Below are 144,179 nucleotides of genomic sequence, written 5' to 3'. Positions count from 1 at the left end.
ACCCATAGGCCAATCACGTATTTTCGTAAAGGAAGTTATATCGGAACACAGCCACTTCCATGCATTCACACACTGTCTATCGCTGCCTTGGTGTTACAAACAACAGTAATTACACCAGAATTGAGTAGTTACAAAAACATTTACTATCTGGCACTTTACAAATAAATTTTGTTGACCCCTGTTTTTGATGATTAAGCTGCAGGAATACAAGATTAGTGATGTTGTTTGGTAAATGAAATAAATAAATAAGTAAAGTGGAGTATAAGAACTGAAGAGTAGTGAACATTTTATCTTTCTGGATTATGCAAAAATAATTTTTAAAATTGTGTCTTACATGTAAAAGGTGAGTGCAAATAATGCCTCAAGTGCATATTATATTTGAAACATATTAAAGTCAGAATCTACTATAACAAAACTCTTTATATCAATAATCCAAATACATAAAGGATCAAGGCATCTGGTAGCCTGATTCAATTTTTCACTTTAATCATGGTAGACATGGCACTGTACAAGGAATGGACACCTGGGTTTCAGTGTAGTCTGTGCTGTTAACGTACTGCATGGCCTCGGGCAAGTCACTATCTGTATAGATTTAAGGTTTCTTGTCCATAAGGTCGGGCAAGTAAATTGCATGATCTTGCATTAACTGTGATTCCATAATGTCTTGAAAACAGTGCAGTTAACAGCTTCGTCCCCTGCACGTGATGTTATTAGGCTGTTTTACTGGTTTTGATATTTTAAAGAAAAGTATCAAACACTAAAATGAGGAACAGTGAAGCTGTGGCTGTATTGATTCCTATGCTCCTATACTTTATTTGGATTGCCTTAGAAAAATCATTTATGCAATTCCATGCTCCAGTTTTCTTTTTACTAAAACAGCAATAACAGTGTTTGTATCTTTAGTGTATCAAGATATACTATTCTTTTTGGCAAAGCTATTTGAAAAAACTTGGAAGAAAAGAGGTACATAAATATTAAATTCTTGTTTTTAAATTAATTTTAGGTTATGATAATATTTCAAAAAATACTTAACCTTGCCCTTTAAAATATTGCATATAGAATGCAAATTAAATGCAAAATTTTACATAGTCCTTACTCATGTGTGAAAAAATTAGATATTCTGCATCGTAGACAACTCTTCTGAAATAATGTCACCATGTAATATCACTGTTAGCTTTCCCAGCTGAGAAATGCTGTTTTCATGAATAGTGATAAGAAAGGAATTTGAATGGAATTTTACATTCTCATGCCTTGTTACATAAAATTGTCACCCAGGACTATAAATTTTATCCCTTTTACACTGAATATAAACTATCAATTTCCCATGTACAGCATAGATTTTGATGCATTTCTTTCTATTTAATTTTCAAATGTTAAGTAAACAATGTTGGGTAAAGAGGACTCAGAATATGATTAGCAAGTAGTAGATACATTTAATCAAAACTATGGCCCCTTCCTGTTAATATATAATATTTAAAACCTTCCTCTTTGTGCACTATATAGAAATTGGGAAGTTTGCTTTACTAATCTAACTTACTGTAAAATTTTTCCAGAACAAAAAATTTTTTAAGTTCTAGGCTTTTAAAAAACATACTGAAATTATTTTTTTAAAATATTCTTTCTTAGCATTTGATACTTTCACTAGCAATTATAATATTCAAAGTTTATGTTGATATTTAAGTAGAAAACATGATTTCATAATAAATGAGCTATGACTGTTTTATAGGAGATAGCAAATTAATGAAGAAGAAATATTTTAAATAAATGTCCTATTCAATCTTTTAAAAAAATCAATTTATTTGTATATAACATAATGAACAGGAAAATGTAGTGCTGCTGTTGAAGTTCTTGTCATTGCTTGCTGAATTGAAATTGATTGTTTAATATTTATGAAGCATCTATAAAGTTCATTGGAAACCTACAAAGCCTGATCCTTCTCTGAGGGAGTGTGTAGTAACATAACCAACCTTTGTAAGGAAAGATCTAGTAGAACAAAGACAAACATTTAACCAAAATGACATTCTAATAATATTTTTACTTTTTAGACTTGCTTACTTCCTATCACTGTTCTATCAAAACAGATTATTAATGTACATTGTTTTTATAGTTACAATTCAGGGCCATATCTCTGGTTTTGTTTCCATAATAATGGCTTATTTTACCCATATCTTTTCAGACTAAGTTTTGCACTTCATTTATGCGGACTTTTTGGGTTGTCTGTAGACTCTGTTTCAAGTTCTTGTGAAGCTCAATCTGTTTAACTTGTATAGTAATTGTTTTGTTTTCCTCTTCTTTTTTGATGAATAGCTATATAGTATGTTGTTTCTTTGCTTTCCATCTGATTTTTGTACTTTGATGTTTTACACAGCATTTCTCCTCTGATCATTCTGGGCATTGCAGACATCACGGAATTCTTGTCTTAACGAATAAACAAGCTCTGGGATAATAGAGATTCACTTCCTCCTTGTTAATAGAATTGTAACTGGTCAAGAGAATCCTGTAATTGACAAATCCAGCTCCATATGACTCCTGAGATAATTTTCATCATGCATGATGCTATAAATTCATGGTAATATGTTACAGAGCCCACTCTAAGCAACAAGACTCTAAACATGCTACTGACTTCAAGACAACAATGGAATCCTATGATGTTGATATGAGATCACCACCATCCTCATTGCGTCAGATAACTTCTTAGAACTTCGATGTAACTTTTAAAAATCAAACATCTCTTCACATGTCTAGCCCAAATGGCATGAAAGGGTATGACTCACACATGGAATAACAAAGGAGCCAGTGTAATTGAAACAGAGTGATCAAGCAGAAAGTCGGAAGACATAAAGTCAGGTATATAATGGGAGGGGTGCAGTTTATTTCTGGTAGGCAGCTTTTAAGTTGACTCTAATGTATCCCACCTCCTGGTATTCATGTTTTTGTTTAACATTCACACTTTGAGTGTGGGCTGCACCTAGTGACTTGCTTCTAATGAAGAAAGTACAGCAAAAATCATGAGATATCCCTTCCAAGATTAGGTTACAAAAAGCCTCTAGTTTTGCTCATGTTCTCTTACTTCCTTGCTCACCCTCTGATGGAAGCCAGCTGCCGTGTTGTGGGCTGACCCAAGGATGAAGAGAGGCCCCCATCCAACAGAAATGAAACCTGCCAACATCCTCATCAGCAATACTGGAAAAGGATCTTCCACAAGTGGATTCTTCACAGGACACAACAGCGTCAACGGACACCTTGTGAGAGACCCTGAGTCAGAAAAACCAGCTAAGTTGCACCCAAATTCTTGACTCACAGGAACTGTGATATATAAATGTTTGTTGTCTTAAGCTGTGACATTTTTGGGCAAGTTGTTATGCAGTCATAGACGACTAATATATGCTACTGAAGATCTTATCGGTCACTTTGATAACTTTTCATCTCTCTGAATGCGACGGAAAACCACTGGAAGATTTTGGGAAGAGGAGTGATGACTTAGGTTTTAAAAGGATGACTGTTGCTGTTGCGTCAAGGATGATTTTTGGGGAATAAAGGCAGAAGCATGAAGAAGAGTTTAGAGGTTATTTTCCTAGTTCAAGTGAATATCATGAAAACCTGAACTCCAGTGGAAGCAGGGGAAGTGATGAGAAGTAGTCAGAGTCTGACACATTTGTAGAAAGAGTCAAAAGGGTTTGTTGATGGGATAGAGGTAAGCTGTAAGAAAGAAGGGAAAAGTCAAGAAGGTCTCCAAAGTATCTGACAAGGTTAATATTTTATATACAGAGCTGGGGAAAGTTATAAGAGAAGCACATTTAAAGATGAAGGATATGAGAGCTCAGTTTGAGGTCTGCCCCATTAAAAAAAAACCTGTTAGACATGCAAATGAAGCTCCAAGTGATCAACTAGATGCGTGAATCAAATGATCAGGGGAGAGGTCCAAATTGCAAATATAAACTTAGGAATATGCAAAATACAGGCGTCATTTAAAGCTTTGAATCTGGATAAGACCTTCTAGAGCTACACATCAATAGAAAGGGAAGTAATTTAAGTACCAAACTGAAAATCATCTCAAAATTTAGAGGTCAGGGAGCTGCAGAAAATTGATAACTACGATTCTGAGAGAGAGCAGATTATCAGGAAATAAGACCAGGGAAGTGCAGTGTCCTAGAAGTCAAGATAAAAAACTGCTTAGGTAAGTTGTGTTTAAACACATCTGTTTTGTCAAATGCTGCTGACAGGTCCTGTACAATAAAAACTGAGAATGGACCATAGGTTTTAGCAACGTGGAAGTCATTGGTGGCCTTGATAGCAGAATTCTGGTGGAGACATGAGGAGAACTGAAAAAAGCATAGGTAAAGTAGGTAACGGGAATTTTTTTTTTTTTTTTTTTTTTTTTTTTTTAGATGGAGTCTCACTGTCTCCCAGGCAGAAATGCAGTGGCACAATCTCGGCTCACTGCAAGCTCCGCCTCCTGGGTTCACGCCATTCTCCTGCCTCAGCCGCCACAGTAGCTGGGACTACAGGCGCCCGCCACCACGCCTGGATAATTTTTTGTATTTTTAGTAGAGACGGGGTTTCACCGTGTTAGCCAGGATGGTTTCCATCTCGTGACCTCGTGATCCACCCGCCTCAGCCTCCCAAAGTGTTGGGATTACAGGCGTGAGCCTCCACGCCCGGCAGGTAAAGGGAAATTTTTAAATGTAAGTACAGACAAATCTTTGATGGAGTATTGCTGTAAAGAGAGGAGAAGAAACAAGTGGTAGTTTGAGGAGTTAGTGAGGTCGAGAGAGACTTTTTTAAACTAGGAAAAGTAACAGGAGGTTTGCATGCTGATAATTCATTTAAAGAATATAAATAGTTGCCAGAAGATGAAGTAAAAGTTGGAAGTAGGAAGTCATTTCATGAAAAAAAAAAAAAAAAAAAAAAGCACTAATTTCAAGGAAGAAACTAGTCTGTCATAATTATTTTTTAAGCTAAAAGAACAGATTTTTTGAATTCTACCCTAAGTGTTGAGTGGGAAAAAATGCAAACGGGAGCACAATCTGATGAGAAAGCAATAAATATCTTTATTACAAGGGTTTTTTTTTTCCCCTCTCTGTGTGTGTGTATGTGTGTGTGTGCACATATGTATGTGTATATATATGTACTTGTATTCTAATATGTTAATAAAATATTTGTGCTTTTTATTGTTGACAAACAAGTAAAATTATGATTCATGATTCAGGGTTTGTGTAACTGATATTATTTTTCATTTTGTATAATTCTTCCACAATTATGCAGCACCACATAGCATTTTTTCCCCATCTGTAGCAGTGGTTCTCAGATTGTAGTGTGAGTAATCACCACCTGGAGAACTGGTGAAAAAGTGAAGATTTTCTGCTGATAATATTCAGAAAATGATTTAGTAGGTTTGGAATAGTGCCAAGGAATTTGCATTTTTAATAAACATGTCCAGATGATTCTGATGATATAGTCCTGAATGAATGTGATGAGAAACTCGAATAGAGTTAGACCTACATAGGTCTTCGAGATTTTGATGAGATGTTGGGCAGGCATGCTATAATACTGGGGACTAGACAGGGAAGTGGACTATATGAAATTGAAGAAGTCTCCCAGGTTCTACGGGTTCAGGTTTAATCTTTCTGGATTAAAATATAGGCATATTTTATGTTTTAGTTATTTGTCCCTTTGATTTATTTTCTGTCTCCTATGAATACCAAGAAAAGGAATAATAGTTTAATCCTAACTGAGATTACAGAATTGTTTATTGGTCTTCATTTTGGAGTTTATACTTAAATGGGTAAAGTCTTTACTAGTAGGAGTTTAAAGCAGTTTATTACACTCTAGCTATTTGCTCTTAAGAAGAGGAGTTGTGGTAGTGTTAAGCCATCAATTCTCAACTATTCAAACCAACTTTTATCCAATTTATAAATTGCTCATATTCTTTATAAGTGGTTTTTCTTCTATCCTTTTCACTTTAGATACTCTCCATTTTAACAGTCACCTACCAGAGAGCAAACGGAGGAAGAAGGCAAACATGAAAACAGAATACCCATGATTAAACATTCAGAATCCTTCATGTTTTATGTGTCTTCTGCACAGCATCATAAGTACAGCAGCAAATAGCAGGCCTTGAAGAAATAAAGTAATAAAGTGGTAAGTGTTTGGTCATTAGTGTTATTATATTAGGGGGACCTACAATTACTATAAAGATCAGAAAATGAGCCATACTCAAGGATTGTGAGAAATAAACAAGTGTGAATTTGTTCATCTTTGCCAGGTGCAAAGGGACAGAAACACAAGGAATTTGTTAACATCTATTTGGGGCAAGGAACTGCGCAAGAATCTTAGAATAATAGATGCAGTGCTTGTCTTCAAAGAATTTGTAGTTTAGTCTAGAGAAGTGTATATGTATATATATAATTTAGTATAGAGAGGTATATACATCTATATATAGATAACTATAATTTAGTGTAGAGAGTTTGCAGTTTAGAGAGTTTGTAGTTTAGTATAGAGATTTTGTAGTTTAGTGTAGAGAGGTAAATATATAATTTGCTCCATGCAAATACATATGAGGGTCTGTGAAAATCTAAGAAAGGAATACAGCTTAAACTAAAGGTGAAAGTTAGAAATGCTTCCTGGGGAACGTGGTGCCTGAGTTCTACATGAGAAGAGCTTTTCAGAAAATAAACATGTCAGAATAGAATTCAGACAGAAAGATATGACATGTAAAAGCATTGAGTTGAGTGCTGTGCATAAAGGATTGAAAGCAGCCTAGAAAGTTTGAAGAAATAGATGAGGAAAGACAGGATCAGATCAAAGATGGGTCTTTCATGCCAACCCATGTAGTTTAACGTTTATCCTGAAAGCCTCAAAAGGTCAATCAAGTTGACAACTTTAGACCAGACTTAGTTGCCTGTGTATGTACTTGGTTAAAACAGTGTCGTGTTTACAGAGGAAACTTCAGTTGACATTTAAAAATCAGAAAAATTCATACAAAATCCAGTTCTCCAGACTGAAAGTGAGAAAACTGATGTACAAAGTACTCAGAATTTCACAACTGGCTGAGAGGCAAAGTTAGAATTTCAATCCAGACATACTGGCTGTGGGGTTCTTGTACATGATCATCACCTCATGATCAAGATAATCTAAGATTTAAAATGCCTGGCATGGAATGTCCAAGTGACTGCCCATGCCATATCAAAGAGAAGTTAATGCCTGTGACATGACAAACAGCAGAAACATTTCTACTTACCCTTTTGTTCTGTGGTCTATGACTAAAGAAAGTTACATTTGGAAGAGACTGGAGAGGATATGGTATACTGAAGTTTTTCAAAACATTCCCTCTCTTCTCCCTGTACAAAGGTGTTGCCTAACTTTCACGGCAAAATAGATGTTATATAGTTAGTCGAATCTCCTAAGATCCTCCAAGCCAAATGACCCCACTTGTTCTGTGTTCTCCTGAGATACAAAATGGTCTTTATAACTCAGTGAATGAGTCCTGGTACCAATAACTTGGGAATTTACTCTCACAAGACTGTTGTGGGTAGAAAACTCATCAGAATGGCAATGTAAATTTATATTGCATTGAAAGATATTTATTTTCCTAATTTTTCATCTGTTCCATTTTACAGGTGGAGGAAAAAATGAATATTTTTGTTCCCTTTTAATATTAAAAGCAGAGCATATTTACATTTGAAAATAAGAAAATTCATATATAAGCAGAATAAAAAAAAGGAAAGTGTTCTCAAAAACAAGTGTTCACACAATCAAGAGATAACTAGTATTAAAATTTCTATGTATTTCCTTCAAGGTGTGTGTCTTTGTAAACATTTTAAAATTATATTACATGCACAAGAAAATTTTGGTACATTGAATAAACAGGATTGAATAAACATTCCAGTCCTCATACTAAATGGTTACGTAATATTTCATTGCATAATATTTACCATAATTTATCAAAAAAATTCTCAACTATTAGCCATTTAGTCAGTTCTAATTTTCCCTATTAAAAATATGCTAAATTTTTATACATGAATATTTTCACATTTGTTCAATGTTTTTCTTACTATAGATGCTTAGGAATTAAATTATTAGTTTCTCATCTGTGTTTTAAAATTTTTATTACACTTTGCCAAATTCTTGTTCAAATTTTTCAACCAACAAAATTAGCTATTATTATCTTTAATCCTTTTCAAATAGAATGGCAATAAAGTAGCATGAGATTAGGAACTCTTAATACATGGTTCCTAAATGATTTGCCAATTATCCCAACACCAAATATTTAATTATATTATCTATTAGTCAAGAGCTACCTTATTATATTTTGAGTTATTACATATGTTAGATTTCATTTCTAGATTTTCTCTTTCGTGCCAATTATCTGCTTGTTAAAACTTGTGCCTATACTACATTGCATTCACTAATAATGATAAAAAGTACACTTTAAATTGTACCTCAAATACTCATCTTAAGACAAAATTTGAGGACTCTTTAGAATTTGTTCATTTTTATAAGAAAAATCTAATTGGGATATTGAGTGAAATTATACTAAATTTATAGTACACTTTGAAAAAATCAACATATTTGCAATTGAGTATTTTCATGTTATGTCTCATTTATGCAATAAAAAAGATACTAATAGTCTGTTGTTTTTCCATATAAGTTCTGTCCATTTTTATACTGGATATGTTGTTATTAAGAATAGAATATTTTTATTTTCTAGCTATTTTTGGCTATTTGTAAGGATGTTATTGACATAAATATATTCATTTTTATTCACTTTTTATATTTATACATTAGTTTTATGCTGTTTCAGTTGATTTTCTTTGGTTTCCCAACAAATAATTTTATTTTAAGTATATAATAACATTGCAATTCTGTTCTCAGTCTTCCATGTCTATAAAAAGCTGCCAGGCTCTCTACACATTATCAGGCAATCAAAAAGTATGTTTCCAAGTGTAAATCAGAGGACGTATGTGGAATGGGACTTGAAGGGTTATCCAGCACACCTTCTGTCCAGCACCTGTGATGCGTGATTCATTAAAAGCAATTTTTAAAAATCTGCAACTTCTGCATATGGTATTTTTTTCAATTTAATTTAATTTTTAAATTAAATTGTTTTTTAATCTAGTTTTTTATATTTTTTTATAATATACTAAACTTTCTGTCTCTGGTATCGAGTAGGCTTTTTATTTTCCTATCTTTTTGGGGTGGTTAATAAGTTCCTTAAAGACATAAGAAGATACCCAGCAACTGGATACAAATGGAAAGTAAAGCAGAGAAATCAGTGTCCACTGGTGTCCTGCACATAGTTTAGCACAGTGTCTGGTAAACAGCTGATTCTGAATAAATTTTCAACAAAAGTGATTTCCAAAAGGCCTAGACAAATAATAAAATCTTGATACATTGACTTTTATTACTAAGTTTGAAATTAAAAGGAGATTTTTTCTAACACTATCATCTTCACTTCTGGGGACGAAGGCAAAATATCACCACATGAAAAAACACCATTGATAAAAAAGCACATTTAAACGCTGTATCAATTCAAATGGACACATACTACCACCACCACCTTTTCCTCAGTCACTATCTTCAAGAGCAAATAAAATCAAAATGAAGAGCTGTTGGGTTTTAAACTGGAAAATTACAGTTGATGACAAATATTAATTGCTACTCCAACTCATGGAAAATTTTTTTTGTATTTTTTTCTTCTTAAGTTTTAGGAGGAAAATTTATATTAATGATTTCTTTTTTAAGCCTGTTTCTCAAAGTGGAGAGGATTAACATCTGTGGTGGGTTGATTGGACTTTGAATATGACTCATAACATATTTTACCTCATTTTTTTCTCTTGAAGAAACATAAGCTACTATGTTTCCATTACCGTAGGAAATGTAGATAAATGAGTGGCCTTTCAGTCTAAAAAGACACAGTAGTTTGGGCCAAGAGATAGTTAAGAAGAATAAAATTAAATCTGACTTTTATCGTGTTTTATTGTGGGCCATTCCTTTAGACAATTAATTCTTAGGCTTCAAGACCATGAATTTATTTTGAGATGTCAGTTTTAAGACAGGGAGGAAAAAAAATGTTCAAGGCAATGATAATGTCCCACTTTAAAGTTCTTGTGTTTTTGCTTAAATGGTTATAATAACACATGCTGTAGAAATTTTCTATATTTATTTTGGAATTACTGCTATGTGCATATGTATTATTCTTGGTAGGATGGGCATCTTCATATCTAGGGCATCCCACTATGATGACTGATTATGTTCCAGCTGGTCTTTCTCTACTTAGGAATGAAATTTTTTACTGGAGTAAATTTAATCAGGCAATCTTGTTAAATGTGGCACTGGTCCCAATCAGTTGAAACTTTTGGAAAAAAAAGAATGTACAAGAGAAAAGACAAAAGCTGCACTCTTTAATATCATGAACTTCTCCATTGTGAGTTCTGAGGCTGGACAGTCTTTGGTTCATATCCTGAATTCATCACTTAACAGCTCTGTGACTTGCAAAGTGCTGTTGAACCCCTCCTAGTTTTGATTTTCAGTAAGTTGGAAAATAATATTAATAGTCACTTCTTAGGCTTACTATGGAGGGTGAAATGTGGTAATGTATATATGCACTTAGCCAAGTGTTGGGTACACAGGAAGTGGGTGATAAACGTTTCCTTTTATCATTAATATTATATTCTCCAACCAGCATCAAAGAGTGATTTGCAGACCACCTGCTTCCTTATAACTTGAGGTACTTATTAAAATACAGATTCATGGGTCTGTCACAACACGTACTATTTCAAGAATTCTAGAGTTGAAGTCCAGAAATCTGCATTTTTCATAAGAATCCGGGTAATTCTTATGCATATTAAAATTTCAAGATAATTACCAAAATAATTTCATTTTTAAATACTGTTTTCTTATAATCTAGCAGCACTATAAAGCCTCTTTTAATAACTGCATCATGTTATCTTATCAGCAGGCTTTCTTCTTCCTGGAAGAAAATAAATGCACATTGCTGGGTTTTCTGTTTGAAATGCCCAACCCCACTGCCATCTGAGCTCAGGCCCATGTAAAACTGCTTCCATTCTGAGGCCATCTTCTCTGGAGTCTTACTCATCTCTTTTTTCCCTGCACATTACGAGTTGGATTTTTCTAAAGCACTCATTAGACACTTTTAGTAATCATTCTCTACGTGATAAATTCTGAGCTCCTGAACATAGAAATCAAAATCCTCAAAGCATAGAGCCCTGGCCTCTCTGTTCAGCCATATTTCCATCCTGTCCATGACATAGTGTACTCCACTGAAACAAACAAAAAAATTATCATTTTGAATAACGTCTTCTGTCCTGCTTGCAAGCCTTTCCTTCTATCAGCAAATGACATTAAATGTCTTCCTGTTGAAATCATATCCACCAAGATCCAGCTCAAATACCATCTCCTCCCAAGAGCTTTTTCTAATCTCTCCAGATGGAGAGTACCCTCTTAAAACCCTTAGTTTGGAGTGCTTTTACAACCCTAAGATTTTTCTTTGTATTACTATACCCCCATTCGGTTTTTAATTTCATACAGGTGAAGAAGACATTGCCTTTTCATCCTATGATCGCTCATAGTGCTTGACATAATTCTGAACTCGATAGTTGTTCTAAAGTAACCACTGAATGAATAAATGATAGTAACATGTAACTTGCAATAATGATTCTCTAGAGATACTCGACTTATGAAATATTTATCTTTGGGTACTTTTAATTATTTTTGGAATGAAAAGACATTCTTACTTTATTGGAAGTGTATGGACCTTAGAATTCACCCCATCTAAACATTCTCACTATAGTTAATAAATCTGAGAACCACAATGTCTTGCTTAAATCATACTGGTAAGAATGACACTGGGACCGGAAGTACTTTGAACTAATGATTTATATATTTATATTACCCAAATTATTTATATATTTATTTCATCATGAATTGGCATTTTTTTTTTATTTTTGTAGAAGCTTATTCTATTGCTACAACAACACTGTATAATTAAAAATCACAAAGATCCAGTAGCAAATAGAAGCATGTATCCTCATACTTAGGAGACTGTGGTTGATTGTGGTTCAGCTGAACTACACTGTATTCTGCTTCAGGTTGCAGTTCAGTGGGCTTAGCTACAGACGGATAATGGGCTTAATGTTTTATTCCTGTGTGTGCTTTCTGAGGGGCCAAGTTAAAGAGGCAGCAACTACCTGGGGTTTACCTTTTTTCTTGGCATGTCACTAGACACCATCATTTATGCCCACGTTCCATTGGCCAAAAGAAGTATTTGGTCAAGCCCAACACCACCACTTCTAGTGGAGAAAACTCCAAAGCCACATAGCAAAGTGCATGGAGGCATGGGAAAGATGTGATGAGCACAGTGACCAACCTACCACCTGTCTCTATAATTACTTTTTATTATGCATACATTTATATTTAATATCTAAAAAATGGATTGCATGTATTTCTAAAGATAAAATTTCTAAAGATAAAATTGTAAAGATTTCTAAAGATAAAATTGCAGTTACTCTTCGTAACATTTTGCAACTTGTAGGAAATTAAGTGAAAATTAGCCATATAGAAATATATTTTCTATGTAACCATTATGAAACTGAAAAATATATAGTTCATTTTGACTTTGAACTTGACAAAATGTTCATATGTATGGCTATCCTATTTATTATTCATAGTTCTGTTACTGTGAAAGATTACAGTGACTCTATTCAGGCTAGCAATTTAAATGAGTAAAATTCTAAAAATATTGAGAGGCCGAGGTGGGCGGTTCACGAGGTCAGGAGATCGAGATCATCCTGGCTAACACAGTGAAAGCCTGTCTCAACTAAAAACACAAAAAAATTAGCCAGGTGTGGTGGCACATGCCTGTAGTCCCAGCTACTCAGGAGGCTGAGGCAGGAGAATTGCTTGAACCAGGGAGGTAGAGGCTGGAGTGAGCCAAGATCATGCCACTGCATTTCAGCCTGGCGACGGAGCAAAACTCCGTCTCAAAACAAAACAAAAACAAACAAAAAAAGAAACAAAAAACATATATATGTATATATATATATGTTTATGGGCATTTATATATATATATATATGGATTTGGTTTCTAATTCCTGTTTGCCCAAACAGAAGTATGAAAAGATATAATTTTTAGTCTCCATTGATAAAATTTGTGAGAAAATTCCTTAAGATCTGAATTTTTAGCAATTACCTTGGTTGACTCTGACACATGTTGCTCAATATCAGTTTCAGTAAACCGTTCTTTAAAGAAAACTTCATGGATAATGCACATAAATAAATACACTGCAGAATATTTTACACGTGTATATTGACTTTCTGGTTGGTCTGATGATTACGGATTATCAGAACTTATCAACATTAGTGTCACTAAAGTTGGTATACAACCCCCACAGATAGATTTTACTGACTTAAAAATAAAATAAAATAAAAATTATTTGACTTTCCATGTGAAAATGACACCACTTTACAAACTAATCAACATTTAATAATTTTACCAAATCTTTGACTCCCTGCATAATTGCCTACAATCTAAGCAACATGTTATATATAAATATTTTGCTAGGCCATCTTATTTATATATAATTTTATTTCAAAAAGTTTACTACTTTGCCATGAAACTTAATAAAATCCATAACTGCATATTTGGCTATATTTTTGTTAATAATGCGATGATGGTCAAACCCTGAATTTCCTCTCAAGCCTCTTTTATATAGGATAGGACAGTATTAGAAAGTGCTAAGTGATTTGAGAATTTAGAGCTTAATAACTATTTTTTTTTAATTAACATGCAACTAGTAACTGCTGTATAATGGTCATACCTAAAACCTAGAAGCTGAAAATGAAAGTAAAATAACAGTTTAAGTCAGGCATTGCGACTCAGCCTATAATCCTAGCACTTTAGGAGGCTAAGGTGGGTAGATCACTTAAGGTCAGGAGTTTAAGAACAGCCTGACCAACATGGTGAAACCCCGTCTCTACTGAAAAAAACAAAAATTAGCTGGACCTTGTGGTGCACACCTGTAATCCCAGCTACTTAGGAGGCTAAGGCATGAGAATCACTTGAAACTAGGAGGCAGAGGTTGCAGTAAGCTGAGATCACACCACTACACTCCAGCCTGGGCGAGAGAGTGAGACTCTGTCTAAAATAAATAAATAAATAAATAAATAAATAAATAAATAATTTTTTGCCATATTATTATGGCAAAATTTAAAAATTAAATACTGAATCCTCTGTGTTATTTTAAATCCCTTGAGATTGGCTATCAAAAATCCTTAGGTGACTTTTATAATAAATGCTATAGTTTGGATATGGTTGGTTTGTCCTCATCAAATCTCATGTTGAAATTTGATTCCCAAAGTTGGAGATGGGGCCTAATGGGAGGTGTTTAGGCCACGAGGGTGGATCCCTAATGAATAAGTTAATATCCTGAGGGGCTGGAGGGAGGAGTGAATGAGTTCTCACTGTTCTAGGTTGTTAACAAAAAAAGCCTAGCATCTTCCTCTCCTTTCCCTTGCTTTCTCTCTCCCCATGTACTCTCTGCACACAGCTCCCTTTTGCTTTCCATTGTGAATGAAAGCAGCTGAGGCCCTCTCCAGATGCAGGCATCCAATCTTGAATTTTCTGACCCTCAGAACTGTGAGTCAAATAAACCTTTTTTCTTTATAAGTTATTCAGCCTCAGGATTCTTTTAGAGCAACACAAGATGCCTACAACAATAAATTTCATGTCCAAGTGAACAATTCTGACTTTGTTTTTCTTTAGCCACATACACTTTGATAACAGCAGGTTCTCTCTCTTTCCAAGAATTCTGAAGAAGGTGACACATTGAGTGTGTTATTCATCCCAAGTCACCATAGGTAAGAATGGGTAAAGGAAGTCCCATAGGAAAATGGACCCCCATTCTCAAACTTTCATCATCAAAGAAAATATACCTAAAATTATTTATTATTATCTAAACATTTCAATTATTTTGCAGTGTCTATAAGGTGGGGTGGAGAGGCAAGAGGAGAATTCCAATTTGAAACAATTTGCGATGAAAATAAGTTGTTTATTTTTATATGATTACCCAATGTTTTATTAATTGATTTAACTAGGGTTCAGGTCAAGGCAAGAGCTATGTGCAAATTACTCTGAAACTATTGCTAACTTTGGCAGAGTTGGTGCTTTAAAAAATTATTCAGCTTTCATTAGGATCATTTATTCCTATTCACAAGAAAAAGCCTTTGAATTTTTCTAATACAAAAAATGCTGTGCTGGTAATTAATACTAACTTCACCAGGCGACAAAGTATTTAATGGTAAGAGGTCCCACTCTGGTCCTTAATTTTATTTCCTGTAAAATAAAGAATTAGTGCAACATCATCTCCAGTGCTTCCTCTAATCTTAAGATATTGCAGTAATAGAGACTTCTGTTTAGTTATTTTTTAATATAAATCCATAATTCTAGGCTGTCCCAGGTGTCAAGCATGTGACAGGATAGTTTGTTGAGATACTATTTTGTGTTTTGTTTTCACTGTTACATGAGGATTAGAAAAAATCAGATCTATTTGTATTTTTATGTCGTATTCCCCTCCTTCCTCATTCCAAAAAGTAGGCAGAATTTGTGTTCCTTTTGTTACCCGAAGGTAAACTCTTTTTCCAGCTTTTGTTTTCAAAAGGCTTAGCTTATTGAGGGGTGATGCTGGAGGTTGGAGAGGGAAGCAAAGAATCGGGGGAAGGTGCAGGGTACCACAGACATCAAAGAAGAGAAAGAACGTTGTCTTGACTAGGAAAGGGATGGAGACCTGCTGGGCCCATGATTAACAGGGATCCATGCCCCGGTGCCTGCTGAAGCCCCTCGGGTATGGAAGAACTGGGGAAGGTTGGCTGAGGCATGAGATGTCCAGGGACGTTCCTGAAGGACTTAGCAAAGTTCTCTATGGCTGTCATTATCTACCTTCAAGAAGTGGGTTTGGCATAAAGTAAAATGAAATCAGGTCCTTTGCAGCAACATGGATGCATCTGGAGGCCATTATCCTAAGTGAACTAACTCAAAAGCAGAAAATGAAATATTTCATATTCTCACTTGTAAACAGGAGTTAAACAATGGATATATATATGGGCATAAAGAAGAAGATAATAGACCCTGGGGACTCCAAAAGGTGAGAGGATGGGAGGAGGGTGAAGGTTGAAACATAACCTATTGGGTACAATGTTCAATACTTGGGTGACAGGTATACTAGAATCCCAACCCCCACCATTATGCAATACACCTGTGTAACAAACAAATACATGTCCTTCCTGAATCAAAACTAAATTTTTTTAAAAAAAGAAGTGGGTTTGGATAATGAGCATGTCATCATAGTCATGCTTGACTGAGCCACTGAGATCTTCCCTCATTTTTCAGTCATCCAGCAAAATCCTAAATTCCCCAGTGGCTCTAGAGAGGTGGAAGGATGTTGCTAGAATAACTAAGGTTGGCTCCCTTAACAGCAAAAAAAGATAAGCTTTGGAATCAGATTCGATTTGATTTAATGACATAAAGATAATATGACATTTCTTGCTTGTGAGTTTAGGAACTAAAAATTATAATGACTGTAAGTATTGAGCAATAAAAATGTCCTTAGCAAATGAATTATAAACATAAGTCTGAATAATGAGATTAAAATTATTTTCCTCTGCTGTACACATCAAAAAGCAAAGTTCAAACCATATATATTGAATAAACATATATGTTACAATATAATGAAAATACTGTTATAGTTTGCTAGGATAGATTATTGTAGGTAAAGATCCTCTAGGATTTTTCAGTGCATAGAAAAATTTAAAGCTCTTGAATTTATTTTTATAAACCCAAGTGATGAAACCTAAAATTAAAAAAATGCAGCATTCTTTAGCACTTATCTGTATATATCACCAAATATTTAGGAGGTTTGACTCTGTAAAGCTTAGTTATTTTAAAAGAGAACCCAGTGAACTTGTCACCATTCACGTACTGTCAAGTATACTGACTCTCGTCCCAATTCTGATCTTAACACGGTGGATTTGGTTAAATCAGTTAACTCTTCTGATTCTCAGTGGTATCATCTGTAAATTAAAAAGATTGTAATAGGCGATTCTACAGCTTCAACCAAATTCAAATTTATTTTATAATCGTAATTCTTCCAAACATTTTATTTTCCTGATCTTTTTTTTTTTTTTTTTTTTTTTGAGACGGAATCTCGCTCTGTCGCCCAGGCTGGAGTGCAGTGGCGCGATCTCGGCTCACTGCAAGCTCCGCCTCCCGGCTTCACGCCATTCTCCTGCCTCAGCCTCTCGAGTAGCTGGGACTACAGGTGCCCGCCACCACGCCTGGCTAGTTTTTTGTATTTTTTAATAAAGAAGGGGTTTCACCGTGTTAGCCAGGATGATCTCGATCTCCTGACCTCGTGATCTGCCCGTCTCGGCCTCCCAAAGTGCTGGGATTACAGGCTTGAGCCGCCGCGCCCAGCCTATTTTCCTGATCTTTAGTCAAATATTCCAAACCTTGCCATCTTCAGTATCATTTATCTAAAAGAAATACTGCCAGTTAAAGTAGTCACTAACATGATTCTGTCATCAACTATCATTTTCAGAATTCCCTTTTCTTATTGTCTTAAGAGTCCATTTGAGTAACACATCAAAGTCTCAATGCTACTAGTTAAACTCACATCATTGTTGAATGAAGGCAGCATTACCCACCTTGTTTTGTTCACAAGAAGCCCTCCAAATAGTTTAAGTTGTTTCAGTGAAAACCCACACTCAAAGACTCTCTTATATTAAAATTATTTACCAAGAGTATGTTGCCAGACTTGACACCAGCTACAAAGGATGAGATCTGAAAATGTTTTAGGCAATAGCAGCATCTTCGAAATCAGCATCATCCTTTAGTGTATATATTGTATTCAATTCACTAAAAACAAGTAATGTGCATTAGTCTCATTTATGATTTTCTTTAAAAAATGCCTTTTTCTAGACACATCTATTAGGCAAGTGCCAACTGTGGAGCAAAGATCCAGAATCTCATAGAACCAGCATTCTTTTAAATCTAAAGTTGTTAAATATTTGCTGGAAATCGGTCTAATCGCTGTAAAAATCACAATTTGTATACATATTTTTGAACGTTAGCTCTTATCAATGAGAATTATTTGTAATACTTTATTGAGACTAAAATGAAGGCATTCATTTGAACTCCAAATATTTGGATCTGCCCACATGCTTTTAGGACTGGAAAGCAGAAAAAAGTAGTAATTCAGTTTTATAGTTCAGAAAACTACAGCATGGACATCACTGATTTCTGAAAAATTATGGAGTAGGCACTATCAAGTCTAGAATACAAATAATCTTATGCTATTTGTCTTTCATTTTGATAATAATAGATATTACAATTAACATCAGATAGATTCATTCTCTCGGTAAACCTTTCTGGTTATACTTTGTACTTACTGAAGTGCAAGAATATTTAGTCAATAAAGTAAGTTTTCTCACATTCTCTAAAGAAACTATAACAGAAACAACTAATACAAAATAGAAAATACTGTAGGGACAGAAAAGTGTAATACTTCTCCTCACCCATCGTAAGTGTCAATGGCCAACACTCCAATAACAAAAGACAGGTTAACAAGAGAAAAACATAATAAATGTGTTTAAATTACATGGGAAACCTCAGAAATGAAGACCCGAAGATTGGGGAAAACTGTCTTTCGATGCTTAGATTTGATGAAGAATGGACAGTCAGGTAGAAATGTGATTGGACAAAACAGTATGCTCTTATGATAACAGACTGAGGGGGAAACCCAACAAAAGCCTGTCTGTTCATATTCTTCTTGGTGCTTCAGTGTAGCATTTCTCCTTCCCAGATATGGGGCAGGACCCCTCTGGAGTAGAGATCATCAGGGAGAAGGGAGAGGGAAGAGAGTGACCTTTCCAGGTTTTATGGCTTACTTTGGAGAAGAAGGGTTCTAGTTCTTTGACCTGCCTTGGGGAAGTTGATCTGCTTTCAATAACTTGCTTCAGTAGAGAAAGTGGGGTGGGAGACAGGAGGATTGGAGAAGGTCAGACAGATCTTGCTTCTGAGGCTTTTTCAATGTCCTTCAGTTCAAAGTACTTATCACCCCAAGCCACCACACTTTGGGGTATTGTGTTCTGAACCCCAATAATACCATGGGTGATGCAGCCTGTCTTATTGAAATGTCTGTGAAAGTTTTTTTTGTTTTTGTTTTTGTTTGTTTGTTTCTTTGTTTTTGAGACAGAGTCTCACTCTGTCGCCAGGCTGCAGTCCAGTGGCATGACCTCAGGTCACTGAAACCTCCGCCTCCCTGGTTCAAACGACTGCAACCTCTGCCTCCCAGGTTCAAGCGATCCTCCTGCCTCAGCCTCCCGAGTAGCTGGGACTACAGGAGTGCACCAGCATGCCCAGCTAATTTTTTTGTATTTTTAGTAGAGATGGGGTTTCACCATGTTGGCCAGGATGGTCTCGATCTCTTGACCTCATGATCTGCCTGCCTCAGCCTCCCAAGGTACTGGGATTACAGGTGTGAGCCACTGTGCCCAGCCAGTTTTACATCTAAACAACAAAGAAGTCATATAGTTGCTTTCCTTGACCTACAGAAAATAAGCTAAGCAGTCAAACTGCAGAAAGTTTTTATAAATAGACAAATATGTAAAAATATGTTTATTCTCCCCTCCCCGTGTTATTTTTGAAACATGTATTTACCTTTATAGGTTTATATATATATACACAAAGATTTACCCTAAAGTACCTATGTTTTTAATTCTTGGTTTAAAATTCTCAACTCTTTCTTTTATAGACACAAAAATTAAGCCTATATATATGACTTCAGTCAGGAAGTAAATCTTTTGGAATAATATATAAACCTCCGCCTGACAATATTAGCAGCCACTTCTTAAATTCTATGTATTGTATTGATTTTACTAAACAGAAAATACAAATTTCCCTTCTTTGTAATTCTTCCATCAAAGATATACCACTTCATTGAATTAGAGACTTTTGTTGAACACAAACCAGCCATTAGGATGAGATAATGAGTACCAAATATATGTATATATCCCACTCTTTTTTATTCTTAAAAGTGTGAGAGAAGAGACTGGGAGAGACTGATGCCTCTAAGCAGTTTTGTCTTTAGATTCAGCCAAGAAAAATTCATTGCTTTATAAAAACAAAAACAGTGTTTTTTTGTTTTTTTGTTTGTGTGTGTGTGTGTGTTTTCTGTCATATAAAAAAGTTTTCTTGAGAGTTTGGTACCCTGTTAAGTAAATGGGAATTACAAAAAACAGAAATGTAGAAGAGGATGTCCTCAGGCCAGAAGACCAGGGTAGAGAGCCCAGGAGTCCATGTTGGAGAGGACACGATTGAAATCACAGGTGGAGTGGGGAGTTTGCTTAAACTGGCAACACCCAATCACCCCAGGAGAGGTATCTATACAGACTTGGTTGCTCAGATAACCATTTCCTTCTCTCTTCTTGGTTGGTCTAGTTTTGATAGATGCTTAGAACTGCCCAAAACTCTTGAGAAGCAGAAGTAAGATACAGGAGATGGAAACCTGCCTGCCTGGCTTCTTGAAGTGCTGGAATGGGACAGTCCCCATCCTAGGCTGAGGCAGATTCAATCCCCACCTGGAACCAACTTCCATCCTGCTCTGCCCAGCCATAGCACAGACTCACAGACAACAGTGCTCAGGTCCTCTGGCCTCTAGCAAATGGTTTGTCTTGGGATGAAGGCTGTTGCTGGGATGTGAGCTTAGTTTAATTCATATTTTTTAATGAAATATGATCTGTGGCCTTTGACTTGTACTTTTGTCCCAGGTCCCAAAAATATTTAGGATTGGCCTGCATTAAATGTTATCGCAATCATTCTTGGTTATAGTTATTTATCTAAGATTCTTCTTTAGAACCAATGATATATATGGTCAATGTAATTGGAAGCAGTGCAGGCATGAGCCACCGCGCCCAGCCTTTTCTTTTTTTTTTTTTTTTTTAACACTAATTGGATCTAGGGAAAAAACAGGAGAACACTGCAGCCTCCTCAATTATGGAAAAAAATACCCAGGGCCCATGAAAACCAATATGCAGCCATTTTCTTAATCTTTGTGCCATGTGCCTCTCATCAATAAATAATGTTCACAGTCAAACATTCTTAAATGTAGCTGTGAAAATAATTTTTCCCAATAAGTTACCTATTATTTACGATCCTCCTTTTCTTGCAAATATCATTCATTATTGCTAAATCTCATACTCAGAATCATAAGGGAAAGTGCTTGTAGACTCAATAACACATAGGTGAGGTGAATTTCACAAATTCTGAGACTGAAATTTTTTTTTTTTTACTAGGCCAGATTAATGGAAAGCCAGATGTATTGGGGTGCAGGGGGTAGTTGGGGACAGGGTAGCGAGCATAGGTCCAAAAATGCTCTGAAAACCAAAAGGTAGTTTTTTTGGGTTTTGTTTTTTGTTTTGAGACAGAGTCTCACTTTGTCGCCAGGCTGGATGTGGTGGTGCTCTCTTGGCTCACTGCAACCTCTGACTCCCAGGTTCAAGTGATTCTCCTGCCTCAGCCTCCCAAGTAGCTGGGATTATAGGTGCACAACACCACGCCCAGCTAATTTTTGTATTTTTAGTAGAGACAGGATTTCACCATGTTGGCCAGGCTGGTCTTGAACTCTTGACCTCAGGTGATCCTCCTGCCTCGGCCTCCCAAAGTGCTGGGATTACAGGCATGAGCCACTGCACCCAGCCACCAAAAGGTAGTTTTGATCCTGCATCTTTATGTAAACTGACATTAGGCCTTCTTATAGTCTATATTTATTCAATTTTTAATATATATACATATATTTTCCTACAGAAGTATTACTGTATTATATTCCAGAGAGTTTTCCCATACTCTAAGAATTACACAATGTATAGTATATTGAGATATAGATTTCCTTTCCATATGTGAAAAATAACAAAAGTTTCAAATAAGAGATTGTGGGTTGGTACTTTGCTTTAGAGATTCAAGTTAGAAACGTAGTTTTCCAGTTGTGGTCCACAGTCAAGTGCTTTTACAGAAAAAAGTGTTTTCACAAGTATGAGGCAAAGTGAAATACATACATACACACAACACACATGCAGGTTTTAGGAGGTTATACAATTTAACATATAGAACTTATTCTAAGTGCATGTTCTTTGTACCGTTTTATTTTTTGTTAAAATGCATCAAAGGACAAAATTTAAACAAATTTAGTATAAAGATCATAATTGGCTTTTATTTACTGTTCTAGAATCCTGCAACACCTCATTCCATAAAATAGAGTGTGAGTTCTGATGAGCCCAGCAGAGAAACTTGGTTTTATTCGTGCAGACAGAAAAGAGCTGAGGAAAACAGAATCAAAAAACAAAAGCAGACTGGTATTTTCTAAGGATGTTTTTGTTTGTTTGTTTGTTTGTTTGTTTGTTTGTAAAGGTCTAAGCAGAGGGGACTTCCTTATCATACCGGCTAAAACTAGCTTGTGGGGAATTGGCTATTATCTCTCTTTCATGATTTCACCGAGGATCAGATAAATGCTTAACTTCTACTTGGTGGTTTGAAATGTCAGTGTGGGCCGGGCGCGGTGGCTCAAGCCTGTAATCCCAGCACTTTGGGAGGCCGAGGCGGGTGGATCATGAGGTCAGGAGATCGAGACCATCCTGGCTAACATGGTGAAACCCCGCCTCTCCGCCAGGGGGACACAGCGCGAGACTCCCTCTCAAAAAAAAAAAAAAAAAAAAAAAAAAAAAGAAATGTCAGTGTGAATAACTCCATTTTGTTTTGGTCTGTTGAGTGTAGTACAGGAATTCATTCCAAACCACTGGCTTCCTAGAAACTTAATTGAACAAATGTATTATTTTCATAAAATAATTTGATAGTCAAAAGTAGGTTATTCCCCGCCCCCGCCTTTTTTGTTGTTGTTGCTTTTAATTGACAAATAAAATTGTATATATTTACCATATACGACATGATGTTTGAAATATATATACATTGTGGCATGGCTAAATGGAGTTAATTAACATATTCGCTACCTCACATAGTTATCATTTTTGTCGTGAGAATACTTAAAATCTACTCTTAGCATTTTTCAGTTTTTCAATATAATACATTCTTGAAAAATGTAAGAGTATGATAAATCTGTATTCACTGTGTTTACAATAGTTGTGTTCTTATCTGACAAAATAAAATATTGTTAGCCTAATGTTGACCTTTCAATACCTTTTTAAAAAATTTTATCAACCTAAAATTTGAGCAAACTGATGAGCTATTCAGAAACCATCAAGTCTCTACAAAAAACTGTTCCTGGTATTCTAAATGTGAAACAATTGCTCCATTTTCCTAGGTGACTAAGCAGTACTTGATGAACTGACAGACTTAGGGCACCATAGAAAAAAAATAAAAATAGAGATGGGAAAAAATGCAAAGAAAAAGAAATGTGCCTCGAACAATCATTTCGGATAATATTAATTGACACCAACTTACACTATTCTTCTTATAACCTTTTCTTAGAAAACAGCATCTTCATGTCTACATGGTCATATGGAATCAATGTATTTAGCAGTCCTCGTGGTAAATTCCCTGAACATTATTTGATTGTTTTTACTCTCACAATTTAGACACATATTTCACAAACTGTAATCCATAGAGCATCAGTCTTAGAAGATGTTTTGCCAAGGGAATAAAATAATCAAACATATCAGGAAAGTTTAGCATAGTCTGTCTTTACCTCATCCTGGCTCCCCATCCCCATCTCTTGAAGGCACCCTCCCCACCAAAACACTAACCCTGAGATTTACTCACAGGAAACATTTGCTTGTTAAAGGTTTTGAAAAGGCCGGGCGCGGTGGCTCAAGCCTGTAATCCTAGCACTTTGGTAGGCTGAGGCGGGTGGATCATGAGGTCAGGAGATGGAGACCATCCTGGCTAACGCGGTGAAACCCCGTCTCCACCAGGCGTCATGGCGGGCGCCTGTGGTCCCAGCTACTCGGGAGGCTGAGGCAGGAGAATGGCGGGAATCCGGGAGGCGGAGCTTGCAGTGAGCGGAGATCCCGCCGCTGCACTCCAGCCTGAGTGACAGAGCGAAATTCTGTCCCAGAAAAAAGGAAAAAAAAAAGGCTTTGAAAAGTGCCAGAGGGTTTTTTGTTTCATGTTTTTAAAATCAATTTCATTGCGTCCAACTCAACATTTCTCAAACTTTCAAACTTACCCTGGCAACTTTTTGTTTTTCATTTCCTGAAAACTTCCATTATCATTCCAACATAATGTTCTTTCCTCAGGATATACTTTGGGAAACTGTGTCCTGTTTATTGTGTAACCACAGGTGTTTAGACTGCACATTAGAAAGGGCTTGCAATGAGACCCGAACAATTAACCAGCAACCAGTTATTCATAGTCTGAGGGGCTCTGTTCGTTCATTTGCTGGCTCTATGACTTTGGGTGAATCCTTTCACTTTCTTGAGCATCTGGTTCCTTCGCTGTAAAATGACACACTAGTCTGCCGAAGCAGGGTTGTTCTAAACATCCAGTGAAATAATTCATGCAGTAAATGAAGTGTCCAGTTCATAGCCTAGCACCAAGCAGAACTGCATTAAATGTCTATTCTCAGCCCTCCACCACCCAACATTTAAAAAATGAACAGGTAAAAATTAAATAATAAAAAAAAAAATGCTTAGCATAGTCAAATTTTATAAATTTCAAGGAAATGGTCTACTCTACTAGTCTTGGGTTAGTGGGCTACCTGTTATTTCCATGACTACTGAAAAATAATTTTACATATGGATAATTGCAAAGCGGATCAATTTTCAGAACAAATGTCCTTGAAAATGTCTCTTTAATTTCCATTTAATTTGAAGAGATTCATTTGCAGCCCTTATTCATGCAAAACTCCCATTGACATCACTTAGTTCTTAACTAAATTAGGTAATGTAAATTATAAAAGCAAAATCATTGAATAGACACAAGAATCTCGTGCTTATGTTGTGGCTCCACAACTTAAATTTAAAAACTAGGGAGAGTATGAGGACTCAGAGTAAAAACGAAACAGTGATTAAAATGTTGAGAAGTAAGACTTTAAGTGAAAGCATAAATGAAACAAAGCAGAATTTTCCACCTCGTCACGGAAAATCTGAAACAGGATTTATAGGAAAGAGTAATAGATTCCATCTTGCCTCAAACAGGCCAAATCCTATGATGAAAATAAAACAGATTAATATGTTACGGACGGAGTTAAAGGTGTCAAAGATCAAAGTTTCAACAAATTGAGTTTCAGAGACATAATTAGCTTTTTATTAGTGATTCATGAATCAGACAGCTTTCAATCTGTAAATTAGAAGGCAGCTCTGATGAACTAAACTGAGTGAGTGAGTTTAACAGGCAGAAAAAAGGGAAAGAAAGCAGCAAAAAGGGACAAATAGTGGATTGGCCATTTTAAGGTTACTTTCCTGGTAGGGACATAAACAAAAACATGTTGGTTTAATGAGATTTGGCTATTATTCCTCTTGATTTCTTGGAAGATCAGATCTTACAGGTAATCAACTTAGGTTTCAGTTTGGTGGTGTGGAGCCTTAGCATGAGTAACTCCATTTTAAACTTGCTATCTTTTTTGTAACAGAGGAAACATGAGGGAGATTACAGAAGACCCCCTGAAGAGGTGTTTCGTGGTTATTATGTCTCTACTTTTAGTTTACGCTCTTGATTTGGTGGGGGGATGCTACATTATCTGTGCGTTCCTAATATAATACAGTGTTTGCACACTGTAGATGATGAATGTGAATAGAGATTTTAATATGAAGAAATAAGTTTAAACTTCAGTAAAACAGATTTCGTTTAGGTATAATTAACATAACCTAACCCCAAGATGTTAATTCCCTAAATAAAATTCTTACTTGAAGCTATGGATTTGCTTTGTTTTAGCTGTTTTAAAAATAGTGTGTATATTTATTAATTCCATCAACAAATAGTCATTGAATATCTACAATGTGGCAAACATTCTGCTAGATGATGAGAATAGAATCATGAATAAGATAAAATGCCTGTCCTCCTGGAAGTCATAAGTCTAACTGTGGAAGCAATATTGCATAGACAAGGACAGCAAATAAATTTATTCAATCTGTGATAGGTTGAACATCCTAAAAAGAAAAAAGATCTTTAGCCAGCTTCTAAGATGACCATTAATGATCCCAGCATCCTGGTATTCACAACCTTATGAATTCATACCCCACCTTACATTGTAAGAAGATTGACCTGTGTGATCAATAACATATGGTAGAAGTGATGGTTAAGTCACTTCCAAGATAAGATTGCAAAAGACCATGGACTCCATCTTGGGCTCTCTTGGCTTATTCACACAAGGAAAGTCATGTTGTCAGCAGCCTTATGAAGAAACTCACAGGGTAAAAAGTGAAAGTATATGGCCAAAAGTCAACAAGGAACTAAGACCTGCCAACTGCCATTAGTGAGCTTAGAAGCAGATTTCCTAGCCACAGATGGCTGTGCCCTACTAAACAGCTTGACTACTACCTCAAGAGAAACTGTGACGCGGAATCTACCAGCTATTTGCCCCTAGATTCTTGAGTCATAGAAACTGTAAGATTATAAATGTGTAATAACTTAAGCTCCTAAATTTTGGGATAGTTTGTAACTCAGTGATTGATAACTAATACAGATCCTTCACTGCAGATAGTTTGGGAAGCAATAATTTAGAGTGTTCTTGGCCAATAAAAAGATTTTCAGGGCTTAAATATGAATTGACAAATTCCTATTAAGCATGGCTCTGTGTTGGAAAATAAGAAGAGTAGTTATGCCATTGATAACAAAATAGATGATCTACTGATGCCTCTTCCTGTTCTAAGATTGAAGTATCCAGAATCCAAGCACTGATATCCCCCATTACGTCAGAAATGAGTTAAGTAGCAAGAGCTATTTATAATAAATGTCATGGCCTTTTCCTGTATTTTAACTGATAACACATTATTTTAAGAATTCTCGGTAGATTTTAGTAGGAGTGGGTGTGACAATGTGCATATGTATAGAAAAGAATATTTTTGTTTTAACTCTAAATGCAAAGATTATTTTTAGGTCCCATCCATACACGCACCTGAAGTAATGGTGTTCTGCTTCCTGAATGCCTTTCTGAAAATGCTGCCTGCCTTTATTGACTCAAATGTTGTCAAGTGTGTTACACACAAATTTTTCCTAACCAAGGTAAGACTCTTGTTCCTAAATAACTTATTTTTTGGGTGGATCACTTGCTTCCAAATATATTTGATAAACCAGTGAGCATTGATGGGATATGACACAATAGAAATGAGTAATTTTAACTTACAGTGTAAAAGTGAATCAAGAACAAAAATCTGAGTTTTATTTAGAGTGTGTCATAAGATACAAAGAAGATTTGTAGCTTTCTTTGATGTGCTCACATGAAATGCCTGTAGTCAAACGGCTATTTTTAAACTTGAGAAGAAATTCAGGACAAAAGGAACATTTTAAATATAAAAGGGAATTCAGGGAGATCACAAAGAAGTGAAATCACTATTACAAAAGTTCAAAGACACATTGTTCTTCAAATATCAAGAAGCTGACTTAAATACCAATTCTGACCCTTCTTCAGGGGATACTTTCTAAGGTTTAAGGAAGTGACAGACATGAGGCCATTCTTTTGCCCCCTTTTCAGAAACTCTTGGTTTTGGATCACTATTATGTTTAGCTTCCTTAAGACTAATTCTCCTGTTGTGCTAGACATTTTGAACTCAGCGAGATCTCAACTGCAATGTAATTGGTATGCTGTGTCAGGCATCAGGTCAGCTGACCACCAGAGACCAGGAAGAGGACTCCGATGTGGCAATCTCCTGTCTGGGCAAAGTGAGTATTGCATATCAGGAATTTGCTCCCACATGGATGGGAAGCTAGAAAATTTTTTTAAACATAGGTAGGATGTCAGGCTATTGCCAGATGTAAAGGACAGTCCTAAAAGCCATCCAGAAGGTCTTATGGATAGATCTCAACGGGAACAGGCCATGGAGGCTGAACTAGAGAGGAGAAGTCTATTGTCAAATGTTAGAGAAAAAGCTCTAATAAGCAAGAATGGCAACTTTTACAGAGTACCAGCTCTGCAAGGCGGTTTCAATATGTTAGCATATTTCCTTCTCATGGCAATTTTGGAATATGGGTTTTATATCCATTATCCACATGTGGAAACAGACTCAGAGAGATGAAGTAGTTAGACCTGTGATGGAGTCAGCATTCAAATCCATGACTGTCTCGTGTCAAATCTTCTTTCCACTACATTGGTTGTTTTTTGTTTTTTGTTTTTTTCCTTAGTGAGCTCAACATAACCACTGATTAAAAATAAAAAAAAAAAAATCAGGAATTTCTTTTATAATGGATCTTAAGGGAACCCAGTACAAATCCTTTATTTAATAAGTTAAAAAAAGAGAAAGAGAAAGAAAGTTCACATTAGTACAAGCTATGATTCTGAATTATAAACTTCAGATACTCTGTGTTGGTCACATAAATATCGCATCTTCAGAAATCACAAAGAATCTGTTTCTGTGCCAAAGGAAAAAAAAAAAGGAAAGAAACCTGCGCATTAGAGAAATGTATTTATTTCAGTACAGCTTTTAATTTTCTTTTGATAATGATTTTAAGAAAAAACTCATTTCTTTTTATTTTTCAGTTTTATTGAGGTATAATTGACAAATAAAAATTGTATATATTTAAGGTATATAACGTGATGTTTTAATATACATTCATGCACTGCAGAACAATCTTTTAGTCAACAACAGACTGCATATTCAATGGTGGGCTCATAAGATTACAATGAAGCTGAAAATTTCCTATTGTCTAGTGGGCATGGCATCATAGTGCAATGTGATACTCACCTGTTTGTGTTGATGCTGATATAAACAAACTTGAGGCATTGCCAGTCATGTAAAAGTATATCACACACAATAACATACAGTATATTATAATAATAAATGACTATTATTGGTTTATGTATTTGCTGCAGGGGCGGGGTCCTCAGGGAGAACCCCTGCTAGGGCAATGCAGAAGGGAAATGTGGGGTCAGAGCCCCCACACAAAGTTCCTACTAGGCCACTGCCTAGTGGAGCCATGAGAAAAGGACCACAGTCCTCCAGACCTCAAAATGTTAGATCCACCGCCAGCTTGGATTGTGTGCCTGGAAAAGCTCCAGACACTCAATGCCAGCCCATGAAAGCAGCTGAAATGGGCGCTGTACCCTGCAAAACCACAGGGATGGAGCTGTCCAATACCGTGGAAACCCACCTCTTGCATCAGCGTGACCTGGATGTGACACATGGAGTCAAAGGAGATCACTTTAGAACTTTAAAGTTTAATGACTGGTCTATTGGATTTTGGAATTGTGTGGGGCCTGTAACCCCTTTGTTTTGGCCAATTTCTCCCATTTGGAAATGGTGTATTTACTCAATGCTTGTACCCCCGTTGTATCTAGGAAGTAACTAAATTGCTTTTGCTTTTACGGGCTCATAGGCAAAAGGGACTTGCCTTGTCTCAGATGAGACTTGGGACTTGGACTTGAGTTAAAGCTAAAATGAGTTAAGACTTTAGGGGACTGTTGGGAGGGAAGGCATGATTGGTTTTGAAATATGAGGACATGAGATTTGGGAAGGCCAGGGACAGAATGATATGTTTTGGCTGTATCTCTACCCAAATCTCATCTTGAACTGTAGTTCCCATAATCCCCATGTGTCATGGGAGGGGACCTTCTGATAAGTAATTGAATCATGAGGGGCGGGCTTCTCCTGTACTGTTCTCATGATAGTGAATCAGTCTCACGAGATCTGATGGTTTTATAAAGGGAAGTTCCCCTGCACACGCTGTGTTTTCTGCCACCATGTAAGACGTGTCTTTACTCCTCCTTCACCTTCTGCCATGATTGTGAGGCCTCCCCAGCTATGGGGACCTGTGAGTCCATTAAACCTCTTTTGCCTTATAAATTACCCAGTCTCAGGCACTTCTCCATAGCAGTATGAAAATGAAAATGGACTAATACTCTAACCAAACATTTTTTTCAGAATATATCCCCATCATTAAGCTATTTATGATTGTATATAAGTTGTGAAGTGATTCGTACAATCAAGTTAATTAGCATATTCATCACCGCACATAGTTACTTTTTTGGGAGGAGAGTATGGTAAGAGATCTACCTTCAAAAATAAGAAAAATCTGTTAACTAAAACTTATTTGTACTCACATATTCAGGCTGTTTTAATTATCCAATAATTTTCTGTTTGTTTTCAGAAAAGTCATTTCCCAAAACATTGCTTAGGTTAATATTGAAAATTAGTTTAAATTTGTAGAGAAAGGCAGTTCAAAAGTATGCTATCCTTCCATTAATTCATTCGTCCAAAAACATGCATTAAATACATTCTATGTGCCAGTGAATAGGAGCTCAAGGTCCTATAAAGTTTATCAAATGAAAAAACAGTAACAAATATTTATACAGAATATAATGCTATAGAGAAATGCCAGCTTTGAAAGTTCACAAGATGAGGTTCCCTAAGACTAATTTGAAGTTCAGAACTGGGGAAAACCAACTTATTCTGGAAAGATCTTACAGAGGAGGTACTTCAGGCAACCAGGCTGGAAATATTATTCCTCCTAATGGCTAACACATATAAAACACTAACTTTACTGTTGTGCTTTAAATCATTCCAAATCAAGTTGTAACTCAGGAGAATAAAATTATCTTTCAAAACAAACTTTTGTGATGCTTTTTTGTCTTTGTTACTACTCTGTCTTTTACATTTAAAGAAACCATAGCAACCACACCTGCATCTCTCACTGTTGTCCATGAAGTGGAGATTAGTGAAGTCTGGTGATGTTTTACTGTTTACTTTAAAGTCACCAACATAATCATACTTTTCATTCTAAAAGAAATGCAAATGATCTTTTTTTTTTTTTTTCCTCTCACCAGGCTGGAGTGCAGTGGCACGATCTTGGCTCACTGCAACCTCCGCCTCCCGGGTTCAAGCGATTCTCCTGCCTCAGCCTCCCAAGTAGCTGGGACTACAGGTGCACACCACCACGCCCAGCTAATTTTGCATTTTTAATAGAGACAGGGTTTCACCATGTTGGCCAGGGTGGTCTTGATCTCTTGACCTTGTGATCCATCCACCTCAACTTCCCAAAGTGCTGGAATTACAGACGTGAGCCACCATGCCTGACCAAACGATCATATTTTTAAAGGCAGGTAGAGATTCGTGTTTTGTTTTTTGCTTATCAGTTACCAAACTTTATGTATCATTCAAAAATTAAGATCTATAACCACCTAGATATATTGCTGTTCTATAAATAAAAATTTCTGCTGTCCTTGCAAACTTTAATTTGAACTCTAATAATTTATCTCAAATTAGTTAACTCTAATAAACTACTAATTTCTTCCTTCATATAGTGGATTAAGGAAAAATAAGTCTATGAAACATGCATGTTGTAACAAACCATTTCAAGTATTAGAAAAAATATTATCTTTTGATTCCCACTTGCAATCCAACCTATTAGAAAAATGTAACAGTGTAAAAGATAAGTGTGCATCCTTCCCTGCCATTCATTTGATTATAAAAATTTTAGTATTTATAGGTAATATAGTATCTTAAAAAATAAGATACTATAGATATATACCATACATTCTTAGTGGGGGTGATATTGCCCCCAAGTGTTGAAAACTGGTTCTTGGAGGGATGTATCTTAGGTATTATAATGGTTTGTGACACTCTAAAGGACTATAGGACACAAACAGACACACAGTAAAACTGTGGTATTAAAATATAATAAGAAGGAGGTGATAAGGAATAAAAATGTCTAAAAAAGCTCCTTGGGGGCAATAACAAAAAAAAAAGATTGTGAATACACATATATGTGTAAGTGTATATACACATACCTTTATGTACACTATTTTTTCTTTTTAACAAAAACAGAATATATGATACAGTATATTCTGTCTCTTGCTTTTATTATTATTCAACGTGCTATGTCACATGTAAATCATAGTTGCATGCAAATCATTTCAGAGGTAAGGTAGGTAACATCAACAAGACAAACAGCGTTTGGGGAAGAGTGTGGACCGTGGCAAAAATGTGAGCCCATGCTTCTTTATAAGGAACATCAACTCCTGTACATCAGCTCCAGCTGATGGTTGCTATGTGGGAATTTAGGCCCACTGTTACCTTATTCTCTAATTTTTCAAGCAATGGAAGTCTAAATTTTTATGTATAATCTGAATTTTGAATGTTGACAATAATTTTCCCATGAGGGTCAACATTATGTGGGTGAAGCAAAACAGGTCTGGACTAGCACACAATGCTGGCTTCCCTTTGGACTTGTTAGGTAGAAGTTCAACTCAGGGTTTTTCAATGAAATGTTGACAGACTAACTGCAACACAACTTATGTGATTTGCTCAAGCCTACGGAATCAGAAACACTGTGAATCTCACCCAGGGATGTCACTTTGTAATAAGGAGTGTCTTACATAATCTCAAATTTGAGAACCAACTATATAGCATACTTTTCAACAGGTATATAACGATAATTGAATTCCGAAGTATAGGAGTATCATACTTTGTCAAATCAATTTCCTTGTAAGTGGATATTGAAGTTGCTGCCAGATTTTTTCCTTGGTACCTAATATTGCAATAAATGTCTTTATGCACCATTGTTTTTATTTTTGTAGGATAAATTTCCCAAACGAGGATTATTGCATATAATGTTAGGGTCTAATAGATGTTCATTTTAGAGTATAGTAGACATTGTAAACTTACTTTAAAAAGGTTTCAAAAAGTCACATTCCAATCAGCAATATACATGAGTGCCCTTATCCTAGGATCCAACTCTAAGTATAATAGAAACTTCCTTCCAACTTGATGAGTTAAAAACATTCTTTAAGTCCAGGCATGGTGGCTCACGCCTGTAATCCCAGCGCTTTGGGAGGCTGAGGTGGGTGGATCACAAGGTCAGTAGTTCAAGACCAGCCTGGCCAATATGGTGAAACTCCATCTCTAGTAAAAATACAAAAATTAGCTGGGCATGGTGCCAGGCACCTGTAGTCCCAGCTACTAGGGAGGCTAAGGCAGGAGAATCGCTTGAACCCAGGAGGTAGAGGTTGCAGTGAGCCGAGACTGTGCCACTGCACTTCAGCCTGGGCGACAGAGCGAGATTCTGTCTCTAAATAAATAAATAAATAAATAATAAAAATAAAAACATTTTTTAAGTGTACAGTATAATGTACTGATTTGGGGGGCAGTTAAAAGTTTTTTTTTTTTTTTTTTTCACATTTATAAGTTGTTTGCAATTCCTCTTCTTGAGGGAGTTTACAGACACTCACCAGCTGAAAATGGCAGTTTTGAAGTATTGAGAGTGAGAGAGGGTACATCTACATAGTATCAGTTTCCTTGATACCCTTACCTTCTTCCTAGGCTCCACCCTCCTCCCAAATTTCTGTTACTCCTCCCATACAGTGTTCATAAAGCCACTGATTATCTTTCACCCTCCTGTGAGGACTCCATGTTTTCCTTTGGAATTATTTTCACTTGTTCATTTTCTTGGCCAATTTTGCTGTTTAATTTTATATCTTTTTCTTATCTATTTTATATAACTCTGTGCAAACTAGATCTCTAACAATTTGCCTTACATACTGTTTTAATAAAACAAATTTTAAAAGTTACCGTTTTACTTAATACTCTACTCAATTTTGAGCAAACTTCATTTGATTTTAATCATAGCAACCATTTAAAAAAAGCAGCGCCATTTTAGCTTGTTTCCTTTCTGTAACTGCTTTTAGAAATTCACTTTCTTTAACAACATGCATTTTCAGCATAATGCCATAGTAAGTTAACTGTAGAGAAGTCACTAATGAATATTATTATACTTTATTAAATAACAGCAAGGGAACTATAAACATGTAAATCATTTTACATGCAACCTAAAAACTTTCCAAACTCAAAAATGGACTTTTTTTGGAGGGAGGTAGCTTTCTCTCAAGAACTCTTATTTCAAAATCCAAATGGGATTTCAAAATACAAGTAAATAAATGTCAAAGCCTCTTGGCCTCTGCTCTGCCATTCTATGCCTGAAATCCTGCCAAAATGAAATTTTCCATTCAAAAGGACTGGCATTTACTAAACTGATTTTTTAAAGACATTCTCAAAAAGTAGTGGAAACTTTGTCCAGCTTTTTATGTTCCTGTCTTGTAGACGGAACAGCTGCCTCTGCAGATATTTTCCAAGATCTTACATTTTCTGAAAAACATATTCTCAGCGCTTCCACTGTCTTCAGCAACTGGGTCTATTGGTTTTTCCCAGTGCCAAGCATAGAAGATAAACAACTGCCAAACTAGAAGCTAGTGTCTCACTGAGTATCAAGGCACAGAAAGGACAGAAGAGATAGTGTTTCATTAAGTATCAATGCAGAGAAAGGACAGAAGAGAAAGTGGGAGAAAGAAAAGAGCGTGGTTCAATCGTTCACAGGCAAGAGGGACACATTTATCTCAAAATTTTAGGCTGTTTCAACAAAACCGAGCTGTAGTAAGACTAGCTGCTTATTCACATGAGAACATCATTTTTAGTTACTATGAAGATCAGAGTTAAAAGATATGAGTTCGTTTAAAGAACTCAAAAGGGAAAATATGAAGCCACCGCAATAGTAAAATCTGAGGCTTACAGCGCAGCGCCTGAGAGTGCCAGTCCACTAAAGGGAGGGAGAAGGGGCACAGAGTTTATGGGGGCCTGGGAAGGAGTGAGAAGACTTTGGAAATGGAAACTAAAACTATCCGCCAGCGAAAATCATCAATATTCCTAAAAATATATAGTAGTAATAATAATAAATAAAAGCTTTAATAAACTAACAAGACACTGTGGGATAAAAAAAAAAAAGGTAGAAATGAAAATTACAGAATGTTAAGTGAAAAAACTGAAATCCATCTACAGTCGAACAGTTTGCACTTTTAAAAGCAAGGACTTGAAGCAGCAAGCAAAAGTTCCCAGTCCTTAAGACTTTCTCCCCACTCTCAATTCTTTCTTTCCTCTAGTGCAAAAGCTGCCTTAAGCAGTGCACGCCGGAATGATCCCCACGTGAGCCTTTCTTTAATTTCGGTCTTAATTTTTTTCTCTCTTGTTATTACTCCCAGACCCCAACCTCCTTTTCCTCATCTAGTATCTGTTTCGGGGACGGGACAAAGAGAAGTCAGCGAGCTGAAAAAAGTTTTGTGATTTGGGCGACTTGGGCCTTTGTTGTGTCGTTTCCCCCTACCCCTCCACGCCCCCAACCACGTGACCAAGAAGGGCCGGAATTTTGTGAATGGAGACGAAAGGTGGCTGTTGGGGTGGGCGGGACTCCGCCCCCTTCCCTAAAGCGGCCAATCTCCTAGCGGAGCGCTGAGGGGTCAGCAATAAACAACAATGGGCTGGGGATTTACGGCTCGTTATTGGCTGCAGGAAGAACCTCGCAGGGACCTAACCCGAAGCCCCGCCCCCTCGCGGTTACCCTGGATACCCGTCAGGCTCCGGCTGCAGAGAAGGTCTTTGGAAACTGTTGCTCAGATTACAGGCGCTGGGTTTTTCCTGGAGTGAAGGGTGGTGGAGCACCCTTGTTATTGACCTCCTGCTTGGTTGCACCCTCAGCTAATACCCATGAGCTTCACTGTTCCAGCCTCCCGGCCCAGGATCTTCCTGGAATCTCTCCTTGGCCGGGGTTAAAATGCAGTTCCCGCTCAAAATGCTTATAGGTGCGCGCGTTGTGAACTCTGATTTAGTAGTTTCAGGGAATGTGCGGGGTCTGTCTTTGCTGTCCATAGTTATTGGTTGTTTTCCCAGTAACAAGTGTTGATTTTGTTTGTTTGTTTGCTTGTTTTTTAAATAGGTATTTCTCCTGCATAGGTCCGGGGTTGAGTGCTGTGCACTCTTACACTCCATTTTAATGTGTCTCCATAACGTTCCGTTTAAGGAAGGAAACTTTCAAATAGAAATTGAGAACTGCAGCACGTTTCCTAATGGGCGGAACAGCTGCCGGAAACGTCTTCTGGTCACTAGTTCTGGTCACAAATCAATTTCAACAGCATTGAGTCCCTGGTCCTATCACCGCGGCCTCCCGTCCCCTGTTGGGCACTGGCTCCTTAAAGTGACGCTTTACTGTTCTGAGTCCCATACGAGGGGCAGGGCAAGTGGCTTCAGAGATGCAGCCCTCAATTCTTAACGTCCTAGTTATTGTCCTTGAAACCCGAGTCGTCTCACCGCTCGCCCCCAACCCTGGGCTCTGGCTGTTTAAGAGCTGTAGAGGAAGTGAAAGCGTCAAGTACAATAAGTGACACCCTCCGCCTCCGTGTATACATAACAAAAGCTCAGGAAACGTGCGGGTTCTAGGATAAACGAGCCACCCCAAGCCCTCCCTCCTACTCCCCACAGCCACAGTGAACTGGAAGTACCTTTTCCCGGTGTACACGTAGGGACAATTTTGACTTACACTTTTTCACCTAGCTTGCTCTGTTGTCCTCCCATCACAACCTCTGCTAATCAGCAGTTCTGCATCTCCTAGGTGTCTTCCTTATAGATTCTTTAGTTTCTGTCCCACGAACGATAGGATCTAATTTTAGTTGAGGATGAGTGTTAAAAAAAAAAAATGTTTTGATAAATCATAATGGTGATGGTGGGTTTTGAAAAACAGGAAAGTAAATTGGTCCAAAAGCTTAGTGGGAATGAGGATCTAAAGAGCGAGGTGGGCTCCTAGTCCGGGCAAGAGTAGAGGGGTTGGAGATCCTGTGGGCAGGGCGGCTGAATAAGGAGGTACGGGCTTTGTGGATCGCGCCTCTAAGTGTATAACAGAACCGCACAACAGTGCTTTAAGGGAACCAGCCCAATAGTGGACCTAACACCCCAATAATGGGAACTGGCGACTCGAAACACACGGTTTCAGTATCCCTAGGCGCTTTAACAATAAGCAGCGGGTTACAGAGGAAGTCGAGTCTCTCCGTGGTGCTTCCAGGCTGAGGACTCAGCGCCTGCCGGCCGAGCACCCCCTAGGGCAGAGGGGCGAGGGAGACCCGCGGGAAGGGGCAGCAAGCCGCCTGATTGACAGCCCGAAATCTGATCTTGTGAAAGAGACGCGGAGCCAATGGGAGGCAGCGATCCATCAGTTTGGATTGGAGGCCCCTGGAGGAGAAGTAGAGGAAAAACCACCGAATTGAGCTCTGTCAGAGGCGCTTTCGGCTTCCAAGGGGGAAGTGCTGGGCAATAATTAATGTTTTTATTAAATTTGGAGGGAAGTTTTTGCAGCCTTTCGCCTAGCGTGGCCTTCAGGTGGGTCTTTCCAACAACTTTTTATGTCTCTCCAGATAATTGCATGGTTGTGGGTCGCAAAAACTATCCTGATGAAAGAGGTGTCTCCGTCTCTTTAGTCCCGTTAGGTGCAAAGCAAGTCTCGTTGATCGCCATTGCTAGTTTTGCACACGTTTGCGAATCAGAGCTGCCCGGGGTACACCGACCGCGCAGGGAAACATCGAGAGTGTAAATAAATACATCGCCTCTTGTTCGGATTTTTGCTACTACCGAAAATATGTAAATTGTGAACTCTCTTGGCTCTCTTTGGATCCAGGTGAAGGAGGCGGTGTAGGGAGGGTTATTTTTGTGAATGGGACTGTCTGAGGGTAATTAGCTATGCAAATTCAAGAGCTTCATTCATGATTTTTTTTTAAAGCCTAAAAGCCATCTTGTTCCCCTCTAGGTTGATAGAAGTCCAGATCCCGAGGAAATCTCCAGCTAAATGCTCAAAATATAAAATACTGAGCTGAGATTTGCGAAGAGCAGCAGCATGGATGGATTTTATGACCAGCAAGTGCCTTACATGGTCACCAATGTGAGTGATCAGTTTGAAAGTTGCTGTTTATAAACTTGACTCCGACGGGGGTGGGGAGAGGGAGAAAATGAGAAGGGAGGGGGCACGGGGTTGGGATTGCAGATACTTATCTGCTTTGTTGCCACTGTAGGGCGACTCTGCTTCTAGAAGCCCAGTCTTCAAAATGAGCTTACCTTTCAGTGATTTGGATAAGGCATAGTTTTGTTTTTAAGACCCCTTTTTCTGATTAAAGCTCCCAAGATGAGTGGAAGAGGAGATGGAGGGCAGCAGCAGCTGCTGCACTCAAAGTTTTTGGCTGGGTTTGTCTGCCACATTGAAAAGAATGAAGTTGAGACAAATGCTGACACTTTTTGTTTATATGGGGTGTTTTTCTTTCTTTCTCTTTTTTTTTTCTCATTTTCTCTCTCTCTCTCTTTTTCATTTCTCTACCCTTTTTGCTTTTTTTGTTGGGGGGGGGGGCGTTGGGAGAAGGGGCTGTCCAAAAGAGAATAAAATCCACTGTTTTAATCTAGCATTGAATCAGCCTAAAAACAACTTTAAGTGTAAATGCTTAAGGTTGTTTTGATGCTGAGATACCATGAATATATGACTGATAAATAGTAATGTGCTAGGATCGGCACTGGGAAGCAACTCTCCCTGACTGCTTAACATAAGCTTTCACTGTCAAATAAGTGAGAAAATGAATATTAGAATTGATACTATGGACTTTTATTTTTCTATTCAGAGACAAGATCCATTAGACTTATGTATGCATGTCTCTGTGTGTGTGTGTGTGCGCGCGCGCGTGTGTGTGTGATCTGAGGTTTACATTCTTTTAAAGGATTTTATCTTTCCCTTTGTAGAGTCAGCGTGGGAGAAATTGTAACGAGAAACCAACAAATGTCAGGAAAAGAAAATTCATTAACAGAGATCTGGCTCATGATTCAGAAGGTGAGGTTTGATTTTGGGCTGAATCCCCATTTTTTTACCTACACTCTCCACCCTGCTAAAAGAAAAGGAGCACTTCAGTCTTATCTTAAAAATAATAAACTTTGAAATTACTGAATTTAACTGAGACTTCAACTTGGAACAATTTATATAATGTGGCAGTTTGCATGGGAGACTATTTTATGATCCTATCACAAACTAATGAAAGAAGGAAATAAAATCTTAACATTGACAACCTTCTTTTAATCATTGTTTTGTGTTTAAATACTTTTGTCCAAATGGCATATAACTCACCCCATTCACTAAGATAACAGTTTAAAAATATCCAATACAGTGGGACAAATTCAGCAGCTATGTACACTGCTTACTTTTTTCTTTCTCCTTTATTACAAGTTAAACAATATTAGTGATTGTTTGGTTTCCCACCCCCTTTACACTAAAACCATCTACTGTTAACAGAATTTTCAAGGGTGATTTTGATGACTAAATTGTGAGGTCATAATACCTTGTTTATTGACCATAAAGTGTTCACTGAATCATACTTAAGGCCTACTTAATAATTATTATACTATTTGGGAAATTAGTTTGCAGATTCTTTTGATGAACTGCTGGTAGGAAGTCAATATATTACAAATTATTTTAGCTATATGAGGACATTCATAATAAACTTAATATACTTAGATTTAATTATTGAAGTTTAGTTGGCAATTTTAATTAGATATACTGGATTCTGAAACTTCCTCAAATCTTCATACTATTTCAATACCTCCCTCATTCCCTAACATGACCATATAGTTTGAACTTGATGATAACGTGGTGCCAAAGAATTGTCTTTCTGACTTTTACAAACCTATTAATGTAGACATTTTCCTCCAAAAACTTGTATTTGAAGTGGTTTCTTTTAGTTTTGAGGTATTAAAGTTGAAAACATAGTACTTTGACAGTTGTACCATGTGCCGTTATATTTTTTATGTAAGATTTAGAAGATATGAATAAAATGCTTTTCATTCTTTCTAATCTTCCCCCTACTACTATTTTAGCAAGAGTTAAATATATTTAAGAAATATTTCAGTGAATAGACACACATTCACCTCAGTCTTTTCGTGAATTCTGGTATCCCTGAGCTTATTAAGCTGTTTGTTAAAAAGGAAAAAGAAAAGATGATTGACTTTATTCTTTAGTTGACTAAAATAATTTCTTAAAGAGTTGCTTAATAGGCATGAAAAGTAGGCAGTATTATTGAGATATTTAAGTTATGTCTCCTTTTTTATTTTTATGTTGACTGCATCTCTTGAAATTAAATTTTTAATACCAATTTCATGACAAACATTTCCATTTAATGAAGACTAAAGATTTGCAAATCTTATGTTTATGTCTTTGACTTGTTTTTTAGAACTCTTTCAAGATCTAAGTCAATTACAGGAAACATGGCTTGCAGAAGGTAAGGCAAAAATTGCTTTAAAAGGGGGGAAAAGCAACTCTAGAAGAAGAAAAAAAAGAAGTCCTGAACTTGCTGTCTTAATATTCAGCCCAATTAATTGAGCTCTAAAAGAGCCACCTCATGTGTCATGCATACATTAGAGCCTCTGATGAGTTTGTCTTTGGGGACTCTGGGGCTGTACTACCCAGTGTCATCACAAATTACCAGGAGAAATTGCTTCCAGCTCACAATCACATCTGCTTTTGGCAAGAACTAATGCACCAAGACTTCAAGTTCTAAGCCTCTGTTCAGATTTTAATTGCAATTGATCAGGTTTATATTATTGTACCTCCAGAGACCTCCTAGAGCCAGAACCCGGCTGGCTTGCTGTTTCCTTTAGAGCAGCGCATATCATTATTTGGTGTTCTGGTGGAGGACTTTTCTGATGGCAGAAATTAGTTTCTCTGGGTTCATCAGGACGGGATGCTTCAAGATTTAAGTGCAAGTGTCTTCTTTCCACCTTGTTCACAACACAGAACATTAGGTGTGTATCTAATACTTAGGAAATCTATGGGTTTAAAATAAATGGGAGATAATGAGGATTTTTAAACTGTTTTCCATGTGTTACTATTCATGTGATGTTTGTTAAAATTGACCTTTGCTATTTTGTCAGTTTTATTAGGATTTATTTAATAGAGCAAGGGTACATTTAAAGGCATTACTTTTATTTTGGATTATTTTATGATAAAATTTTGTGGTTCTATCTGTTATATATTTTATTGTATGCAACTTTATAGGAAAATGAGATATTGCTTCATAAAGCTTTATACAACTTCGAAAATGCCTAATATTGAGGGACTTTTGTTGGCATTCATAATTTGAAATTTTTCTTTGGGATTTGGCATAAAAATGTGAAATGTTAATTTTATGATGTGTTTTGTGGGAAATACAAAGAGAAAAATTATAGATATGTAAGCATTGAGTATATAGCAGTGTTATTTGTGTGTTCACATTATATGGGAAACATGCAAGTTTTGGAACAGATTTTAAGATGGTTAAAAAGGAGAGAGTGGGTCTCTTTAAATGGAACCCAGGTGTTGCTGTAGCTACTTTGAGGCAGACTGATGTGTTTTATCGGTGGTCTTGAATGCAGTTGATCAAGTTGCTGTTAGCATGTAAAATAAGTTTCTTTGTTTTGCTGATAGTCTAGTTCTCCAAAGAGCTTTTTCAATCTTTATCAGTCTTTAAAGTTAAATTGCTTTCCTAATAGTCCTTTGAAAGGATGATTGTATTTACATGTTAATGAAGGTAAGACTTACTGAAAGTTTTGGCTATATTTAAGGATCATTTTGCTAGTTTCTGTAAATGAAACTTACTGCAATAGATTACTTTTTATTGCAACATAAGTCATATTCAGATATAACTTTTTCATGGAAAATCTGCATGGAGATTCTTGTATTAACTTATGCCTATTAGTTTTGCAAAGTCAAAGGTTGTGAGAACATTACCTTTATGAGAGAATTTATTTGCTTCTCCAGAATAACTTAAAATATCTATTTTAATTGTTCTGGAAGGTTTGTTGGTTCTTAGATGTTTAAATCTCATTGATTCCAAGTCAGTGCACTAGCTGGCAGATTTTGAATGTGCATAGCAACTCTGTTCCTGGAATTTTAAAATGTGGAATCTGTGACAGACTCTTACCATTTTATAATCAGTTTCAGTACGTTTCTTTTTTTTAACTTTTGACTTGTTTTGTGTCTTGTAGCTCAGATAAGTGATTTGAATAATTTATCCAAATTTATCTTTTAAAACTCTGCAGGGAATAGTCTTTCTCCGGGATTATTAACATACCTGTAAATCAAACCTGAAGACTTAGCATTACAAAAAATAAACCTAGAAAATGATCAATGTATTTGGAAGAACATGGACCTTTACTTAGAAAAGAATTGTTATTTCAATTAAGTTCAGGAATTAATCATGAGTGTTTTATATGAATTCCCAGGAGGACTACTATTTACAAACTATGGATAACATTTCATTTTAGAATAATTTAAACATTTTCAAAATAGTTTACATTAATTTATCTAATCATGCTGTAAGCAAAAAGTTGTTAATGTGGTGTTTAAAATCTAATAGTGAGAAAAGAGATCTTTTTAACTTCTTGTTTCTAGACTCCACTTTTTTTTTGTTTTGAGAAATTAAATATATTATTTTACACTGATATTTTAACTTGACTTATCCCACGTCTTGAACAGTATTTAGCTAAGAAGAGATCCTCAAATTATCCTAGTTATTTGTAGTGAGATGTGCCCATTTATGTCTTTCTGGACATCTAGAAATTAAAACATTGCCAAATTGGCAGACTATGAACCGTTTACATATTTCTTTTCATTATGTTCCATAGCCAAGAAAGTGACCATGGAATTTTAAGACATCTTGACCCCTTTAAAAAAGATCATTGGCAATTTATCAAGTTTCTCCCATGAGTTAGAATTCCACTGGGAAGTTAAACAGGTCTAAAAACCTTATTAGACATGAGAGTCAAGTTAGTTGTCATATGTCGTATGATAATTGTGTTTTTGAAAAATTATAAAAGTCCTCAAATATTTGTTAAATGATATCTTAGCATGTTTAGTTTGTTTTTTCTGTAAGACTGTTCATAAATTTTACCCCAAATGCAACATATGGATTAGTCATGGGTAAATTATTATGGATTATAATTTTTTTTTTTATTTGTAAGGGGAAATTGGAATAGATAAGGCAGGACTGTTTAAGGGTGGGGATGGAACCAGTATTTTCAATTCAGTAAAGTCCTCTGTAAAAATATACTTGCATTCTACTAGGAAAGTTAATTCCCATACAGAGATTTAAATATGTTGGTGGAGAATACAACTTTACATTAATATCATTTCCCAAGAACTAACACTGCAATTTAGAGATTTTTTAACATCTAAACACAGTTTAAAATAATTATCTTATTCTGAAGAAAATTGAAAAGTTAATATTTTCAGTGACCACAGTAGTTAAAAAAAAAAAAAAAAAAAAGTCAGGGACTATGCCAATTTTAAAATGTTGCCATAGTCATTTTATGTTATAATTTCACTATGTGCAATTCTTTATTGATTCTTTGTCTTCTGAATTAGGCTGCTACTGACAGAAAGGCAGTTGCAATTATTTGATCCCATGAAATAATGAGTTTAAATATCAATCCTATCAACATCATGGTGATGTCTTATTCATAACAGCCTGAAAGTCATAGTTAAAATGGAATCTCTTGTGTATCCAGAACAAAAATAGAAAGATGTAAAAAATTAAGAAAGGATTGCATTCTTACAAACTTGCTTCTTAAAGCTCACCTACTAACACAACTTAAAGGGAAATAATAATTTTCAGTATATATCTGATGTAAATGTATAGCTGCTCTCTTGACTGTTATTTTGTTTCCAGTCTAGATGTTCTTTCAGGTTCACGTTCATCAACAGTATTCTCTGCCTTCAGGGTAAAATGTTTTTCAGTGGTTTTGTATTGAGTCAAGTTTAGTGCTGCCGCCAACTCTGAGTAGGAGTTTTATCTCCAAGAACAACCTTTCTACAGCAAAGGTTATTACATCATACAAAGAAGGGTTTTTTTCTTTTGGTTTTATGTGACCTTCAAAGAACAGTCATGTTGACTTAAAAGCAGAGATGTCATTATTTCCCCTCAATTCGCTTTAATGGCTGATGCTAAATTTATATTCAAAATCATTATGTGATGTTTCTTAAGTAATATGTGCTATTGTTACTCACTATATGTAATGTCATCCACAATATACAGCAGTCATAATACACTCATTTTTATTTTTCAAAAATCCTACTTTTTTTTAATGGAACATAAAATTGGTTATGTTCTCATGAATTATTTTGCCCCACTTGGTGCAATAAGGATTAAAGGCTTTAAAAACTACATTATTTCACGTGGTTTACATAAAACATGACTTTAGAATTAAGCATTGAATTAGAGAAGTCCATATAGTTTCTTATAATTGAACAACAATCATTTCATGTGTGTGTGGGCAGGGAGAGGATGGACTATCACCCTTCTCTTTGTTATACCAGAAAATAATCTAAAATGTGAGAGAAAAACTTCTCATTTGAGTTTGACTTAGATAGCAAATAGAATAAGTATATTTTATTTCTAAACATTCATTGGAATTGCATAAATGTTTTTTCATACATGTTTTATTTACAAAATAGAAATTTTTTTTTTTAATAGAAAAATAGGATTTGGTATAGTATAGTGTAGTTTTTCCAGAGGATCCTAATAAATAAAATATGACTAAGCTTTTCTATTTCAGTTATAGGAAATCTGCAGTTTGTTACATTTTGTAGTATAACTTTATTCCCTTTGACTTGTGTATAATGTTATAATAAAAAAAATAATAATAGAGTCAGACCTCTGTAGCATTAGAGAAAATATTTGGCTAGAAACAACAGCTAGTTGGCTCTGAGCTTCCCTTAAGTTTTCAAGTTACTACAGGTCAGGTTTAGTTAGGAATTTAAGCTGATTTGACACTCACCACAACTAAAACTTTACTGTTACAGTAAGAATATAGAAATATGAAAATAATGCCTTAATCAAGTAGTAAAGGTGTTTTTGTCATTGGAAAGTTGCCTCCTTTTTTTGTATGTTTAAATATGTTTATATTTCTGCATAATTAATGTTTTTACATTTGTACAATCATTTTATTGTTAAAAGTGGATGTGGTATAAAACCAAACTTAGTGGACTCATGATTATTTTGTTCCATGGCCTGTAGCTTCACTTTAGGATTAAACAGAATACCACTGTAGGAAGGTGGATTTTTCTTGTTTTACTTCTGATTTGAAATAAAATTTAAATTTATCACAAGAAATTTGTTTCTAACTCTTTAATTCAAAGAGAAACACTACAAAGTTCAGCAAACAATTTACAGTATTCTTATGATAAAAATACTTGGATAATAGGCAAGAAAAATAAGGCATTTCTGTAATGGTTTTTCTTTTCCCTTTCTTGAAACCTTCTTTGCATTTCCGTCTTTTCCTTTTTTCTTCCTTAGTTTTATACATGCAAGTTTCTGTAACAAGTTACTCTGTAAAGCAGGATGGGACATGTGTATGTATGTATTTGTGTGTATATATATGTATGTATGTATGTAACTTTGTAAACTTGTCATTTATTTAAATGTGTTCCTTTAATAGATCTGTGCTCTGAGACAGAGCAATAAAATTGGTGTGTTTATATTGCAAGTCCAAGTTTACTTGCTTTAGCTCCCTGGATGGGTGTGACATGAAAAGATTGTGGTTGGACCACATGGCTCATATGCTGGACTGTGTTTTTGTGAATGGAGGCAGAACTCCAGTTCTGCCTGCTTGTCTTGAGGAATTGCTGAGGAGATCAGCTGTCTCATTCACGGGCAGAAAGAATGACTCATACATCTTCCGCCTTGTTTGGCTCCAGGTCATTGTTACAGTGGATAGAACTGGTTTTAATTAAATATTAACCCCTTTTATACTTGATGTTTGTTTTATTTGTAATTCTTCCACTTTTTCCTTAGCTTTAAAAGAAAACCCAACAGGCACATAGTTTGTAAGAATAGGAGGGTTTTCGCTTTCCTGCAGCCAACCTTGGAAAATTTTTCATTGCTTACTTTTTCTTAAGTAATGATTATTATTTCATTTGCAAGTTAAAAAGAAGTATAACATAAAGGCAAGCTATATTTAAAATTACCCATCCCCAAGGCAATATTAGTTAAGAAAGGATATTAAAATTAAAAAGGAGAATTGGTGAGTTTGTGACATATAGGTCATGATTAATATTTTGATGAGTTTCTTTCTGATAATATGTATTGATATGTAGCAAAAACAGAGAAAACAGTAAAACAACTTTGGATAATAATCTAGGTGAAGCAAATAGCTGAGAGTGCAGATACTACCCTTTTAAAGCCGAGATCCTGAGACTTGATGGCAACTTGTCTATTAATGTGCAATGAACTGATAGAGCCGCTCCAGCTATTACCAATAAAATCCACATGCTTAATCTCCTTGAAAGCATTTTATTGGTCTTTTGGTATATACTTTCTCCCCTTCTCCTTTCCTCCTCTTCCCCTTCGTCTTTAATTACATAGTGTGGGGAAACATTTTAATTCCCCAAAGGTGATTATATCAAGCACAGTTTATAATAGATAGTAGTGGAAAAAATATTGCTTTTTTAGGTTGACCTCTATTGTTAATTTTCAACTTTGGTGTTGGTATGGCTTGCTGCAAATTTTCAGGCAGCTGTAGTTTGCTCCTTCACAGTATTCCCCTGAATTGAAGAAAAAAGGAAATGTATGATACAAGTGTGGCAATACTTTGTCATATTTTCCTTGCCTAGATCCAACTTGTGTTTTTAGTTAACTGCTTTCCGTTTACTCTAACTTGAAATTAGAGGTATACTTAAGCCTTTGTCTATTTAAGTAGCATGCTGCTTCATTTGGTCTATTCAGTTTCTTAAGATTAGCTTCTGTGAAAATGTGAGTCATATGTTTTTTGTTAAAATTCTGTAATATGTTCAGGAATAAGTGTGAAGTATTTATTCAGTATGTTAAGGAGTTAGAACAGAAATAGGAATTCTTATTCTTACTCTTTACAGATTGTTGGTGTGCGGCTATTTTCTGTATATTTGCGAGGTATAACTTCTAGATTATTCTACTCCTAAAATTTGGCCCTTTTTTCCTCACACATATTCCAGCACACATCACACTCCCATCAATGACTCTGTGCTACTCTTGCAGTGACATATATTACGAAGTTGCAAATTTGCTTACCATACTAGAAAAAAACGAACAAAAGACCTTTAGGGCATTCATATCATTATATTCAGTTACAAATATACTTTTGTTACTCACCAGCTATTTTTAACTTTTCCTGTAAAGGGATATTATATTTTTATCAGATTCTTGTAAATGTTGGCTTTTTAAAAGCCCAGTAATTGTTGTGGTTGATAAATTTGCATCTCAATAGTTATATCTGTTTAGCTGTTAATTCTGATTGAGAACCAAAACAAGGATATAATGGGAAAAATGTGCAGGATTTGATTCTGTGTACTTGCTGTTATTTATTAAATATATATTTAAAACGCTTGTAATTTTTTTGGTATGAAGACTTACTTGAAAGCGCACCCTTCGACTTGTAATTTATGAATCTTTTAGAACATTTTTTTCTGCAATGTCAAAAAAAATATGTTGTGTTAATAGCGGAGAGAATGCTAATGTACAGATTTTAGCTGTTTCTTTGCCTCTCCAGTAGACTTCGTTAGAAGTAAAGATATTAAACCGAGCAATCTAATGACAAGTACTTTTTTTGTGGATGACTTGAAAGACAAGGGTAGGTGGGTAGAGGACTGGAAAGAAGAAAATAAGGAACATTTCTTGAGTAGCTGGCATTGTGTTTAGACTGTTTCATTTAATCCTTGCCAAAAAACCTGTATTTGGTCACTATTAAACTGATGAGTAAAATTCAATTTGACGAGGTTCAGTAACTTAACCAAAGTTGCACAGCTAGCATGTCATAGAATTAAGATTTGCAGTTCACTCACTTTAAAGTTGTTACCCACATTATCAGATATTAGAGCAATATGAAGAGAAAAACATTCTCCTTGCAATATAGGCTGATCAAATAGGCATCAGTTAAAACTTGAAAAAGTTCTTAATTTGTTTGATTTTGTTTGGTAGTGGGGATAGAGTGCATTCGTAATAAAGTTAATTATTGGTATAGAGAAGAGAGTTGTTAGAAAACAGCTGAATGTCAAACTGCATACATTTTTATAATAGGCACAATTACCAGATTGTTATGCTCTTCATAATAGAACATAAATTTTATTCAGCCAAATGTCTGTTTTTAAAGAATAATATTAAACTAATAAAAAGAACTTTAATTCTGTATACCGTATTCTTTTTTATATAAATTTTTTTTAAAATATAGAATTCCTTTTTATGTAGATTTTTTTCTTAAGCCATTCAATTATCAACCTAAAGCATTTTCAAAAGAGACTGTTTATTTTAATAAGCATTCCTCATACAGAATAGGCTCATTTTGAAAAGTTAATTAACATCTATTTAAATATGACTTGGCTGGATAAAAAAGTTTCAGTATTACGTAACACTAATAAAGTAATACTAGCTAATCAAATCGCAGCTAAAGTTAATTAGGATGATAATTCATTATATTTTTATCAAATTAAAAGTAACCTAACTTCTATTTTTTGGGTGTGTGTGTGTATTTATGTGTGTTTGTGAAAGCTTATTATTAATATTCAGTTTGGAATAGGTTACTTCGATGTCTAAATTAACTGTGATGAAAACATTTTTGAAGTGAAAAATGCACTTGTGTTTTGATTGCTGCCAAATGTATGAAGTCCTTGCTATTCAGTATTTTTCCTTTACTAAAAATAGGAAAGTCTTTTGACATTAGGACTGACGAAATAGTGATATTCTTTTTGCTAATGCCTAGTAGTTGCCAGGAAAATATTTTGAATGAAAAGATGACATTTGTGTTATTGTTTATTATTTTATTAATATGAATATAGTCTTTGAAATATAATACTTTATTATATATGAACCAAATCAAGGACTATTCTTCCCTTTAAAAATCTTTGTAGCATACTCTGGCAAAATTCAGGGCAAGCATTTTAAAATATGGTGTATTTTGCAGGACAGAGAACATACCAGCAGACGTTTCTAAAAAAGCAGAGGGATGTGTGTGATAACTGCACATCACTTAAAATAATTGTGTGGTTAATTTAAATGGGCTGCTTACACACTGGCAGTGTGAAATAGCTTTTGCTCCATTCTTGGAAAAAAAAAAAGAAACTGTAGGAAATGGAAATTCTGTAGCTTTCTTTATTTTGCATCTCTTTTATTTCCATCTGGCAGGTGAAATTCAGAGGGAATACACCTGCTATAGTCCTATTTCTGACATATATATGGTTCCTAGTTGACATCAATGATCCCCTTCCATTTCCCCTCCTAAGTAGTGTTGTCAATACCATTTTAAATAGGAGCTCATTGGCAAATAATCATAGGTTTGATCTCAGCCTAAGAAGATCTTACTTGACAGATTTTACTTGACATTCCTTATGCTTTTGGCAGTTTTTCTCTTAATTTTTTTTTTTTTTAATTTTCTTTTTCTTCTTCAGCTCAGGTACCTGACAATGATGAGCAGTTTGTACCAGACTATCAGGCTGAAAGTTGTAAGTATAGTATGACTCATCTCTTGTATTTTTCTGTCTTTCTGGTTTCCTTCTTTCCTTCTTTCTCTTTGGTTGGTTTTCACGTCCAGTGTCTTGTCTTACATTGTACAAACGCCTTTTTAACTTACAGCCATCAGATGATTTGATTTGTCAGGTTGTGACATCAGCAGAAACTCTATTTTGAGCAGAATCCCTGAATTCTGTATATTGGAAGATAACTCCAAATAGTAGGCAAGGAAAACTGAGTTGATTGAAAGATGATCTTGTTCTTCGTATCGGTAAATATCTTTGGGAGGAAATAGGGTGTGATCCATGAACATGCACATGTTTACTTCCAGTTTGCCAATATGCTTATAGAGAAATGCCTGGATGTTGATGGGAGATAGAGTTAAAAACTACTTGAGATTAGTTATTGTATAATTTATAAAAGATTCTGGAGCAAACATTCATTGGCTTATTGTAGTATTTTAAATTCATGAATTGTCATCTGCTTTTATTTAATTTTTAACCTGAAATTTTCTGCTTCCTGGTTGCAGTAGCACAAATGGAAACAGCCATTGGCTTCTCTCAGGGTTCCTCCTTCCACGCTCCTTTCCCTGAGCCTTGCTCCCAGGTCTGTCAGAGAATGCATGAGGAGTTATTCATGGAATACTCACTGTCCCTTAATTGCAGAGTGAGCATTTTGCCTGTACAAACGTGGTTGCCTCAGGGTTTACTGCTGATGTTTATAATTTGCCATTCTACCAGCTAACTGCCGCTACTGACCAAAGGAGCAAATAGTAAGGAAAAGGGTATAAATGCCATCTTATTTATGAAACTGGCCTAATGCATTTTCATTCTGTTGGTGACATCTAAATTTGTTTTATTTTTTCAGATCATTGATAGTATGAGAGGAGGCAATATCGGTAGTAACAAGAGATGCTTGATGTCTTACAGCTTATGAAACCCATATGTTCACACCTTTATATCATAAATCTAATACAAATACCTGCATTACTTCAAGTAACAGATGTTTGTGGGCAATATTTTCAGCATTTATGTTTGGTATATTAAATTTCTCAGGCGTAGAGGGTTGTGCAAGGTTTTGTCCAGATTCTTTAACATGTTACATGTTTTAGCTCAGCTTGGTTATAAAGAAATCACTGTGGTAAAATATACGTACAATAAAATTTACCATTTTAACTATTTTTAAGTTTGTAGTTCAGTGGCATTAAGTACATTCACATTGTTGTACAACCTTCACCACTATTCAACTTCAGAACTTTTTTATATCCCAAGCTGAAGTTCCGTACCTGTAAAACAATAACTCCCATTTCTCTGCCCTCAGTCCCTGATAACCGCTGTTCTATTAGCTTTATTTTTGATCCAAGAAGAAGACTGTATAATGCTATTTGATGTCTAAATGCAGGTATTTGATATAGGCTTTCAAGAAACTTACTCAGCAAATATATAGAACTTAATTAGACACCCTTAGAAACACTCCCAGCAGAGGATGGCTCACACAAGTCCTCCCCTTCTTGATTAAAGTCTGGGAAGAGAATGGTCATATTCCAACATTTCCCTGCCTGTGAGCAGTTGAATTCTTCTTTCTAAAAGCTAACCACGTTGTCTTAGTAAGAGAATTAAACTTGTTGATATTTTACATCTAAAGTAATTGGTAACAATTCCATTACTATAGCAATTGTCAGGGTAAAATGAACCACCTAGAGGTAATTTTTTACTACTTTTCTTATTTGACCTCTTTTCAGCTTTTCTTATTGTTGAATATTTAATCTCTTTGAACTCTTCTTAAGGTCACACGGGCATGATTTTCTTCCTTTTTTTTTTTTTTTTTTTTAACTCCCTTGACCACTCCTTCTCTCTCAACTCATTTTCCTTCCCTCCTCTTTGTGGACCTCTTCTTTCCCTAAGGTTCTGTCCCCAAACCTTCCTTTTTTTTTTCCTTTCTTTTCTTTTCTTTTTTTTTTTTTTTTTTTTTGAGACAGAGTCTCGCTTTACTGCCCAGACTGGAGTGCAGTGGTGCGATCTCGGCTCGCTGCAAGCTCCACCTCCCAGGTTCACGCCATTCTCCTGCCTCAGCCTCCGGAGTAGCTGGGACTACAGGTACCCACCACCACGCCCAGCTAATTTTTTGTATTTTTAGTAGAGACGGGCTTTCACCATGTTGGCCAGGATGGTCTGAATCTCCTGACCTCGTAATCCACCTGCCTTGGCCTCCCAAAGTTTTGGTATCTCAGGCGTGAGCCCCTTTCCTCTTATTTTACATGCACCATGCCATCACTGTCCCATAGAACTTTCTGTGATGGACATGACTACACCTGTGCCACCTGATACAGTGTCCACTAACCACATTGGCCGTTGAGCACACAAAATGTGGTTAGTGGGACTGAGGAAATGAATTTTTAACTTTATTTAATTTCGATTATTTAAATTTAGACATGTCTGGCTACTGGCTACTATATTGGGCTGCACAGCTTTGAACAACAATGTCTTCCACATTGTTGTCTCCAGCCTGGCTCTTCCCTCTGAAGCTGTCTATTGGACATCCTCACCTGGTCCCCCGCTAGTGTCCCTGTGCAGATGAGAAAAAGGCAACACCTCTGGACTCACTCCCTCAGCCCTCGGCTGTGCATTGCACAAAACACCATTTACACGCCAACTCCAATCTTTAACGCAATGCTCCACAGACAGTTTACACTCGGCAAGTCCAACAGTGAAATCACGATTTTTCCTGACCAACGTTGCTCTGTTACTTCTGTTGCCTTTCTAAGTTAGTGGCATCACCAACCAAACTGAAATCCTGATATTTATCCTCAGAGAACTCGGTTCTTTACCATGAACCTCAAATTGCTAACCAAGTTGTTGATCCTAGCTTTCAAAAATATCTTACTTTCATGGCCTCTCCTTCATCCCTATTTCATTGCTTTAGTTCACACACCTACATTCTGCCTTCACTGAACTTCTGAGTCAGCCTTTTGGTTGGTTTTCTTGCCTTTTGATTTTCCCTCTTTGCAAGCCGCCCTGTGCAGTAGCATTAACACATAGCTATTTGGCCTTGTTAGTTTTCTTCTTAAACTGTCTGCAGGACAAAGTCCTATTTCTTTAGCTGTACAGAAAATTGTTCTATAACCCAGGCCTTGACTATCCTTTTGGTTTAAACTCTTGCTACTCCAGTACCGTGTCTTTTCCTTTCCTCTGTACTTTAGCGCTTCTAATTTTTCAGTTCTCTGGGCAGACTGAGCTGTTTTAAGTCTCTTTGCCCTTGCATATGTTCATTTTGCTTTAAAAGTTTTCATTTTTGCTTGGCAATCTGGTGAACCTCCTATTTCAGACTCTGCTTAGATTTCACCTCATTGAAGTCTTTCTCAGCCTTTTCTTGCCACCCTAGCCCCACAGAGTTAGCTGGACTCCACCGCATCTTGTATGTTGTTTTTATTATATTATAGTATTTTAGACACATTTGTGTCTTTGATGAGATTGTGAACTTCTTGAGGGTACACGAAGCATGTCACGTTCAGCATGACTTGCATGTTACAGAAGAATAATAAGTAAAATTATTATTGTGTTCTTGATCACCTTCTTAGTGCTTATTTCCTCCTAAGCATCTTAAGAGTCTTAATTCCTTTCTTAAGGTAGAAACATATGATATGCCTTAAAACTGCACATATAGTCTCATTCGGGAAAACTTGCCGAAACCAGGAAAGTTTAACCAAAAGTGTTCAGAATCGTGAAGGTTTATTTTACTTCAATTAGAGAATATTTACAGTTTAACCAATATGGCTTTGGGACATGTAAATAAGACACATAATAACTAAAAAATACCTATAAACAGAGGCAAAAAGAAGTCTGAAATAGCCTAATTAAAAAAAAAAGTGGAGGTGTACGTTATTTCAAGTTTTCACAGACATGAAGGACTGTTGTTCAGATCACAGTGACCAACTAATTTTAGTCTTCACTGAAGAAAGGACGAGAGGGAAATGATTTAAAAAGAAAAATAAGGCATTTGTATTAGATACTAAAGAGGATTTCTGGATGCAGAGGTTTATCAAATATTGGAATTGAGAGGTTAGATGGTCTCCAAAATGCCTTTAAACAGATGCTTGATTCTCGTCCGTCTGGGTATGCTTAGTGGGGGCAGAGGGATCCTATCTCTAGAAAGAGAAAGAAACTCCATCCCCTCTGTGTGGCCTGTCTGTAAATTCTATGCGGATAGTTTTGAAAATGTGAATAATCAGATTTCCTTGTATACCTCAGTGAAATAAGATGCTTCTGCCTTAGCTTTTACTGCTTTAGTCCTTTGGTGAATGAAGGTTAAGAGAATGAAGAACAAAATTTTGCTCAATACTGGATTATAGAGCATGCATTTGACTGTAGCATGTTTAAATGCATGTAGAATAATAAGGATCAGAGCATCCAAAAATTGTGAAAATGAGATTAAACCATAACATTTGAGAACTTTCTAAAAATTTCCCTGAGCATTATTTATTGCTGTTTACAAAATATTTTCATTGGAAATGTGGAATCCAGTGATGGTGTACTATAAATTACTAACCTTTGAAGGATGCTAACTTTGAAGCAAGTATAGGCATTAAAAATAAGTGAAAACAGAGCCTGGGCATGGTGGCTCATGCTTATAATCCCAGCACTTTGGAAGGCTGAAGTGGAGAATTGCTTGAGCTCGGGAGTTGGAGACCAGCCTGGGCAACATAGTGAGACCCTATATCTATCAGAAAATAAAAATAAAAACCAAGTGAAAACAACTTCCTACAAGTGCATGCAGGAAATCGATGAAGGCTAAGAGAAACAATAACATGCTTTTAACAAATTGTTTATTCCTTAGCAATAAATCTTTTCATAACTCAGAACTCTGTTCGAAAAAATAGAATTACGTTAGGATGTGCTTTAGTCCAGAAGAAATAGAAGTGTATCTTCTCAAAAAGGACAAATTAAGGAGTATTTCAAACACAGGTGAAACTTATGTTTCTGAAGTGGATATACATTTGTATTTAAACAGAATTTTCCTAAATTGTATACTTTAAGTTTAATTACATCAGTGTTTTCAATCTTATTTTATTCTGAGACAGGGTCTCGCTTGGTTGCCCTGGCTAGAGTGCAGTGCCATGATTTTGGCTCACTAAAAACTCTGTCTCCTTAGTTCAAGCATTCTACCCTACTTCATCCCCCCGCCAAGTAGCTGGGACTACAGGCACGCACCACCATGCCTGGCCAATTTTTGTATTTTATGTAGAGATGTGGTTTTGCCCTGTTGCCCAGGCTGGTCTTGAACTCCTGGGTTAAGTGATCTGCCCACGTTGGCCTCCTGAAGTGCTAGGATTGCAGGCACGAGCCATCGTGCCCAGCCTTAAATCATATAAAATCATATATTTTAAATTTAGCTATATCTTTTTTTTTTCCTTTTTGAGACAGAGTCTCATTGTATCACTCAGGCTGGAGTGCAGTGGCACGATCTCGGCTTACTGCAACCCCAGCCTCCCGGGTTTAAGTGTCCCCTGCCTTAGCCTCCCAGGTAGCTGGGATTACAGGCATGCGCTACCATGCCTGGCTAATTTTTGTATTTTTAGTAGAGACGGAGTTTCACTATGTTGTCCAGGCTGGTCTCAAACTCCTAACCTCAAGTGATCCGCCCGCTTTAGCCTCCCAAAGTGTTGGGATTACAGGCGTGAGCCACCACGCCCGGCAGTTATATCATTAATCTTTAAAAATCTACCACCTTTCATTTTGTTCTTCGCAACAAAATTATGTGTTATTTTTATAGCTAGTTTGTTTCCATTTGGTTACATTAGTTCATTTCAGTCTTTTCTCTATAGCGATTCACATGATAATGATGTTCACATTTACATTTTATCTTCTTCCAGAGCATTTCCAGGAGTATGCATAACTCCTAGGGTTATGCAAAATTCCTAACAGGATAGATCCTTGTAACTCTACTGTTTTGTCTTACACTCAATAAAACACACTGGAAGGCAAGTCAATTGGAAAAAATGTTATTACAGAAATAATAATAACCCTGACTCTTCACTATTTACAAAAGTAAATCTTTTGCAAACTTCTATACTTTATCAGATATCTGTAATACAATACTACTGGACCACACAAAAATCATGCTGACAAACCCGTGTGTGGGGACTCAACTGTTTAAAACCACTATTATTATTACATGGGTGACACTTTTTTTTTTGTTTGTTTGAGACGGAGTCTCTCTCTGTCCCCCAGGCTGGAGTGCAGTGGCCGGATCTCAGCTCACTGCAAGCTCCGCCTCCGGGGTTTATGCCATTCTCCTGCCTCAGCCTCCCGAGTAGCTGGGACTACAGGCGCCCGCCACCATGCCCGGCTAGTTTTTTGTATTTTTTAGTAGAGACGGGGTTTCACCATGTTAGCCAGGATGGTCTCAATCTCCTGACCTCGTGATCCGCCCGTCTCGGCCTCCCAAAGTGCTGGGATTACAGGCTTGAGCCACCGCACCCGGCTGACACTTTCTTTAAGTAAATGAAAATCAAAACTACACTTTGTTTCTTTAGGAATTTCTGGTTTTAAGAATAGCATTGGGTTGGACACAGTGGCTCCTGCCTGTAGTCCCAGCACTTTGGGAGGCCGAGGAGGGCGGATCACCTGATGTTAGCAGTTCGAGACCAGCCTGGCTAACATAGCGAAACCCCGTCTCTACTAAAACTGCATAATTAGCTGGGCGTGGTGTTGCATGCCTGTAATCCCAGCTACTCAGGGAGGCTGAGGCAGGAGAATTGCTTTAACCTGGGAGGTAGAGGTGGCAGTGAGCCGAGATCATGCTATTGTACTCCAGTCTGGGTGACAGAGTAAGATTCTGTCTCAATAAATAAATAAATAAATAAAATAATAGCATTTGACTTTTTTTTTCTTTTTTTGCAATGAAGTAGAAAAAAGAAATACTTAGATTACTGTTACAAATCTGCTTCTTAGAAAACTGAAGTCAGTCAGGTCTATGTAGACCCTGACTGAATAATTTATGTTAACATGTACTTGTCCAGGATCAGAAAAATTCCATTTATGGTTTGTTTTCATAATTTCCTGTCTTTTTACTAAGCTACCTTCCTACATCTTGTTTCTTTCAACACATACAGTGAGTACTTTATACATTTTTTTTTTTTTTTTTTTTTTTACTAATTTTGAAAACTTTCTTGCCCAATTAAGTTTTTTTGATATGATTGGTCAGGAAAACTTTGTCTTCTTTCGTCTTTCTGACTGCTTTTACCAAAATGAGAGCACACACTGAAAGGGAAATGGCAGTTTTTGGATTTAAGAACATGAGTTTTTTGGTTTTCAGTTTCAAAAAAATTTAAAACTTTTTTTGAGGCATGTTATTTAAACATGTTACCAAGTAAACTCAAACTATCCATTTCAAGGATGACTAGTGGCATACCTTCCCACCCAAGTTAGTATTCCTGAGAGCTATACGATAGCTACCTCTTGATGGTTCTGAGTTTCTTTGGGGTATGCTTTTTGTAGTTGCTGCTTTGTGTGGTTTTTTTTTTTTTTTTTTTTGAGACAGAATCCCGCTCTGTCGCCCAGGCTGGAGTGCAGTGGCTGCGATCTCGGCTCACTGCAAGCTCCGCCTCCCGGGTTCACGCCATTCTCCTGCCTCAGCCTCCCGACTAGCTGAGACTACGGGCGCCCACCACCACGCCCGGCTAATTTTATGTATTTTTAGTAGAGATGGGGTTTTACCGTGTTGGCCTGGATGGTCTCAATCTCCTGACCTCGTGATCCACCTGCCTTGGCCTCCCAAAGTGCTGGGATTACAGGCGTGAGCCACCGCACCCGGCCCAGTTTAAATATTTTGTCAAAGCAGTATATTTATAGAGTAGGAAAAAGTGCAAATAAAATTATTCCCCATTCCTGCAACTCCACAACTCACAGTCCTCTCTAGAAGCAACTGCCTTTTAGTTGTTCTACATACTAAATAGCTTGCACTGCAACTTCTTGTTTTATCAGTTTTAGATTTTACCTGTTGTTCTATGGAGATAGAAAAACATTTTGGCTAGGTTTTAATTACTTTAATGCTAGTAATCGGCTGTTTTATTCTACTTTAGTTTGGTAATCTTATTCAGACCTGGGTGTGAATAAAAATCATTTGGGAAGCTAGTGCAAATGCAGCTTCATGTTTCCTGTCCTGTGAGAGCTTGACATTAGAGGCCTAGAACTAGGCTTCCGAATCTCTAAGGAGCTGTTAGGTGATTCTGATGCAAGCTTTTCATGAAGTGCAAGGTTAGATATTTTGTCATGTACTTAATTGTAAAATAAAGACAGCAGTATCACTGTTTTGCAATTAAATTGTAAGCTGGATCTTGCCATTCATACCCATATACAATTTGTTATGTAATAGAGGCAATCAGTTTCTGGAAAATATTATTTAAGTAACATATTGTCATCTTATTTTTAAAATATACTAGGGAATCAAAAAATGAAGGCTATATAAAAATGTTTTTAATATATTCTTATTTTTTGTTATCTTTGCTAGAATTATATATATTTTCCACTTCCAAAGATTATTCTCTACTTTTACTGTGAGACAGTCATTGCTGATTGTAGATTTCTGTTATACTGGAATCAATTCTAGTTTAGAAGGAACTTCCCAATGCTGATTAGAGAGAACCAAGGCATAGATGACCCACCCTGTTCTAGGTGTGTCTGGTAGGAATTCTTGTCTTTAGATGTTCTACTCTTCCATTGGTGCAGATGCGTTCTATGTCTGTCACAATTAAAAGTCCAGCAGCCCCCTTTCCAGTAAAGCGAAAATTTTAGTTTGGTGCTTGATTGTTTCGCAAGGAATGCATTTTTTAAATCAAAATGAAAATCCAGTGAAAAGTACTCTCCATCTTGCAAGTAGGCTCTCTTGCAAGAATTTTTGTTTTAGATACCCTCCCAGGAATCCATCAAGTCCAACAAAAGAAATAAAATCTAAATCATATACCTCGGGTATGTCTCTTAACCTTTATTTACTTATCTATAAGTTGACAGGGAAACAAATCTTTCAGGCCCAGAGCCACATTATGATTTTGTGCCAGAAGGAAAAGAGAAAGGATACTATCTAAATATGGTGCATGCATGCTTAAATTGAAAAGAGGGTTTTAGAAAAAAACATAATTCATGGGGGGATAATGTATGTAGAATTTACTATGAAGGACCACTTTCCTTTATGGGAAGTAGATGTACTTTCCTTTATTGGTATACTTACAGTTTTCTCACTGTAAGTATACGGAATGTAAGTATTGGACAGGTGCAGCCAATACTTATATTCTGTATGCTTACAGTGAGAAAATTACATTAGTCTTGATTTTAATAAAGTATGCTCTAGTAGATACTTTTCACTATTTTTGGTTTACTCTTGTTAAGGTAGATAGGGCAGACTTCTGCCCAGACGAAAACCAAAAAATAAAATTCAAAACCCTACAAAACTGGTGCTTGCTCTTCCAAAGCTGAAAGCTAACAATATATATATTAACCCAAGTCTTCAGCTTTTTCTTTCCTATTTTCCTTCTTTAATTTTGTCCTTAATATAACAAGATATTATAGAAATTGACTTTTGAAATGTGCTCAAAGGAAGTATGTCAGCAAATATTTTTAACTTACCCTCCCTGTAATTAGTCACAAGTTATTTTGAAGAAAATGATCTATACCTTCTTTGGTTGAACTTGACCTCATATTAAATAATTATTTTGATATACAATGAATGGACTTGATAGAAATATAAGTCAAACAATATTTATTCAAAAAATCTAGGTAAAGGATGTCAGTGGAAAATTATTTGCAGAACCAAATATTGTACCTTTTGTCCCCATATTTTTAATAAATATGCATACATCTATATATTCTGATATGTAAAAAAGTAAACACAACAATTATTAGTATTTGGAACTAAAATAAAAGCAGTCATGAAAATAAATATATTTGGGGGCTACCACCTCATAGAATATGTAAGTTTCATGAAATAAGATACAAAAAAGAAGTAACCTGAGCTAAACTACTACATGTGGACCTTCACATTGTAATTGTATGTTTAGTGTTTGTTATGGGTTTTTATTGGTATCATTTTTCCACTTTTTCTTTTTATCATAATAAACATCTATTTAAGATGCACAGTGCATATTTGCTTCTGTCTGTCACTGAATTTTTTCCTAATGAGAGTTGGTGCCGTGTCTTACTAGGTAAAAGTTTTGGTTAGATGTTATTGTTTTTTAAAATCTAAAGCACTGTTTGCATTTGATAGTAGCTAAGGGTAGTGTTAACTCAAGAACTTCATTATTGGCAATATATCAGGGAAGGCTAGATTAAAAATACTGTTTATATAATGTCTGATTAAGCTTTAAGATCAGAAAAGTACCTCTGTGCAATGGTTTTCTACATAATCTTTTGAATCTTTTGTAAATCTGAAGTTTAGCAAAGAAAGTTTTTTTGGTTTGTTTTCCTGTAGGTGTGACATTATTAAACTATTCAGAGATTTGTTTCATAGTTACTCCTAGTTATTGTGTATACAATCCTGTTTTGACTAGTTTTTAGGTCCTGTTGAAGAGGTTTGAATTGTGATGGACCCTTTAATTATCTCTTATTGTAGCAGAATCTTGTATTCACATTTCTATTTTCAAAATTGGAATGATTATATTCTTGCAAATGAGAACCATATCCATTACCGTTATTTTTATGATTTTAAATATGAATAATAAATCTTAACAGTTTAACAATTCTTATTTTACCTATGAGATTTTAGTTTAATTAATTTATTTATTGGGTACATATGCTCCACAGTTGTAGTCTATAGAGGTGTTAAGTAGGTTTATAAGACTCTTGATGTTTATTCATTCAACAAATGTGTTTTGAGTCCCTATTATATGCCAGGTTTTGTACTAGTCACTGGTGATACAGTAGTGAAAAAAGTCAGAAAAATATCTGCTATCATTTAGCTTATGTTCTTACTGCATATAATTGATAAATGAAGTTGTATTCATTGCATATTGAATGATGTGAAATTATATGAGTGATGTGAAATCTATGCATAATCACTGCGTATTTAGACTGATCTACTGCATATTGAAGAAAATGTGCTTAGGTTTCATGTAATTTTAGTGGGTTTTTTGGGGGTTTTTTCTTTTTTCTTTTTTTTTTTTTTTTGGTTTTTGGTTTTGTTTTTGAGACAGAGTCTCACTTTGTCGCCCAGTCTGGAGTGCAGTGTCATGATCTTGGCTCACTGCAGCCTCCATCTCCTGAGTTCAAGCAACCTCAATCTCCTGGGCTCAAGTGACCCTCCCACCTCAGCCTGAGACCATAGGTGTTCACCGCCCTCCCTAGATAATTTTTGTATTTTTTTGTAGAGATGGGGTTTCGCCATGTTGCCCATGCTCACCTCGACTCCTGAGACCAAGCAGTCCTCCCGCCTCGGCCTCCTACTGTGCTGGGATTACAGGTGTGAGCCACCACACCCGGACTTAATTTTATATTATTATTATTATTATTATTATTTGGGGGGGGCGGACGGAGTCTCGTTCTGTCGCCCAGGCTGGAGTGCAGTGGCGAGATCTCGGCTCAGTGCAAGCTCCGCCTGCCGAGTTCACGCCATTCTTCTGCTTCAGCCTCCCGAGTAGCTGGGATTACAGGCGTCCGCCACCACGCCCGGCTAATTTTTTTTTGTTTTTTTAGTAGAGACGGGGTTTCACTGTGGTCTCGATCTCCTGACCTTGTGATCCGCACGCCTCTGCCTCCCAAAGTGCTGGGATTACAGGCGTGAGCCACCGCCTCCGGCCAATTTTATGATTATTTTAACAAAATGTACTCTGTCCAAAGGTGAGGCCACTGGATTTCCCAGTGGATGATGGCTATCAGAGTCTGTGTTAATACCTTTTGACCTATGCTAAAATTCATGTTATAGGGGACTAAGAAGAATATATTTGGACTTTTTAAAAATGATGTACTCTAATGTTAATTATTACTATATGCAGAGTATTGTCCTATTCATTGAGATCATATTTGTTCTTTAAGATTCAGATCAGATGTTATTTTTCCCTTGATTATCTTAGAATTAACAACTTCTGTGTGCCAATACATATTAATTTTAATCCATACATCCTAATTTTAATCCTATTTTCATTGGCTTATAGAGGACGGTTCATGCCCTATTTGTGTGTGTTATTCACATTGAATACTGAATTGAATGAGTAGTTTCTTGGGTATTTAGAATCTTATTTTTTAAAAAACATATTCATGCATAGGTGGTTTGAATTGTTTGAAAACGAATGCCAATAGCTGCTTTTATTTCCCTCTGTTTTATATTTCTTTGAGGGCTAATGGAAAGCTGTTTGCATTTATGTAACATTAGAGTTAAATCTCAGTTATCAGATTAGGGCACTGTAATAAATATTATTAGATACTCCTATCTCACCACACATTTCTCAATTAGGACAAATACTCTGAAATAACTTGTTATTGTTCCTATTTTACATGAAGAGAAACCCAGGGCATAAAATAACCAAATAACTAAGGCATGCGATGACTGAAATTACACAGCTGAGAATCCCAGCTCATGGTTGCTTAGTGTGTGCAGATCTTCCCTCCCTGATAGCCAGTACTCAGACTACATGTACAAGCTTCAAAACCGTTTCTATTCTGGAAAAAAAAAATCTGCATGGCTAACAAAGAATGTGTTTTGCTAATAGTTTTTGAAAATTATTTTCATCAACATATGATAGAGGAAGAGAGACCAAGAGGACCTTCCAATAGAGGTTCATCTCAAGAAAGATGTTCTGTGAATTCATCTGAGCGAATAGCTGTGAGAAAAATAGATGGGAGGACATGGTGTTTAGGAACTATTCCAGTCCTTGTCTAGGCTGCAGTGTGTGCGCTTCTCTGCCTCAAAGATTTTCTCTTATTTATCAGAATTCGAGAGATGTTTATCATAACACTGTATATTTGTGTGTTGTTTATGCACAGGTTTTGGCCCCAGAATGTTTCAGACATGGCGTACTTTTCTCATGGAGAAGAACAGCCGTTTGGGAACGGAGGCAGTAGTAGTAGTAGCAGCAGCAGCAGAGGTATTAGTAGTAGTAGGAGAAGTATTACTAGTGATCATGGAATTCCCATTATAGTAGTAAATATTCATAGAAGTTTCAAAACTGCAGCTTGAGATGATAAAGATTAATGATATCAACACCTTTCATTTAAAGATGAGAAACTGAAATCCAAAAAGGTTATCAGGCTCTTTATGATTTTAAAAGAAAGATTGTACGCCCTTAGCTGTGTGTTGGGAAAATAGTAAATAAGGAAAAATATGAACCTGGATACTTTCACTAATTAGTGATTTTCTTTTCTTTATCAGATTCACTATTTGTGACACTGGAATAAGAAATACTTTTCTCACCCATTTTGTTATTCAAAAGGGTATTTTTAAATTCTGCTACATCACTAGCACAAATGTATATTTGTTGGATGTAAGAATAAATTCAGTTCAGTATCTTTATGCCAGGTTTTGTCTCCTTTATCAATGTTAATGTATCTATGCATAATTCTTAGCTTAGTATTATATAGATTTTTCACATTAAGTATGATCATGATCTATAAACCAATACAAAATTCTGGATAAATTTTGATTAGAAATATATGCACCCCTTTCTCCATTTATCCCCCAGAACTTTTCAACACTGACATTTAGTCCTAAACCATAAGATGCTTTTCTTAGAATTATTTCCAGCTACAGAGTTACCAGCAAAAGTTCTGCCAAATACTATCAAGGCCACCCAACATGGTTAAAAATGGCTCATCCTTATCAAGATGTAGGGGTAGTGTTGAAGCAAACCTCTCAGTAGTGTCAGCTTTTCCTTTGAAATGGTGGTCATGCTGTGAAGTGAACTTCTACTGCTGTTTGTGGTTGTTTTTCTCCATCCTTATGAACACAACAGCCTTATTATGTTGATTTGATTTGATTCCGTAGTCCTTGGCACTGGGGCCAGAATATCAGGTGATGTAGTTGTCTCAACTCACGGGTCTGCAGGGGAAGCCAAATAGCTGGATGTCACTGCTGTGTTTCTCTGGATATTTTTGCCATCTGAAATCTCCACGTTCTTGTATTCTTTTGGGAAAATCATCCCTGTTTTCCTTTGTGAAAGCTCTATTTTCATTCACAGTTTTATTGCAGATTAAAGGCCGATGCATTAGAAAGTTATCAGCTAATCAATAAACATCAGTTATCCCATTTTGTGATAAAGCTGTCCCATTGATCAAAGTGGAAATTTAGGCATTTGGCTTTTGCACAGCAATTTCTGAAAGTTTGGGTAATGTGCTTATGGAATATATAGACCTGTCCTCTTAAGTATTGGTCTTATGTAGAAATGGACATACGAATTTATGTGTGTGTGATGTACATATATGCAGGCTAATATATACAAACATCTGAATTTTATGTAAACTATAACATTCTTTTCTTAGAAGTTTTGTTAAATTCTAAGAAAATGAGAAGTCATTAGTAAACTTCTCTCTCTCTCTATATATATATATAGGTGTGTGCGTGCATTACATTTTTTTTTTTTTGCCAAGATTGGTATTAAAATACTTTCAAAAACCTTAATGTAAAATTTCAATAGTTGTGAATATAGTAAAACACACATGAATTTTGTAATTACAAAATTGGAAAAATATGCTCTTATTTTCATATTATTTATAATAATTAAGGGAATAGCAGTTTTAGACTCTTTAGATTTGGCATCTTTATTTTGGTAACATGCAGCTTGTCCTGTTGGTTACATTCCTACCATAGCTTTTTTTCATAATGAAAAATAAATTGTGTTCATAAATATTCATAGTGCCAGGCATTGTGCTAGGTGCTGTGAACTGAAAGATGAATACAATACTAGCAATAATACTAATCATTAATCATTTGTATTTGTTTAGCATTTTAGATTTCATAGGCCATTTTCACATCCTACATCTCATTTGATTCTCACAATGACCTTGGGATGTAGACAGAGTAGACAAAGCTCATACGGGTTTAGTGTGGTTCCTATATAAGGAACTACATTCATAGGTGTTGAATGGCAGAACCAAAACTCACCTTGTAACATTTTCCCTTGTATGAATTCCAGTAAAATGTACAAAGTTGTTATTCATTGATTTGCCATGACTATACAAGTGAATTAAAGACATAAAATAAGTGTTTTTGCCACATCCGTATATACATACATGGATAAATTTGTATGCTTGTGTAATACATACATACATAAATTTGTATGCTTGTGTAATACAATAAAAGAAAAATAGAAAATTTATCAAAAATGATTTTTATTCTTCATGGAATTATTCTAATTTATAACATAATGCACAAACTAATACATATGTGGAAAGCAAGGGTGGAGTAGACAGTTCCTGAAGTTCCCTATTTCTCTATGAAAATCTTTATCCTTGTGCTTTGGATTGCAGGAATGTAGTCAAGGTCTATGTATACATAGGTCTTCAGCTTCAGGAATCCTGAATGTTTGCTTAACAAAATAATGATGTTCTCAAAAGAGAATTTTTAAATTTTGGTTTGGACTCTGTTTGGCAACACATAATTAGACCAGGAACATTTGCTAATGTGTCGAAATTAATTGAATATCACATTTTGCATTTTGTCTGATACGTCTTTTTTATATTATTTCATGCTACTGATAGTGTTCATGTTGAAGACACTAAAGCCGTATGATATAAACATAATGAGATTTATTTATGGGACTGAGTACAATGTACTGTATAAGAGTAGGACATTGGACCTAGGCCTCTTGAGTTCAAATCTCTACTATTTACTATGTGTGTGACCTTGTACAAGCAATTTAAGATCATTGTACCTCAGTTTCCTCTTGCGTAAAAATGGGATAAATATTATCTTCCCTAGGGTGACTAAATCAGTACTAAATGAGAATATATATATATAAAAATATATATATGTGTATATGTATATATGTGTGTGTGTGTAACATTGTATATGTTTATGTGAAATATCTAAGTAATATATTTGGCACATAGAACATAATATATAAGCTTTTATTCTGTATATACAAAAATATATAGATATATGAAATACACAGAACGTACCATTCATAATATATCACAAGTGCATTAATTTCTGATCAACTTACCTTTTTGTGTTTTTCTTCATACTCATAAATAATGTCTACACCTACCAACATGTGGGCTTTATCTACTATATCCACACATACTGTAAATAGTTGTAACAACTTGACCTTTTGCTGTTGATCACACTAAGTAGTTCAGTGCATATCTGTAATGATACTGTCAGAAGAAACTCAGAAATGTTGTTTGTTCAAATCTACTTTGACCGTAGGAATTCATAAACAAAAAGTGTTGTGCTGGAAACATTCTGATACTTGTAATACAGACCCTGTTATAGGATCAGTTAGCATCTTATGTGTAAGATTATGGGTTATGAATTCTGGTCAGTCAAGGACACCCTAATTTGTGGGTCTAGCAAAATTGCTTCTATCCTCAATATTTTGTTGATTTCAAAGTTGATGTATTCATTGAAAGGGAAAAAAAAGTGTTGATTTTTCAATTAAGATGAAACCTTTACAATGCAAAGCAATAATAATTATAGTGTTCACTCAGCCTGAAGAAAAAATTTCACTAGTTAAATAGCAATAATCAAGATGAGAACTACATTAGAAGGGTGCTAATTTTATGATCATTGCTATTTAAATAATAAAGATGAATCCACAGGACCTTTGCGGTAACACTATTTGCAATGAAGTGGTATTCAGCTTTAAAATGGTCCTCTTGAAGCCCATTTAAAATTAATGGGCTGCTTAAATTGTGAGTGACCAAAGATCACTTTATAAAATAGCTGCTTTTCCAATGAATCAATTATAAGGCTATGGCTGGGCTTCTATAGGACAAGATTTGTTTGACCCAAAGTATTTCACAAATATTAGCGCAATCATTCTTATATAATAACAGATTTTTTTTTTTTTTTTTTTTTTTTTTTGAGATGAGGTCTTGCTCTGTTTTCCAGACTGGAGTGCAGTGGGGCAATCATGGCTCACTGCAGCCTCAACCACCCGCACTCAAACGATCCTCCCAACTCAGCCTCCTGAGTAGCTGGGACTACCGGTGTGCCCTACCATGCCCAGCTATTTTTAAACTATTATTATTTTTTGTAGATAGGAGGTATTGCTGTGTTGCCCAGCAGTCTTGAACTTGTGGACCCAACTGATCCTTCCTCACAAAGTGTTGGGATTGTAGGCATGAGCCACCACTCCTGGCATATGATAACAGATTATTATATTTTCAGCTCCCCAGGAAAATCAATAACAACAAAAAAACAAATTAGAATTTGATTTTCATCAATCGGATTCTGCATGCTAAGTATAAGAAAAATAGATTCTAGTTTTTCTCTCTCCAAAAAGAATTACTGGCCTCAGAGAATTTGGCACTGAGGTAAAATCTTGAAGTAGTTACAAGCTCACACGGCAACATGTGAGCTTTGGAGTACAGCATGTCTAGGTTTAAATATTAGTTTTATAATTTGCCATTTTTGTGATTTTGAACTAATTAATTAACTTCTTTAAGCTGTGTAAGTTAAAGGGGAAAATAAATGGGTGAATGTAATGATTGAGGAATATGTATGAAGAATTTGGCACATAGATGAGTATTGAATAACTCAGCAGCTCTGTAGAATTCAGGCAGTATCAATATCTACTTAATTTATGTACTGTTTTGAGGGCAGATAACAGTAATGAAGATTCAGAATAGTGATGTTGATAATATAGTTAAAAGAATGTAAGATGATTGCATTTGATTAATTTAGCCATGAAAGAGTTGGTTTGTGATGTCATTACTGCTGCCACATACTGGTAGCATATCTTCCCTAGTTAGATGTAATTATTCATTATAGATTGTTCTCTAAGAGGTGAACACCATCTTCCTTTCCATTGTCCTCCACTAACAACTCAAAAAGAAGAAGTACTGTAGATATAGCAGCAAATACATTACAGATCTGTGGAAGACTCGGATCTTTATTTTATGTGTCAGGTTGTCTATGCACAGTACTCTAAGTATTTAACTTAAGAAAGATAAATAATCTATGTATGGCTCCCAATTAAAAAAAAAAAAAAGGTTCCAGGGAATAAATCTTTTTTTTTTTCTTCTTTTTTTGAGATGGAGTCTCACTCTGTTGCCCAGGCTGGAGGTCAGTGGTATTATCTTGGCTCACTGCAACCTCTGCCTCCCAGATTCCAGTCATTCTCCTGCCTCAACCTCCTGAGTAGCTGGGACTACAGGCATGTGCCACCACTCTGGCTACTTTTCGTATTTTTAGTAGAGATGAGGTCTCACCATGTTGGCCAGGCTGGTCTCAAACTCCTGACCTCAAATGATCCACCTACCTCGGCTTTGCAAAGTGCTGGGATTACAGTTGTGAGCCACTGTGCCTAGCCAGAACAAACCATTTTTAAGCAATCGTTTTGAGACTCATTCCATTTTAGACATTGTGTGAATTACTTGCATAGTTATCATGCCAGGATAAAGATAGATAGGTACTTAAGTATCTATTTATATGGGATACAATTCTTATGCATAAAAATATTTAAAAAAACATGATTCCTGCCTTGTAAAAGCATACTGTGAAGTATGGAAGAAGGGGAAGCATATGCTGGGACTACTTAAGGTACAGTGAGTGGGAAGTTAAAATAGCACCTAAGAGTGCAGCCTTTGGAGTCCTACTAGTTAGGCTCAATGCTCCATCTACTACTTCCTATTGATAGCCGGGTAACTTTGGTATGTCAATTAATCTCTTAGTACTTCCTCATCTTTCAAAGGGACTTTGAAGAGTGAGGATACTACAGATGTGTAAGGAGAATAAAATAGATCACTCATAGTTATTAATATTAATACTATTATTGTATTAACAATTTAAAAAATACTACCTGACTACAAATTAAATGAACGGTCCTTACAGACACTAAATTCTATAGATTTTTTTTTTAAGTAAGATCAACACAGATTGGAGTACTTGAGAAAGACCTCATGAAGAAATTGAAGAAAATGAAGAAAATGAAGCCTGACCTACAATAGAACGAGAAATATTAGAAATGACAGGAACCTAGAGATTATTCACCCAGTGTCTCTGTATTTGTTGGATAATAGCTAATACTTGTGTAATGCTCACTATGTGCTAATTCCTCTTCTAAACACTTTATAAATATCTTAATTCAGCCAGTCTTCATAGCATCCTTATTTAGTAGAAACTATTATCTCCTTCTTTTGGTGAGAAAATCAAGGCACAGAGTAGTTAGGTGGATTGTCCCGTGTCACACATCAACCAAGTTGTAGATCTGGCTCCAGAGTTTATACTGTTAACCATGATGCTACACTGTCTCCTAGATAGAGCTGTGTGCCAAAACTAAGATTGTCGGGAGCAAAACAATTTGCTCAAAGTAACAAACAGTACCCAAGTACTGACGGAACTGGAACGATCTTCCTTGGCACCTGATTTTTAATATATCTGTGCTTACCACACATCAACTGGGCTTCTCAAGATTTGTATGATTTACCCAGTGATGAGGGGAGGGCCTATTAAGTCGGGAGAAGACCAGGTATTAATTGTTCTGAAGTAAGAATGAGCATTTTCTGTCTATCAGAGAGAATGGTAGCAGTGTTTGAATATAGACATACACACTGGATAGCAATGGGAATGAAGTTTGATAGGTCATTTTGTGGGTTAGCAAAAGTCAGATGTATTCAGGTTTTATCTGAACAACAACAAATGGGCCAGCCTGGACATTTCTGAGGATGAAAATGTCATGTTATTGGGGAGGAAAAGTGGAAAGAAAAAAGCAAAGGAGTATAATGTATTTTTGTAAATGAATTTTAGCATATAGGCACACTTCTACTTAACCATATTTAAAACAAATACATGCTAAATAATGCATATATACCAGATATTTTATGTCAGTGGAATCTAATGTAGTAATTAAAAGAAATAGTCACTGGCTAAGAATTTATGCATGCCCTGTATGGGAAGAGGAGAATCAGGCTTTATCTGAATTAACTTTTATCCCTATGCACACCCTCAATTTACAAAGCTTCTATTTACTTCAAAGGCGTGAGGAGGAGAATGCAAACCAGGCCTATCATGGTTGTGATCATAGGATTGTTTTGCAGGTGGTATCCATGTGTTTCTCCAAAGCTCATCTTTTCTCTTTGCACACTTGGAAGGAGAGCAGAGCGCGCTTTCATCTTCATACTTTTCTAGTTTCTTGGAACTATCAATTACAAAGGAGTGCTGTATAAATCTTCTTTGTGTGTTTAAGTGCTAATATAAGCTGCTGAATATATCAGCTGGCTACAGTATTTGATGCACCTTCCACCTGGAGTTACAGCAGACGCTTTGGCAGAGCTCAGTATTTTAAAGAATTAGATTATAATGCAGAAAATAAAATAAGACAGAAATACTAAAAAAATCATTCCATGTGCAAGTTTCCACCATTGTATTGTGTTGGTAGACAACCAATGCTGTTTGCTACCATTGTTTACCGTCCTCTTTGATCACCAAGTTATAGAAAACTGATTATCCCTATAATTGATCTGTGATCTAGAGCAAACATTGTAATACCTGTCCATTCAAAAGGGCTTGGTGCCACCATCTAAGCATCTCAAAAGGTTACATTTAAATAGGTGCCTTAGGTTTACGTAGTAGTAAATATAGTTTGATGTTTTAAAAACAGGAAGTTAAACATTAGAACACTTGAGTATTTGGATATACCTCCTCATTTAATAATAGAGATCCACCTTAATAATCACATCTTAATTTTTTTGACATTTTGCTATTTTCCTTGGAGTCTTTTAAAAATTTTATCGATCCACAGAAATTAGTAACTGGTATTTACTTAAATGAAATTTATGTGACAATAAAATCAAATGCAGTTTATTTCCTATGTAGTGCCTCTGTATACTGTATATTATGTATAACATAAAGACTTGCGTTGTGCAAGGATTAGTATGATTTGATATGTATTTTGATGTTACTACAAAATGCTCTGCCCAAGATAGAAGTAAAAAGATTTGTAATGTTGAAGTATTATTGCTTCCATGCTGAGATTTTCTATTTCCAATAACACCTGTACACCACCGCTACCTAGTTATGCTCTACACTTTATGCTTAATGTGGTAATCTAATTTCCCCTTATTTGCAGTTAGCAAGTCAAAGTAAAAAATATACATTGGAATGTTGCCATGACACTATTGCTATGGAGGCAAATTTAGTAACAGGTGAACTATCTTGGTTCCCATCAGACAAGGCTTGGTTCCTGAAGGATGGCAATGATCTTATTATACGGAGTTCTCTCCTATAATATAGCCTTAAGGGTACACTCCTGGAATAGTGTAATAGGGAGATTCTAGAGCCGATAAAAAAGAAACAAAAATCCTTTGAACTAGCAGCTGGGAGGTTATATCAACAACTCTATAAAGTGTAACAAGAATTTAAGGAACATTTAAGAAGCCCTTGTGGATTATTATAAATAGGGTGAAAATTAAAAACATTTCTTAGGTTACAAGTGTATGTAATTAAAGAATAGTTGTATAATACTTGATTATATTTTCAGCTATTGTAATATTTCTTTATCACTAGATCATATCAACTAAGTCAAATGTAATTGTAACTTTGTCTAAATATGTCTTAGTATAAACTGCATGCAGGGTATTGGTATTGAAATTAGATTTAACAAGCTGCGTGTCTATGATTACAGCACTTCTCAGTAGCTGTTCATTTTAAAGACTATGCAGGTGGACAAGAGTAATCTCTTAAACTCCTTATGAAATACTGTAATTTGGCTTGGTTCATGTGTGATTCAGAACTCCTAAATGGATCCCGATGAGAAATTAGAGATATGTTCTTGTAGAAAAAAATGAGTGTGTTAAGAAATCACAAAAATTACTCATGATATGCTAATATAATTCAAAAATTCTTCATTCCAATAATAATTTTCTTGGGATTATATCCTTTAGGTATGGAAATGTGATCTGTGCATTCACTGATCCAATACATTTAGTTCCTACAATACTTGCAAAGTATTTAAAGAGGTATTCAAATTAATTTCTTACATAGGTATCTTACACAGTGTCTCCTCACTGTGTTTTTCATGACCATGGTTAAGTCTATCCAAGGCTTTCTTGCTTGGCTTTCCTTGTCAGCATTTGGCTTGTTTGCTTCTTGTTTTATTGGCAATGGCTCGGTTTGCGTCAGCAGAGACTCTTATAGTTCATTATTCTGATGTAGCTCTTGGGCTGTAAATGTTTTTAAGTTAATATTTATTTTATTGTTAAGAAATTAAAAAAGGACTTGACTGCTTAAAAAAAAAAAAAAGTGGCCCTGCCCAATCACAGCCTTTACTTTTGTATGTCATATAGCAGCTCCCTTTTTTTTGAGGTGGGGGGATTCTTAATCTTATAGAATTCAATGAAAATTTTCAAGGTGGGTGAAATACTTTGGGTAGAAGCTTTTCTGTAAGAGTGACGGTTCCTCATGGAAACTCCTTTAATATACTTTGAATTAAATATTAGAAGGGATTTTTAAAGAACATTTTCCAAATTTATTTTGGGATAAAAATTATAAAAATGTTGTGCCAAATTAGTAGTTGGTTCAAATGAAATGTTTTTGCAAGATTTACCCCAGTCAGTATTAACAGCTGTAACAATTGAGGCCAGGTGACAGAAAAATTTGTTTTAAGAAGGTGTTTATTGTCAGGAAAATTGTGAAGTTTCCTTTGTAATTACTCTATCTTTGTTATTTTGGCAGCTTGTAAAGTTTTATTGGCATTTACTGAAAGGTACTTTTTTTGGCCCTAGCCAGCTGGCTTTCTTTTTTTGGGCAAACTTTCCTAGCTCTGGTATTCAGAACATATTTTCAGCTTTGATTGTCTACCAATGGGGTTGTTTTGAACAAGGAGCCAAGTGACTAGTGATGTCTGAATTGATCTCAATCTTGTCTTCAGTAGGGTGACATAAGAATGCTGCAGGTGTACTTCAACCATTGAGGGTTGTTTCCCACTTATCCAGCATGCCACTTTGGTGCTAAAATAGTCAGTTTACAACCATTTGAGCTACAGACTCTTTTTACGTACAGACTGGAAGAAAAATAAGTGAAATGATGTATCAAAAGTGAGGATTCAATAACTCAAAAGACAATAAATTTTTTTTAAGCAATATAGGATCAGCAAACTGAAATTGAAAGATCCTTTCCAGGAGCTAAATATTAAAACAGGTACTGCACAAACATTTGAAGAATGGAACAATAATAGTGTTTCCCTAGATTCATGAGTGTGGTGTATAGATGTGGAGTTTTAGTTGTCTTGGTGGTGGTCTTCTCCACTTTGTAAGCCATGTACCATTGCTCTTACCTCTGGGCTTATTTGAAGAATTGTTTAGATCATGCTAATCCATGTGAGATGAATTCTAAATTTAGAATTATACTGCTCTGGTTCTGAAGACCACAGTAATAAATTCATTTAAGCAAGTATTTGCATCACTAATTACTTATTTTATTGCCTTTAAAATACTGCTGGAGAAAATGATTTTATTTTATTTCATGTTAACATACTTATTTGACTACTTGTTCTTAGTGTATAAAATTTACAAACCTTAGAAATGCCTTTTTAGTAATTATCATTTCAAAGTGATGACAGGCATATTAGTATTTTGTAGTCTTCTATGGCAATGCAATATTATCTTAATTTTGTTTCGTATGTTACTATGGTGCATAGATACAATAACTAATATAAAATCTTAAGGTGAGCTCCTGTGTTTGTGATTTAATAAAAAAGGAAAATTAAAGATCACATTTATCATTTATTTCTGAATAAGTTATCTTTAGATGCTACATCTTCATCGACTATTGTCTGTTATGATCTGCTTTCTTTTTTGTAACACTGGATTTCAAGGAATATATTTACCACTTTGTTCTAAACTATTTATTAGAGATCTACACAGATAGCCTACAGAGGACAGCACTATGGAATCTGTTCTGGCATCCTGGTGGAGGTGTGGGGGATGCAGGGTAGAAGGAAGTCCACCTTTTTTTTTTTCTTTTCTTTTCTTTTTTTTCGTGTTCTTATGGTAAGAACCTGTCTTCATAGTCACTCAGTAGCCAGGACAAAGCACCTTTGGTGTCTGCACATTCTGCAGGCCCATCTGCCGTAGCATTCCTCAGTACTTCATCCTGGCCTGAGAAACACCAGGAAGTGTTGGGATCTTTCAGCCCCTACTCAGCTATGAATAATAACAAATACTTCCCAGTCTCTTTTAAATACATATTGTCCATTCTTTGAAAACAGTTACGGAATTGCTAGGCAGAGAAGAGATTTTTATTTTTTTGAGATGTGCAGGGCTTAAAGAGTGTCCCTATTACAGCAAAGTGGGACAATTTCTGTAGAAGAGGTGTTTTCAATATTCATAAAAGTCATAATTAGGTAATTTATTAAGTATAGCAAATTTTGAGAGGTGTGGATTTGGATGGGTATCTTGATTCAGGCATTTCATTTCAATTTATTAGATCTGTTTCTCAAATAGCTGCAGCTTGTTCAGGTTTTATTCCTGCCAGTTGGATATGAAGTACTGTATGTTTGGGCTCCCTGTACAGAATTTGTTTCCAAAAAAATAGTGTCGTGCTGCTTTCCATCTACTGGACCAGTAGGGGTAGGAAGATCTGATTTGAAGCCAGTGCAAAATGCAAAACTGATTAGATTTGGATTGTTCATACATTAGGCCTTCCTTTCCCTGTTCTTATCCTTTTTCCAGATGGAAGAACCAGTTTCCTCCCAGGGCACTTTCTCCTGGCAATTAGACTGTGAAGACGAGAATCATTTAGTACCGCTACTGCTGAAGTACCATTATATTAAGTTTAGGCTTTAAAATTTAGAGGAATGAATCAACATATTCTGTATTTGGTCTCTTTATTTTTCAATTAATGATGCTTGTGATGCTTTTAAAATTAGGAATCTAACTTTGTCTTTCTATTCTGCCTTTTTAAAATTAATATAATAACATCTTACTTTCCCACATTTCCTACTAAAACGTGGGTGGGGGGGGTCCCTGTAGTCAAATTTTAAAGCATCAAGTGTTTTAAAATGTTAACCATATTGCATGTACCTCTTTCTAATGTGCATTATGCACCCTCCTTCCCTTCTTAAATATAGTACTTATACCCAATGTTGCTTTTTCATGATGGTTAAAGGTTGTCATTATGAATGTTGGTTGCCACCCTTTGCTAAAATGCAGCAAATGCCCTCAGTTATTATTGTGGCTTGTAGAGCTCTGTGCCCTTATTAGTAAATGACTTTAGAATGTTATGCCCTTGGAATTCTTGTATCAGACCTTTGCCATTTTCCTTTTCTTTCTTACATCAGTAAGTAAGCAAGCACTTACACACAGGCACTACATTTTAGAACGATAAAAAAGATGATTTGGCCTAATGGCTTTAGTTTGCAGATTAGGAATAGAAGCCCAGGGAGGTTGCACAGTTAGTCCATGATTATGCAGCTAGCTGGGCTAGGAGCCGGGTAGAGATTACTCGACTCCTAATCCAGTGTTCTTTCTACCAGGCCACACCTTTTGCTTTTCCTTCTGTCAGGATACCTTGTCCAAATTGACTTTTTCCATGTTTATTTATTTATTTTTGCTCTTAGTGTGTAGTTAACTGATAGAGAAATTGGAAACAAGATTAAATAGAAAAAGCAATGAAGTAACATCTGATGGCTTGAAGCTCTGTTTCTATAAGTCAATGTACATCCTTGACTCTGTTTGTCTTTTGTATAAGGAAGTAGTTGGACTAATACTAGTAGTAACAAACATTTACTGAGTACTTGCCACATGTCAGGTACTATTAGGTTCTCATATGTGTTACCTCATTAAATTCTTACACAGATCCCATGAGGAAGTTCTGTGGGATTTGTGACATTATAATATTTGATATTATAATTAATAATTTTTATATTACAATATTTGATATTACAAAAGGGGAAACTCAGTGACACAAAGGTTACCTAGCTCACCAGAGATCCTTCGTTTAGTAAGTGGCAAAGCCAAGATTTAGTCTCCATGTTCGTAACCAGTCAGCTTTTATGTGACTGGATCATCTACATTTTCTCTTTTGGCTGTAACACTTGATGATTCTGGGTTTGAATAATAACACCAACAACTAACGTCACTAAGGACTCAATATACACTTTTTATATAGTGGCTCCCTTAGTCCTACCAGCAACTCTATGAGGCAGGTGCTGTTATTATCCCATTTTATAGATGAGAAAATCAAAGTACAGAGAAGTTAAGTGGATTGCCCAGTCTTGTAGTTACTAAGTGGCAGTGGCAAGATTTAGAACTAGGCAGATTTAAGTGCCTGCTAGCTTTGCCACTATGTCTTATTGCCTGAGAGTAGGTCTTGAGTATTTAATCCATGGGTGTAACATGAGTTTTATAATATTTATTTTTGCTAATTAGAGATGATGTTTTGTGTGTGTGTGAGAGAGAGAGACAGTGAGAGAAAGAGAACATGCACACGCACATTTACTTGTAAACATGATGATTTCTTATATGTGTGTTAAATAGGGGGTAAGCAGACAGATAAGTGAGTGAAGTGAACTTAGCACAAGTGGTGTAGGGAATGGGGTGGTGGGGACTGTGGCATATAGGAAAGCACAGGTCCTGGCCAAAGGGGCAGCTGACAGTGGCTCAGCCAACTCCTGACCTGTTTTTCAAGCAGAAAAGTGGACCCAGTGTTGCTGGATTGTGTGTGTGTGTATGTGTGTTCCTAGAGAGGCCAGCAGTTTGGATTTTTAAACCAGAAGAAGATTTTGAAGCTGATTTTTAAATAATCACAGTTAATTGAAGTTATTTGCAACCACTCTGAAAGAAAGAAATATTGGCAACCTCTGATTTAGATCATCAGGGCTGGGGGAAAGTGACCTTCTGGAAGTGAGACTTGGCCACATCTTGGTATCCCCACTACTTTTGGAAAAGATGAAAGATGGACCCCAATCCAGAATACTTATCCATTCTCTTCTATTAAGATGTTATGGTATTGTGCAATGTAGAGACAGTTGAATTTTTAAGTCTGCTTTTGAGAAACAGCTGCCTTGTGAGGTTGCAGCATTCATCCAAAGTCCCCCAATCTGTAGAGTGAGGAATCCTGGCATCCGATTTCAGCTCTGTCCTCAGCACTAGTTTCCAAGTCTGTAGACACCTGATCCCTTCCAGGACTTTTTCAAACTGTACCTCCTTCGTTTAGGTACACCCTGGCAAGACTACTCAGGGATCCCTGCAAGACAGTGTGAAGTTACTGTTACTGATAGGAGTTTGGGATCTCTCTCTCTCACACACACACACTCACAAAAGTTTGATGCTTCCTTCTGTGAAATGAGTTCGGAGACTCAGCACTGGTTTTTGAACTGCCCAGGAAGATCCTTGCACGTGCTAAGGATCTACTTTCTACTTCAGGAAGCAAGGTGGGGGCATAGTGATAACTGCTTGCTTTCCCCCATAAAGGTCGCTCCACTCTTACCTGTTTTACACACTGGGCTTCCACTTATGATTCCCTTAGTACAAAGGTCTCCGAAGCTAAAACAAACATTGACTCAGTCCTGAAAACTTAATCATATCTAATGTCTGCTTCAATTTAAAAACCCTGATGTTCCTAAAAAGGGAGGAGAGTTCACATTACTTTTCTCCTGTGTTGCCAAAGTAACTTCAGGAGCAAACTGGGTATCTGATCTCTGCAGACTGACGGTACTCCTTTAAAACTTGGTGGCATTTTTTTTTTTTTAATGGTTGCTCTCCTTAAAGAATATTATTTAAGAAAAAAACTCATATCAACTTGCTGTGCTATGGTCTAAATTCCTGTCTCGGAAATATTATAGGTGAATGTATTTCCAGATGCTGCAAATAATGGAAAATCATGAAAACTCGAATCAGGGTCCCTGTCCTTAAATGTGTTTCAGTTTGCATTTTGATAGCAGTTTAGAAATGTTATCGCTTGTTTTGTCACAGACATAATTCACATCTTTCTTCAGGCACTGTAAACAAGAGAAATGGTTTAATGGCCCCATAAAGGCACTCTGCTGATGGCTGAGATTAGGCCCTTTAGTAATGGATATTGGTGTGTGTATGTGTGAGTGGTATATGTACACAGTGGGGGTGGGGAGGACTTGGAAGAGGTAAATGTACTAGAAAGAATCTTTGAGAGCCTCAGATGCAGCTGAAAGTGCCTTCTGCTTCTGTGTGTCTTGGAAGATGGATTCACAAAGCATGTGACACCATTGTCTTTATTTATACTCAAGCCTTCCCCTTTGCTTCTGGAATTTAACTGAGCACTAATTGAGGTCATTGCGATCCATTTATTACCTGAAATTGAAGTCATATTAACTTAAAGTGAATGCTTTTCATCTACTGAGTGTATTCCTAACTACATATATTTGTATAAAAGGCTGTGTGCATTTTTCATGCCATGCTTGTATCTGGTCTTAAATAATCTAATTTATATATACCATTTGCTTCCCCCCTCCCTTTTAAAGAGATTTTTTTTTTTTTTAATCACTGCTATAGCCAAGTGAAATTTTTTTTTACAAGCACTTTAGTATCCACACTATGATTTGTTTTGACTTTTTCAGTTACATTTTTTAGACAGGTGCAAAAAATTCTCCATGTTATACATCATCACCCTGATCTAAGTAAATGCCTTGAAATTCCTCAAAGCACATAAATTTGTAGATTTTTAGTCTCAATTTTGTGTCATTTTTTTAATCAGCTAGTTTGTGTATATTGCTGTAAAATTGGCTACACAAGGCTCCACATTTTTGGTTTTGAGAGTCAGAGTAAACCAAGAGTTAAGAGATTAAAATTAAGTGTCCTTTGTTGACTAGTTGAGCTGTCTCTGTCACTAGCAGGTGTCACTTTCCATCCAGCCACTTTAGTGTTTTCCTTCTCCTTTTTCATTGTAGACTATATTCTGGAACAGGAATCAGCAAACTTTTCTCTGTAAAGAGTCAGATGGTAAATATTTCGGGCTTTGTGGGTCATATGGTTTCTGTTACAACTACTCCATTTGGCCATTGTAGCTCAAAGTAGCCCTAGACTAGACCGAAATGAATGGGTGGGAGAGTGTTCTACTAACGCTTCATTTACAAAAACAGGTGGAAGGCCGGATTTGGCCCATGGGCTGTAATTTGCCAACCTCTGTTCTAGAACAGCATACAGAAGACTATTCTAAAACATAATTTTTGAACAGACCAGAAATCGCAACCTCAAAATAAAGAGACTGTCTTCAAGGCTCTTCCTCCAAAACTATAGATTTTATTTCTGTTTAGAGAAGAATTAAAAATGTGATGTGTTTTTCTTCCCAGGGTAATTGTTTGCTACTCACAGAAACTGCTACCCTATTTCACTCTTATGACAAGAGTTGGGAGGAAAGCAGAGTGAAAGGTCAGAGCCAAGACAACTTATCACTGTATTTACTTTCGCTGTCCACATATAGAAGGAGACCTTTCCATCATAGTGACATTTTGGCTATCAGAGTATAGGGGAAGCTTCAAATGTTGAATAGCAACATTCTTCCTTCAGTGGAATACGAGTGGTGTGAATTTTTAAATGCCTTTGGTCACAGTAATAAATTGAAAGAAGGCAGATTGCCTGAAAGCAAACATGAATACTCTGAGAAGCGTTATTTGGATACAAATGCCAAGAATATAGTAGTAAGGTCATACATACAGATACATGTATCAGACACACATGAATTAGTCATACTTAAAGAATACTGCCTAATATTTTTATTAGGGAATATTTAAAACACCAAATAAAGCTCTAATTGGACTTCTATGAGCTCTTGATAATAAGGACTATGTCTCACTATTTATCTTCATTCCATAGCTCCGCATTCCTTCACCCTCTCAGGACCTGCCATAGTGTCTGGGGCATGGTAGATGAATTAACGAATGAATTAATGAATTAGTTGCTGAAGAAATGAATGAATAAAAATCTCGTATAATGTGATAGTAGTGCTCATGCATGAAGGAAATAATGAGTGTGTGTGTATAAATAAATTTGAATTATATACTCAAGAGTTCAACAGTTACAATCTTAAGATTGAGCCCAGGACTCTAATTTATTTATTTATTTACTTATTTTGAGTCGGAGTCTCCTCTGTCACTCAGCCTGGAGTGCAGTGGCGCAGCTCACTGCAAGCTCCGCCTCCTGGGTTCATGCCATTCTCCTGCCTCAGCCTCCCGAGTAGCTGGGACTACAGGTGCCCGCCATCGCGCCCAGCTAATTTTTTGTGTCTTTAGTAGAGATGGGGTTTCACTGTGTTAGCCAGGATGGTCTCGATTTCCTGACCTCGTGATCTGCCCTCCTCGGCTTCCCAAAGTGCTGGGATTACAGGTGTGAGCCACCGTGCCCAACCAGGGCTCTAATTCTTAATGTGCTATGATTTAGTGTTAGATCTTTAGTCAGACGTGGTCTTAGCTTCTTTGTGCCTTTTAAAAAGATCTGTTAAATGGGAATGATTATATATGTTCTTGTCTTAAATGATGAGAATCAAATAGAGTATGGGACAATTCTTTGAAAGTGGTTAAATGTTATGTGTGTTTGAGTGTTTTTTTTTTTTTTTGTATAGTTAATATTTTCTATTAGGATTACAATTAGTGTTTTTTATTAGGATTTCAAACTCAATCAGAGTTTGTTAACACTTAAGTTAAACATATTATCTTTGTTAAATTTACAAGACATCGTCTTCACTGTAAAAATATAAACAAAAACATACATGAATCATAGATTTCATTGTTCATTCTCTGGATTTACATTAACCAGTCAGTTGTAACAAACATTATCTGTTTTTAATGTAAGGATACAAATAATGCCCCAATCTTATGATTGTTTGGGAAATTATTCTCCTATGAGCAAATTTTAAATTCATATTCTCAGCCAGGTGTAGTGGCTCATGCCTATAATCCCAGCACTTTGGGAGGCTGAAGTGGTCAGGAGTTTGAGACCAGCCTGGCCAACATGGTGAAACCCCGTCTCTATTAAAAATGCAAAAAAATTAGCAGAGCATGGTGGCACACACCTGTAATCCCAGCTACTTGGGAGGCTGAGGCAGGAGAATCACTTGAACCCTCGAGTCGGAGGTTGCAGTGAGCTGAGATTGTGCCACTGCACTCCAGTCTGGGAGACAGAGCGAGACTCCATCTCAAAATAAATAAATGAATGAATAAATAAATAAAATAAGTAAATAAATACATATTCTCCACTTATATTTCAAGTGTTCAAATGTGATTTTACATTATGTATCTACCCTCAGCCAAAGATGTAGTTGTAGACCAGCATTGTTGCTCTTAGAAAGCTAAGGGCATTTCTATGCTCTGGTAAAATAATAATGACAAGATTGTGCCCTCTTTCTAAAATATAGGTAGAAAAAATTGAAAGCAATGATGTGTCATAGTTCATAGTTCTAAAATGAAAACAGTTACTAATTAAGCAAAAACTTCATGAGGAATCCCATAACCCCAAGTAAACTTCCGAATTAAGAAGTGGTTACGTTTATTTTGGAAGTGCATTTTTTAAAGTCTTGGTATTTTGGAGCTCTTAAATTTAACCATTAGAAGAACTCAAGTGATCATTAGTCAGCCTTAAGATGTGGTTTTAAAGGTCAAGCTTCCATCAAAGAAAAAATGCAAGACACATCTCTTGAGCGTTCTTTCTGCCTTTCCTCCCAAAAATTTGATTGTCCGGAGGAGTTGTGGATCATAAAAGTTTCCATGGAAAATGTGTTTGAAGAATGCCAGAGGAAGACTGCAGATTTTCTAGATAAATTATCTGACCTGTCTGAAGTCAGGGATAAAAAATATAATATCATTTTGAACCACCACTTTGCAAATGAAATGAAGGAGTTAACTCACTTGATTTGGTGCACTTGAAGAAGGAAAGATTCACTTTAATTAAAACTACAAACAATGCAGATGCCTGTAACTCTGTTCCAGACCCAGCAAGGATGGTACTGCAAGAGAAATGAAAAGTACCTAGCAGCCTCGGCAGCAGGCTGGAGCCGTGTTCAACGAAAGTAATTTAATTAGTGTTGATCATGACTCCAGATGATGGTGATTTGATAAGGAATAATTTAGTACTTAACAGCCTTTTACATGCACCAACTCCATGTGGGAAGGTAAAGCAAATTGCACAAAATGAATGTGCTGCTTTTGCTTGTGCCTGTGCCAATGAACTGGAAAACCGCCTGTTAGCAGACTCAGATTCTCAGCCCTGTGATGAAATACCCAACACGTTTTCAACTCAGCCCTCTCTGATGGGAGTCTCTACACCACTCTTATTTAAGAATAAATAAGAGAAGTCATTTTTGTGACACAGAATCTCCAGGAAGCAGGAAAGTTAAAATGAGGAAAATAATGTAGCCTACGGCTTTTGTGCTGTAAGTTGAAGATTTTTAGGTTGGCTTTCTCTTTTTTCCTCACATGCAGCAATTCAAAAAAAAAAAAAAATTCTTGCCAACTCAGATTCATTGGATTACTTATCTGGCTTATGATTAGAAAAAAAAATAAATAAATAAATCAGTTTCAAGGGCCCATAGTGACTGAGGCCCACATAGGTTGAACCTGTTATGGAGAGAGCTGGGTATCCCAAAACTGCTGGAGTAGGAGAACTTGTAAGAATCCTTGAGTGTTGGCATCTAAGGAAAAGGAAGATGTTACTGGATTTAAAAAAAAAAAAAAAACTTTTCAACTACTGGACCTATTTGAATGCAGCATACATCAGAACACAGTGGATTCAAATTTGCCCAATTATGAGCAATCACCTAGAAAGTTTTATAAGATTCAGAATCCTGATACAACCCAGTTCTAATGAATGGAATTTCTGGTTTTCCCGGGCTGCTGTAACAAAGTATCACAAACTGGGTTGCTTTGTGAAATTTGTTGTTTCAAAGTTCTGGAGGCTGGGAATCCAAGATGAAGGCTGTCAGCAGGACTCGGAGGGCTGTGAGAGAGAATCTATTCCCTGCCTCTTCCTAGCTTCTGGTAGTTTCCTGGGAACCTCTGGCATTCCTTGGCTTGTAGAGGCCTCACTCTTACCTGTGCCCTCGTTTTCATGTAGCAGTCTCCCTGTGTGCATGTCTCTTTAACCAGATTCTCCCTTTTATAAAGATACTAGTCACATTGGATTAGTGCTCACCTTAATGACCTTATGTTAATTTAATCTTCCAAATAAGAGATTCTGGTGTTGAAATTTCAACATGTAAATTCTGAGGGGACACAATCCAACCAATAACCAATGGGGTTTGAGAATCTGTGTTTCTCCAGCAGCTCCCTAGATAATTTGATGATGTGCCAGATTTGGGAATCCTGTGTTCAGGGATCAGCTCACCTCTGATAACCCTTTGAGAATCCTTACGCCCTGCAGTAGTAGACTGAATGTTTGTGTCCCTCTCTCACTGCTCCCACCCCAGCAAATTCAAATATTGAAACTGACTCCCCAGTGTGATGGTATTTGGAAGTGAGGACTTCAGGAAGTGATTAGGTCATGAAGATGGAGCCAATGGGATTAGTGCCCCTATTCCCTTACTAAAGAGATCCCAGGGAGCTCACTTGTGATTTCTGCTATGTGAAGTTGCAACGAGAAGATGACTATCTGTGAACCAGGAAGTGAGCTTTCACCAAACGCTGAATCTGCTGGTGACTTGATGCTGGATTTCCCAGCTTCCAGAGCTGTCAGCAATAAATACCTGTTGTTTATAAATCATACAGTCTATGGTATTTTTGTTACAGCAGCCTAAACAGATTAAGACACGCCCCTTCTTCTGAGGTCACTTCAGGAAACTCATTGGGCCAATCTGAAAGTAGTAGAGCACCAAATAGCATTTCCACTAGCATGGATCACGCCTTTTGCTTCTAGGTCCGTACTAAGGGATATTTTGATAGAAGGCTGTTGTTATGCTAGCAGCCATTCATGATGGTGCCGAAAACATGCCATTCCTCCCCACCCTCCATTCCCTACCCATCTGGAATAATCTCTCCTGTGAAGTTGAAGCGCATTTTCAGATGTCTCAGCTGCGTCAAAAAGTCAGACATGTTCAAATAACTTAATTAGTGTAGCTTTGATTAATGTCCCTCAGAGTTTTTTAAACTTTATATGGATATACATTCACTATAATGCAAAAATCTGAAGTGTATATTTTGATGAATTTTACATGTGTATATATCCACATAACCACCACCCAGAGCAAGATATAAAATGTTTCTAGCAAGATGTATTTCCATAACTTCGTACCTGTGAGATCATCTGTGTTTTTGCATGTAATTTGTCCCTTTTTATTCCTGTGTAGTATTCATTCCACTGTATGCTTATTCCATGATTTATTTATCCATTTGCCCATTGGTGAATATTTGAGTTTTTCCAGTTTTTGCTGTCATGATTAAAGCTTCTTTGAACATTCTCAAACATGTCTTTTGGTGAACATATGCACTCCTTTTTCTTGGATATATACCTAAGGGTGTATTATTGGATCATAGAGTAGATTTCTGTTGACCTAGTAGATATTGCCAGAAAGTTTTCCAAAGTGCTTGTTATGCTAATCCATACTCTCAGCAGCTTGTGTAAAAGTTCCCATTGCTTCTTGTCTTCACCAAAACTTTGTAATGTCTATCTTTTGCAGGTTAGTCATTCTGGTGATATCTATATCTATCTGATACAATTATATAGTGATAATCTCATGTGAATTATTTTGCAGTTTTCTGAAGAATAGAGATTTTAAATACCTTTGCATATATTTTATTGTTATTCCCATTTGTTTTGCTGTCTGGATATCCTCTTTTGTGAACTGCCTGCCTGTTTCAAGACTTTCTGCCAATTTTTTAAATGGGGAATTTGTCTTATCTTACTGATATGTTGCAATTCTTATTTTCTTAAATATGAGTTCTTTGTCAGATCTTTCTACTTAAAACATCTTATAGCTTGTGACTTACTTTCCTTTTTTTTTTTTTTAAATTTATTTATTATTATTATACTGTAAGTTGTAGGGTACATGTGCATAACGTGCAGGTTTGTTACATATGTATACTTGTGCCTTGTTGGTGTGCTGCACCCATCAACTCGTCATTTACATCAGGTATAACTCCCAATGCAATCCCTCCCCCCTCCCCCCCTCCCCATGATAGGCCCCGGTGTGTGATGTTCCCCTTCCTGAGTAGTGTCTTTTGAAAAAGTGTTTTTGATTTCAATGAAGCCTAATTTGCTGATATTTTTTCTTTTATGGTTAGTGCTTTTTGTGTCCTGTTTATAAATATTTTCCTACTTGATGGTACTCAAGACTTAAAATATAGTAATATTAAACATTATAGTCTCCAATATGGCTGACATTTTGATAAATATGATAAACTTTACATCATACTGCATGCATATTTATTAGCTATAGAGGTCATCAATTTTTAGTCGTATAAATTTGATCTAATCTCTCAGGTACAATATGATTTGTTACTTGAATTCCTTATATGTTGCTACTGCTTTTTCTTATGAAAATGTAAAACCCAATACTTAATCTGAAGTGCTAAAACTTGGATATATGCGTGTTCTCACTTATAAGTAGGAGCTAGATGATGAGAACACATGGACACAAAGGGGAAGAACAGACGCTGGGGGCTACTTGAGGATGGAGGGTGGGAAGACGAAGAGGATCAGAAAAAAATAACTACTGGGTCCTAGGCTTAGTATCTGGGTGATAAAATAATCTGTACAACAAACTCCCATGACACGAGCTTACCTATATAATAAACCTGCACATGTATCCCTGAACCTAAAATTAAAGTTAAAAAGCAAAACAAAACTTGGGAATACACGTTTTGCTAAATATGTTCAAAGATGTAATAAATAATAGAAAACCATTTGTTTAAAAAAAAAAAAAGAAATGCATGGTTAATGTATTACAAAGGTGTGTCATTTAGTATTTGTTATTCTAAGATGTCATGTACACACACACAACACGCAGATATACACTGGGAGACAATTTTCTTATAGAGTACTACTTTATTTGTTTGCTTATTTATTTATTTGAGACAGAGTCTCACTCTGTCACCTAGGCTGGAGTACAGTGGCACGATCTTGGCAACCTCTGCCTCACGGGTTCAAGTGATTCTGGTGCCCCAGCCTCCTGAGTAGCTGTAATTATAGGTGGACACCACCATGCCTGGCTAATTTTTGTATTTTTAGTGGAGATGGAGTTTCACCATGTTGACAAGGCTGGTCTCAAACTCTTGGACTCAAGTGATCTCCCCACATTGACCTCCCATAGAGCTGGGATTACAGGTGTGACCCACCGTACTGGGCCTAGAACACTACTTTAAATTCTTCGTAGGTTTTCTTTTCACATTTAAAAAATGTTTACCCAGGAAATTGAGGACACATAGACAAATGTGAAGAGAATAATGTTAATTCCCTCCTGCCCTTCAATTGGCTTTTACCATTTATCAACGTTTTTCTAATCTTATTCATCACTTTCCTCACAAATAATTATTTTTTCGAGAGTATTTTAAAGAAAATTCTGGATATTTTATCTGTAAATATTTTATGAACCTCTAAAATTAAAACTTTTAAAATATAGCTACTGTGCCATTATCACATCCAACAAAATTAACAATGATTTATTAAATTTTCTAATAACTAGTCTATACTAAAATGTCTTATTTATTGTAGAGTTGTCTTTTTATAGTTGGCTTGTTCAAATCAGAATTCGAACAAGTCCTCATAATTGATTCTTGAGGTCCTTAAGCCTCTTCTGTCAGAAGAATTAGAGCTTTCTGACTTGGTAAAGTTAATGCACATGAGTATTCTTGACATATGGAGATATACAAAATTTCTCTTTTGTTTTTCTTTTTACTTTGAATAGGCGTACTAAACATGTATGCACATACACACACACACACAACATTAAAAAATGCTTTGAAATTGTATACCTAGGGTAATTATTTTATTATTATCTGTTAAGTTTCTCTTAGATCACTTAAGTAAAGTTTACCTATTTGGCAAATTTATTTTCTAGAATATTTCAGATGACTCTTGATTGCCATTGAACACTTGTATCAAAATTATATGCATATAAAACAAATAGTATTTGTTTTCCTGAAGCTTGGTAGTTTGTGATATCAAATTTCTATATTAAAAATTATATATACCATTCAAGCTAATGCAAGTTTATAATTCTGTAATGGTATAATTAGATTGAATGACAAATGACATCATAAACCACAAAATTCCTCTTGTCATATCTTTCTTTTTGGAATGCGGACTTAACATACGGTGTTTTAATTTCAGTTTGTATAAGAGTTAGAATAAATCTCCACAGCATGTGTCTCTGTTACATTTATCCCTTGACTATTCATACCTGTGGATATTATACGTAAATTACAAAATCTATTCTTATGACTATTTTTTCCTTTTTTAAACCAATTTCCCATTTATACCAAAAATTTAATTACTCTGATAAGATTTCTAATAGGCATTTCTTCAGTTTCATATTGAAGAATAAAAAATATATAGCTTTTTTTTTTTTTTTTTTTTTGATGGAGTCTCACTCTGTTGCCCAGGCTGGAATGCAATGGTATGACCTCGGCTCACTGCAACCTCCCCTTCTGGGTTCAAGCAATTCTCCTGTCTCAGCCTCCCAAGTAGCTGGGATTACAAGCACCTGCCATCATACCCGGCTAATTTTTGTATTTTTGTACAGACAGGGTTTCACCATGTTGCTCAGGTTGGTCTTGAACTCCTGACCTCAGGTGATCCACTTGCCTTAGCCTCCCAAAGTGTTGGGATTACCGATGTGAGCCACAGCGCCCAGCCTATAGCATGTTTTTTAATTATTGGATTTAAAACTGTGATTCCCTCCCCATATACATATTTTTTAAGTTTTCATATTTTGTGATGTAGCTTTGTATGTTATTAAACATAAATGCATATAAGCATTTATATGCTTTAAGTCACAGTAAAAAGGTGAAAACATCATTTCATATAGAATAATTGTTTCATGGTAGATTACATGTGACAAACAACATTTACATATTTCTCAGATTTCATCTTCACAGTTCTGTTAATTAGATAGGCAGATACTTAATCTCTATTTTATAGATGAGAACTGGCCTCAAAGATGTTGACTTTTTGCCCAAAGTAATATCAGTCACTTCTGGACCTGCGCCTGGATTTTCTTTGTCCTAGTCTAGTTGTCATTTCATTAAACTATTATTATTGATGCAGTTGATATATTTTACTTTCAATAATGCTTAAAATTGTATTTTGGTCTTTAATTGATTCTTGGCTAATCAGTTGTAATTTTTCTGCTTTAGTCATTGTAAACCTTTCTGATATGTTTTCAAAATGTACTTTCTTGAAACTGAGCTTCTAGCATTGTTAATATCAGTTAAGCAAACTACAAGTGACTCACTTAAGTAATGAGAGAAAATTCAAGCATGCATTTTGTTACACAATAAAGGCAGAAAAGGAGTATACAAAGATTTTCTGAAATCTTCTGCTACTGAAATTCATCAAATGTGATTTTTCTTACATATATAATATGAGATGTGAATGACATTTTCAACAAGAGAAGTAGAACACATTAATCTCCATAATTCCTAACAGCATTTAATTTTTGTGGGTATTTTGTTCTTTTTTCTAGTGGCTTTTCATGGCCTACCCCTGAAAATCAAGAAAGAACCCCACAGTCCGTGTTCAGAAATCGGCTCTGCCTGCAGTCAAGAACAGCCCTTTAAATTCAGCTATGGAGAAAAGTGCCTGTACAATGTCAGGTAAAGCCACCAGGTGTTTGGATATAAGACAGTGGTTCTTATTGAATCAAAAAGTCCAGAATAATATGAAATCTCAAGTCATATTTTATGAGTTACATCTTTAATATGTAACAAGCTAATTAGGTAATGCATTTAGCAGAATTCTAAAGAACCATTTACCATCCAAACACACACTTTGGATTCATTTTAAAGCAATAATTTTTATCCAGATCATTAGTTGCTTTTCTACTGTAGGGATGCATCTTGGGTTTGAAAAAGGAGTTTTACTTGGCACAAGCAGCTTTTGAAAGTTCCCATTAGAATGAATGCATTATACACTTTAGATAGAGTTTGTAGGAAAAAAAAAAAAAAGATGAAACATTTGGCAGGTCTAAGCAGTACATTAGTTATCTGTCAGGTTTTGCAGATGATCTATAAGATGAGTTCATGGACAATTTGCAATAAAACTGGAATTTCATAAGACTTAGCAGAGGCTATTATCTATTAAAAAGCTGGTTGTTCTGATGATGATAATAAAGGGTGGTGCAGTAAAAGTACACTGTTCATTTGTTAGAAAATTTTATCACATATATGTTCATTAAAAACCCTTCAAAGTAAATTGCATGATGCTACTTTTCATATTGGCCTGTAATTGTATAAAGAAAAAGTTGGCTGTCTCTACTGAGTATTATCACTCTCAATTACAGTAGAAACTTAGTTCTTACAAGGAGTTTGGAAACTTACACAAATGATTCCAGATATTCGTACTGTTTTGTAAGTTATGTCAATTCAGATTCATCATACATTATGACCCAAAGGAGTCTTCTATTAAATATTTCCTCAGATATTTATTGCATACACTGTTTATGTCCAAGATATGTAAGAGTCTAGAAACATAGGCCATACGTGGTGGCTCATGCCTGTAATCTCAGCACTTTGGGAGGCAGAGCTGGGCAGATCACCTGAGGTCGGGAATTCGAGACCAGCCTGACCAACCTGGAAAAGCCCCATCTCTACTAAAAATACAAAATTAGCCGGGCGTGGTGGCGCATGCTGTAATCCCAGCTACTCCAGAGGCTGAGGCAGGAGAATCGCTTGAACCCGGGAGGTGGAGGTTGTGGTGAGCAAAGATCGTGCCATTGCACTCTAGCCTGGGCAACAAGAGAGATAATCCATCTCAAAAATAAAAAAGAAACATAGACTTGTGCCATTATGGCAGCAGATATTTTATTACCATTTGTTCTTGCAAACTTGTCTTTTATGTTTGCTTTTCTAAGAGGTTCACCAGAGCCCGAAATGATGGGCAGGCTCAATTGAAACTGCAAAGTTTTATAAAAAAGGTCTCTTGTAGAAGCTAACTATTAAAGCATACTGAGTTCAGATAAGACAGTATTGATCGATCTGAGTTTTATTTTATAGTTCAGTTTTGTTTTTGCATTTTCTTCTTACAAGTACTGTGTATCCACAACGTAATTATTTAACATATTGAGGAATTTCTAGTCAATGCCAGTTAGATATAGAATTGTTATTGCCTTTCAGCATTAATCAGAATTGTGATTGTGAAATCATCACTGTTTTATATGCCATATCTGACATCCATAAATCAATAATAAAGGAATTGCCTGAATATTTTGAGTTTCTTTTGGGGGATGAATAATCTCCACAGTGATATATGGTATATGCAATAAATTCTGGTACTTCCATCTCTATACAGAAAATATTATTGAGTACAGCATTTCATGGGGGAATAGTTTCTTTTTTTTCTTCATTCATGAGAATGAGTTAGGTCAACCATTTCACAAAAGAAGTGGGTTTTTCTTCAGAAATACTGGTAAAGAACATACGTGTAACCAAACATGCACTTCATTATATGAACATTGTTGACTTTGCTTTAAAGCAAGAGTGGGCTTGTGCAGCATGTATTCCTTTACTCCTTGTAAAAGATTTTTGCAGATGGATATAATTCCGTTGCATTGATGGAGCAATAGAATAAATTATTACATAATTTAATTCAAAAAGAAATACTTCTTTCTAAAGGAAAAAAAGTGTACTGATGATTGCTTTTTATTTTATTTTACTTTTTTTTTTTTGAGACAGGGTCTCACTTGGTCAGCCAGGCTGGAGTGCAGTGGTGCGACCTGGGCTCACTGCAACCTCTGCCTCCCGGGTTCAAGCGATCCTCTCACCTCAGTCTTGTGAATATCTGAGCCTACAGCCATGTGTCACCACGCCCAGCTAATTTTTTGTATTTTTAGTAGAGACGGGATTTCACCATGTTGCTCAGGCTGGTCTTAAACTCCTGTGCTTAAGTGATCCTCCCACCTCAGCCTCCCAAAGTGCTGGGATCACAGGCATGAGCCACTGTGCCCAGCAAAATGAAATACATCATTCTAACTTAGAAATGTCCTGTTTTAAAAAAAATTTAAGGAAATTGAGTTTTAGTAAAATATTTTATAGATTACATTAGTTAAATCACATTCCTGAAATTTACACATAGGAAAGCAGTTTAAAATCGTAATATAAAATCAAGCTTACTCATTTTATTATTTTGTAATTGTGAGTGTTTAGGAGTTAGACTGTAATAGGATTTTATTCCTAATAACATTATTTTGTACTTATTCTCCAAGAAAGTTTAAATATATCAGACATTTTAATTTACCTCATTAATCTTCATTATTCCATGTGAGGAAGTTAAGGCCAAGCATCATTTATTTAATATAATAAAATGAAAATAAAGTAAAAGCATTGCCTTCTTAAAATCCCACCACAAATAAAAGCAAGCCAGGTATAGTCTCTACCTTATTAAGCTGATGTTAGTCATTGTTTTAAAATCTTATATAATATAAAAGAAAAATATAGTGTTAGAACTATTTAATGATTCAGGAATGATCTATCAAACTTTCTTAAATAGGTATATCAAGAGTAAATGGAAAAAATACCACTACTTTTCTGAACAGTAATTTTCCTTATACTAAGTTGTTTGTATATGCATTAAAAATACACATTTAATATTTGTTCTGTTACAAGGTTTTGCATTAATTATCCTATTTTCTGTTTAAGGGTGTTGTGATTTTTGAAGTTTATCTGTTCTGGATTTAAAAAACAACAGCAACAACAAAGTTTTCATTTCCATTTGACTTAAGTCTAAAATATCTTTTCTTCCTTTGGATTAGAAACTTTTTTAAAAAATAGCTCCAAAGAAAGAAATGTTCTCTTTTCTTTTGTCCCCTGGGTAGTGCCTATGATCAGAAGCCACAAGTGGGAATGAGGCCCTCCAATCCCCCCACACCATCCAGCACGCCAGTGTCCCCACTGCATCATGCATCTCCAAACTCAACTCATACACCGAAACCTGACCGGGCCTTCCCAGCTCACCTCCCTCCATCGCAGTCCATACCAGATAGCAGCTACCCCATGGACCACAGGTAACCTGCAGATACCACTTTTCTAGAAACTGTTTTTTGCATTCTTGGAAAAAATTTCTATTAACAGTTCTGAAGACCTAGAGTAGATTTAAGGTGAGCCTATTAATTTTGCACATCTGTGCAAAATATTTTTAGAAAGAGCTCACTCTATCTATACTTATAATTTGTGGAGAAAGTCATTTATAAACATTCCTTTTATAAACATTTAAATTGGTTGCTAAAATGGAAAATTAATCTATCTACTGACATTTGAGCATTTCCCTTTCGCTTTGCTTGAATTAAATTGCTTCACTTAAACTTTAAATCAGATCATCCCACTTTTATGAGCATATGTGTGTACTTCTTCTGTAAAGTTAGGAGACTAATTTTAGTAGGTAGCTTATGGAATTAGGTTTTTTACCTTATATTGAATGGTTCAGCTGTACATAGTTTTGCAGAACAGAACTTATTTGATTAAAACTGTTTACCATCATTTCCAAGTGATGAATATTTAATATCAGTAGACACATGACTCTGGACACTGAGAATATACAATTAAAGAGATAGAGACTCAATTAGTATTACTTAGAAAGGAGCAAGACAGGAAACATAGCATAGATCTAAGGAGAATACTGTGTTAGGTAATTCGTGACTCCTTGAGATTAAGAAATTCATATTTAAATAAAATATGAAATAAAACCTGTAGAGGTTCTGAGATGTACTACCTTAATATACAGCTTAAAATCCAGGTTGCTCATATACAGCAGCTCTCCTTCTTTATCACTTCTGCCTTGTGCTGCTGTATGCAGTGGTGTGCTGGTAAATGTTTAGCAACATTTACCATTTACTGGTAAATGTTTAGCCTGCATGGGAGAAAAACAAAAAGGCCTCATCAGTAGCTTTTGCTGGGTATGTGATGTACATATTGCTTTCATGGCCCACGATGAGCCATCACTGTGACAACCCTGAATGCCGACTTGCAAAGATGCAATAGCACAGCATAATGTAGTATTTCTAGCATACGGATACGGGAGACATAAGTAACCTCAGGTGTATAACTGGTAATGAAATGTAGTAAAATAATTAGAAAGTGATGAGTATTGCATTTTTATCTTTTGTTTTTAACATTTTTTTGACTGTGAAGTTGTATAATTTAACTCCTAATAGTGGCTGTGTTTAAGAACTGGCTCAAAAAATGCCTGCAAATTTAACAATAAGTCAGTGCAAACTGGCTCTGAGACACCATTGTAAAAATAACTCAGCCAAAGGAATCTTCTAGATCAGCAGAGGAAAGCAGAAGATATGCCACTGGCAACTTTCTGAAAATAAGGGAGCACTCAAGTCTGCTTTTTATAGGTTTTTTTCATGGGACTCAATCTCAAATTCAGAAACTCATTTTGCTATAAAGGGCATAAGATGAAAGCATTCTTTACAATGTGATACAAAGCCTTATCTTTTCCACCTTTGTATCCATCACTAGGTCCTCTTGTGGGGTAGTTATTAAATGCTTCCTATTATCTTTTTCTTCTCACCCCGTAGCCTTGAGACTTTGTCAGAGTGCAATGGTATGTGCATCTGTGTAAACAGTTTTGTAAATACAGATGAAAGAATTCTTATTGCAGGGTGGGCCATTAAACAGATGCACATTGTGCACAGCTAAAAGGGAACAAAAGTATGAACAAACAAAGTGTTATTTCCTCCACTACTGGTGACTTCTCGGAGTTCTCGATAACTGAATCTCACTCTTCTGATCAGTGCCAGAATTATAGATTGTATAATTCACTTTTTGTGCAAACTGGTTATTTCTTAGGGAAGGTGACTGCTGAATAAGCAGTGTGCCTGGTTTTAGGTGACCTAACTTGAAATGCTTTAGCCAAATCCATTTTAGTTTCTCTACTTGAAGTCAAATATTTGAGACTGAGAACAGCCGGCCCGGAACTCCAAGAGGGAAGCTCGGGGTCTTTTCCCACTGACCCCTGACTGAGTTTTGAGGACAGTACCAGCTGGCCAGTCCCGGGAAAATCTCTAAAGCCGTATGTTTCTGAGGAGGATTTCTTAGAGGGCTCTGGCCAACAAATGACAGTCCCTCAGTTATAAATGGCAAATTTGCTCTGGGAACAGATCCTTTCCCCAGAACACCCCCTCCAGCCAGGCACCCCACTTCACTCTGGGAACGCTTTACGGCCAACTGGCCTGCACCCTGCTTCCTTTCCTCAGCCTCACTCTGCTCCTCGGGCCAGCCCTTTGGCACTTTTTCCTGAACCCACTGTGCAGGAGCCCTGTCTCTCTTTCTCAGTGTTTCCACCACTTACACCCTGTTTTTCTTTATCCGGGAGTTCATCAGCATGTTCTCTGTATCTGTTAACTCCTTTCCAGAAGCTTCTTGAATCACTTTCTCTTTACCATTGGTCAGCGGCTCTTAAGAATTGCACCGAAACCTTGCAACTTCTGGGAAGCATGCGAGTTTGATATATACATGTTCCCCAGCAACTTCCAACTGGAATCAGGTCGACTCGTAAAAACAAATGGCTTGATTCCTTACAAAGCTTTCAGTTACAAGTATTATTAACTTCCTTTTAAGGCTTCACAAGTAAGCCAGTTTCTTATTTTAACTTCAAGTTACAATTTTCTGATTCACTCCTTGACAGTTCTTAATGATAATTTCTGTTTCTTTTTTTGGCTAATGAAATAAGCAAGAGAAGGGAAATGAATGCAGTGCCAGTCAGCCTAACTGCTCTGCAATATCCGAGTTTCTAAGTTTATTTTCTGCAGGTGTAGGTGGAATTTCAGTGCTTTCCATGACCGCCAGTGAGCCTAGAGTTAAATCACAGGATGGAGTGTTCTTAGAAATGCTAAAGCAATTGCTTTGCCATTCTTTAGCTTTTACCTTATTTTCATTTAACATTACCGAAATTAAATGCTAACTTTCCAAATTAAAGTCTCAGGAATGCTTTTAGTAGGGGGGGTTAATAGGCTTATATTTGCTCATAGAAATGTTTTATAGGTTATTTTTAAGCACTCCTGGGGCATTTTTAGAGCACTTTTAAATCTTTAATTAATCCACATCTTTGTGGTGGGTCAATGATATTATGGATGAGAAACACAGAACAGTACGATTATGTGATTAGCCAATCGGTATAAAGTATAACCAAGAACAAAGAGGCATAGGACTCATTTCTAGCCTTCTGCCGAGGTCTCAGAACTTCCTCATATCCTAACAGCGGGACTTGCCCCAAATCTATACAACACTAAAAGTTATTTTCACCTTTGGAGATCAGCTGTGTATTTACGCTTATTTTTATCACCCTGATAATGTATTTGAATCTATTGGAAGCCAATATGGTCTGCATTGCTGTTTGACAGTAAAGAGGTAGTCTTTTTAAAACCAGCTTGGGTTTGAGTCCTTATAATAAACAGTTTTGTTTATTGCTAAAAGACAATGTTAACTAGGACATTGTTGAGGAATTGAAACTCCTGCTGATTTAAGAAGAGTCATTCCTCTCTTGCTTCCTCAGCAATGGATAGTAATGGAAGGAAATCCAATAGGTAGATTTTTGTTTGGTTGGTTTTTTGTTTCTTGATCAGTTTGGTAATAGAATTAAAAGACAGAGGATGTAGTTTGAGATCAGACTCTATTCCTCCCTCCCCTTTTTTTTCTTGTATATAATCATTTCAGACCCTTTTGTGTGGAAATTATCAGTGATCCAATTGATTTAGAACTGGTCGTTTTAGCCATTAATGGGTGTGTGTGTGTGTGTGTGTGTGTAAAATCCTCAAAGTTGTTCATTGCTCTCCAATCTTTACTCAAAGTAGATCTTTAATTCATATACTGCAACAGTGCTGCAAGAGACTGATTAGAAGGGGAATATAAGTCATATGATTAAAAAACATAGAGCTACTAATCCAGGAAAGAAAAATGTAATGCTTGTTAAAGATTTACACTTCAGGTCAGCTGGTATCATGTTCATTCACTAAGAAATGAAAAACTGTATTAGTATTTTAAAGAATGTTGCATGTTACCATTTCATCTGAAACACACTCTCTTATTCCCTAGATTTCGCCGCCAGCTTTCTGAACCCTGTAACTCCTTTCCTCCTTTGCCGACAATGCCAAGGGAAGGACGTCCTATGTACCAACGCCAGATGTCTGAGCCAAACATCCCCTTCCCACCACAAGGCTTTAAGCAGGAGTACCACGACCCAGTGTATGAACACAACACCATGGTTGGCAGTGCGGCCAGCCAAAGCTTTCCCCCTCCTCTGATGATTAAACAGGAACCCAGAGATTTTGCATATGACTCAGGTAGGCCCCTGCTCTACTCAAATTACATTCAAGGCACCTTTTCACCTCCCCGGCACATTGGTTAGTGTTGGTATCAAACTGGGTAGCTCCAGACCATTTTTTAATGAGATCTTTCAGATATTGTCCCTTCATTGAAACTTCATCTACATGTAAAGATTTAGACCATCAAGTCATTTTGACATGAGGTGATGTTGAAATAGTGTCTGGAAACAAAACCAGTTCAAAGAAAAATACACTTTACAGAATCATGCACAGTCTCAGCTTGAGAGGGACATTGCAATGTTTTTTCTTAATTCTGCACTTTTTTTCTTCTTATTTTGCTACTACAGTGCTACTTAATAACATTGTTTACAGAAAGTAATATTCTTCTGAACTAGGTCACATATTGCTTATAACATTTTTTTAAAAATTACTGAGGTCCTGGTGTGGCATGTCACGCCTATAATCCTAGCACTTTGGGAGGCTGAGACCAGCGGATCATGAGGTCAGGAGATCGAGATCATCCTGACTAACACGGTGAAACGCCGTCTCTACTAAAAATACAAAAAAATAGCCAGGCGTGGTGGCAGGTGCCTGTAGTCCCAGCTACTCTGGAGGCTGAGGCAGGAGAATCGCTTGAACCCGGGAGATGGAGGTGGCAGGGAGCCAAGGTTGCACCACTGCACTCCAAACTGGGTGACATACTGAGACTCTATCTCAAAAAAAAAAAAATTATTGGCGGCAAAGATTCTAAGTGTTCTTAAGTAAGAATTCTCACATACTAAGAGGGGAATAACACAGATTATTCGTAGAGCTTAGCTTTGTCTCTGTGAGCTAGAAAGTAGTACAAAGCTGCACGTCAAGTAGGGGAGAGGGGTTTCCTGAAAGGAGGGAGGGTTTAAAATCTTTTCCAAGCCGTACACAGTGGCTCATGCCTATAATCCCAGCACTTTGGGAGGCCGAGGTGGGCGGATCACAAGGTCAGGAGATTGAGACCTTCCTCGCTAACATGGTGAAGCCCCGGCTCTACTAAAAATACAAAAAAATTAGCTGGGCGTGGTGGCGGGCGCCTGTAGTCCCAGCTACTCAGGAGGCTGAGGCAGGAGAGTACCGGCTTGAACCCGGGATCTGAGGCTTTGCAGTGAGCTGAGACCAGAGAGAAGCCACTGCACTCCAGCCCTAGGCGACAGAGAAGCGAGACTCCGTCTCAAAAAAAAATAGTACCACCAACTTTACCAATATTTGAACCTTGAGACTTTAGAAGAATTACTTAACTCTGCTGAGTTTTTCCTTCTATAATCTGCTAAATCAGGACATCTGTTTTTAACACATCTCAGGTATTTTGAAAAATAATCTATGAAATACAAGCTAATGTTGATAAGGTTACCATGTACCTGTAAAATATTGTTAACATTATTGTATCTGTGGTCAATAGATGGTTGTGGATGTGGACATATCATTTCCTTTTGTCTGGATATAAAGTTTGGGCATTCTTTAGGAAGCGACTGTTGCTTCCTCTGCTGCGGGATTTTCTTTTCTTTTCTATCTTTTGCTTTTTTGAGCCCAGTCTCGCTCTGTAGTCCAGCAGGCACAGGTGCAGTCAGTGCTATCGCTCACTGCTGCTCCTCCTTCTGAGTTCCGCGCCGTCTCCTTCTCAGCCTCCAACTGGGACTACAGGCACGTGCCAAGGCCCGGCTAATTTTGTTACAAGTAAACGAGGGATTTCACAGATTATGAATATCAGCACACATGATCAGCCATGGCCTCCCAAAGTGCTGGGATTACAAGTGTGAGCCACTACACCCGGCCCCCTCTGCTCAATTTTTGTATCATTAGTCTACCTGAGTAAAGAAAACTATCTCCAGGTCTTGAGTTACCAGTTTGCATATAAGATTACCTACTTGATAATGAACTGTCCTTAAGGCTCTTCAACAGAGAACCCTGTGACTTAGAAGTCTGCTTCTAGTCATCCTTCTACACGGGCCAATAAGTTCAAAGGACGAGGGGAATTGGCCCTCTTGAGGCATGCCTCAACTTCTAGAAAGCATGCGGGCTCCCCAAGACCTACGAATTCTCTGCCCAAGTGGCCTTAAGTCTACTTCCAGGGCCTGAGTAAGTTCATTCCAGGCCCTGTTTTCTGAAAAGCAGAGCACATTGCTCCTATATATAGCCCTAGATTCAAGGGTGAAGGGCAGCTGTTTGTGAGGGCATGAGGATGAATCTTGATATGTGAGACTCTTACAGTGTGGCCCAATATTGAGCTCAAGGATAGGAAGAGACACAACATTTAGGGTGTGCCAGGATCTGAAGACTGGGTACTGGCTCTCTTCATACCATACTCTTCCCGGATCATTTTAGAGATTTCCTCAACTACTAAATTTGACATAGCTGCGAGGTTGTTATGGTATATAGTTGCAAAGAGGAGGAGACATCTTATTTATCACTTTGCTTGACTGATTTATAATTTAAGAAATTTTAGCAGATTATATAAGGGTCTTCATTTGAATTTTTGCCCCAGGGACTGTAATTTGGGGAGTATCTTGAAATTCCCCTTGTGGTTTCAGTTTAGAATCTTTTGTATCTGTCCATTGGTGTCTATAATGAAGAACCCTGCAATACAGTGGGCTTTATTGTAAATAGTATACATTTCTCTCTGTAAATTGCAAATACTGTTAATTCATATTATCCTTATTCCCCAAACCACATTTTAATTTGTTGTAGTTTTTAAAATTAATCATGATTTCAAGAAACTTTACGTGGAAATCATATAAATTATCTCAAATAATCATTCCAAAGAACACATGTAGCATAGCACTTAAAATGTTTCTTTTTGTGCTCTAGAATTTTTTTTTTTTTTTGAGGTGGAGTCTCGCTCTGTCACCCAGACTGGAGTGCAGAGAGGTTCGTTCTCAGCTCACTGCAACCTCTGTCTCCCGGATCCAAGTGATTCTCCTGCCTCAGCCTTCCAAGTAACTGGGATTACAGGCACCCACCACCACGCCCCTCTGATTTTTGTATTTTTAGTAGAGACGGGATTTCACCATGTTGGCCAAGCTGGTCTCGAACTCCTGACCTCAGGTGATCCGGCTGCCTTGGCCTCACAAAGTACTGGGATTACTGGTGTGAGCCACCATGCCCTGCCTAGAAATGTTTTTATATGTATAATACCAAAAAGAGCAACATTGAAACTCTTCTCTTTTTTTTTTTTTTGAGACAGAGTCTCGCTCTATTGCCAGGCTGGAGTGCAGTGGTGTGATCTTGGCTCACCACAACCTCAGCCTCCTGGGTTCAAGTGATTCTCCTGCCTCAGCCTCTGAAGTAGCTGGGATTACAGGCATGCTCCACCATGCCCAGCTAATTTTGTATTTTCAGTAGAGACGGGGTTTCTGCAGGTTGGTCAGGCTGGTCTCAATCTCTTGACTTCGTGATCCGCCCGCCTTGGCCTCCCAAAGTGCTGGGATTACAGGTGTGAGCCACCTCGCCTGGCCTGAAACTCTTTTCTTGATTCTGTGATTGCTCCATGTATATCTTCTCCTCATATTTATATTGTATATACAGTTATATGTAGTGTGGTATTGAGAATGTATAACTTTTCTTAAGAAGATGTGAACCTAATGGAAAAGAGATTTTACGATTCTAATAAGGGCGAAATATAGAATCTTGTGCTGTAAGAATTACATTCGTACATAATACGGACTTCAGAGCCAGTCACTCTTTGACCCTCAAAAGCACAGACTGAGTCATACATAATCTTCAAAACATAGTCCAGCATCGGTTTTTGAAGATATGTATGGCATCTCTTTTGTAAGTATGCCATGTCTTGGAGATTACTTATAAAATACTTACCTAAAAAGCTGTTAATTTTATATTGTATTCTCCCCTTTAAACTATATTTAAAATTACCAAAGTTATATACCACCTTTGAGTTCTAATTTCAATATTGCCAGTAGGATACAGTTGTGTTTTGCTTGAATAGGTAAATGGTAAAATTATATCCTTCTGATAGGATTTAAAATAAATATAGTAACCCCATAACCAGGGCCTATGAAAACTTAATCTGTGGGTATCAAAATGTATTTTGCTGGCCATGAGATTTCTGCAGTTAAGTTGACACATCTGTATATGTCATGCATTGCAATTAAGAAGTATGATCTGTAGATATTTTGTTTGCTTGTTGTTAGTTTTTTCATCCCTGCTGAAAGTACACTTAATAACCTTTGAGGAAATCTAATGTATTTATCACTGAATCACTGATTTCTTTTTTCACTTATTGGTGTTGAGCAAATAGCACATTAGGAAGCACATAGATTTATATGTGGTTTAAAAACAATGTAGAAAGCATTTTCTTTTGTATTTGTATTTGTATTTTGAGACGGAGTTTCATTCTGTCACCCTGGCTGAAGTGCAGTGGTGTGATTTCGGCTCACTGCAACCTCCGCCTGCCAGGTTCAAGCAGTTCTCCTGCCTCAGCCTCCCAAGTAGCTGGGACTACAGGCATGTGTCACCATGCGTAGCTGATTTTTCTATGTTTTTAATTAGAGACGGGGGTTCACCATGTTGGCTAGGCTGGTCTCAAACGCCTGACCTCAAGTGATCTGCCAGCCTAAGCCTCCCAAAGTGCAGGGATTACAGGCATGAGCCACTGCGTAAAAAGCATTTTCTAAGTCAATTACGATCTCAGCATCTACAATCCAAAGGCTATTCTTATGGAAGGCCTTTAGAACTCTTTATTGCTTAATTCTATACACCATAAATGTTGTGAAAATAAAAGAAGCCTCGTAAGGGAAAAGGTAGCATGATTGTGCTCTAATAAAGCCTGACATTAATTATGACATGGGAAATGGAAGGTCTATTAGTTATAATTATAATTACAGGAATGCAATTTCAACTGCCTAATATTTAAGATAAAAAATGCAAAATACTATGTTAGTAGAGTAGGAATTTTTATTCAGGAGAAAAGGAAAAAACTTTGATCAGAAGACAGTGAGGAAACAAGAAATAGATATTTAGGGCCAATTTGATGAACCAGTACAGTATGATCATGATTGTATCATACTAGGTTCTAAAAGATCCAGTCCAGTCCATCTATTATTGTCCCTTTCCTTCTCTTCTCTAGCCTATTGTACTGCATAAAGCAGTATACATTTTTTTGTTGTTGTTGTTGATTGGTTGTTTTTTTCTAAATCCAACTTTTTTTTTTTTATGCCTTTATGGCCAAATGCCCACATAAGAAGTATTAAATACACATTGAGTGCTTCATCTGGAGTGCCTCATGGAGATTCCCATACAAAGTATCCTATTTTCTTAGAGTCAAGACTGTTTTCTCATTTTCATGACCACATATGAGGTTTTGCAAATTCATAATGTCCAGTGAGTCAAATATTTTAGATGTTTATAGCAATATATTTTATTAGAGCTGAATGTGTTAGTTGGTTGGTTGATATTTTGCTTTTTTTGTTTCATTTTATTTTACTTGTTGATATCTTACAGTAGATTGTTTGTAGAGGGGTAGTGGGCACATGAAACTAAACTTTGACTTTAGAAAATATCAGCACACAATGTTCACATGTTTTGATGGGGGTAATTTCACTCTCAGGAATTTATTCTAAGAAATAGTGAAAGATGCATAGTGAATGTTTGAGAGAGACAGAGAGAAAGTGAAATATTAAAAATATATACTAGGTGAATGGTAAAGTAAGTTATGGGTACCTGTAAAAGAAATATTATGCAGCCATTAGAAGTGAGATTTTTGAAAAATATTTAATGAAATGAGACTACTGAGTTTTTAAAAGTATATAAAGCATAACATAAAGCATAACTCATGCAAATTAAGAGCCAGTGCAGAAACACCGTGGCTGTATATAGGTGGTGATATTATAGGTGGTATTTTTTATCTGTGAAGTATTAATATTTTATATTTTAACAATGCTTATGTTCTGCTTTCCTAATCAACCAGAATAAGTTTTTTTTTTTTCAAAAAAATCAATCCATTTATAGTTGAAGAAGATAAGTGTCCAAACTCATCATGTCAGTCCTATAAGTGAAAACAAGTAAAGGATGTTATAGTCTCATATGTTGTAAGCGTAAATGACTTTCTATTGGTTTGTGTCTTGGACTGCCTTAGAGGAGGGAGGGAAAATAATGCCCTACTTAGTGGGATTCATGTTCCCCTTGCACAGTGCTTGCAATCCTACCATTAGGATTTTATTCCTTTGCACACTGTAGTGTTTTAAAAATCTTAACCCAGGAGTTGGTTGGAGGAATAATATACATTAATAAGGTGTTTTTAGCCCTTAAGACCTATTCTGTTATCCTAATTAGTTTAAACAATGCTTCTGGGCCTTGTGGTGGAGCAACTTAATCATGGTAGGGAATGAAGAGAGGAAAAGAAGAACTTTCAAAGGCAAGAGGAAGATAGCTAAAATAAGAAAATGAAGGACAATGCTGCGAACTTTGAGCTTAGAGAGAATAGAAAATAAAAGCAGAGGGTAGGGGTGAGAACTCAACATCATATGTTTGCCAAAGAAAATGTTTTTGCATTTTTAAATTGTATTTCTTAAGGCCACTCCTGCCCCTACTGATGAGGCCTTTTTTCAATTTGGAGGCACGTAACTCTTTGGCGGCAAATGTTGTTCGCCCTATTTTAAATTGGGAAGTTGATACAAATAAATGTTTCATAGAATTCTAAATCCTTTTATCATGAAAGCTCTTGAAGTTCACCTACTTCAAACTTCTTCTCCACACCCAAATTTTACAGATAAATATCCGAGGTTCATCCAACTAAAGTAACTTACCGTCAGTTACACAGATATATTGTGAAGCAGCCAAAACTAAAATTAGGGTTTTCTAATTGTTAGTTTAGTACAGAGTTCATGATTTGTCTTTCTACATACTTGTTCAGATTAAAGGGAAATACTGAGTGTTTTTGTATGGTTTTCGAAGGCTCTTCATGATCCAGGGCAGTAAGAGCATCTGCTTGAAGATATGAGGTGTGCTTTCACTAATTTGGGAGGAGCACATTTCACATTAAATAGTGCTCGCATTTTACTCTAAACGTTAGGTGTTCACTGCAGTGAGGTAGAAAAATATAGCAATTCAATGATATAAATGAGGAAGATGCATTCTGCTTTCTTTTAAAAAATATACCATGAGCATTCTTAAGAACAGAGATTATCAAAGAAGTGATCTTTTGTGATCTTTTGAGATTATCAAAGAGGTGCTCCTTCGAAAAAGGCTGAAAAATAATGAGAAGGAAAAGTGGCTAATTAACGACTCTTCCAAGCTCTAAGTCCTTGATTGCATGAACTTAGAGCTTGAGTCTTCTCATTGGACCTCACTCTTTCTTTCTTAATGCCCTTGATGGCTCAGTGGCTTACACTTCACCTTGAGCTGTGCTTTTCAGACCATAGTCAGCTGAATCCATTTTTCACGAGTAAGCTTATGAGGGACTACTGGATCTCAAACAGATGTAAAGAAAGCTGGTTTTGAGGAATAGGGTGCTTTTTCTATTCTTTATTTTATTTTATTTTGTTTTATTTTATTTACGTTTTTTGAGGCGGAATTTTGCTCTTGTCACCCAGGCTGGAGAGCAATGGCGCGATCTCAGCTCACTGCAACCTCCGCCTCCCGGATTCAAACGATTCTCCTGCCTCAGCCTCCCGAGTAGCTGGGATCACAGGGGTGCACCACCACGATGCCCGGCTAATTTTGTATTTTTAGGAGAGACGGGGTTTCTACATATTGGTCATGCTGGTCGCAAACTTCCAACTTTAGGTGATCCGCTCGCCTCAGCCTCCCAAAATGCTGGGATAACAGGCGTGAGCAATCGCGCCCGGCCCATTCTTCATTTAAAATCCATCCATTATTCACCCCAACAACCCCTCCCAAGCTCCTCATATACTTCTTTATTACCCTATTAGGGCTTTGACAAAAGCCAGCAGAAAAGCCTGTAAATTTAGAGAACGGTTATCTGTCCTTAGCACATCGAAAAATTATGTGTAGGCAGAAAAATGATGAAATAAATACTGAAAAAATATTTACCTCATGTTAAATATGTTAAAACTGGAATATGTTTAACATTCATCTGTCAGAGCTGACAAATCTATCTGCTATTCACATAGGCCCAAGCTGGCACTTTAATCAAGAAATTTAAATACTCTTGGGTTTCTGAAATGGCAAGAGAGGAATGTTTTTATATTGTAAATGTTATTCTATGTTTTGCTGTGTTGGTGGATACTCATCCTAATCAAATAGTAGGAAAAGTAGTGAAGTAATTCCTAATGCTGCCTGTAGTAGTAAGCATTGCTTGGACTTCCCCTTGCAGAGTTTATAATATGGTTTGAAAGTGAAAGTTGTAGGACTAAATCATTGGGTAATGCAGCAAGAACAACACGGTTATTTTCTGCATCTATATAAATAAATGAGTAGTGTTTTATAGGTTTGGAGATGAGGTGTCAGAGCCTCAATCAACTGACTAAACTTGCACAAAACCTAAGAAAAAAATAACAAAATTCAGAGGGCTAAAATATCCCAGTTATTTATTTCTAAATGATTACTATTGCATTTATTACTACTACTCGTCTAGCAATATCTCAGAAATTGTGTCATCAGGATATTTTACCTTAAAAACCAATTTATTACTGTTTACTTACAAGAGGAGATATGTATTCTAGGGAAACTAACCTCATATTTTCCAATACATTTTTCTTTCATCCTTTCTAAACAATTGGAGCACACATAAACAACCAAAAGTATTATCCAGGAAACAGAAAGCATACAGTGATTACAAAAAGGAAAGCTGTTGAAAGATACTAATTAAAGTCAGATGGAACACAGGGAGTAGAAATAAAGGTAACTGATATTTAGTTTGAATATCCAAGGTTTGCCATAAACTAGCAGGCTTCATTATTTCAAAAATGAAAAACCCATGATCAATAATTTATCCCTCTTGAACATTCTATGTGTGTGTGTCTTGTTTTGTTTTGGCTGATGTTTTTTAAAGAGGTGGGGTCTCACTGTCTTACCCAGGTAAGTTGCTAACTCTTGGCCTCAAGCAATTCTCCCTCCTTAGCCTCACCGTGGTTGGGATTACAGGCACATACCACCACTGTTTGAACATTCCAGTGTCACTTACTATTCAGTGTTTTCACATTGAAGAAATTATTTTATCTTAGTTATTTTTTTAAAATTGTATTATTGCTGGGATTCTAATTAGGCAGCTAAGGAGGAAAGGAAGTAGGATAGTATTTTTCCATTCATATTCCCTTTGAAAGTATGGAAGAGTCACCAAGTTATTATGAATGTGTGCCTTCTTCTCTTCTCAGCAACCACCTAACAGTCTCAAGGCCCGCCTCCCTCTTTTATAGTTATAGGAGAAGGCCTAGAATTATAAAAACCACAATATCTAGAATTCTGAACACCTAAACAAATTAGTTTAATATAGATAATGCATATACTTCTCAAATCAATCTATTACGAGTTTTATATCCTAATAATTATAAAATTGTAATTCATGTATTACATTGATCAGACTTTAAATACATTGAATAATATAAGTTAGGCAACATATTACAATTATTTTAAATATGAAATATTACATTTGAAAATATTCATCTTGTTTGTCATTTTTATTTGCATATTTTTGAACCACCTTAAGGAGTAATTCCTTAGAAAATATTGAATATTTTTAAAGCCCTGGAAAAAAAGTTAACAAAAAATTAATAATTCGGTATACATTCACTCTTTAGTGGTTTTCCTCTGTCCCATATTTTTTCTGAATGGTGGGTTCATCTCCCACCTGCCTATGTTAAGTATTTTAGTTTTGAGCTATAACATATGGCCATAAATTTATTTATTCTGTATGACTTTATTTATCAGATATTAGAAATTGGAGGTTAAATATTTGTCATAATGCCATAATAAATAATCCTTCCCAGGTTTAAAACCAAAGACTGGGCAATTTTTATGTTTATCCTCTTCCTTTTCTGTAGGCATGGTAAGGATCTGTTGATCAGTGGTTTAGAGATACACACAGGGACTGTTTACTGCAACTTTTTTCTCACATGGCTTCAGGTCACTGAAAGAAAAAAGTGATTTTTTTCCCCTTTGGAGTCAAGGATCAAATTACAAATGACTGATAAAACCCATTCCATATTTAACACTATTCAGGATAGGACTGACTCTTCATAAAGTATTTCCATTTCCATAATTACTCATATATTGCTTCCTCCCACTAAAAACTCTGGATATTTTTAAATATTGCCATCTTCAGTAATTTCCAGTGCAGCAATGATTATGATTCCATGAACTTTGTCCTTTTGTACTTGATATGTAACACTTCCAAAGGCCAAACCGTGGCCTTATTCCATTACAAAACGTCATTTGCTTATGGCTACATTTTCTCCTGAAACATGGCCACTCATTTTTTCCCTCCTAACTCTGAAACTATTGCTTAAAGAAATGCAAGTGTAGGATCACTTGGGAACTTTAAAGAATGAGCTATTGAACTTTCAGAAAATGTTAACATCCTAGCTCTTTCTCAATATCCAGAGATAATTTTCTTTTACTCAGCCAGTGATTTGTGGACTAGTAGATCACTTAATCTCTGATTTTTATGTGCTTTAATTGTGAAAAGTGACAGTGATGTCTTCCTAATTGATTTTGTTATTATAATAGAGGTCATAGATTGGCCTCACAATTTGACTTTGCCTTTTATTGCTTAGCATGTCTCATATAAGTTTTCCTCATTCCTTTTGTAGTTAAAATAGCAAATCTCCCAAACCAGTACTCTGGCCCACTATATCAGTTTTTATAAGAAATCCTTAAATATGCTCTAAATCTACAGTTACAGTAAGTGGCATTGGCTCTAGTGATTTGATTTGAGAATTGAGAGTACAGTCTGGATTTACTCTTTATGCATTAACACAGGCCAAATGGACAGGGACTGCATTTTAAGTCAGTAATGGAAGGCTGAAGGCTGTCTTAAACCAATCATACCAGTTTTACCCATGACTGATTGATCCCTAGGGGCAGAGCCCTGTAAGCATTTCTCTTACATGAATGGACGCTATAGAGCCTGGAGTTTCATTCATAAAATGGAGACTGAAAGGACACACACACACACACACACACACACACACACCCACACTCACCCTCTCTTTCTCTCTCTCTCTCTGGAATGTCCATTTATACAGAGCTGAAGGGTGTAGTGTTCCATCAGCTGCTGCTTTTGCCAGTTGACTGGAAGTAATGATTAATGCTCATTGGTCCTGCTTGCAAGTAACCTGACACTATTTATGGCCTTGCAGTGTTCCTAATGTATAGTGAATGAGAAGACAACATTCTCAAATCAGAAATATAAACAGGAACTGGTGGGTCTGAATTCCATTCAAATATGTCATTTCAGCCTCACAGTGTTTGTCTAACTTGGATTTTACAGGCAGGAAAGGGGGAAGGGATGGATAATCTGCTTGTGAGTTGTACTAGCTTGGAAAAAGGCAATTAGAAGGGGGTGGAGTGTGCTTTTATAGTGTGGGACTTTTCGTTTCTTTTTTAATAAAACAACCAGGATATTTAGGCCCAGAACTGCTTATTTCAAGTGGGTAAAGTGAACATACAACTGTTTTTCTAAGTGGAACTGAGATTTGAAATTAAATGAGTTTAAAGATACATGTTTGGATGTCTCTCTCTCTCTCTCTCTCTCTCTCTCTCTCTCTGTGTGTGTGTGTGTGTGTGTGTGTGTTTTTTGTGTGTGTGTGTGTCTTTGTGTGTTTTTGTCTGTTTCATGAATGTGAACAAAAGAAGAACATATAACATTTTTTAAAGTGTTTACATAACTAAGTGTATGATTTTAGCTTTCGAATATAGTTGTAGAATTTTTACACTTACGTGATTTCTATATTTAAGTGAGTTAACTAATAGCTTTGAGGAAAAGACACATTTTATTTCATAAAACATTTTCAACTAGGATATGAACAACTTGAAAAAATTTTCAAGGAGTTTTTATCAGATTAAATAGATAGTTATTCGTGTGTGTGTGTGTGTGTGTGTGTGTGTGTGTGGTTTCTATTTAGTTGTTTCTAACAGTCTGGAAAATTTTACAGGAGAGTAATTCAAAGATAAATATGAAAAGTATCAAAAACACAAAACCAAAAGAACAACAAGCATGTGTTATTGCGATTCATTTAACTATTCTCTTTAAAAGTGTTTTTGAACTCTCCATTCTGGTAATTTTTTTTTTTTTTTTTTTTAGTGTGTGGGTCTGTACAGTTCACTGCTTCATCTGTTTTTCTTAGTATTAAAAACTAAAACCACTCACGTAGTATGACACTGGAAATATTAAACTAAACCCTGGGCCTGACATCCATTTACGATTTGTGTCATATTGAGCATGTTTTGTAACCCCTTTTGCCTCCAGTTTCCTCATTTATAAAAGGGCAAATAACTCTCATCTCTCAGTATTTTTGTAAGGGTTAAATATGGTTATGTTCATAAAGTTACTGATACAGTTTCTAGCATGTAATGGGGTGCAGGCAATAATAAAGGATTTCCGTTGACGGGATTTTATTTTGACTAGATACTTCTTCAAAGACTGCTAGTCCTTTATTAAGATGCCATTATTATTTCTAACAATTAAAAGTACAATATTTGGGGCTAGAGGATATATAAAATAAGAGAGACGATACTCTTAAAACAATCATATTGTGCTAGTCCAGCAAGATACTGTAGTGTTACACTGCTTCTGACATAGGGAAACAGTCTTGCTGAACTTCTTACTAGTATTATTCATATTCAAAGCAAATAGAAAACGTTTTCTGAATATTTTGGTGATCCAAGGAGAGATGGAAACAAGAGGACAATGCTGTTCGTGGTATGTTTTTTTTCAAATCATGTAGATTCCAGCAAGAGAGAAATTTGGCATTGAAATTCCACATTAAAACCACTATCTCTCCAGAATTTTGTGTGGCCCATTTTGGCAGCTAATGGCATACTGTATCATATTTTCTTTTAAACCTCTGTTAATTGTCAGTGTTTGGTAGTATGAAATAAATACTCTACGTGGGTCAGGCGCGGTGGCTCATGCCTGTAATCCCAGCATTTTGGGAGGCTGAGGCGGGTGGATCACTTGAGGTCAGGAGTTCAAAACCAGCCCGACTAAGATAGTGAAACCCTGTCTCTACTAAAAATACAAAATTAGCCGGGCAAGGTCGTGCATGCCTGTAATCCCAGCCACTAGGGAGGCTGAGGCAGGAGAATCACTTGAACCTGGGAGGCAGAGGTTGTAGTGAGCTGAGATCGCAGCATTACACTCCAGCCTGGGCAACAAGAGTGAAACTCTGTCTCAAAATAAATAAACAAATAAATAAATACTCAAAGTTACAATTGTGCCTATGTTTTCTATCACTTCAACTTTATTTTAAAATTTCAGCTTAATAAGACTATCACAGGCTTGTAAAACTTGTAATAGTGTAAGCCTAGTAGATCATAAAATCTAATGTTGTTTGGATCTGGTCATTATTTGTGAGGGGTACTATCCAAAAGAAAACCCTAGGTGCTTACAAGAGAAGATTTTAATTGTGTAGATAAAATTCTATACTGTTGTTTTTTGCCATGTAGCCTTAAATTTTCAAAAGCACTTAAATTCAGATAACTGCGATAACTGCATTATTTACTTATTTTACTTTTACTTTTTCTTTATTTACTTTACTTCTACTTTTTTTTTTTTGACAAGGTCTGGCTCTGTTGCCTAGGTTGGAGTGCAGTAGTATGATCTGGGCTCACTGCAACCTCTGCCTCCTGTGCTCAAACCATCCTCCCATCTTAGCCTCCTGAGTAGCTGGGACTACAGGTGCGTGCCACCACACGCAGCTAACTTTTTAAATATTTTTGGTAGAGATAGGGTTTCACCATATTGCCCAGGCTGGTCTTGAACTCCTGGGCTCAATCAGTGCTCCCACCTTGGCCTCCTAAAGTGCCAGGATTACAGGTGTGAGCTACTGTGCCCAGCCTACTCTTTTTTTGAGATGGAGTCTCACTCTGTCACCCAGGCTAGAGTGCAGTGGTGCAATTTTGGCTTACTGAAACCTCCACCTCCTGGGTTCAAGCGATTCTCCTGCCTCAGCCTCCCAAATAGCTGGGATTACTGGCACGTGCCACCATGCCCGGCTAAATTTTGTATTTTTAGTAGAGACGGGGTTTCGCCATGTTGGCCATGCTGGTCTCCAACCCTTGACCTCAGGCGATCTGCCCACCTCGGCCTCCCAAAGTGCTAGGAATACAGACCTAAGCCAGTGCGTCTGGCCCCTACTTTTCTCTCTTTTTTAAAGATTTTGCAAATGCTATTACAGGCGTATTAAAACCATAACATAGTTCTCCCCCTATACTCAGTCAATCAATAGTAGATTCAGTACATCTGATCTATGGGGAAGTAAATATCTCTGCAGATTTTACATTATTTATATTCACAGTTTACTTAAAACCCTAAAGAGAAAGATCCCATCTAAGTGTGAGTGAGGTAATACTAAATTCATCACTCTCTTGTCAGGATTTCTCCGGCTTTGCTGCCTTCTTCACATGAGGTTCAGTAACTAAGATGTTACATTCATGTGAAGTTCAGTAACTAAGATGTTATATTCACATCCAGTTCAGTAACTAAGATGTTGCATTCACATCAGGTTTAGTAACTAAGATGTTATGTTCACATTGAACTTCCCAATAAACAGCAACTAGGTCTCATAAAACGACTTTTTTGCTCTAATTCCCACATGAATTCAGATATATATGTCCTTATTTTGGGAGATAATTACTTTTAGACTTGTTCTATGATATAGTGGTTATATGGTAAAAGTGGTATAAAAATGTATTTCCATTATCATTCATTCTAGGAAACTTTATGAAATAAGTTTTCTCAATTGACTACACTCAATTTGAGATGTGACAATTGGAAAAACAGGCTAAAAGTATGGCATATATGTGATGCCTTTGCATTTAAACACATCTGCATAAAACTCAGGTTATTTATGCACTCTTGAAAACTTTTGGATTTTAAACATAAACTGTGAGCTTACCAGGAAATGAGAAGAAGTAAGCAAACAAAAGATCTAGTAAAGTACTAAGTTTAAAAGAGAGAAAATATTGGCAAGATCTGTCACTATGCTCATCTTTCTTGAATGAGATTGGTGACATTAATTATTATTATTATTATTATTTTTTTTTTTTTTTTTGAGATGGAGTCTCGCTGTGTCTCCCAGGCTGGAGTGCAGTGGCGTGATCTCGGCTCACTGCAAGCTCCGCCTCCCGGGTTCACGCCATTCTCCCGCCTCAGCCTCCCAAGTAGCTGGGACTACAGGCGCCCGCCACCACGCCCAGCTAGTTTTTTGTATTTTTAGTAGAGACGGGGTTTCACCATGTTAGCCAGGATAGTCTCGATCTCCTGACCTCATGATCCACCCGCCTCGGCCTCCCAAAGTGCTGGGATTACAGGCTTGAGCCACCGCGCCCGGCCGTGACATTAATTATTAATACAACTCAGTATTTTTTAGATAATAGACAAACATTTTTGAAAAACTAGTTGAAACTGCTAGGTATGCATTGATACACACATTTTTTACTGAGTATGTAATTTCAGATATGTGTTTACATACACATTTTGGCTCTGGATATTTAATGTGCCAAGTTTTAGAAATCATCAATATACAATAGACAAGTTTATATGGACTTGATTTTGTATTATCACTTCCACAAGGAGTTAGTCAAGTGTATAATCAATCCAACTTTGCACTATTTACTTGTAGGAAAGCAAAACCACATTAAAATACAACATCAAACCTATTTATATTTTACTGAGATCTCTCATTTACTCTAAGAGATTCGGATGCTTAATTAAGTTATACACCCCTTATTGCTAGAGGAATTTAACCAAAAGCATCAAATGAAAGAGACTTGTTTTTCTCCCTTACTTAGAGGTTATAATATGTTATAATTCCAGATTTACACACTATTTGATAACAGAGCAATTTCAGCCACTTCTGTACAGATATCTCAGACAATTGGGGCAAATCGTTTCTCTTTGCTCTGGCCTGATGTAGCTCCTTGAAATTTTAAGCAAACTCTGCCCTAAAGGAGAACTTCCATTCTGCCCTAGAGGCAGTAAATATGCAAATCAGGGAGTGCCTAGCAATTTTAAATGTGCAAATTCAAAACTGCACTTTGTGGTCAAACCTTTGGTAAAGCTTCCCAAATCAATATTGTGTTTCCCAGCATAGCCTGAAAATGCAAATCAAGAGACAGAGAAGAAGGTAACTATTTTTTTTTTTTTTTAGTTTCTTGTCTGAGCATTTTAATTTGAAGAGAACTTTACTAGTGTTGCTAAACGTGAAGACTAATCAAATTAGATAGTTTTGGGTGTTAGTTTATTATTCTTCTTAACTTCCACTACATTGATTAGTGCTTTAAAATGACAACAGCGCTTTGTTGCTTTGAATTTTTGCAGCATATTAGATCAGCTTTCATCACCATGAACTCATCTGTAACAAATTATAGGCAGTTTAATTTCTGTAAGCTGATTTGGCCAGTACTAATATGTCATAGAGCTCTTTGATCCACAAGTTTTGAAACAAATAAAATTCTTTGTCCTAAATTAAATTTACATAATTTAATTTTTAGATTTAATTTAAAACTTTTAAAGCCAGAGTGCTTTAGGAGCTAACATGAGGGGGTAATACTGTAAAAAAGAAGCTCAAAAGAGGTACCCCTGGCCAGGTGCAGTGGCTCACGCCTGTAATCCCAGCACTTTGGGAGGCCAAGGCAGGTGGATCACCTGAGGTCAGGAGTTCGAGACCAGTCTGGTCAACATGGTGAAACGCCGTCTGTACTAAAAATACAAAAATTAGCCGGGTATGGTGGCGGACACCTGTAGTCCCAGCTACTCGGGAGGCTGAGGCAGGAGAATGACGTGAGCCAGGAGACAGAGCTTGCAGTGAGCCGAGATTGCACCACTGTATCTAGCCTGGGCGACAGAGCGAGACTCCGTCTCAAAAAACAAAAAAAAAAGAGGTACCCCCAAATAGTTAAAGCATCTACTGGAGAGTCTGGCTTAAACCTTGTAAGTTTATAATGAATGTTATTGTATTTTAAATATCATAGATTAATAGATTTGTGAAAAATATCCAGAATAAGTACACTAATAATCGACAAAACACTCATCTCATATAATTTAAGAACAATAAAGTAAGATAACAAATGTAACTTATTTAGATATATAATTATTTCTAGTTTTAAGTACTGTGGTTAAAGTACTAAGTTTAAATACTTGTGAGGATCACTTAAAAATAGAGTCTGTTATTAATAATAAGTCCCTTATGGTGAATTTACAGTGTGCAGATACTGTGCAAAATGTTGCACATAACTTACTCCATATGGTCCTCCCAACAACCCTTTTAAGGATGTCATTATTATTATTATTCCCATTTTACAGATGAGGAAGTTGGAAGTTAGAGATGTTAACAACAAAATGTCATACTCCCGTACAATATCACAACTGAGATTCAAAATCAATTCTATCAGATGACAAGGTGCATGTTTATAACCATTGTGCTGTACGTGTACTAACGATCCTTAAACTATAATCTGTGGATGCATAATAGGAGAGTGTGAATATGCAGTCATCTTAATATTTTTGCATGGGTTAAACTGCAGCTTGTTATGGTTGTTGACCTTTGTACATTTTATTCGTGAAGAAACAGAAGTGAATGCGTATGAAATGCCTCCTTTCTCTGCCACAAAACATTTGCCTTTGAAGTCGCCGCTTAGTTAGTTTGGATCATAGTCAAGCATTTAACAAAAGTTAAAATGTAATGCCAAACTTCATTGGTTGGATTTTTTATTAGATAAGGTAGAAATGAAAGCAGCAGGCAATTTAATTAACAGTAATTTTTCAGGGCGAGTCATTACTTTGATGAACTTCAGAGCAATGTTTATGGCTCCTAATTAACCATGTTAGTCATTTGATTGAATAATCACTTTGGAAATGTTTCTACAATTTGATTAGAGTCTGACCCACTCTGATAGTCATAAATTAACTGATATCACTTAAGGATAACATGACTTTACTTACTTTATGGGGATAATCTCTTCTTAGCCATATTTTTTCAGGCTTCTCTGGACTGTATAAAGGACACCAATTTTAAGTATAGACCAGATTTAAACAATGCTAGCCAAGCCTGTCCATTTTAAGAGGTAGATGTTAACTTTATTTACACTAGAGTATAAATAGTCATAGGAATTGGCAAAAACACAATCATATTCCATATATTTCCAAATTGCCATCCATTGCTTTTTTTGAGAATTTAGTTCACAAGTTGGGCCTTTGGAAGTGTAATGGAGATTCCGGCATTAGCCTCATCATATAAGTTATTAATTTATTATGAATTATAAGTCAGTATATCTTAAATATCATCAATTTGAATTTATTGAGAATATTATGAAGTAAATATAGCAACAAACAAATCAGCCATTTGAATAAGGAAGGTATGAGTGAAATTATCCATCAGATCTCAAGTTTGATGTCAAATATGTAGTTTTCCAGGATTATGCTAATTTTGTAATATGTTAAAACACCTTTAAAAGGTGTTCTTTGACATTAAATAGTGAATTTCTCAGAAACGTTTGCATTTCCTTTCTCCTTTTCTCCCACTCTGGGAAGGAAAGACTGCATTTAGTCACACTTATATGTAATAGAGTTTAGCCTATCTGTTTTCCTCTAGCTGCCTCCAGAGTCAGCCAGCTGTTTTTATAGCCGCAATCCAGGTGTGCAGCAGTCAATAAAAGTATTTTGTGGCAGGGTGTCAACATTGGTTCAACAAAATGCTTGCCTCAAAGCAGCTGCTGAGCTGATGGCAGAGTTATTAACACTGTCCCTTCCAGCCCCAGCTGCTTTAAGGGACCTTATGTCTGGGAATAAATCAAAATAGCATTAAAAATTAATTTGAAGTACCATTGGTTAAGAAGCTGGGCTAAAATGGATTGCTAACTATTTGGTAACCTGAAAGATTAACTATACTGCAACCCTATTATAAATGCAGATATCAGGAAACAGTGTTAACTCTGTTTTTTATATGGTCAGAATTATATGCATCGTAATACTTCATATAAAGAAGGCATAGTATAATAGCATAATAAAACTTTTGATAATACATTTTACAGTATTTTCAACTTGCAAGCTTCTAAATATTTCAAATGTTGCTATATTCATAGAATGCTACGGGATTATGCAAATTTATTTGCTAAATGTCCTGGGGCATATTTAAAACTTGTGACCCTGTTTCAAGGACACCATCACATTCATGTGGGTTGCTGTTTGAGCTGGTCTTTAGCAAGGTTTATTTGAGTAAAACTTTGAATTCACCTTCCTGTTCAAGAGAATCAACATTCACCAAGATATATACTCTTCATTCTTTCATTTCATGTGTGGGCCCTGCGTGAAATGTTGATTATATGTTGACATGTTCGCCACATGGGAACCTGTGTCCGTTTCTGTAACTTTTCTGTCTGCACCCTGTCCATTGATAACCGCAGCGTTTCAGCTCCAGACTCTTTTTGACCAATGTTGTTTCCTCTTTCAGAAGTGCCTAGCTGCCACTCCATTTATATGAGGCAAGAAGGCTTCCTGGCTCATCCCAGCAGAACAGAAGTTAAGTTATCCACCATTGAAATTCCGTGTAAATACCATTCAGAATAATCAGACATCCCAAATATTATATTATTTGGGAAAAATCATTTACGTTCCCTAAGCAGTTGTTTTAAGACTATTTCCAAAGTAAAAAGAAGATGTTTCAAGTAGTGCTATCTTGTATTGGGTTGTTAACATGAGTCGTATGCATAGAAACAACTGAAAAGTGGATTTCTGTGTTCTTTTTTGCCAACAATCACATCCTTTTAAAATAGAACATATGCTTTATAGATTAGCCCCCTTTACTACTACTGAAATGTATCTTAGAGGAATATTTGGTTTTGCTTTTACAGAGCTAGTCATAGTTTTGGAGTAAAATACCATCGATTTAAAGATTTTCACCTTTAAATGTTCTGGATTTTATATTTTTGGACAAATAATTTATATGAATGAGATTTCTGATAGGAGGCCTAGGGAAGGAGTTTTCTCATAGACAGGCTTGTGATAACCGTGGTAGGAAAACTTTGCCTCTAAAGGACTTTGATACTTAAAAAGTAATGGTAAAAATGATTTCGTCTGGATATAATCCTCAGTAAAGGATTTCTGAAATATGTGCATGGTTCTTAACCTAAACACTCTACGTCTTTTTAGTAGGATTGACTTGGATGCATCCTTTTAGGCTAGGTCTACTATTGGTTATTTGTATAAATGATATTAGTAGAATTTTAAAGGGTAGTATGAGATGGTAAATGTAAAATATCTGAAATTAAAAGTTTTGCACAAATGCAATGTAATTATCGTTGCTTCTGTTTGTTAGTATTATATACCCACCATAAAGACTAATAAATTTGAGACATAAAAGTAAACTCTATGAAATTTATTCCTGGTAATTACAGATAGCAACAACGAAAGTTCACAGTGAAGGATATTCGAGAGAGGAAATTATTATGAAAAGCTGTTTGTTTATTTTGCATTTTTTTCTGTGGACTTATGTTACAGAAAAAAGAAAGGAAACTTTTCTTTCCTCTTATCTTGCTAATTGAGTACAGGAAGGTTAACCCACCTAAATATTTTACAAGAGAGTAAGGGGATAAAATAAATCTGTCTCAGAGCATCAGACTAATAATATAATGTGAATACCAGTAATTCACCTTGCTTTTCACTTTTTCATTGAACAATAAAATTTAGATGAATCTGAAAAAGGAGACAATGCATGATAAATCCTTGCCAATGTTTAGGTGAGCTCTGGCTTGAGTTAGCAATATAAATAACTAACTTTTATATTTCACTGTGTACTAGGCATCACTCTAAACTACAGCAGCCCTATAACATGGTAGGCGGTGTTACTGTCATCCCATTTAGTAGAAGACAAAACTGAGGCACAGAGGTTAAAATGTGTGTCCAGAGTCAAGGAACTGAAAGGTGGTGGCAGAGTCATTTTCGATCACAATTTTTATTTTAAATGGTTATATTTTAGGTGTTTGTGGGCTTCATTTCTGTCATGAATAAACGTATCCCTTTTTCATCCACAGGCTGTATGTTCGAAAAGGGTCCCAGGCAGTTTTATGATGACACCTGTGTTGTCCCAGAAAAATTCGATGGTAGGTTTTACACTTTGCTTCAAGTTTTGATTTTTTTAAAGATGGAGTGATTACCTTCACTTCTTCTGAAAACAGTGGACATCCCTACTTAAAGATTTCTATGCACATAATTCATCATGCACTTAATTTTAGCTAAAGCTGACCTATTACAATTTATCTCTTTCCTTGCCCCAGTAAGAAGCCATTTCTTTTGTATTACGGGAGAGTTCCCTTTTGGAGAAATAACCAAAGAGCATCATTCTTGCTGAGCTTTGTGTAGAGTAAGAGGGGGCTTTCCATTGCCCTGCTGAGCACATGCAGCTTGTTATTCGAGATTTATTGAAAGCTGATCCTGTAATTAGCAAAGCAGAGCAGCAAACGTGCTACTGTGGATGTACTGATGACTAATGCAACCTCTCTTCTTTTATTGTTCATGAAAAGATGCATTATGGAACACAGGAACAACATAACTGCCCATTTAGTTAGTGATTGTTAGTCCCTCTTTTTTTTTTTCCTGGGGAATATGTATGTTACTAATGTAGCATGACTTTGTAATTGCTTAAAAGGGAGTTAGGAAAGCATTACCTTTTTAATATCACTTGCTATTGAAATGCAAAGGTCTCAGATGTTAGAAAAGGGTGTCAAACTAAATTGATTTTTTTTTTTTTTTGACAAAGGTGACAAAAGTTGGCATCTTGAGGAAGCTTGGGTTAAAAGTAAACAGTTAATTGGTTTAGTGGATCTTCAGAGTGGTCTTCATATTTCCTGCTTTGATTGTTTGACAGGAAATAAGCAGGGGCCCTCTGATTAGCTGATTGCACAAACTTTGGGGATCTTGGCTCTAACGACTTGGGCGCTCTCTGAAGTTTTAAACTGTCATTATTTAAACAGCAAAGTACATGGTCAGATTGCTTTTCAATTTCTAATTAGTTGCTGGAAGACTACCCTATGTTCCCAAGCTTTCTGCTGCCGTTACCCTTCTCAGAAGGGCTGGTAAGTCTAGGGAAGATCTGCTTCTTTATCCACGCTTTAAGTTTCTAAATGCATTCAAGGAAAAAAAAAAAAAAAAAAACAACCTATAGGAATCACATTTTTGGTTTTATTCTACAATAGATGTTAGCTTTTAAGCTTTGTGTTTCAGAGGGGTGAACTGTACTATTCAGCAACATTAGCAGACCATCAGAATTCTTAAAATACAGTTTTTTCTCTTGAGACAAAGTATAAAGCCTCTTACTCTTGGAATGACCTTCGTTAGTTTCTTTTGTGTTTGGTGAGCTTCATGTTTTCAGAGATCTTGAAAATTAGTAAGGGCATATAAGGAAGAAAAATATCTCAAAATTATGGATAGAATTACAATATAATCTGACAGGCCAAAGTCACACTAATATTTAGGGAACTAGCTGCCTTGATTTTTTATTCCCTTCGACTTTTAAATACTCTTAAATTTTATACTAATAAAACATTTTTTGGAAGATAGTGTTTGTCTTGTATTTTATAAGTGATGTAGAACAAGAAGAAAGAAAAATGAGGGGGTTATTTTTTCACTGTGCATGGTCAGTGTGATCAGTCACATTTATAGGCAGAAGCAATATAGAGACTATAAAATTTAACAGTGTTTCACTCTATCTGCATAATTGCTTAGTTACTCCTCCATAAAACAAAAATTGTAAATCTCAGAAGGAAAAACTGAGATAAATAAAACTGTCATTGAAATCAATGTGAAGATACACTTCTATATTATCATGTTAAGAACAAAACAACATAATGATTTTAGCAGCTATTGACTTACACATTTTATATTTTGGTTTAGGTTTTTCAAATGTTGCCCTTTCTATAATTATTTTAAGAGGTATATGTCTCTCTATTGACCATAGGTAAGTTTTAGAAAGTGTGCAATTTGGTGTATTTTATAATTCACACTTAGTATGACTACATAGGCTTAGATATATTGCATCTGAATTGTTTCTTAGTGGAGAAGAGTAATTTATGCATTAACAGTGATACACTTGCAGGGCCCTAGACACTCAATCCCCAATGTGAGCAGTTCCACATATTTTTGAGACATGTGGCTGCAGATAGAAGTAAATAATCAGAAATCATAAAACTTTGTATTTTTTTTTGTAAAATTAATATAACTGACCAGATTTATACCAGAAGCATTGCAACACGAACACCTTTATTGCTGTGCTCTATTTAACAGATTTTTACACTAGATATGAATATCAAATAAATGTAACACAAACTTTTTGTGCTTAAAAATACATACTTACAGAAATCTCTCATGCATGCATTTTTAAATTGGACTTTTAGAAAAAAAAATAGCAAGTTAAATTCAAGTGAGTGAAGAACAAACAAGAGATAAAGAAAAATGAGAGAGAATTTCTGTTACCAGTTGAAAAAGTAGTAGCTTTAATAGGAAGGTATATGATGCGGTGAAGGAAGGGTAGTAATAGTAATATGATAATGCAGTATGCCCTGAATTACCCATAAGATTTTCCTTATTTGTATAAAGTGAAGATTACTTAACTCAGTTTAGGATACTATTAAATTTGCTTTGAAATATTTGCATTAAAATTTTCAATAGTTTGTCATGAGCCGGTCAATAAGTTATTTATAAATTATAGTTTGCAGAATTTAATTTGTATGAATAAAATGTCCAGAGCTTAAGATTGATTATTCCCTCTTCAGTGTTGCTTAGAGCAGTGGATAATAGCATTAACAATAAAAGCAAAGAAGTCTGATTAGATACGATGGTTTTTAAAGAGATCAATTTTTAAAAAAGATAGTTCCACAATATATTTGTAAGTAAATGATGTGTGTCATTCATATTGACACAGGATTTATTCTGCACCTGTGTTATATATAGTTATCTGTAAGTTTGTACAGCTTGCTCGTTTATATTCAACCATTTAACCATTTTAAATTCCTTTTCAATGGTAACAATATATTTCATGAAAACCTATAAAGTGGTTGATTGTGGTTTAACCATATTAGTGATTGATTTAAGGTGAATTTTATGTAAAATAGCATAATATTGCTAATAACAGAAACTTAAAAATGTTTTAATTTAGGAGACATCAAACAAGAGCCAGGAATGTATCGGGAAGGACCCACATACCAACGGCGAGGATCACTTCAGCTCTGGCAGTTTTTGGTAGCTCTTCTGGATGACCCTTCAAATTCTCATTTTATTGCCTGGACTGGTCGAGGCATGGAATTTAAACTGATTGAGCCTGAAGAGGTTAGTTTAATAGATTTTAATTAGGGCACTCAGGCATGTTATAACGTAAAGAAACTGACATATTTGATTAATATACCAAAAATGTATTCTTAATCATTTTAAGACTTTAGGGAAACTTTCTGAATTAAAAAGCATGCAAAGATAAAACATGTCTACTTTTAAAATCACCAATATATTGCATGTTCCTTCCAGTTGAATACAATCCTACAAAATTGATGTTGGAGAAAATTAACCAGAGCATCCTTTGCACCTTTATTTAAGAATGTCTGGCTTCAGGGTTTCTCAAAGAGCATCTGAATTAGAGAAAAGAGGCAGGAGGTTTTATGGTCCTTAGGGGAGAGAAACGATGTCTGCAAAAGTCAGCTGGTTGGGGGATGGGGAAATGATTCTTTCAAATTAGCAATCATTTGGACAACCTGGATTTTGTCATGAGGGTTGGAGAGGAGCATTTAGAGGCCAAAGTTATGTTCAAAAGAAGATGGAGGAAAAACAGCTGTGACGGATAAAGGGATGCAAGGGCAACAGTGGAAAATTCTCAGCCCTTAAGTGTCTCTTACAAGACACAGGCTTGGTAGAAACATTTTCCTTTGTTAGTGACACTTGTTCCAAGTCAGCTGGACTGGCATACTCCTTTGGAAGGGTGGAATGAAGTTTAAAATGTTGCCATAGCACATAGGAAATTACTAAAATAAGAAGAGCCTGGACAGAGATAATACTGTACGGACAAATGGAAGACACCTTCAACTAACTTCAATTGTCCCCTCCTTCCCACTCCCCATGTACAAATGTAGTATTTCCATGAAGAATTTCTCAGTTCAGTTTTTACTCTTCCTAGAACTAGCTTTAGGCTTAAGGCTGCTATTGTTCCTGTAGCATAATTCATCAATAGCATTTTGGACTTCTGATGGAAAGGTAAAGTTAATATCAAGTTGTTGTGTCTTCATTACTAAAGATACTTTCTCTGCTACTATTATAATTAACTTTAGTTTATATCAGCCAAAAAAGCAATGGAAAATTTTAGCTAGCATACCCCTGACTGATTATATTAGGTATTGAATCTAAACACCTCAGTAATATTGAAAAATTCAGTTAGTTTAAAAAAATGTTTGAACCCAAAGTGATTTGCATATACAGTGAACCTCCACACCCTTGACTACTGGGTCCATCCATCTTGAATTTTCTGCCTTTATTAAACCATGTATTCAGTTATAATCAGATAATATGCCCTAATTTGATGTCCAGAAGATAAAGTTACATAACATATTAAAATTTAAGAGATTATCTGACTCAAGAATGTACTGAAAGTATGAAATAAAAGGCACTGGTTAGAACACTTAAGTCTCCTTCAGTTAAATCTCCTAGCAATACTTTAGTAACACTTGAGGGTTAGTTTTGCGGTATCTCCCTTGCCCCACATCAAGCACGCACACACAGAAGACTCAATGTCAGTATTTGAAAATTCTCATTATCTAGGATGATGTTTGGGTGTTTGAATGCTGTAGTGTGTTTAAAATTAACTTAGCTGTCAAAGAAGATTAGTTTCTCATAGATATACTTAAATGATGTAAGTGAAAGAACCACAAAAATGTTAAGCACTAACAAATTGAGACTAGAAGCATTTAACAAAGTAATTTGAAAACCCTTGCTCATGATGGGAGTGTGTGCTCTTCACCTCATGGAAGATGTTAATAGTCACTGCAAGAGTTGGTTCATGCTGGAACTGAGCACATTCAACAGGGATTTGTATCAGTTAAACAGTTATTTCCCTCCACCTGTGATTAAAATAAACTGAGCAGAGGTTTTTGTTGTTGTTGTTGTTCTTGCCATATATTTGTTAAGATAGGGAACATAACTGAATTATGCCAGTATTTCTTGATCCACTCAGAAGAAGAAAAATTACTTTGCAAATGATTAAGCTTTTTATGTAGCAACTGTTGACTTTTATGATGTTCAGATTTGAATAAGTAGGAGATTTGACCAGATGACCATTAAGTTTCATCAAATTCTGAGTTATTGTGATTTTTAAATGGAGGGAAGAAGTAGAATTACATCTGTTTCATACAACAGACTGACATTTAGACAACTTTTCTGTAGCAGCCTTATAAAGTTAAAAAGAGGCTGGATAATTCAGAGTCAGTAGAGCATTTCCAAATAATAACTAACTCAATGGGAATTGTGCAATAAGCACTGAATGTCTCCTAAGGCTTTTGTTCAAAATGAAACATCCCGTATCTGATTGCTGCATTGCTTACTGTTGCTATTACTTCCATCAGGCAATGACTGTAGGGTCTTGTTTAAATTTCTTCTTTGGAAAGGGTTTGTGAAATTTCTTATCTGTGTGACCTGTGGTCACCCTGTTCCCTCTACTGCCTAGCAGCTCATTGGGTGCCTGTGTCAGCACAATCCGTGAAAGATGTCTCTGAAGCCATCTTATTGGAATTACTGATGGGTTCCATTTCTTTATATTTCAACTTGCAGTTTAAAATGATATTGAGTGAGACTCCAGACCTGCACAGATTATCTACTCAATGTGTTTAGGGTAACTTTAGAAAACACATGATCTTTAAAGTCTCTTTTTCTGAGATATTTGAGAGAATGAAATGTTATTTTTGGATTAGTCATGACTCCTAGGGAATTGTTCCAGGAAACAATTTTTTTTTTTTTTTTTTTTTTGAGATGGAATCTCACTCTGTCACCCAGGTTGGAGTGCAGTGGTGTGATCTTGGCTCACTGCAAACTCTGCCTCCTGGGTTCAAGTGACTCTCCTGCATCAGCCTCCCCAGTAGCTGGGACTTCAGGTGCACACCACCACACCCAGCTAATTTTTGTAGTTTTAGTAGGGACAGGGTTTCACTATATTGGCCGGGGTGGTCTTGAACTCCTGACCTCAGGTGATCTGCCCACCTCAGCCTCCCAGAGTGCTAGGATTACAGGTGTGAGCCACACTGCCTGGCCAGGAAACAATTATTAACATAGTAAGTCATCTATAAGACTCAGTATGAAAGTGTGTTGATGAAATTGAAGCTTGTTGAGCTGGAAGAGTTACCAGGAAGTCTGATAGCCAGGCCCTGATTGTTGTTTTCAGGTTCAATGTTACATATTCGACCATGATATTTTAAAATAAGTTGAATAATGCTTGAACTACTACATTGTCTTATGTAATTTATTTGACAATAAGAGTGAATGCCATTAGTGCTATCATCTTTTTACTCTCTTCGCTAACAACTTAAGTTTTCATTTGAAGGTGTATTATAAGGAAGTCACAGGAAGTTTTCCCACCATTTTTCCCACTCCATGTTGGAAATTATGCCTTGACTTTGAGTGGTATTGAATATGGTGGCGATTGGTGGGTCATATGTGAAGGCTGAATGAACTTTCTCAGTTGGTGGTTGGTCTACCTGGTCTGGAATTATTTATGCTGTTAATTTAAAACTTGTGTCTTGTCTGCATCTCTTAAGCATATTGCTCTCTCCCATTTACCTAAACTTTACTAGGAATATCACACGAAAACAACTCTAAGAATACATTTTATTGTTTTTAAATGTCCATTAATACCCGTGATGCTGAGAGTGAACCGGCACGATAAGCATCAAACTCTGTGGTATTTTTGAAAATCATATTTCTCTCCCTAGAGACCTCCACAACATTGTCTTAAAGTTGTGGCGAGTATTTTATTGTCTAGGTGCATCCTGGTGAGTTTCTAGAAAATAATCATTTATGAATGAATAAGGATTCAGAAATTATTGTTTAAGGAGATACTAATACTTTATTTTCACATCCCCTCCAGGTTTGCATGTTGTTCGGCTGCTATGCCTATTAAAAGTTCACTGATGTCCATAGTTAGGTTTTTGAATGAAATATTCTTTAGAAAATGCTTTCATTTCTTATTGCCTCCCCCTCCAGGCCCCCCAACCCCTTTTCAATTCACTACTGCTCAGAAGATTTACATTAAAATGAGGTTTATCTTTGGAAAATTAAGATGTACCTGCCACTGTGATTATCTGCTGGGATATATGATATTGTCCCTGTTACATCACATCTCTCTACTCTTAAAAAAGCATACTGATGCATGTCATTAAAGTACTTTATGTCTTCACTCAGAATAAACATTACTGAGAGAGAAAATAGCTAGGATCGGTATTTCTAAAAGGAAAAAAAAAAAAAAAACAGCCCTGGAGAAAGGTTATTACTAATAAAGCGAAGAGAGACAGAATGATCTCTTTGAAAAGCATTCTATTTTAGTATATGTGACATAGCAACAACTTGGAATTTTATGGAAATGAAGGCACTCCCTAGCCCTATTAGATAATGTCGTCTTGCGGTTGCCTAGGTTTGCATGGCAGCTGCAGTTTCTGCTCAGACTAATAAAAAGTGGAAATTAATGAGAGAGTGACTTTAGCTGGGGTAGCAAAAGCAAGCTACACTATTCTGTATACTGCTTTGGCTAGCCTGGGGTGGTGATGAGGTAGGGATATACATACATTAAGGAGAGAGGATTTTTTAAAAACTCTATTGAAGAACTCTTAGATACATTGCTCCTCCAAAGCCACATAATAAAAAGCTCTGAGATTTTTTACTAAACAACAGAGTAGACATTCTGCTTTAGAGATTTTTGTTTGCGGACTCATATACATGGTGACCTTTTCCACTTCCTTCTTATTTTTAGCATCCAATTACTGTTCTCTAAATGAATGCTTAATTCATCAGTTTAGTATTGCCCACAGTTTTATTCTGCTGCTGCTTTAGGCAATAAAAAGTATTTGCAGTCGGTTTATTAATTTGTATACTGTTTCCTCTGCTACACACATTGTCACTTGTTCACTCTTTCACATAGTATTGAGCAGGGTATCTTTTTTCCTTTGGCTTATCATAACCTCAGTAAAACACCTTTACAAGGAGATCACTAAGCTGCTCTTTATCCATAGTTTTTGTCTGAAAAATCAAGAAGGATAAAACAGACAGTATATCTCAGAATGAATAACATGCCTTATTTTGGTGAACTGTAACTTGTTCATTCCTGTTGTGAAAACATTTCCTTATTTCCATTTAAATTTGTATCCAAAACAATAGTGACAAATAATTCCATTGTGGTGCTTCAGTAGGATCACTGCACGCCTGGTTTAAAATGCAAACCAGGCCAGGCGCAGTGGCTCACGCCTGTATTGGGAGCCAAGGTGGGTGGATCACCTGAGGTCAGGAGTTCGAGACCAGCCTGGCCAACATGGTGAAACCTCATCTCTACTAAAATTATAAAAATTAGCCGGGCGTGGTGGGGCCCACCTGTAATCTCAGCTGCTCAGAAGGCTGAGGTAGGAGAATTGCTTGAACCCAGGAGGCGGAGGTTGCAGTAAGCCAAGATCGCACCACTGCACTCCCAGTCTGGGTGACAGAGCAAGACTCCATCTCAAAAAAAAAAACAAAAAAAACAAAAACAAAAACAAACCAGGACACGGGAAATCCAGATTACGATAGCTTTTTCTACTTTGCTTATATCCTTGACTTGGACGTTTTTGTGGGTTTGGAAGTAATTAGTTAATTAATTTTTATGAAATATGCTGATAAGTTAATACTCAACACTACAATGTAATTCTGTTTTGGTCGCAGGTGGCCCGACGTTGGGGCATTCAGAAAAACAGGCCAGCTATGAACTATGATAAACTTAGCCGTTCACTCCGCTATTACTATGAGAAAGGAATTATGCAAAAGGTGAGCAGCTAATACAGCATTAAAATTCATTGAAATGTTGCACATTAATCTGCACTTCATACTTTAAACGCCACATATCATTGCATTGCTGAAGCAAGGTTTTCACTCATTTTAACAAATGCTTAGCTCTTGGTTTTGGTATTACAAGCCTTTCTATGTATAAATGCATAGACATTGTAGACAAATGTGTAGCGATGTTATATACAAAATAATAGGCTTTCTGGAAGGTCCTACTTTGCTGCACATGGTTAAAAAAGGTTGTTTTAGTATTAATATCACATCTATCTTCAGAAGTTTTTATTGTGCGTTGTCCACAATTATATAATTTTGAAATGCTTTTGTTTGTAGCAATAAAGAGTCTTAGAATAAATTTGTACTTTTTTCTTGTTTTGATTCTTAAAACAGACATTTCTTTTTCTCATTTGTAAAAACATTTTTTTCCTTGCCTCAAATCTTGCTTAGTTTTATCATCTGATAGTTTGACATCCTAAACCATTCATTAAAAAGTGAATATTTGATCTTATTTGGTTGGTGGAGGTTCAATATATTTTATTTCAAATGAGCTTCCCACAATATTTGAAAGTAGTTTTTTGTTTGTTTGTTTGTTTGTTTTGAGACAGATTCTAGCTCTGTTGTCTAGGTTGGAGTGCAGTGGCGTAATCTTGGTTCACTGCAACCTCTGTCTGCCAGGTTCAAGCAATTCTCCTGCCTCAGCCTCCTGAGTTGCTGGGACTACAGACGCGCACCACCACGCCCAGCTCATTTTTTTCTTTTTAGTAGAGATGGCGTTTCGCCATATTGGCCAGGCTGGTCTTGAACTCCTGACCTCAGGTGATCTGCCTGCCTTGGCCTCCAAGGGGCTAGGATTACAAGCATGAGCCAATGCACGTGGCCAAAAGTAACTTTTTAAAAAAGAGTAGAGATAAAACAAGTGAATTACACTCAAAATATAAAATTTTTGAAGAAAGGAATAAATAAATGAATGAAGATAAAACATGGATATTTGTTTTTATTACACCCTTTAGCTTTGCATGTATACAGAAATCTAATTGCTTTGACTATGAACCAAGTTTATGATTTACCTATTGTGAATGTTACAGTTTTATTTTGTATTGTTTGTTTATTTTAGGGTTTGTAAACATAGTTACATGTTATAGATTGTGGCATATTTTTATGTCACCATAGTTATACCGAGAAAAACTAGACCAGTTGCTACATGAAACTTATTAGAGCAGCGAAAAATAGCACTGTTGACTTTCCTCGAACATTGTCTATTAACAAGAGGCTTATTACCTTAATGCTGTAGAATTTGCTGGCTCAGATGTTAGAACTTCCATGATCCTTAAAAGAAAAGGCTGACTTCCAGTTTTAGTTGCTTCCTGTTTTCTGAATCATGCATTCAAAATGTGTAACTGTTCACTACCTGCTCCTCTTGTCTTTCTCATGGCAACCTTGGGGTCATTTCTAATTCCTCCCTTTCTCTCAACTACTTTTTTGTAGTCAGATCCTTCAAATACTTTCCATTCCTTTTTTTTCACCACCATCCTCCTAATGCAGGGGCACATCACCTGGGCTGTCACAGATGGTGCTCAGCAGTGTCCCTGGGCAGTATTGCACAGTAGTAACAGATAAGGCCGTCAGGAATTAGGTTTGAATGCTAGCCTCTCACCAGATTACATTCTTGAACAGATTATTTTCCTAGTAAATGGTGATATTCTTACCTCATTAAAGTTGCTGTGATTACTAAATGAAATAATGTACTTGAGATACTTTACATTGTAACTGGCACAGTAAGAGTCTCCAATAAAGGGTAGCTTCAGTGCATCTCATCTCCTGAAGTCAGTGTAAGCCAAAGCATATTTGGTGTATCTCTCTTGACCATCAAGTCTCTTATTAAAGGGAGCATTTGCAGAGAACTAAAAATTATTATGAGACCCCTAATTACACTTCAGCTTTTACATACAGTGGTAGACAGGGTATGTCTAGGCTGTCATGCCTGGTCTTAAATATTCTCAAATGTGTTCAGACTTGTTACTAGTATCACCACTTCCATATTCCTCTTTATTCATCCTTGTACCCCATATCACATTTATGTGTGTTTTCTTTTAATAAATTAATAAAGCAAAATGCTATCAAATAATGGTGGCATAGATACTGAATGATGGAATAAAGTGTTGTTGCTCCTCACGTTTTTCCCCATTAGGCTGTAACTGTCAGAGGAAACTATTTACAACTCATTAATCAGCAAATATAGGAAAGTGCAATGTGATAGACCTTTTGGAGTGTCACTGTATAATGTAAGAAAGGGCAAGCTGTTGGCCGGGCACGGTGGCTCACGCCTATAATCCCAGCACTCTGAGAGGCTGAGGTAGGCAGATCACAAGGTCAAGAGATCGAGACCATCCTGGCTAACACGGTGAAACCCCGTCTCTACCAAAAAATACAAAAAATTAGCCGAGCGTGGTGGTGGGTGCCTGTAGTCCCATACTTGGAAGGCTGAGGCAGGAGAATGGCATGAATCTGGGAGGCGGAGCTTGCAGTGAGCCAAGATCATGCCACTGCATTCCAGCGTGGACAACAGAGCGAAGACTTTGTTTCAAAAAAAAGAAAAAGGAAGGAAGGAAGGAGGGAGGGAGGGAGGGAGGGAAGAAGGGAGGGAGGGAGGAAGGGAGGGAGGGAAGGAAGGAAGGAAGGAAGGAAAGGGCAAGCTGTTTAATGGACATGCAATAGTTCAAGTCTACGGAACTTGTAACTAGCATAACAATCAAGGCCCCTTACAATTTTTATGACTATATTTACCCTTCTCATTCGCATTCTTCTTACTGTTTCTTGCCACACACCGACTCCCCCAATGTATCACTCACGTTCTTTATTTTTAAAATTACATTTATTTACTTATTTAGAGAAGGAATCTCACTATGTTGCCCAGGCTGGCCCTGAACTCCTGGGCTCCAGCAATCCTCTTGCCTCAGCCTCCTGAGTAGCTGGAACTACAGGTTTTCTTCACTGCACCCAGCTAATCACATTCTCACATGTGTACCATTCTAATGTTCAAGTAAATTCTAGTAGAGTCATTCAGAGGAAAACTATGCTGTTCTTTTTTAAATAGCAAAAACTATGATGTTGAATTATGTATTTTAACAAGTAGGAGAAAATATTTATATGGCCATATTTGTTCGTTAACTTAAAACTATCTGGGCATATGTGGTGTATGTGACATAAAAAATTAGAAGATTAGAGAAAAAAATAACTTACATCTAAACATGTTAAAAAAAATTGACAACTGGTAATTAATTTTAGTAATTACGGAAGAAGTAAGAAACAATGGAATAGTGTATATTTACCTTACAGACAATGCCTATGTGTACTTCTATTTCAAAATTTGGAAATGCCTAGAACAATATATACCAATATGTTAATGGTGATTATATTCTGGATGATATAATTATAGACCCTTTGTTTTAACTTAATTGTTAATTTCTAATTTATCCTTCAGTATCCGCATATTACTTCTGAAATTTTATGAGATAAAACATAATTTAAATATCCAGCCATTGAAAGCACAGCTCTAAAGCTATCTCCTTGTTTACTTTTGATTTATCTCCCTGGAAAAATTTCTGTTTTTTCTGTCTGTCTCAGTGTTGCAGTTTGGCTATACTTAATGTACAGCATTTTCCATGTTAGTATAGTATTACTAATAATGGAAGACATCATTTCCCTTGGTTGGTTATCATCCCTTGTTCTAGACTCAGTAGCATTTAACATAGTCCAGCAAATGAAGTAGTAGCCCTAAAAATGTTTATTCAAAAGGAATACAGAAGGAAGCAGTGAGGAAAGGCAGAGTCTTTAAGAGATTGTATAAGCTTGATTGCATGTTACACATTTTAATTCATTTATTACATAATTTCTAAGTATAGCCAATAGCAACCCATCAAAGGAAGTCCAGTACTTAAAGCAAATGTCTCTTCCTCCACAGCCCCAAACAAAACAAAGCATGTTATAAAACACTCAGAGGTATGCAGGCCATTTATTTTATTTTATTTTTTCTCCATATACTTTGAACAAATAAAAAATAAAGGAAAACTAGGATTTATTATCTCAGCTTTGTTCCTGATAGTGCCTATTTTTATGTTTATGGTCATTTCATCACTTCACCTTTAAGATCTTAATTTTCTTTGTATGAAGGACTAAAGTAAATAAATGTATGCCAGACTCCTCTGTTTATGCCACAGTGCTCTGTGCTGGAGACTTCCATCCCAACCTCGCAACGGGCTTTCTAAGGCGCCATTCCTGTCTTTATTTCACAGAAAAAGCCCCTGAGAGGTAGTCTAAGAAACAGGTCCAAATTCATAAAAACTACTAACTGTTCTTTCTTTCAAACCTAGGAACATTCAGATTGTTTGAATTCTCTAAAGTGGTTCCTCTTACTTAAATTTAGGGCAAAAGAAAAAAAAAAGTTCTACATTTGAATTCAGAGCAGCAGTGTTCATTGGCAACTGTTCCTTTTCCCCCAAAGATACAGCGATACTTTATAACCCAGGAACACACTGTTGCCCCACATCAAAAATCAACTAGCAAATGCCTTTGTTGATGTACAGGGACATGGAGGTATCGTGTCACCTTCAGCTTTCTAAAATGTCATACTTCTACACACCCATACAAAGTGACTATCAAAGTTAATACAAAGAACTGTATTCATCCACCCACCCGCCCTGGGTTTTGAGAGCATCTCAGCATTGTCTATTAACAAGAGGCGTATTCATCTCACTCAGTTGTTTATAATTTTCTAGGAAAGCATTACTCTTCAGAATTTAAGTTTGGGGTATGTCATACCCTATAAATTATGCTACTTCTTTATTCCAGGCAGTTGTCACATTTCTTTTTCTCATTTCCTCCCTAGGCATTGTGTATTTTAAATTCCTTTCACTTTTTTACACCTCTTACTTCAATTTGACACTTTACACACATCCTTAACTCTGTCTAATGCATCTTGCCTTCATTTTTAAAAGTGATGTACCCAGGATACTGTCCTTTTGATCCATCTTTCATTTAAATGGGGCTATGTATCCTTCCTTCCTTTTCTTTCTTTCTTTTTCTTTTCTTTTTTTTTCCTTTGTGAAAACACATAGTGCCCAAAAGAAAAAAAGTAAAGAATCAGTTTACTCTGTGAATCAGTGAATTACTACTCTAGTCTTACTGGGAATAAAGCACATTTTTCTTTCAAATTTTGAATCTAGTTTCTATACCATTTCAGATATGTAATATTAAAAGGGAGATTATACCTTGAAAGTACAGATTTGTAGATACTCTCTTTCAAAATGCAGAAAAAAACTTTCAATATGAAATGCCTGCATAAAATAATAACTTTTTTCAAAGCAACAATGTAAGTTTACCTCTGTATTATAACAAGCAAATTCCTGTGCTTCCTAGCTATATCTGGAATTAACTATTATGATTCAAGGTCAACATTTTGCATTTCCCTTGACTGAACTGTAGTTTATTCCACAAAGTAGAGACTTGTTTTTTTCTTTTGTATGTGTATTTGCTATTAGTTGTTTGCTTTTTGGGGCCAGAGTTACCCATCCTTTCTGGTATATTAAACCACGTTTTTGTTTTTTTCCTTCCCTGTCCTTCCCCATCTGGCGATGGTGAGGATGGGTTTTTCTCTTCCATGTTATCATCAGGTGGCTGGAGAGAGATATGTCTACAAATTTGTGTGTGACCCAGAAGCCCTTTTCTCCATGGCCTTTCCAGATAACCAGCGCCCACTGCTGAAGACAGACATGGAACGTCACATCAACGAGGAGGACACAGTGCCTCTCTCTCACTTTGATGAGAGCATGGCCTACATGCCGGAAGGGGGCTGCTGCAACCCCCATCCCTACAACGAAGGCTACGTGTATTAACACAAGTGACAGTCAAGCAGGGCGTTTTTGCGCTTTTCCTTTTTTCTGCAAGATACAGAGAATCGCGGAATCTTTGTTTTATTTCTGTTGTTTGTATTTTATTTTTTAATAATAATACACAAAAAGGGGCTTCTCCTGTTGCATTATTCTATGGTCTGCCATGGACTGTGCACTTTATTTGAGGGTGGGTGGGAGTAATCTAAACATTTATTCTGTGTAACAGGAAGCTAATGGGTGAATGGGCAGAGGGATTTGGGGATTACTTTTTACTTAGGCTTGGGATGGGGTCCTACAAGTTTTGAGTATGATGAAACTATATCATGTCTATTTGATTTCATAACAACATAAGATAATGTTTATTTTCTCTGGGTGTCTATGATACAGTTAATTTCACGTTGTGTAAATATCCACTTGGAGACTATTTGCCTTGGGCATTTTCCCCTATCATTTATGAGTCTCTGCAGGTGTACAAAAAAACCCCAATCTACTGTAAATGGCAGTTTAATTGTTAGAAATGACTGTTTTTTGCACCTCTTGTAAAAAGGTATTTAGCGATCGCATTTGCTGTTTGTTGTTTTGTTTTGCTTTATATATGACTTGCAGAGGATAACCATAAAATGGGTAATTCTCTCTGAAGTTGAATAATCACCATGACTGTAAATGAGGGGCACAATTTTGGACTCTGGCTCCAAACTGAGTCATAGGCCAGTAGCATTATGTGTATCTGGTGCCACCTTGCTGTTTAGATACAAATCATACTGTCTTTTAAATATTTTGAAGCCCATTTCAGTTAAATAATGACATGTCATGGTCCTTTGGAACCTTCATTTAAATGTTAAATCTGGAATCAAAATGAAGCAAAAAATATCTGTCTCCTTTTCACTTTCTTCAGTACATAAATACATTATTTAATCGATAAGAATTAACTGTACTAAATCACATATTATGCTGTTCTAGTTACAGCAAGCACTCTTTAAGAAAAATATCCAATACACTAAATAGGTACTATAGTAATTTTTAGACATGGTACCCATTGATATGCATTTAAACCTTTTACTGCTGTGTTATGTTGATAACATATATAAATATTAGATAATGCTAATGCTTCTGCTGCTGTCTTTTCTGTAATATTCTCTTTCATGCTGAATTTACTATGACCATTTATAAGCAGTGCAGTTAACTACAGATAGCATTTCAGGACAAAATAGATGACTCAAACCATTTATTGCTTAAAAAATAGCTTACGCCATGCTATGCTATAAGCAGCTTTTATGCACATTGACAAATGAAGAGTAAGCTTCAGCTTGCTAAGGGAAACTGTGGAACCTTTTGTAACTTTTGGTGATATGGAAAATTATTTACAAACTGTCAAAGAATATGAGGAAGTTGCTGTATGACATAGTGCTGGCACTGATAGTATCCATCATCTCTTTTTGGACACTTCTGTAAATGTGATTGGATTGTTTGAAAGAAGATTTAAAGATTTAAAGTTTCAAAGTTTTTTGTTTTGTTTTTGTTTTGCATTTGGAGAAAATATTGAAAGCAGGGTATGTTGTTTCATTCACTTTGAAAGAAACATGAGTCAATGGGGATATAGGATCTCTGAAGAGCTTTCTAAAATATTCAAGCAAGGGACATGAATTTTGTTCCGTCTATCAATAATATCCCAGAAGAACAACTTTTTTAAAGAGTCTATAGCAAAATGCAAAAAAAAAAAAAAAGTTCTAAACACAAAGTCAAAATAAACCTATTATAAAAGCATTTCATGATGAGCATGGAAAAGATTGTTTAAAGATGATCCCCCCAGCTCTCCATTTTCCAAAACTACACAGATCACAGCTCATTTCTCTAAATGGAGCAGTTATCGAGAAACCCAAACACCAAAATTGCTACTCTTCACATTTAATCCTACAAAAAAATACTCCAATTTCAAAATACGTATGTAACCTGCGATTTCAGTGATTGTTGTTCATATACATCATGTTTTATTTTGGCCCATTATGGGCCTAAAAAAGAAAACTATGCCTTAAAAATCAGAACCTTTTCCCCCCACTATGCTTATGTGGCCATCTACAGCACTTAGAATAAAAACAGATGTTAAAATATTCAGCGAAAGTTTTATTGGAAAGAGAATTGAGATATATAATTGAGATTTGGTGAAATTGAAGGAGAAAATATAAGTGAGTCTTTAAAATATATTCTGAATGAAAACTGTATTGAGGATTCATTTTTGTTCTTTTGTTTTTTTCCTTTTCCCTTTTCTCCTTTTTCTTCTTTTTAATAGTCTAGTTTTAGTCAGTCAGTGAGGAAGAATTGGGCCATGCGTTATCACAAGAGATCAATGGCAGAAATGGTATTAATTATATAATATTTAAGGACAAACTATATGTTTTGCTATTTAAGGTAGTGACTCACTGAACTAAATACATAATTGACCAACATTAAGTGTATTTCCAATACAGAAGGGTTGAAAATATTACATTATAAACTCTTTTGGAAAATGTATCTAAAATTTTTTAAGTTCTGTTTTTATTCCACTTTTTGGTTGTGTTTTTATGTTTTTATTTTCAGGTAGATTAATAAATCTGGCAGCTGATTTCTGCAAGATTCTTGTGTTTTGAATTTCTCTTTGAATTGGCTACTCAAACATAGAAATCATTCATTAATGATGTAATGTCTTCTCTCAGCTTTTATCTTCACTGCTGTTTGCTGTCTCTTGATGATGACCTGCTGATACCCAATAGATTAATTGCAACGAACACTTTTATATCTCAAATCACTAAGGAAAAATAATTTTTCTTAAGTCCATGAAAAGTGTTTCAAAATAAAAATCTACAAGGCTGACAGTGCAGAACATTTTTCTCAAATCACAGAAGGATCTTGGAGGTTTAGTTTCCTGTAGATGCTGTAACCAATCACCAAAACTTCAGTAATTTACACAAATTTATCTTATAGTTCTGGAGGCAGAAGTTCAAAAGAAGCCTTAAGAGACTAAAACCAAGATGTCCTTGGGTCTGGTTCCTTCCGGAGGCTCCAGGGGAGATTCTTCCAGCTTTCACTTCTACAGTCTGCTGGCATTCCTTGGCTCCTGGCTACATCACTTCAATCTCTGCTTCCATGGTCACATACTCTTCTGCTGCACTCAAATTTCCTTCCTGCCTCTTATAAGGACGCTTGTGATTACATTTAGGGGATGCTCAGATAACCCAGGACAATCTCCCCATCTCAAGATCCTTAACTTAATGATGTGTGCCAAGTCTCTTTGGCTAGATAATTATTCATAGGTCCCAGGGATTAGGACACGGATATAAGGGGTGGGGGCAGGGCTGTTATTCAGAACACCACATGGAGGAAGACTGTGTAGCAAAGATTCTAATTGATTTACTCAGGAACAATAGAGTTCTGCTGAGGGAGCTAGGATTTGAAAGTACTAGAGTTCATTTTTATTTACCACTGGGATATTTTCCCCTTATTCTGCATAAATAATTTTGAAAGTTTGCTATATTAAAGTTCATCTATTCCACTAAACTGTCTGGTAATCACATCAAGCCTTTAGAGTATTCAAATCCTTCCCCAGCCCCCAGGAAAATACTATGTCATGAGAGAGAAAAACAGAAGGTATGATAATAACAGTAATAACAGTGAAATCGGTGGTCTAATCCAGATTTTATTTTTTAATACATTTCTTTTGGTGGTGTTAATATGAGTTACTACGTGATCTTATCATTTGCTAGTTGATTATTACTTACTAGGTAAGAACAATGTGTAAAATATGTCCATTACTCAAAAGAACAATTGTAAAAATGAGTCAACTTGTCTTTATATAACCAGGAAAGAAATATATTGCCAGAAGTTACAGAATTTTGCCAGATCATAGGGATTTCTAAAATGAGCCACTTTGTCTATCATGCAACCTTTTCAGAGCTTATAATGAGAAAACATTACAGAGGAGAAGGTCATTTGGATGTTTATTACTTGGAGTCTTAGAAAACAAAAATTAAAATTTAAAAATAAGAAGTGAGTAAGCTGTTTTCCAGTTGCTTTTTGGTATGGAGAAGAGAGGAAATAGAGTTACAAAAAAATACAAATTGGGTAAAAGTGATGGTGGAAAAAATATAAAAAAGGCAAATGTACGTATTAAGCAATTCTACTGAGAATTGCAAAAAGCAACTTTCAAAAAGATGGTAATAGTTGGACATGATAGTAGAAAATTTCACTCAGTTTATTCAGAGCTCAACTAGTACTTTTAGGACTTCTTTTTTTAATACATGAGACTCACTTTGACATACTTAAAAAAAATAAACAGTTTGTGGAAAGTATAGTTTAAGACGAGAATTTGATTAGACTAGTGGATATCTTTACAGAAATGTTAATGATTTTAGAATTTTCAATTAAAAGTGTATATACCGTAGCTATTGTTTATGGATTCATATGTAAGGTAGGGCCTTTTTTGCATATAGACTCCAATATTCTTATTTACTTTCATTCTAAAATTATATTTATGCTTCTATGGGGACGAACATTTTTAATTCATTTGGTTGTATTAAAATCATACTTATGGTTTGAGAAAACATGCTATGAAAATCGTGATTACAGCAAATTAAATATGCTCAAAATTTAAATCTAAAATAAAAGCCCAGAAACTGAAAATATTGGACTGTCGTGATCACTCTGAAAGGTAGCACATCTAAAACTGATAAATGTCATCTAAATTTATGACTGCCTCCTAATCATCTTGTCATTTTTAATAGTTTATGACCACGGCACTCAAGTAATGTCTTTGTACTACTTTTCCATATATTATTCTCTTTTTAGATAATTTAGGTACCAGGACACCTGATAAATCCTTTTTCAGTTCTATGTTCTAATATCTTTAAATACCTTGTTTCACATAAATCCTTCAATAAATATATCATGGAGAAATTTGGGGAAGGGAACTAACTAAATTATTTCAGTGACTCCCACATGCCAGGCAGCACAGATATGTGACTTATGTTACTGCCTCCAAATTGCTTGGTTTTGTCTGATGAGAAACTGAAGCCAATGGCAAAACCAGATTGTCTTTGTGTCAAGATGTCGTGGTCACAGGCAAATCATGAACTCTACCTTTTTTGTGGAACTTGGACCTAGCTGCTTTTCTGATTTAATTTCTAATGACAAACATATCTATAATAATAACACATTCTGCTGAAACATGGTGTTAATTTTTTTTTATCATTTTTGAATAGTCCTTGTAGAAAAATCTAAAAAGAAATCAAGCACTATGTAAACAACAACAACAATAAACTGAGTTTTTTTTAAGTGTCTTTAGGCATTTAGAAACCAAACTGATTGAAGTACCTCTTTGTTTCTTTCTATTGGAGATTGGTACAGCTTAATGAAGAAACAGAAATACTAATCAAACTCTTCAGAAAGTTATATACACTATCTCCATGATTTACATAATTAGACAGGACTTCCGAAAGTAATAGAATTTTCAGAAAACTTTTAAAGCATGGAAGATTCAAGTCAAATGATTCAGAAAAAGCCAAAAAATGGTTTTTAAAATAGAAAGCAAGACTAGAGGCAGGGCACGGTGGCTCACCCCTGTAATCCCAGCACTTTGGGAGGCCGAGGCAGGCAGATCACGAGGTCAGGAGATCGAGACCTTCTTGGCTAACACGCTGAAATCCCATCTCTACTAAAAATACAAAAAATTAGCCGGGCGTGGTGGTGGGCACCTGTAGTCCCAGCTACTCAGGAGGCAGAGGCAGGAGAATGGTGTGAACCTGGGAGGAGGAGCTTGCAGTGAGCTGAGATGGTGCCACTGCACTCTCCAGCCTGGGCGACAGGGTGAGACTCTGTCTCAAAAAAAAAAAAAAAAAAAAAAAAAAAAAAGAAAGAAAGAAAGACTAGAAACATAAATTATTGTATGAAAGAATATTAATTGTTTTAAATGATATATTTCTGCAAAGGGGACTATGGCATTCTTGTACACATTTAGGTAACATTAAAATTATTTGTCTTATAGAAAGTTTAATGTGGGAATTTAATTGGCAAGGTTGGTGGGAAGAAAAAAATTAAGATTACACACGTGACATTACTTTTTTTATTTTTATTTTTCTGTGAGACAGGATCTCGCTCCATCACCCAGGCTGGAGTTTCATGCGAACACGGCTCACTGCAGCCTTGACCTCCTCCCAGGCTCAAGTGATCCTCCCACCCCAGCCTCCCATGTAGCTGGGACCACAGGTGTGCACCACTATTCCCAGCTAATGTCTGTATTTGTTACAGAGGTGAGGTCTCACAATTTTTTTTGGTCATTTTTTGTTTTAGTTTTTGTTTTTTTGTAAAGATGGGGTCTCCCCATGTTCTTATGTTGCCCAGGCTGGTCTTGAACTCCTGGACTCAAGTAATCCTCCTGACGTGGCCTCCCAGAGTGCTGGGATTACAGGTGTGAGCCACCATGCCTGGTCATTACTTTTTAAATTGCAAAATACTACTCTACTTTCAATGACCCCAGAAATATTTTTCTTTATTCTTAAAAATGTTTGCAAACATTACATTCTTTAAACAAATATTTTTATACTTTTAAAAAAATGTGGTAAAATGTATATGAAATACTAATCATTTTAACCGTATTTTAGTATACAATTCAGTGGCATTAATTACATTCACACCATTGTGTAATCATCACCATTATCTATTTCTAAAGTGCTTAGATTTTTTTATTCATAAAGTATTATTAAAAATGGTCAAGGAGACCAGATACAGTGGCTCACGCTTGTAATCCCAGCAATTTGGGAGGCCAAGGCAGATGAATCACCTGATATCAGGAATTAGAGACCACGTTGCCCAAAATGGCAAAACCCTGTCTCTACTAAAATACAAAAATTAGCCTGGTGTGGTGGTTGCTTGTACTCTCAGCTACTCGGGAGGCTGAGGTAGGAGAATAGCATGAACCTGGGAGGCGGAGTTGCAGTGAGCTGAGATTGCACCACTGTACTCCAGCCTGGGTGACAGCAAGACTCCGTCTTAAAAATTTTTTTTTTTAGGGCCGAGCACAGTGGCTCATGCCTGTAATCTCAGCACTTTGGGAAGCTGGGGCAGGTGGATTGCCTGAGGTCATGAGTTCGAGACCAGCCTGGCCAACATGGTGAAACCCCATGTCTACTAAAAATACAAAAAATTAGCTGGGCATGGTGGCGGGCACCTGTAATCTCAGCTACTCGGGAGGCTGAGGCAGGAGTACCACTTGAACCTGAGAGATGGAGGTTGCTGAGAGCCAAGATCACACCATTGTGATCAGCTGAGAGCCAAGATCGCACCAGCCTGAGCAACAAGAGTAAAACTCCATCTCAAAAAAAAAAAGGAAAAAAAAATTAACTAAAAATAAATAAAAATAAAAATGGTCAAAGAACTACTTTTTTGTATATTACAATTAGTAATTTAAATATGCAAATTTATGCTTTCTAATAATTTTAATTAATTGTAATTTATTTACTAATAGGTTGGTCTTGATTTTATACTGTAGTTTAATAGCTTTATTTATTTATTTATTTATTTATTTATTTATTTATTTATTTTTGAGACAGAGTCTTGCTGTGTCATCCAGGCTGGAGTGCAGTGGTGAGATCTCGGCTCACTGCAACCTCCGCCTTCTGGACTCAAGCAATTCTCTGCCTCAGCCTCCCAAGTAGCTGGGATTACAGGCGCCCCCCCCCCACCATGCCCAGCTAATGTTTTAGAAGAGACAGGGTTTCACTATCTTGGCCAGGCTGCTCTTGAACTCCTGACCTCGTGATCCACCCACCTTGGCCTCCCAAAGTGCTAGGATTACAGGTGTCAGCCACCGTGCCTGGCCTGATAGCTTTATTAAGGAAAAAAATGAACATTGTGTATAAATAGTGTTGTGTAAAACACTATTTTACATAGTTCCAATAGCCATTGCAAGAAAAAAAGTTTAAGTAGCATGTTGAATATTTTGAAATCACTCAGTATTTTATATTTATATTTACAAGCAGCCCCTTAAAACAAACCACATCAAACAACAAACTGATATTTTGAATTCATGTTTCTTTAGTTTGAATTAATAGATTCGATTAACGTATCATAAAGACACAAACATATTGCAACTGCAGATTATTATTAAACTCTTTAGGACTATAATAATTTCAGATAACTTTGTTTAGGAAAAAAAATTCCAAAACAGAAACATGCTAGATCTAACAACAGTATTTAACTAAAGTAAAATTAGGCTAATGAGATAAATTGGCCCTCTCTACACTATCCTCTCACCATATTATTGGTTTAAACATTAAGAATTTGCTAAATTAAAACAGAAACTGAATATTTTTCTGTGACTTTTCAGACTCGAATGCCCAGATCTGAGTACATGTGGAGGTCCTAGAACCAATCTCTAGCATATACCAAGGGACACCTGTGATACCAACCCCTAATGAGATGCATTCCAAATGTGTTCATTGTTTCTGACTTGGCTTTATGAAGAGCCTGTTTTTCAGATATAAATAGTAAATATTACAAATGTAACTCATAAAATTGCCATTCAAATTATTTCACATGCTTACCTCTGAAATGTAGTATCAAGAAAATTATGAAATAGAATCAAGTGAAAAAAGACTTCTTCCCCTGCATTTACTGTTCACTTATTTTCATAAGAATTTATGATTCTGTAGAAAGACTGAGGCAGTGTTTCTAAAACCAAAACAAGGAGAAATATGAAAATAAATATTTGGATAATTTAGATCCTAAAGGAGAAAAGCTGCACACTGATTCATTCATTGAATGGGTATTAATTCACTCATATTAGAACATACTCTGGATTATTCATTTCACTTTGTTCTATGTTAGGAAATCCGTTTACTCAATCCTTCAGAATCTCCAAATAGGAATATCTTCCTAATCAGTTTTAAACACCACCATAGCATCAGCGGATTGTGTATTTTCTGGATCCAAATTCATAGGTAGATTCTATGGAAGATATAATAGAGTTATAAAAAAGTGATCCCTGTCCTCAAACTGAGACTAACCCACGTAGATCTAACACACACTTGGATGATATATAATGTCATATCTCATTTAGTGCTCAACAATGTGGTTTAAACCCTATATAAAAGGAGTACAGTAAATAACTAGCTTTAAGATTGCTGATGGCAGTGAAAAGCCTGGATACTTTTACTCAAATTTATGAGAGTTTAAGTTCAATCATACCAGTTACTATCAAATAAAGTAATTAATCACTAAGGTAGGTCTATATGGCATAAAATGCAGTAGGATGTTGAAAATTTAAGTTAAAATCAAGGCAGGGCAGATCACTGACTCATTAACTTGTGAACTGCCTTGATCATGAGCGTCTTGATTAAAAGCATTTATCAACTGCCCACTTGCTGTGCACACGTACATACTAGGAGTCCTCACTGTTTTCTAAAGGGGTCATTGTATTAGTGAGTGTTTGCTGGTTCCAAGCAACAATTAGCAACTGGTTAGGAGGTTTTCGAAGCCAAGAGGCCCCATTTGGTGGATGCTGTGGACCACACCTAACAACTGGCCCCCTGGCCCAACCCCACCACCATCGATGCTCAGGAAGGGCACCAGAAGTGAGTCACAGGATCTTTCCGACAGTGAGGGATTCCAATCCTTGATCTACCTGTCCACTGCAGTGAGTATTTTGTAAAAGGAAGCTCCTAACTTGGTACTGCCTATGTACAACAGTTTGTCTCAGGACAGTTCCTGTTTACATCTATTTTTTCAGCATATTGCTAACAGTGCCCACTCTTACTCTTAAAGTTTAGAAAATAAATGGACTCTTTACCTGCACCCTAGATCGGATAACCTGGTTGAAATGCTCTTGATGAGTTGCCTTGCAGGAGAAATTTTATGATTAAATTATCACAACATCCTTCCAGAACAAATATCCCAAACAGGAAAACTTTTCTATATCTGGTAAAATTAACCTTTTTTCCCCTTATATATCTATGGTGACCCATAATAGCTTTCATCTTCTATTTTATCAGTCAACCAATTGTGGAAATTTATAGGAATTAAGAACATGTGCATCTGAGTTTGCGTGAGGCCGAACTGGGCAGATTTTAAGGTTTATAAATTTTAGATATATCTTCATGAAAATGAATGTAGCATGGCCATGCCTGCTTTAAGTAGAAAAGAAGCATAGCGGAAGGATGCGAATAGATGGCAAAACTGATGGAATAATAGAGAACTTTGCTTTAAAAACTCTTTTTTATTGATTATTACTATTGATTCTTCCAGCAGGAGAAAAATCATAGGTCTATTTAAGTTACCATTGCTGAAATCAGTGATCACCAACTATCTTTCCATTCTTGCATTACTTCTCACAAGATTCAGAACCCAAAAGAGAGAAGCCAAAAATTTTCTCTTGATTTGTGTCCCCACCCCATACCTATAAAAAGATGTGGGATCTTATCTTACCGTTTCATTAAGCCCTTGCCCAACGGATGACAGGTATTTCCCCCAAGTAATTGACAACTTAAAAAGAAATAGATTTAACTCCTGGGTGTCAAGTCTTTCTCAAAGTCACTAAAAATAATATCATCCAAATTTAGAAGTGGAAAACTGCTGGATATATAATATCCTTTTTTTCTTCCATTTTTTTCAGGAATATTTTGATTCCTAAAGTATCTTAAAGCTTGCTGTAGTGGTACATGTGCATAAAAGCAGTGATTAGTAAGAACCAGAAATATTTATCACATTGTAGAAGAGTGTAATCTAAGCAGAATAATGATGATAACAAAATAATGTACATGTAAGATAGGTACTACAGGCTGGGTGCAGTGGCTCAAGCCTGTAATCCCAGCACTTTGGGAGGCCAAGACAGGCGGATCACGAGGTCAGGAGATCGAAACTATCCTGGCTAACACGGTGAAACCCTGTCTCTACTAAAAAAATACAAAAAAACTAGCCAGGCGAGGTGGCGGGCGCCTGTAGTCCCAGCTACTCGGGAGGCTGAGGCAGGAGAAAGGCATGAACCCGGGAGGCGGAGTTTGCAGTGAGCTGAGATCCGGCCACTGCACTACAGCCTGAGGGACAGAGCAAGACTTTGTCTCAACAACAACAACAACAACAACAACAACAACAACAACAACAAAGATAGGTACTACACTGGATGGCCAGAGCTGCTGTAGCAAAGTAGCACAGATGGTGGTTTAAACAACAGATAATTATTACCTTGTAATTATGGAGGCTAGAATTCCAAAATCAAGGTGTGAGCAGGGATGGTACCTTCTGAGGGCTGGATCTGTTTCAGGCCTCTTTACTTGACTTGTAGATGACATCCTCTCTCTGTCTCTCTCATATTCCCGGTACGCATTTCTGTTTCTAACTGAATTTCCCTCTTTTTGAAGGACACCATTTCAGACCTACCCAAATGATCTCATTTCAACTTACCCCTATAAAGACCCTATCTCTAAATAAGGTCACATTCTGAGGTACTGGGGTTAGGACTCCAACGTGTCTTCTTTGAGAGACACAATACAAGCAGTGATAAGTTCTTAAATTATAGCCAAATGAAAATGATGCATAAAAATCAAGTGACTACCACCAGTACATTTGAGTTTAAGAGATGAATTGCAAATCTATCTTTCTTATATTACATGACTAATATGGAGAAAGAAACTGTATAAATATAACAATCTCAATGGAGATTCTTGAAATAAATTGTATTCTCATAGTTTTCTTGCACCTTCACTAACACTTTTCTTAAATAGATGTATGAAAATAATAATAAAGAAATTACTCACATAGTAAATTTAATGAAAATCCAATAAGAAAATGTAGGAATAATAAATTGGGAAAGGAATAATATAAAAGCAAAAAAAAAATACACTCTAATAAAGCTAGTGTAGTCTTTCTGTTCTCTGGTTTTTAGGACCTAGAAACTAGCTATGTGCCAGAAAGAAATCTATGAACAAAAACATTATAGACTTTTCTGAGCTAAAATGAGAAGTTAGATGAAGAAATTTGCGTTGAGCACTACTTATCATTTAAGCACCATTGAGCAATAAGCAG

The 144,179-nt window shown here is 36.2% G+C and overlaps 1 protein-coding gene across 1 annotated transcript; it reads left to right on the top strand.

Moving 5' to 3' along the window:
* The first annotated feature begins 35,572 nt into the window (after positions 1–35,572).
* Positions 35,573–134,744, top strand: ETV1 (ETS variant transcription factor 1). Its single transcript, XM_031665304.1, is given in 15 exon segments — positions 35,573–35,798; positions 37,790–37,921; positions 38,764–38,851; positions 40,242–40,289; positions 49,460–49,513; positions 62,489–62,527; positions 62,530–62,589; positions 88,245–88,374; positions 91,590–91,778; positions 95,812–96,059; positions 115,658–115,726; positions 117,237–117,305; positions 120,356–120,525; positions 126,130–126,231; positions 131,916–134,744. Coding segments are annotated over 14 exon segments (1,533 nt in total). The 5' UTR covers positions 35,573–35,798; positions 37,790–37,876; the 3' UTR covers positions 132,138–134,744.
* The last annotated feature ends 9,435 nt before the right edge of the window (positions 134,745–144,179 follow it).

Source organism: Papio anubis, chromosome 4, assembly GCF_008728515.1.
Source record: "Papio anubis isolate 15944 chromosome 4, Panubis1.0, whole genome shotgun sequence".
NCBI classification, from domain to species: domain Eukaryota; kingdom Metazoa; phylum Chordata; class Mammalia; order Primates; family Cercopithecidae; genus Papio; species Papio anubis.
Note: the sequence above shows the minus strand (reverse complement) of the source record. Positions and strands in the feature narration are given on the sequence as shown.